At 40.5% G+C, this 144179-nt stretch overlaps 2 protein-coding genes and 1 non-coding gene across 5 annotated transcripts; 1 reads left to right on the top strand and 2 right to left on the bottom strand.

The window, feature by feature from the left end:
• Positions 1–32759: 32759 nt before the first annotated feature.
• On the top strand, positions 32760–32835 carry TRNAA-AGC (transfer RNA alanine (anticodon AGC)). The gene has a single exon. It is a non-coding gene; the product is annotated as a tRNA-Ala (tRNA).
• A 19952-nt stretch (positions 32836–52787) lies between these two features.
• On the bottom strand, positions 52788–105248 carry TRMT11 (tRNA methyltransferase 11 homolog). 3 transcript variants are annotated; one of them, XM_066247929.1, is made up of 13 exons: positions 105149–105248; positions 100012–100077; positions 97642–97715; positions 93763–93844; positions 93583–93675; positions 93208–93342; positions 92080–92236; positions 84572–84652; positions 82033–82197; positions 77534–77606; positions 77282–77413; positions 71482–71602; positions 52788–53346 (listed from the first exon to the last, which is right to left on the bottom strand). In XM_066247929.1, exons 1-13 carry the CDS (start codon positions 105239–105241, stop codon positions 53215–53217), a joined length of 1404 nt encoding a protein of 467 aa, XP_066104026.1. In that variant the 5' UTR covers positions 105242–105248; the 3' UTR covers positions 52788–53214. The 3 variants fall into 3 exon arrangements, with proteins under 3 accessions (XP_066104026.1, XP_066104027.1, XP_066104028.1); XM_066247930.1 differs by lacking the exon at positions 77282–77413; XM_066247931.1 differs by lacking the exons at positions 93583–93675; positions 93763–93844; positions 97642–97715.
• A 16969-nt stretch (positions 105249–122217) lies between these two features.
• Positions 122218–142373, bottom strand: HINT3 (histidine triad nucleotide binding protein 3). Its single transcript, XM_066248258.1, has 5 exons — positions 142070–142373; positions 132600–132717; positions 127867–127936; positions 125610–125736; positions 122218–122608 (listed from the first exon to the last, which is right to left on the bottom strand). Exons 1-5 carry the CDS (start codon positions 142268–142270, stop codon positions 122576–122578), a joined length of 549 nt encoding a protein of 182 aa, XP_066104355.1. The 5' UTR covers positions 142271–142373; the 3' UTR covers positions 122218–122575.
• Positions 142374–144179: the final 1806 nt, after the last annotated feature.

Here is a 144179-nt window from a genome sequence, read left to right as displayed (position 1 = left end):
AGTGGCACCTCCCCCAGGAGGAGAGGGCAGCAGCAAAGAAGACATGGACTGGGCAGAGACGGAAAGTGAGTGGGCACCAAATACACTAAATTATTACCTCAAATTATATATTAGAGGGCAGGGCAGAGGGGGAATAAAGAAGTATCTGTCTCCACAGTGACAGGAAAGGATGTCTCCGTTGGGTGGCCTGCGGGGTCTAGAGGTGTGACTCTCCCAGAAAAAAAGTGGGGAAACTCTAGACAAGACCACACGCCCTTCCATTTAGTGTTCTGGAAGAAATTTTGCATAATTCTTCAGGTCATTAAATCCAGGGAAAATTTCAGGGAAATTATCTTACCCAGCACTTTATAAAACCACTTACCATAAGAATAAACAGAGAGAATTTGCAGATACTTCTTTAAAATGGTAAGAGGCATTTTTAAGTGTTTTTCCCCACTTCCTCTCCTTACTGCCCACCCACCCCCAGTCCTGTCCCAAGGAACACACACACACACACATATTGAATATAAAGAGGGGGAAAAAGTCAGAAATAAAGAGCTTAAACAAATTTTAGTCTTTATAAGCCAATCTCTAGAGTCAAGAGAAGTAAAGATGAGATGAAGAAATCTTGGTTCAAGTTTGGATTTCTTTTTTATTTCAACTGATTAAAAAAATTGAGAACACCCAGAATTTAAAAAAAAAAATCTTGAATCATGTTTCAGAAACCATTAAAAAACAAAGAAAAGGCCCTGGCCAGTTGGCTCAGCGGTAGAGCGTCAGCCTAGCGTGCGGAGGACCCGGGTTCGATTCCCGGCCAGGGCACATAGGAGAAGTTCCCATTTGCTTCTCCACCCCTCCGCTGCGCCTTCCTCTCTGTCTCTCTCTTCCCCTCCCGCAGCCAAGGCTCCATTGGAGCAAAGATGGCCCGGGCGCTGGGGATGGCTCTGTGGCCTCTGCCCCAGGCGCTAGAGTGGCTCTGGTGCAACATGGCAACGCCCAGGAGGGTCACAACATGGCGACGCCCAGGATGGGCAGAGCATCGCTCCCTGGTGGGCAGAGCTTCGCCCCATGGTGGGCGTGCCGGGTGGATCCCGGTCCGGCGCATGTGGGAGTCTGTCCGACTGTCTCTCCCTCTTTCCAGCTTCAGAAAAATGCAAAAAAAAAAAAAAAGAAAAGAAAAGTTTCACACTTAATATGTATGCAACAAAATAAAAATTATGTCATATTTCTCAGACAAGTACCATGATAATATGCTTTTGCCCTAAGGTAAGAAAAGCTAAAATGATCTGCAGTGCTCTTTTTATTTATCAGATTGGCCCACTGAAAATGTAATTTCTGGAAGTTTGCTTTCCCTTAAGTATTATTTTAAATAATTAGCATTTATTACTATATGGTCTTAATATAGAATGCAGGTCCTGTGATATAAGCACTATTCATTGCTGCATTTTAGCAGTGAGTTGGACACCAACAGTACTAACAAACAGGGAGGCTGAAACAGATTACCTTCCCAAAAGAGAGAGTTATATTCCAACCAACGGATTCTATTAGATCCCTGAAGTTAATAGTTTTCCCCCTTACAATCACATGAGAACATTCTTCTGTTTTATAGCCTTCACCATCAAATGACATACTGTATCTGAGGGGAAACAGACCCAGTCATTTCTTTATCTAGTCACCTTTAAGTTTTGATATGTTAACATCAAGTAAAAGCTATATACTGTTAGAGAGGAAAGAAGGTCCACAAGTTGGAATAGTTGGACGAAACAAATAACATTCCCTGTAATTACAAATGATTCTAGCCATTGACTGTGGTTCTAAACCCCAAGCTTATATCTGCAGCAGTGACTCACTGTCTCAAATTCTGTTCTCCTTTCACATCTCTGATATAATGAACCTCTTCTTAAAAAAATTCTCCATAAAAGTTGGATCAACTTAAGTCAATTTCAAATTAATAGATAATGCAAAACAACAAGAGACAGATTTCAGATGCAGCCCAAAAAATTATTTATAGGAAAAATGTGATTATGAACTGTTCATCCTTCAGTGAATAGTTACGGAGATCCTACTACATACACAGAACCACTATAGATACATTGGAGATACAAAGATTCATAAGACCCATTTTGATTTAGAGAGGTTTAAAGACAAGGTTACAAATAGCAACAATGCCTTAATGTCCAAGATCACCATGCTATCTAAAATAAAGTATTTGATGCTCATGGGAAAGAAACTGACATCCAGTTTACCCCAGCTTTTGAAATTAGAGGTAGCATAACCTAGTAACATAAGTAATTGTCTAACAGTGGGCAGATTTGGAATCTAGACTCAATCTGCTGCCTACTACGAGTAGATATCTACTACTATAAGCTAGATAACAATATAGGAAACATTATAAAGTGATTCACAGAATAGTATGTCATCATGTAGATCCAGAAAAATCTAAAACTATCTCGAATATATCAGGCCTCAAAGGAGACTGAAACTAACAAGAATTAAAATAGACTGAATGGGCTCTAGCTGAATGGTTTGATAGAGCGTTGACAGGAAGCACAGAGGTTGCCAGTTCCCTCCCCAGTCGGGGCGCATACAGGAACAGACTTATGTTCCTGTCTCTTTCTCTTGCTCCTTCTTCTCTCTCTAATGTCAATCAGTCAAAAAAAATTAAAATGTAAAAAAAAAAAAAAAAATAGACTGAATGGTAAAGTAGAATCCCATTTTAGCAATTTGCACTAAACCACTCAGGTTGGCTGCCAATGTCCTGGAATTCTGTGGGTCTACAGACTCACTCAAAAGAAAGACTACACTGAAAACCAAATTATTCGTCTCTTCATTTAAGAGCTACCTTCCAGGAGAATGAAATTCCCCCAACTGTTGAGACACAGCAAGCTTCTCCTTCTGCTGGTTCATCATCTTAGGCAGGAGAACCTTAGCCTGGCTATCAAAGTCGCTCCATGTCTGATATCAGCTTGATCCAGTTTTATCTTCTTTCTTTCTCCCACACCTGCCTGTAACTCCCCCAAAACAAGCTCCAATCACACAACGCCTGCCATGCTTTCTTCAGTTAGACATGCTTTCTCATGCCTTCATGCTTTAACAAATGGCTGATTTCACTGAGAAAGTTCTTCTTCCCTTCTCTCCACATATGCAAGACTTGGATTAAGTGTCTCTTTCCATGTGAAAGTTTTTCTGATTCCTTCCTCTTTCCTGCCTTAAACCTGGGCCCAGCAGAGTAAGTTGTTCCCTTGACAATCAATTCATATCTTTGGTAATAGCAGATATGCCACTCTAAAATAATCTCTTTTTTTACATATTTGGTTTCCTTCTCACTTTCCAACCTCAAGTAGACCATGAGCCCCACAGGGACAAAAGGATAGGAAACACATTTCTCATTTCTGAATATACAGACCTAGTACTTGGTGAACTCAAAAAATGTTTGCTGACTGGCCCCGGCCGGTTGGCTCAGTGGTAGAGCGTCCACCTGGCGTGCAGGGGACCTGGGTTCGATTCCGGCCAAGGCACATAGGAGAAGCGCCCATTTGCTTCTCCACCCCACCCCCCTTCCTCTCTGTCTCTCTCTTCCCCTCCCGCAGCCAAGGCTCCATTGGAGCAAAGATGGCCCTGGCGCTGGGGATGGCTCCTTGGCCTCTGCCCCAGGCGCTAGAGTGGCTCTGGTTGCAGCAGAGCGACGCCCCGGAGGGGCAGAGCATCGCCCCCTGGTGGGCAGAGCGTCACCCCTGGTGGGTGTGCCAGGTGGATCCCGGTCCGGCGCATGCGGGAGTCTGTCTGACTGTCTCTCCCCGTTTCCAGCTTCAGAAAAATACAAAAAAAAAAAAAAAGTTTGCTGACTGATTTCAGTGAGTCCACATCAAAAGGACGTTGGTATCAGAATATAACATAGAAAACAAAGAAAAAAAGCAAGAGAATTAATTATTCCTAATTAACAGGGTCATTCAGCAATTCTAGCATTGTGCAGTAAACTCTATTCTAGGGCATTATCTCCAATAGGGAGTAGTGTATCCATAGTGTTCTCTCCTTTAGATGATGTTTAAAAAACCTGACAGGTTCCTACAAAAAAAATTCAACTCTTCATCAATCAACACTGAGCAATAAAACTCATTATTAATATGATCCATTTCCAAATATTATTAGTATCCAATAGTCTAAGCACATTGTCCCTAAATTCTAAAATTGAATGTGCTAAACTTAGAGTCAGTCCTGACTACATGGAAAAGTGTGATCTTAAATAGATAACTTAATCTCTTTTTGTTTTATTATACCTTTATGTAAAATAGAAATAACAAGAATTTTAGAAGCATTTTTTTTTCAAGTGAGAGGAGGGGAGATACAGAGACAGACTCCCACATGCGCTCCAACTAGGATCTATCCTGCAACTCCCGTCTGGGGCAGATGCTCACAACTGAGCTATGTTTTTAGCACCTGAGGTGGAGGCTCAACAGAGCCATCCTCAATGCCCAGGGCCAATGTGCTTGAATCAATTGAGTCATGGCTACAGGACGAGAAGAGAGAGAGAGAAAGGTGAGGGAAGGGTGGAGAAGCAGATGGTTGCCTTTCTTCTGTGCCCTGACCGGGAATCAAACCTGGGACTTCCACACACTGGGTTAACACGTTACCACTGAGCCAACTGGCCAGAGCAGAAGCATCTTATTTTAAACATTATAAAATTGAGGTCATTAAAGCAGTTACTAGAATCTAGACCTGATTCTCAATCCAGGCTTCTTTATTTCAAAAAGCAGATCTCCATCTATCTTACAAAATCATTGTGAAGGTTAAATAAGGTAGAATGTATTGGTGAGTAAACAGATGTGAGAGTTCTTTGAAAGCCCCTACATAATGTACTTGCTATTAACTGAGTAGAAAATAGACTGAAGATCATGTGACCTGTGGTGTTCCCCGAAGAATATTCTTGAACATTCAGCTCACACATAGTTATTAAAAGCTACAAAAAGAAACCGTTGTCTTATTGCTTTCTACATTCAAACCCAGGCCAGGCCTCAATGAGATCCCGGCATTCTCCAAGCCCACAAAACAAGAAATAATTTTTCCTCTAACATGCCTATTGTGGTTCAAGGTTTGGGCAGAATGCCTTAGAGGACACAATAGACCAAAGGTCTTCTATTTCTCTATGGCAAAATCACAAGTATTAAATCCAAGTGAGCAGGGCAGTGATTTTAATGTTCCTTGAGACTATGTCAACAGTGACACATAAATTTGTCAATATAAATATGTGTGTATGCATATAAATAAATATATATATAAATATATGTATATATGTATGTGTATATACATATATTTTCCCCATATAACATTGCAACAATTTTTAATGAGAAAATTCCCTTCTAAAGGAACATTCTTCTCTATAGTCAGATCCAAGCTCAGTAAGTCAGCTCTATTAGTTTGTTTAGTGACTGCCCATGTATAAAATCACTTTTTCCATCTTTCTACCTCACTTACATAACCATGAGACAAGGACCAATTGCTCAAAACATACCACCCAAAAGTCAACTCAAGAACATAGTGTTAGAAAGTATTCAGGCCCTGGCCGGTTGGCTCAGTGGTAGAGCGGCAGCCTGGCGTGCGGAAGTCCCGGGTTCGATTCCCGGCCAGGGCACACAGGAGAGGCGCCCTTCTGCTTCTCCACCCCTCCCCCTCTCCTTCCTCTCTGTCTCTCTCTTCCCCTCCCGCAGCAGCCGAGGCTCCATTGGAGCAAAAGATGACCTGGGCACTGGGGATGGCTCCTTGGCCTCTGCCCCAGGCGCTAGAGTGCCTCTGGTGGCAGCAGAGCAACGCCCTGGATGGGCAGAGCATCACCCCCTGGTGGGCGTGCCAAGTGGATTCCGGTCGGGCGCATGCGGGAATCTGTCTGACTGCCTCCCCGTTTCCAGCTTCAGAAAAATACAAAAAAAAAAAAAAAAAAAAGAAAGTATCCAGTCCTCCTGCTGTTCATATCATTCTCAGGAAAATTTCTAAAGCTGTGTCAAATATCTTGGATAAATCTCCTAGCTCAGAATATGCTCAATTTTTCACTGCTCGTATCTAGAAATGTAATTTTTATGTATTGACAGTAAATCCTACACACTTGCTAAGGTAATTTACTTGTTTTAAGAAATGTATATGTCTTATAGCCTCAAGTTATTCAAGTGCATGATTAACTGTACTCTTCTACTGAATATGTGTTAACTTCATAATTTAACTCTCTAAAGGAGTTAATCTCATATTTTGTTTGTAAGTTACTGGTCAAGTTCCATCACTCACTGAACAGACAACACTAGGAAAAAATACGTTTATTATCTTCACTAGGGTGACAAATGATACAATATTGGCTAGTGTACTAAAGACTGAAGCAGTATCACCCCTAGTTTGTCTCAAACCCTGTTATACTAATAAGAAAGCTGTTATGGCCCTGGTCGGTTGGCTCAGTGGTCGAGCGTCAGCCTGGTGTGCGGGAGTCCTGGGTTCGATTCCCGGCCAGGGCACACAGGAGAAGCGCCCATCTGCTTCTCCACCCCTCCCCCTCTCCTTCCTCTCTGTCTCTCTCTTCCCCTCCCACAGCCAAGGCTCCATTGGAGCAAAGTTTGCCCGGGCACTGAGGATGGCTCTGTGGCCTCTGCCTCAGGTGCTAGAATGGCTCTGATTGCAGCAGAGCGACGCCCCAGATAGGCAGAGCATCGCCCCCTGGTGGACATGCCGGTGGATTCCAGTCGGGCGCATGCAGGAGTCTGTCTGACTGCCTCCCCGTTTCCAACCTCAGAAAAATACAAAAAAAAAAAGAAAAAGAAAGGAAGCTGTTACAAGTCCCTTCTACTAGTCTAAAAACTTCTCATCCTACATACGTGTATTTGAATTAATTATCTTTATAGTCAGTTTATCTTAGCATTCCAAATACATAGCATACACAGAGTATAGAATGAAGAAAAAAATCCTGTAGTGTACAAATCAAACAGAGCAAATAATGTTTGCTCCTACCTCTCATGTGTCTGAAATTTAAATTAAGCAATTTGATAGTGTTAGCATACTAGGAGTTACATGTTTTTATCCTACCTAGATAATTGAGATTTATGACTGAGTGATGTAAAGATAACTTAACAAACTCTCAAAAATATATTTGGGCTTATAAGGAAATAATCTGACACCTTTCTAGGAAAATATCTCTCCATCTCCATTAAATTAGCAGTATGGAAAATACTTCATAAGTAAGAAACAGTTCATGTGGTGAATTAAAATATTATTCCTTTTCATACAGACAAAATTTAGTACAAAAGAGACTTAAGTGAGGGGTCCTAAGGACTTTGAAATAAACCTAGAAGGCTCGCTCCATTTCTAGAACCATATAATTTGGTTCCACCAAGATTAGCAGAGTTTGCATTGCATACTTTCTGAGTCAAAAATTAAGAGTATGTCATTTTCACTTGTGAGAATTCCAGTATCTAATTGACCAGCCAGCAAATAAATCTTTGAAAGCAGAACCACTGGATTGGTTCAAGTTCCTGATGTTTCTTGAAATAGCCATGACAGATGAAGGAGTTTACAGCTACTATGAGCTCCAAATATCATAACAAAAATACAGAAATAAACATATAGACCAACCATTGAAAAGAGCAAAAGATCCCATATTGTATTTACTGAGCTCTCCAGTGCCTTCTTCTTACGAACTTAGAAAACCAGGTGTGGCACTTGAATTAAAATTAAAACTAAAATCTACACAGAGAATTTAACCACTATGAGCAAGTAATTATAATTAATCATACCAAATAAAATTTTTATAAGACTACTTTAAACCTGAATCATCCAAATAACTACCTTAAATGGCCATTTCACATTTCTTGCACAGCTTCTTAAATTTTGAAATTATATGATTGTGTATAAGTTAAATGTTTATTAGGTGATGAGTTATTTTTAACTACTCTTCTCTGCCTAGTTTGACACATGGGATATGAATTAACAAGTTAAGAAATCAGAATTTGAGCAAACTGAAAAGATTTCAAGATATTAAACAAATTTCCATATGGTCATTTTAAGGCCAAGAAAATATGGAAGAAAAGCAATCAGTGTGTCAAGATGCACAATATTCTTTATTATACTGAGATATAACTGTTCGAATTTCACTGTTTTAATACAAAAGAAAGCAACTGGTGCTCCTTGGGCTTTCGTAAAAACAATCAAGTTGCCACAGTAGATAAGCGTGTGCTTTGGGGTGGAGGACCCACGTTATGCTTGGCAGATGGGACATGAACTGGTGCACCCTGGAGACGTTTCCCTAATATCTCTTCCAGAGCCCATCTCTTTCAAAAGAAAACTGTTTTTGGAGGGGGAGGCTGGATTCAGATGCTGCTTCCCATTTCAACAGATGAACAGCCACAACCCACAGGTATGAATTAATTATCTCTCCACATGGTTATTTTAGTCACAGAAAGCCCACAGATGAATGCCAGGATGAACCAGTCTTATGCACTACAGAAAACCATGATATAATGATTTCTTATTGTACTAAATATTAATATTACATAGAACCAAATTTTCAAAAGAGAATCGATCGACTCCATGACCAAGTTTGCATTCATATGCATGGATAAGCACTGTAAATCAATGAATTGCTTCCAGAGAAGGCTTTATCTTTATTCAACAGTAAACATTATTTGTGTATATATACCTATCTTTCCCTTAACATTTTTTTTGAGATGACAGGTTTTCAAACGGAATAGAACCCTAATCAGATCAAGATGAAGACTTAGCTCAAGTCTTACAGCCTGGTTTCTTAGGTAGATCCAATTTTTTCTAAGTTATAATTCATTCAAAAATTCAACCAATCATCTATCGACCACATGTATGTGCTGGGCACTTGGAGGCAGTCCTGCCCCGTAGAAGCTCCCCACCTCCCAGAAGAAAGTGAGAAAGGATTGCCTTGAAAACTGTAACACTACAACAGCAAGTCATAAGGACTAGCCTGCAGTAGAGAGACAAAGGGAAAAAGCCAGTTAAGCCCGCAGGGAGTTGGGGGTAAAATGAGTTCAATAATGGGAAACATGTCTGAGCATCTTGGAGGATTGGCTGAAATTAGACAAGTAGAAATGACCAAGGGGCAGGAGGGCATATGGCCAGGTAGAGCAAATAGCCAGTGTCCGACCTCCAAGCCAGTCACCACACAGTATGTTCAACAGCCAGCAGTTAAACTGACATTGTGTTTAAACATAGAACAGTTGTGTTGATATATTTTATAATTTCTTTATAAATAAGCCTTGCTTTAAAGCCACATTGCTGCTCTTCTCCATCTTAAATACTAGGGGGGAAAGAAAACATGAATTGTCTTAGAAATTTTACAAGATCATCCAAAATACATTCTAGTGGAAAATTACAAACACAATTCCAGTAAACATAAATTCATAAATGACTTACAGTTGAACTTAAATGAAGAGGAAGCCCCTTACAATTTATATCTTTTCCATCACTTTTGGACTTCAGGGTTAGAATTTTATTTAGTGCTTCATTCAGCAACACCAGGAGGTAGAAGTTTTTTCCTAGGTGCACAGTGCAGAGGTTAGAGCTTAGGACAGATATGTTAATTGTGCCTTTATTTCTCAGGAATTATGTGACCCTGGGTAACTTTCTTTTCTTCTCAAGCCTCAGTTTCCGTGTGTACAAAATAGGTGTTATACTAGCACATGCCTCAAATGGATAGTCTGACAAATGAAATTATATCTAAAGATCTTTGCAGAGAGCCTGGTATGCAATAAGAACTTAATAATAATTTCAAAACAAGGCAATACGACACTGGTCTGTAAATGCAAGCAAAACTAGAAATTTATGCAGTTATCCAAGTAATTGAAAACAAATTTCTCATTCTTAAGAAATAACCAGCTACAATAGATTAGATATAAAAAGTGATGTGGGTTTCAGAAGAAAATGCTTTGGGATTTAATTTTTCTAGCAAAGTCAATTCTTCTTTTTCCTTTTAGCGTGTCGAACCAACCTAAATTTCTGGTCTCACTAAACTGCTTGAACTTCTTGGACTTTTGTTGTCCTATTTAACTCTGTAGTTAAAAGATACTTACATTGTTTACTATAAATAGATGTCTGAAAGAAAACTACTTATACACCAAAGAAGGGGATACTGAGATATTTGAGAAGCCTAAAGCACACAAACATCATGGCACGCTTGAAATAGAGAGCTGATCAAGCCCACAGGAGCAGTTTTCCGTGGACCTCTTGATATGTTAGCACTGCCGATTGACTGACTGACTCATCAGTTGATGGAATAACACGGTGGTTTTCAACACTTGCTGAGTATTAAAATCACCTGGGGCCCCTTTTAAAATTTCTTGTGTCTTCCAGTTGATTGGTCTAGGTAGCAGCCTTGGCATCTGCATTTTAAAATTCCCCACGTGATTCAACTGTGCATCCAGTATTAAAAACTACTAGTGTGGTATAGTGCCCACTTATAATCTGGAGAATAGGAGAGGGGAAAATAAAGAAAATACGAGTTAAAAAATACTTGAAGATGGTCACATTCTGATTTTTTTCTTTAATAAATCTACAAGGGGAGGCCCTGGCTGGTTGGCTCAGTGGTAGAGCATTGGCCTGGCGTGTAGGAGTCTCAGGTTCGATTCCCGGCCAGGGCACACAGGAGAAGCGCCCATCTGCTTCTTCATCCCTCCCCCCTTCTTCCTCTCTGTCTCTCTCTTTCCCTCCCGCAGCCGAGGCTCCATTGGAGCAAAGATGGCCCGGGCACTGAGGATGGCTCTGTGGCCTCTGCCTCAGGTGCTAGGATGGCTCTGGATGCAACACAGAGACGCCCCAGAGAGGCAGAGCATCGCCCCCTAGTGGGCATGCCGGGTGGATCCCGGTCAGGCTCATGCGGGAGTCTGTCTGACTGCCTCCCCGTTTCCAGCTTCAGAAAAATGCAAAAAATAAATAAATAAATAAATAAATAAATAAATAATCTACAAGGGGAAAATAATCTCTGTTATTAAATGTCTTTTGTTTAATTTAATTCAATTTAACTATAATCGCTTACTATGTACACTGTACATTGTGCTAATAACTGCCGGGAATATTTTTTTAAGTTAATTCCCTTTTTGGCTGAGGGAATACTCTGATCAGAAAGACAACATATATGCACAAAATGTAATCAGCAAAAACTATAATACAAGAATATGAACAATTGAATAGTCTGATTTTAAAGTTCACAGAGGGTCAGAGAAAAGGGCCAAAGTGGCTAGAATTTCTGAGGAACTCTTCAAGAAGGCTGGGGGAAACTAAGACAGGTCTGAAAGCAATAATATTTGTAAAAGAGAAGAAAGGGGAAGGAATCTCAACATTTCTTTTTGGGGCTGTGCTTTGGGAAGAATCCGGTTTTCAACTTCCCTTTCTAGATGAGCCTATTTATTGTCACCTAGTTTAAAAGCATGCCCAGCCTGCCCTAGTAATATGTGGGGCTCTCCTTTCTTCATGATTAGCAACCTGTCTAGGATGTGAGCAAACATACACCGTGGATAAAATGACAGCCAGATCCTCCTTCTGCAAAGGAAAATTCCAGAGATCAGCTTACAGGGAAAAACAAAAACACAATGAAACAAACCTGTCGAAATTAGATATTTTTGAAACTTTTAAACTTTTTTCATTTTCACTCATTGAGCCAAAAGGGCTTCCTACTATTTTATTTTCTTGGCAAATGTTCTTTAGTTTACCATTGGTCTTCATTCAACAGTCTTGTTCTCTAAATTTGGTGTGCCCTCCCTTTAAAATGTTGGTACTATTTACTTTAAAGTAGGTTTTAATATTGGTTGAGAATTTTTCTCCTTTCTTTTGCAATTTGTGGTTGGAAAGTGATCTGCTTTCTGTTTCAGGTTGTTTAATGTTTTCCAATATAATAGTCTTTGCACCGCAGTGGGTTCACTTACAAAACATTTAATGTCACTTGTGTCTTTGAAGAACAGTGTATTTATTCAGTGAGAACAAAAGTGAGTTCCTTCACAGAGCTTGTGGTGGTTTGTAATTGGTAAACTACTAACTTGACTAGGTTTGTGAATAGTCGGAAACTTTTAGATGTTTACTCTTTTCCTTTTATTAATTAATTTATTCATTCAATGAATGTTTATCAAAACATCCTCTCTGTGTGTCAGTCACCACACAAGGCACAAATAAGGCTCAGTTCCTGCCTCCAAATACTTATAATTCTTTGGGGGTGGGGAGGGGTTTGAAAAGGAAACAGAAAAATAAAGGGAGACATAAACACAGTGTGAATAATGCCATGACAAAGGTAAGCACAGCAAGCTATGGGAAGCTCAGAGGGAGGGTAATCCCATCCCTAAGTGGCGTCTCACCTCTAGTAAAAGCAAAGGGTTTCAGCTGCACAAAGAAGAGAGAAAAAGTCAGGTCAGGCAGAGGAAATAGTTTGTACAAAGGCCTAAAGTCACAAGATAGCATGGAGCTTAGAGTATGAAGAAAGTGACCCAAGATAAGACTGAAGAGATGCACAACAACCAAGTATGGAAGATCTGGAATGTGGTGCCAGAAAGCATGAACTTAACTCTACAAAGAACGTGGAAGACTTTAAGTAAAGCCGTGATAGCAAACCTATGACACGCATGTCAGCACTGACACATGTAGCCATTTTCGATGAAACGTGGCCAAGTATGGGACCACATGCCGAGAAGGACGTTTTATCTTCGGCTCCTGCACGGCCAGGTGCAGAAGCCGAGGATAAAACATTTGCTGTAGTGTAGACACTATGTCCCAGAGGTCTGTAGGCCAAAACAACAGAACTCCAGCACAGAGCGTCTAGTTCTGGGACTTCCGGTTAGGTCGTTAGGGGATCTTTGACCTCACTTCCGGGCGGCAGAGCATCTCTGGGGGCCCTGTGATCGCCATTATCAGCAACCACATAACCACAGCAACCATCATCCAATCTACTATTCTGGGGTGTCGTGGATTTCTAATTGACCATCATTACTGAGATAAGGGAGGGGGAGGCTGGGAGAGGTGAGGACCTGTGCTATGGGTGCCGTTTTCCGCCATTAGAAATAGCGGCAGCCATCTTAATTTACATAAGATGCAACTTGCAGAATTTCAAGACAGCATCTGGGCTCCGATGTTTGTCGACTTGAGGTCAAAGCTTGAGAATCTGGAAAGGTGCCGCTTGGAGAATCAAGAGGAGTGCCACTACGAGCAGAAAATTTGGAGTGCCTGGAACCGATTACCAGACACTTTTAGCACCCTGAAAAATATAGCAATGGCTCTACTCACAATTTTTCCCTCTATGTACTTTTGTGAGACCTTATTCTCAGTGTTAAATAATATCAAAACCAACAAAAGAAACAGATTGACAGATGAAGTTAGTAGCGCTTGCTTGGCCTTGAAGTGTACAAAATACTAACCTTCAATTGAAGATTTAGCCAATGAAATTCAGCAACAAAAAAGTCACTAATAGGCAGGTTAGTTAAAGAATTCCCCCTCCCCCTCACTTATCTTAGTTCACGGCACCCCACACAAGTTAAATAATATCAAGACCAACAAAAGAAACCGACTGACAGATGAACAAAGGAGTCACTAAGCAGGTAAATTAAATAAATAATTTTTGGTTTATTAAATACAGTAATATATTACAATTATACATTTTTATTATTTAAACTATAAATATCACAAAATTATGGTTATTTTTCTTGAAGTGACACACCACCCGACTTATGCTCGGTTTTTTGGCGAATTTTGACACACCAAGCTCAAAAGATTGCCCATCACTAAAGTAAGAAGATGGATTATCTGGCTTAATGTGGTTGTGATTTGGGAAACAGAGCAAGGTTAGGGCGAACAGAAGAAGCAGATGCAGTAACCTGAGTAAAAAATAATGAGACTATGAACCAGAGTAGTAGAAAGTCACATGCAGAAAAAGGGATAAATTTGAGAGGCAGTAGGAGGTAGAACTGACAGGATACCTGGATAACTTGGTGAGGAGAGATACGGGGATGGGGGAAAGGCAGACAAGGATGATGTCCAGCTTTCTAGCCTGAGCAATCACATGGAAATGATGGCACTGACTAAATGTTCCTCTTTCACACTCATCGTGGCTGATGTAAGTTGTGCCCAGAACCAAGCTAAACAAATGTGCTTAAGCAATAATGAAGGTTTACGTGATTCATTCATGATTCAATGAATAAAATGAAAAGATTTTCATTTGTGGTTAAAATATTTAGATGATATCCAAGCTGAGTCCTTCTTCATTTGAATCTATTACTTTTAAATAAATCAGCACAAGTAGTAGAGACTAGAAAATGTATCCTTTTAATATGAGTAATCTAAGCCTGTTTTCCTCTGATTATTAAAATCATAGACCTCTGATGCTACTTCTCACTCATTTGTTTAACCTCTGAGTCTAGAAAAGAGACAACAGACAGGCATCACCTTGAAAACAGCCAGGATGCCAACCAACTAAAGAATCTTACTGTGTTGAGGACTGGCCTATTGCAGGTGACTGCCTCTACAGGCCTTGGTAAATGCATGGCAGACCATGAGGCATATTTAGGGTCACAGGGAGCAGCCTTCCTCATATTAAATTAGTTATGCTACCTCACATAGCAAACATTTTTGTAATGTTTGACATGTTTAGAAGGCAAAGAAATTTGAAATGGCATGAAACCGAAGAAAAAAGGTAAAAGGGCCTAGCCCTCAAATTCATTAAGAATGGATATCCAGGCCCTGGCCAGTTGGCTCAGTGGTAGAGCATCGGCCTGGCGTGAGGGAGTCCCGGGTTCGATTCCCAGCCAGGGCACATAGGAGAAGCGCCCATCTGCTTCTCCACCCCTCCCCCTCTCCTTCCTCCTTGTCTCTCTCTTCCCCTCCCGCAGCCAAGGCTCCATTGGAGCAAAAGATGGCCTGGGTGCTGGGGATGGCTCCTTGGCCTCTGCCCCAGGCGCTGGAGTGGCTCTGGTCACAACAGAGCAACGCCCCGAATGGGCAGAGCATCACCCCCTGGTGGGCGTGCCGGGTGGATCCCGGTCGGGCGCATGCGGGAATCTGTCTGACTGCCTCCCCGTTTCCAGCTTTGAAAAAATACCAAAAAAAAAAAAAAAAAAAAAATGGATATCCAGCCACTTCATGACTACTGAGTCTGGAACAGTTGCTGGCTCATGTTAGCTGGTACTGTATGTCAGAAACCAAATCCTGCTCCACTGCAATGTACAGGCCAGTGAAAAAGACACACATTTCACCAATGATGGAAGTTTGCTGAAAATTCATAAAATAACTCAGAGGATGTGAAACTCCAAAATAGTAAAAAACTAACAGAAGAGTCTCTTGGCTCATTTCTAGAATACTGAGAAACTTGATTAAAATAGATCAAAATAGATGATAGTTAACGAATCTTAGAGAATAGAGAACATGTTTATAGGATAATTTTCAAAATGAAAAGCAAATTATAAAAAGTGAACATAATGAAAATTTGGAACAAAAGTCTACAGGGTGGCAATCGAGTCTTCAAAGACGAAAACTCATAGTGAGTAGTTGATATGACATTATTACTTACATATTACAATATGTAATTGATATTGTAATACATAATACTGAAATTATAATAAAATACACAATAATATATTGATAATATATTACAATACAATATATTATATCACAACAATATTGTCTGTTGCATTATCCTGGGTTCAGAGAGACAGAAACAGTAGGATAGATATATGAGGCTCACCCCTAACTTTGGCATAGCCTGCAGAACTACCTGTAAACCAGGCTCCAGATTTTTTTTCCTGGTTCAGTTGGTTCTTAGGAACTCTACTGGGGGTCATAGGCATGAACTGAGGGAAAGAAGGCAATGCAACAGGAATCAGTTTTGAAAGTCTGAACCACCTTGCTAGAGCAACTTACTAGTATCTTCTAGACCTGCCCAAGCTCTGTCTCTTATATATCGTTTCCACTTGAAGATAGATCATGCTATATACACCCAACCTTGTGTCCAGATGGGTCAGACAACATCCAATTCATGATGGGAAGTTCAAACCACAAATCACTTAGTGTCCCATGGTTAGGCAGTCAGCCTCTTTATGATGCAGTAACAAGCTAGATGCTATTTTCAAAATAATAATTACTTACAGAGGAAGGCATAGATTTACTTGAAAGGCCTAGAGATCTAGTAGTCAGAAGCACCATACAGCATCCCTGTTTGCAATGCACACACTGTCAGTGGCTCTGCTGGGTCAGAAGGCCCAGGTGGTGGAGGGCAGGCACTGAAGCCAGAATTGCTGCAGAGCCTTTTCTTGCTCTGGTTCACATTCAAAACCAACAGCATGGGATAACTGCACATAGCCAGGAGTAGTATATTCAAATGTGGTATGTATAACTTCAAATTTTTCTTTAAAACCACATACCAAGCATTGTACCCCTACTTTCATGGTAGACAGTGTGAGGTGTAACAATTTATCTTTCACCTTACTCCCAAAACACCGTGGAGCAGGGTGAGCCCCTAAATTTTTGTGGAGTTATAACTCTCTTATATATATAGTTCTTACTAAGGCAACTGATTTGCTACTTACTGTTCATCAGATGAAATCAGCATAATATTAGGATATACAGGACCAGTGTGACATTTAGTGCACTGTCATGACAATCAATTCCTCTGCAACCCGTATGACAGCAGAGAGCAGAATCAACATAGAGCCCTGTCTGACTCGAGTGTGAAGGTCTCCTGCTGGCTGTGGCAGATAGAAGCAAACCTCCTCTGGTGGTCTTTGTAAATTGGTTTGGAGGAAAAGCTATTATCCAGGTCAAAAGCTGAATTCCAAGTTCCTGGGCCTGTGTTTTTTGGTTTCCATAGAGATATCATGTTTGGGAGAGTAGCTGCAATTGGAGCTACCACCTAATTAAGTTTAAGATTCTTAGTAATTATCGAAGATCCAATCGCTGCTTAAAATTTTTTTTAATTTAAAAAAGGTGAGTTAAAGGGTGATGTGATAGGTATTTCTCTTAACCTTTGATAGTGGCACTCATCTTTACAGTTTCCCCCAGGGATGTGATACCGCTTTTGGATTACTATATTTATAGGGATGGGAAGTTCCAGAAGCTTCCATTTTGTCGTTCCTACCAAAACAACCCTTACTCGATGGGTCAGTGAGCCAATGTGGGGATTCTGACTGTAGCCAATTATACATTCCAACTATTCCAACAATACATTCAGGAACTAGGGAAGTAACCACAGGACGGGTCAATTGACCAACTGGGCTCACTGTGAGTTAAACTTGGGCTTGAATTTCTGTTTACTGATCACTGAAAACCCCCATATTAACTGGTGGACTACAGTGGGTACTTTGGGTCATAGAAATTAACATAAGAGCTAATACTAGGAAGTTCCTTTTCTTTTTTCTTTCTTTCTTTTTTTTTTTTTTTTTTTTTACAGGGACAGCGAGAGAGATAGGGACAGACAGACAGAAACGAACAGAGATGAGAAGCATCAATCATCAGTTTTTCGTTGCAAGACCTTAGTTGTTCATTGATTGCTTTCTCATATGTGCCTTGACCACGGGCCTTCAGCAGACCAAGTAACCCCTTGCTCAAGCCAGAGACGTTGGGTCCAAGCTGGTGAGCTTTTGCTCAAACCAGATGAGCCAGCGCTCAAGCTGGCGACTTCAGGGTCTCGAACCTGGGTCCTCTGCATCCCAGTCTGATGCTCTATCCACTGCGCCACCACCTGGTCAGGCGCGGAAGTTCCTTTTCCATGCTGCATAGTCATCTATCAAATGGCTGCAGGTACCTTTGAGAAAAGACTTGCAGGAAGCCTTATGGTATATTATGATGCAATAACGAAGGCTCCTTCCTCAAGGAGACCTAGACTTTCTTTCAATCAGAACGCTCTGAATCTATAAATTAAGGTCAGAAATCTATTTCATTCCTGGGACACCATGGTCAAGTAGCCACCACCAAAGATCTCTGCAGCCCAATGCACTCTGGTGATTACTATATCCCTGCTACCTTCCACATAAACTTGCAATTTCAGTAAAAAGAAACCCCGTAGGATGGAGAGAAAAAACAAGGAGCTTATTTATCTTGTCCTAGGACTTTCATGGTCAAGAACATGCCCTCTGGAGAAACTGTAACTTAGGCCTACCTCCTGCAGGTTTGAGGTTCTGAGTTATTTATTCCACCATTGTGGTCCAGGGATTCCCCTGTTAAAAAATTAACAAGCAACCACTCCTTTCTAAGTTTGCTCATCACAAAGACATAAATAACACTATTTGCCTCCCTCAAAGGGCTGGTGTGAGAATTAAATGTGACAGTTCATAAAAACACCATCACATAATGCAGAGTATATAGATAATTCTTGAAAAATATTAGTTGTTACTATTATTTTATGAGAGAAAACTATTACACAGAAAAGTGCGCCTCAGCCACCACACACTGGCCAGAGTAGCAGAACAAAAGCACACAAACTTCCAAATGTTCCAGGGTCAGTTTTTGCCACTTGACTGTCCCCAGCAGCTGTTGTCTGTCAAGCCGACGGGAGCTGTGTACCTTCGGCTGCCGGCTACGTGCACGCCGTCGGCGGCGCTGGCTGGGCCTGTCTTCGGAGCAGCCTGATTCTCTAACCTTAAGTAAACTCAGCGATCCAGAGCCTATGACAAATGCACAGTAAGGACGACGTTACGACAGAGGAGCTTCTTGATTTATTGTGCCTTATGAAACAGAAACCTCCTCACATCATGGGAATTAGTGATGGAATTTTTAAAAGAATAACAAAATGAAATCAGGAATGGAAGGGGAAAAAAATGCCTGGGTCCAACTCAAATAAGAAAAGAAAAAGGAAAAGAAAGAAAGAAAGAAAGAAAGAAAGAAAGAAAGAAAGAAAGAAAGAAAGAAAGAAAGAAAGAAGAAAGAAAGAGAAAAAAGCTTTCTAATAAAAAAATGCAAACCAGATGCAGTTAGAGATGACTGATAATTAAGGATGATAAATGACTAATGTTTTCTATTGAATTGTCCAAAGCACACTATTGTTTCTACATGAGGGAACAATTTACATATGCTGCTGGGCTATCTTTCTACCTACATATGAGTTCACAGGCAATTCTCCCAATCCCAAAGTGTCCTCTCCAGCACTGAGTTCTGTACTTCTCTTGGGATAGTGACTCGTTTACCTTTCAGAGATTTCATTTGTAAGAATCAGAAAGGATGGAATAGATTATGGATAAATATTCCCTCCAATGAGCATAAAATTTATGTGACAAAGCCACAATAAGTAAGGTGCAAATGTTGTTTCCTCAGGACAGATGATGAATGAGCCTGAGTGTACCCATGTTCCCAAGCCAGTCTATCTTGTGACTGAGGGTTGTGCTTTTCAGGCACACTTAAGGGGGTGAGGTGCATGGTCTGCGATTAAACCTTTCTTAAATCCCAGAACAAGCCCACACCGCATTGTCATTTCTCATGAGTGCAGCCTGTTGTATGAGCTCCTAAAGAGTTTTCATGTAGCCTGACCAGGTGGTGGCGCAGTGGATACAGCATTGGACTGGGACTCAGAGGACCCAGTTTTGAAACCTCAAGGTCAACAGCTTGAGCGTGGGCTCATCCAGCTTGAGTGCAGGCTCACCAGCTTGAGCATGGGGTCTCTGGCGTGAGCATGGGATCATAAACATGACCCCATGGTTGCTGGCTTGAGCCCAAAGGTCGCTGACTTGAAGCCCAAGGTCACTGGTTTGAGCTCAAGGTTGCTGGCTTGAGCAAGGGGTCACTCAGTCTGCTGTAGCCCCACGGTCAAGGCACATATGAGAAAGCAGTCAGTGAACAACTAAGGTGCTACAAAGAAGAAGTGATGCTTCTCATCTCTCTCCTTTCCTGTCTGCCTGTCTCTATCTGTCCCTCTCTCTGTCTCTGTCACACACACACACACACACACACACACACACAAAAAGTTTGTGTATACCATCTAATGTAGTACACTGCTTTTTGCTACTAACCACTGTTTAATCTGTGCTAGTATTATCTCACCAACCAGACTGTGAACAAGGTAGGGACTGGATTCACTGCCCCAATTCACTTAATACCATGTGAGCATGGAGAGTATTTCCAACAAATACTCGATTACTTGACAAAGGATGTTTGCTCCATTATTAAGACTGTGCTAATATTCAACTGAGACAATGAGTTTCAACCAGACTTGGTATGTAACTTCAGGATGTTTTAGACATGAGGTGATTGTGTTAGCCACATAAGGAGAGTTTTAATGAAGAACAGGCTAATCGGCAAATGAGCAACCTTTTTCTACCCCTCGAGAATCCTACTTAAAGCACAACATAGGCTTTTTCCAGTCAAAGCTGCTGTATACCAGTTATTGTCATTTGCAATTGTCAGTGGTGTTGTTCAATGTTTACTCTAACATAAGGAAGAAAATGTTTATTTATATATTTTGAAGGAAAAGCCGCAATCTGGGAAGAAAGAAAATTTCTTCTAAGAGGACACTTGATTCCTCCCACCCACCTAGGGCCAGTAACACTTTCTGTCCAGTAGGAGGATTTTGGTTTAATTTACCATGTGATCTAAGCACATTCAATGCAAGGGAATTGAGGGGATTTTTTTCCATACGGATTCTTATTGAGCGCATTGAATTATTGCGGACAATATAACTTTCTTTCCCTTTGTTGCCTTGCTTGTAAAAGAGAAGGAATTCTGATTCCAGACAGAGGTTTCCAGCAAACTTGGACAGAATCAAATGAAAGAAATGACATAAGAAAGGAAAGTAATTTGTTGGAGCCTCTTATCTCATTTTGGATGTCTACGTGTCTTGTTTGATTTCCTAATCACACTCTTCAAAGCCCAGATGTTGCACATCTGGAATGGAGCAGGTTGGACACTGTGGTGATGACAATGTTAAAGAAAAGTCACTCTTCAGTTCCACGTCAGAGGGCCAAACTGCTCTGTTAGTTTTAAATTTAAAAATTGGCCCCAGCTGCTCCAACTTCTTTTGGCTTCTGATTTAGAACACTAAATAAAGACAAATAATTAATCAGCCTATTGGAAAGAAAGTAAGCAAATGTCATGTGAGTTTCAGACTGAGGTTACAATAGTTTGGGTCACCAGAGAGTCATTGCATATCTTCTTTCAAATTTTCTCCAGAAGTGTGGGGTTAAATAGGACAACTGGACACACTCTGCAGAGCTGGGATCTGACTGTGGGATTGAAACCTTTGCGGCGCGATAGCCAGAGAAAACATTATTCAGATTTATTTCAGATATTGGACTAAAAGCCTATTTTTATGGAGGTGATAGGGAAAAAGGAAGGTTTCTCCCTTAATATTCTTGAAGCTGATTTGAATATTTGCCTTCTTGCCAGTGAAAATGATCTGACAAAAATCCGTTTTGATTCAGCTAGTAATCAGCCAACTAGTAATTATAAAAATTGCCGATAGTTGAACTACAATGAAAAGGCACACATACAGGACACTTTAGTCACTCCTCGTTTAGATGGTATCTATATTACAAAAGCAATAGCTGTGCAATGTAAATGTACTTACCATGAGCTGTACTTTCCTAGGCAACTGCTAGCATTTGGGGTTTAAAGACAAAGTGGTACAAGGATGCTGGTTTTTTTTTTTGTTTTTTGTTTTTTTTTTTATAATTTTATTTTTTTAATGGGGTGACATCAATAAATCAGGATACATATATTCAAAGATAACAAGTCCAGGTTATCTTGTCGTTCAATTATGTTGCATACCCACCACCCAAAGTCAGATTGTCCTCTGTCACCTTCTATCTTGTTGTCTTTGTGCCCCTCCCCACCCCCTATCCCTCTCCCATTCCCCCCTCCCCCCCGTAACCACCACACTCTTGTCAATGTCTCTTAGTTTCAGTATTATGTCCCACCTACGTATGGAATAATACAGTTCCTGGTTTTTTCTGATTTACTTATTTCGCTTCGTATCATGTTATCAAGATCCCACCATTTTGCTGTAAATGTTCTGATGTCATCATTTCTTATGGCTGAGTAGTATTCCATAGTGTATATGTGCCACATCTTCTTTATCCAGTCATCTATTGATGGGCTTTTTGGTTGTTTCCATGTCCTGGCCACTGTGAACAATGCTGCAATAAACATGGGGCTGCATGTGTCTTTACGTACAAGGATGCTGTTTTGAAGTATTGTGGAGTGACAACTGCTAGATCTTCTCTATTAGTTGCAGTTACAGAAAGCTCATCCCAGCTCACACTGAAGAAATGCATGGCTCACACAACTGGGGAAGTCGAGACCGGAACTGGCACCACCTGGTCCGGGGGTTCTATCAGTGTCATCCAAACTCTGGTCCTTTCTCTTGGCTCTGCAGTCTCTCTGTTTGGCCTTATTTTCAAGCAGACACATCCACTGGTGTCACTTTGTTGGCACAGCTATAGGTGTCCACATCCTGGAAAGCTAGGGAGGCCAAACAGAAGGGCTCTCCTGTCTCACGGCCTCTCTGGTGGGTCGGGTAGAGGGCACGTGCCCAGCTCTGGAGGAAAAGCCCGAATGATAGGAACAGAAATTGGGAGACAGATGATTCACATAAAGAAATGATGTTCTGCTACCAGAAGAGCTAGTAGATATCCATTACATATGCCCCCCTGTCCTCAGTTTCTCCTCATCCCTACCTTCACCCCATCAACTTTAGTAGTATGCTAGACAGGCAGAAGAAGGGAGTGGGTTGCATCTAATTGTCAAGGATAATTGACAGAAGCAGTGAATGCTCGTTGACGATTCAGGTGCTTATACACATGTCTCAGCCTCGCCTCTAGGTATCTGGGGCCCTGTGACTAGATCTAAGCAAATGGACTCTGAACCGCAGTGACACATGTCACTCCTAGGCTAAGATGAGTAAGGGAATCATGCCTTCTCCAACTTCCTGCTCCTTTGTGAGGTGAGACAGCTATCCAATGGAGGACCCCCAACCCAAACTGGGCTCCATGTGAACAAGAAACAAACTTTGTAACACTGTCACTAAGACTTGGGGACCTGCCTGCTGCACCCTCATACATCATTGTTCAGCTGCAGCCTCTATGACAGATGTGAAGTCACAGTTAAATATAGCCTTACCGGCCCTGGCCGGTTGGCTCGGCGGTGGAGCGTCGGCCTGGCGTGCAGGGGACCCAGGTTCGATTCCCGGCCAGGGCACATAGGAGAGGCGCCCATTTGCTTCTCCACCCCCCCCCCTCCTTCCTCTCTGTCTCTCTCTTCCCCTCCCGCAGCCAAGGCTCCATTGGAGCAAAGATGGCCCGGGCGCTGAGGATGGCTCCTTGGCCTCTGCCCCAGGCGCTGGAGTGGCTCTGGTCGCGGCAGAGCAACGCCCCTGAGGGGCAGAGCATCGCCCCCTGGTGGGCAGAGTGTCGCCCCTGGTGGGCGTGCCAGGTGGATCCGGTTGGGCGCATGCGGGAATCTGTCTCACTGTCTCTCCCCGTTTCCAGCTTCAGACAAATGCAAAAAGAAAAATAAATAAATAAATAAATAAATAAATAAATAAATATAGCCTTACTTTATTTAAAGCCTCCCAGTCATTTACTCTGACATCTTTAACATGGAAATTTGAAAGTTTTCCTTAAAATAGTACAAAAGAGTTGTTTTAAGGTATAATGCACATGTCTCCACAATTAATTCATTGACAGTTTTTTTCTTTATAGACAGCATTTAATTGGCATTTAGGACTTAATGTGGGAAACTTGGTTCCCTAAATAGAATATTCAATTAGATTAAAATGATTTTTTGAGTTTTTAAAACTTTTTCTAAAATATATTCATCTTTATAGTTGCTATTTTTTTAATTAAGAGATGTTTAAAGATTGAACATCACCATGAAAATCAATTACTTTTATATATGTGAATAAATAAATAAAATAGATTGAGTATTGACCTTCAGCCTTTTTCTGGCAGCCAGTCATGAAAACAAGTCTTTATTTGTTCTTTCGGTTTGCTTCTTTCTCACTAATGTCTGATTCAGGTGGGATCCAGTTATTTAAGGATTCTGCCTAATTAAGTTCCTGTTTGTCTAGGTTTCATTGAAATAAGGAATTGAGAAGTCCTTTTAGATGCAATAGTCTTTGTGATTAAGAAAAAGAGCATGTAAAAAGTTACTTTTTAAGAAAAAAGAATCAATGAAAGACATTTGGCACTAAAAGTGTAGAAAAACAGACATTGCCTTGGAGGCCTAGTAGCAAAAAAATTAAGTTAACAACTCCTGGGTCCTATTGTTTTTCTCTCCATTGTAATGGCCTCCAAGCAATTTTTGTGTGTTTGTTTTAGCTATCCAAAACATGTATTTTAGCATATATGTCCCCATCTCCACCCCAAAGGTCTATTCTGATGAGAAAAAAATCTAGATATCATTTATTCATTCAACAAATAATGTGTCCTGTAGTAAAGAATGAGACCCACGCCCTGTGCCTAAAGAGCGTGCAGTCCAATGGAGCACACGGTAACGGGCATTTCCTGCGCAGTCAACACCAAGTGCTATGGCGGCCTAGCACAGAAGCACGTGCAGCAGGAGCACGGGAAAGGCCTTCTGAAGGAAAAGCTGCCTCAGTTTCATCTTCAGGGACTACCAGCCAGGTGAAAGTGCAGAGGAAAAACCTTCCAGGCAGACTGCACGGGCACAGAGGCAAGGAGGGCAAGGAGGATTGGCTGGTTTCACTCAATGGAATCAGCCACGAACTAGCCAGGCATCCATTTGGAGCCATGGGCATCTTTTCAAAGGTCATGACTTTACAACCAAGTTAGTTGTGCCTTATCTCTCAGAAGGACAAGTCACAGAGAATTGGATAAATCCTTTGTTTGAGAACTGATGTCCACAAATTTGAATATTCCAGGAAGCCGAGGTATGGCATTTCATATAGTTACCCCTGCAAGTACTCGTGGGAATGCCAAGAGTCCTAGCCAGAAGGCAGGCAGTGAAACACAGAGTGAGCTGATTGGCTCAGCGGTTAGCATGTGACTAATAAGAACACAACAGGGCCTCAACCCTGTGGGGTTCAGTGAGCTTCCTGTTGATCCTTGACTGTGGAGTGGACCCTTAACCTAGCAGTGTGCTACAGATCTGTCATCCTCATGAAAATACCACTTGGAGACCATATTTGCTTGAGGATAGGTCAATGATATATTTTGATATGAAGGGTAGCATTGTTTCAACTTCAGAATTCCCTACAAATAGAAAATCTCCATCAAAGTTGTAAGCAAAGCAGATTCCACTCAAACTGGAAGGAACAATGGAAAAAACAGCAGATGCTATCAGATATATCACTGTAGTTCTCAAACCTGCACTAGAGGATGTGCAGGTGATTCAAAGGAAAAGATGCTAAAAAGTAGTCAGGTCATACAGCTGATTAGCACGGAGCTGGGACTGGAAGTCAGACTCTCAGACTTTGGTACCTGCCCCAGCAGCAGCAGCAGCACCTTACAACCTGCCAGCAATGCAAATCCCAGGCCCCAGCCAGGACCTACTGAGTCAGGAACTCTACCTGTGGCCCAGCAACCTGTGTTGTGGGAAACCTCACCCAAATGATTCTGATACAAGCTGAGGTTGGAGAATGACTGACAGGCCACGACATGCAGAAGACTTGAGCTGAGTCTTGATTTTTCCAGCTATGGCCATTATTATGTTCTGAACCTGTTCTGATGCTGTATCTTAACACTAAAGGCCAATTATAGCGTGACTTCTAATCCCATATTCTTCTCCCCAGCTTTCGGAAGAGTTCATTTTAGCTTCTGAGGGGAAAAAAAGTTTCCCTTACTGATTACTATGCCAGCTTTTATCCTTAGAACCAGGCCTGCATTGAATTATCTGCTAAGGTCTCAAAGATCTTTAATATCCCACCAACACGAAGGAAAATAAATCACTAACAATGTGTTAAGTTTTTTTTGTTTTGTTTTGCTTTTCTGTGATTGAGTTACTAAAGACAGTTCATAGCTTTTGTAATCCTAAACTCTATGGATTTACAGGAGATCTACTAAAAATGCCATAAATGAAAAGCAATTTTGTAGGGGAAAATAGGAATTCAAGCTATCATATGAATGCCAATGGTCCAAATGGCTTATGATTAAAACATAATGTCTACTTTTCATCATTTTTACAGCTAATTAGAAAGATTTATCAGTATCCAAAGGAAGCCCCCAGAGGAAACAGAGCTGCACGCAGAGATTAATGATAACAAGTTTCTACTCAGAATGGAAAACTACTACACTCTAAACACTCACGTAATGACCATGAGGATGGCTGTTGCTTCTGCACGCAAAGAACTGGCCAGAGTTGAGGGTGTTATAAGGCCATAAGTGACACTCACTTGCTTACTTCTTCCATACCTCCTTCCCCAACTCAAGTCTCGTCAACTCTACAAATCTTCCCTCACTGGCATTTTATTTATTTATTTCTCTTACAGTCCAAATTATTGTAGCCTGCAAGGCACAGTGTAGGGTCGGAAGCCACACCAACTTGACCCTTTCGCTTACTTTGTAAATGTGTAGTATCGGTCAAGCTATTACTCTCTCTAAGCCTCAGCTTTCCCATCTATAAAAATGTGGTAACCTAACAGACTGTTATTAAGAATTCAATGAGATAAGACATATAAGACACTGAGCACATCGTTTAAGTAAATGCTGAATAAGTGGTGCTGTTATATTGTCATTGTTGTTTAAATTTAGTTTACTGTGTGATGATGTCACCAACTAGGATGCAAGTTCCTGAAAAACAAGCACTGGGTCTAGGACTTCTATTGGAAAGAAGAGAGGAAGGGGGGAAGAGGGAGAGAGGGAGAGAAAACCATTCAAACCCTCCTACCAATTGGCTAATTCCTGGAATTCCACCTTCAGAGCTTGAGCCCTTCACTTAACTTTCTGACCTCATGAATCTACCTGGTTTTGCAAAAAATGAATGTAAGACCTGAAAGTCATTTTTTATCCAAATTTTGGAGAGAGAGAGAATATGAGAGAGTAGCAGCTACATGAGATGGGGCACAAGAGAAAAAGGTGTCTGTGCAACAAGGACAAGCCTTGCATTTTCCAGAGTTCTCTGGATTCCAACCACTAGCAGCAAACAGGAAGCCCCTGTGAAGCCAATATGTCTCTCTCTCTCTTTTTTTTTTTTTTACAGAGACAGAGAGAGAGTCAGAGAGAGGGATAGATAGGGACAGACAGACAGGAACGGAGAGAGATGAGAAGCATCAATCATCTGTTTTTTGTTGCAACACCTTAGTTGTTCATTGATTGCTTTCTCATATGTGCCTTGACCTTGGGCCTTCAGCAGACTGAGTGACCCCTTGCTCAAGCCAGTGACGTTGGGTCCAAGCTGTTGAGCTTTGCTCAAACCAGATGAGCCCGCGCTCAAGCTGGCGACCTCCGGGGTCTCAAACCTGGGTCCTCGGCATCCCAGTCCGACGCTCTATCCACTGTGCCACCGCCTGGTCAGGCCCAATATGTCTCTTGATTCTGATACAGGCATCCTAGAGTGAACACGAAAGTGGTGAAAGTTTCTTCATTCCCTGATGGAAAGCATATCTTGACCACTCTCTCCAGGAGTTATTCTCTCTTTCCAGACTAAGCTTCGATCCAGAGAACACAGGAAAAGACAGGATGCATGGTTTCTCCCTCATTTGTCTTCTGTGTATGTGGTTTTAATTTGATTCACATGGTCCCGCTTTCATAGGAGCCTCTGCTTGCTCCAAATCTTCCCAAAGGGACCAATTGGGAAGTAGCTCCATCTTTTCAATTTGACTCTTCAAAAATAAAGGATATTTTTAACCGGGCATTTCTGACAGATGCTCTTTTGTTGTTGTTTCAAGGACACTAACAAGAAAACTCCTTCATCTACAGAAACCAAAGGTAACACTATTGTCAATCTTTCCCATTATGTCCACAGTTACAGTCCTCAAAAACAAAAGAAAAACTGTTCCTTAGAAGTCTCCATTAACCAGAGGGGATGATGCCTCTGAGAGCTGGCGGTCCTGGGTGACAGGTTCCGGAAACAGACACTCTCCTGGCAGCCACACGTGGAGAGTTCCTAGCAGGAAGCTATTAACAAAGGGGAGTCGGAGAGCATGCAGCTTCGTGGCATGAGGGCTGTCTCCAGCTGCAGGGCTCAGACAAGGGTCCAAAGGAACTAAGCCAGCAGGAACACCTAGGTATTCCTTTGAAAAGTTGGAGCTTTGTTGTTTTGAGAAGTTTGCTTTATTTAAAGAAAAGAAAGCTAAGTAAAAACCAGAGAAACCCAAATGATTATTGTTTGGGGATGTTTTCAGAATCATCCCAGTAATGGTAAAGGTAAAACAAGGCACAGTCGATACAAGCTCAGCATTCTAGTGGTTACTTACAACCTTTGGTGTCATGGACATATCTGCTCAAAACGAATTCCCTTGCTCTGATCACAGACTGCCAAGTCATCAGTCCTCTGCTCCTTTAACACACTGCTTGACATCCACAGTCCAGTCTTCCTGTGTGCTCAGTCAAGCCCCGCCTTACAGGTAGTTAGGGAAAAGCCAGGGAAGGGAGGAAGGTGACTCATGAGCATCTTTTGTAACTTGGGTTTGGGGCTAATAGAAACCCTCCACTCTTTCAGTCAGTCATCATGGGATGAGAATTATTGAATTTCACCAGCTTCTAGGTACATACCTTGATACCTTGAATTACAGTGACTCCAAGTTCTCCCTTCCCAAATTAGAAGACTTTTGTCTTTTTCTGGAGTCCACTTCTCATGTGTTCAAGAATCTGTAGATATGCTCACTCATCTCCTGACTCAGTCTTGGCCCTTCCCTTAGATCGGGAACTCAGATAGCCCTCAAGTCTGAATAACTCCACAACTACTGGTCTAAAGGTTGATTCCTATAGAAAAAGCCAATGCCAAACTGCTGACATGGTGATCATGGCTGAACTTGGTGCACCTGAACTTGGAAGACCTGGACTAAATAAAAAATAATTTTCTTGGACTCATTCAGTAAAAATTGCATGTGTGTGGGGCGGGGGGTGAAAAAATGAAGAAAGTCTTTCAGTCAAAATTCTAACCGATTTTTTTATTGTACTTGACAATAAAAAAATTCCCTAGGAGTTTTAAAACTCCTAGGGAAATACAAAAGAGTTAAAAGTAGACAAGATGCTTTTGAATAAAAAGAACAAGAAGTAAAGGGAAAAGGTAGGATGACTTACTTTTCCAGATTTCCAATATCAAATCACAATCTAAAATTATAGTGATTAAGGCCATGTGGTATTGGCACAAACATGTATGATTATATCAGTAGAATAAAAGAGAAAGCCTTAAAACAAACTCATCATAAAGGGATCATTGATTTATGCCAAGGGTTATAATGCAGAGCAGTGGGGGGAAATATCTGGCATAGTCTGTTAAAATTGAAAATACGTACAACAGTATGACATAGCAAGTCAGTTCCAAGGTATAAACCCAACCTGACGCATGTGTGTGTTCACCAGGAGACATATGAAAGGATGTTTGCAGCAGCATAGTCCATAAAGTTCTGGGCCCAGAGCACCCCTTCCTCACCCTGGCCCAGGGGCAGAGGCCAGACTTGGTCCTAGCCTATGAAGTGTGTTTCTTTCAAGTGTTGCCTTGCTCACCTACTTTCACAGCCTTGCCTCGATCATAGCTTCCTGGCACCCTCAAACAAGGGAAGGGGCCTGAATCCTCAAGGGAAGGGGTCTGAATCCTAGTCCATTCTCTGCAGAGTCTCTGCTTCCAGGTAAATGTAAGTGACTCTCCCCAGCTCAGCCCAGTGGCATCCAAGCTCCACCTGTCCATAGTCTGAGCACCTGTCTCAGCACCTGTCCATTTATATACTCATAAGCTTGTGAAATGGGTACTATTATCCTCATTGTACATAAAAGAAATAATTTTCAGAGAAATAGTACAATTTCCCCATGACTGTATAGCATCAATTAAAAAAAAAAAAAAGACGGGGCCACAGACTAAATCTCACCAGCTCAGCTGAGCCCTGTATGGTGGCCTTGCAGACTCAGAGACCTAAACGAACCACACAGGATGGTCTGAAATTAAAACTTTCTAACTAAGTGTGTGGAGGACCCGGGTTCGATTCCCGGCCAGGGCACACAGGAGAAGCGCCCATTTGCTTCTCCACCCCTCCGCCGCGCTGCTTTCCTCTCTGTCTCTCTCTTCCCCTCCCGCAGCCAAGGCTCCATTGGAGCAAAGATGGCCCGGGCGCTGGGCATGGCTTTGTGGCCTCTGCCTCAGGCGCTAGAGTGGCTCTGGTAGCAACATGGCGACGCCCAGGATGGGCAGAGCATCGCCCCCTGGTGGGCAGAGCGTCGCCCCTGGTGGGCGTGCCGGGTGGATCCCGGTCGGGCGCATGCGGGAGTCTCTGACTGTCTCTCCCTGTTTCCAGCTTCAGAAAAATGAAAAAAAAAAAAAAACCAACTTTCTAACTAAAACCAGATCATGGTGGATAGTCATGTCCTAAGGAGGTATTTTTCTCTAAAGAAAGGTCAATGCTCACCCTAATGGAGCCTGTCTGTTGTCTTTTGCATCTATAGTAACAGACCTGATAACATGTCTTTAGAATGAGTCATCTTCTTTTCTGCCCCCCTCAGGGCAGGCACCCCACCAGAGCAGAAACCAATAAACCCCCTCATTGTTATTGTTAGTACATTAATTAACTATTAACTATCTTATTCCTGCCTATGTAAAAGAAGTTTCAGTATATACATTTTTTATTATTATTCAATCCCAGTGATTTCCCCAGCTCCCTAATCTATCATCAATTTCATGTAAACCCTTATGTCTTCCCTTTGATTCTGATGTATAAAATAAGTGGTAAAACTGCCATTTTCTGCACATTTTCAAAATTTGTTGAAACTTTGCTTCCCAGCAATTATTGACAGTTTGGCTCAAATTAACTCATAAAAAATTTTTATAGGTCCTGGCTGGTTGGCTCAGTGGTAGCGTCAGCTCAGTGTGTGGATGTTCTGGGTTCAATTCCCAGTCAGGGCACACAGGAGAAGTAAGTGCCCATCTGCTTCTCCACCCCTCCCTCTCTCATTTCTCTCACTTCTCTCTCTCTCTTCCTCTCTCTCTCTCCCCCTCCTGCAGCCATGGCTCGATTGGAGCAAGTTGGCCCTGGACAGTGAGGATAGCTCTATGGCTTTTGCCTGAGGCACTAAGAAGAGCTCAGTTGCTGAGCAATGGATGGGCAAGAGTATCATCCCCTAGTGGGCTTGCTGGGTGGATTCTGGTCAGGGCGCATGTGGGAGTCTGTATCTGCCTCCCCTCCTCTCACTGAATAAGAAAAAAAATGTTTACAGGTTTGGAAGTTTCTTACATTGACAATAGCTAAAGAATAAAATATAATTTCAATTATTAAGTATTATCTATTGAGTACTTACTGTCTATCAGACACTCTTCTAAGCACTTTACATGGGTTAATTTTACAACCCTTACAATAACCCTGTATGATAGGTACTATTATTATTCCCATTTCACAGTTAAGAACATCAAGGCACAGAGAGGAGTAAGTCATTTTGCTCAAGAGGTTGTAATTAGTGAATAAAGACATCAAGAATGAGCCAAGCTTGCCTAACCACAGTTTAGCCAGCAGAGGCCCGGACACTGCCTGGAGGATCAGCCTTCATTTCTGAAGTAAAAGCAGGTTTCTCCTAGTACCAAGTCATTTCAGTTAATTATCTCTTTTAAGTATCTCTGCGCTGCACCAAAGGTTCTAAACAAACAAAATAAGGCTGCTGAAGGAACAAGTAAGAGACAGCACATACACCACTGAGCCTCCTAATTTACATGATATTTTGGCCTCAATAAACCAGATTTCTGACCTAATGTTAGCTCTCAAAATTGTCACAGTTTATTAAATACAGTTTCAAATGATTGTTTATAGTCTTTGATTGCAACTTGTATTGTATCTTGGAGGCAAATAATTTTTTTCTTGTGAGACTGCCATTCCACATTCAGAATGCATGTCAGTCAGGAATAGAGATCCATTAGTTCCTGCCTCAATTTCCCCTACACAATCTCAAACTAGGACAGGCATGGCCAACATACAGCCCACGGGCTGAACCCAGCCTGCGTAATCAGTTTATGCAGCCTGCGATTAAATTTTTAATATTCTCCGCTACTTTAAAATCTCAGCTACTCAGAAGCGGAAGCGTTTTTGATTATTGGAAATAGAGATATTTAAGAAGATAGTGATACATGGAAAAGAGTTCTGTATGTGACTAATCTAGGGTTAACTTCCAATAATTGGTCAAATGGATTCGCGATACTTCTTTATCTTTTAAAAAAATTCCATTATAAAGATTTACAACTTTTGTACTCGTCTATACTCAATATGAACTGTTTGACGTTTAGCGGCGATGTGAAACCCACATTCTTCTAGGCGGAGTTTGCCAGTGTGCACCCAAGGCAAACAATTCGTTATTTTTGTGGTCAAGTGTGCTGAATCAAGTGGCATTGTAGCATAGACAACAGCTGCAGTTGATAACTGAAAACATGTCAGGCTGTTTGTCAAATGAAATAATTATTTTATTTGCGATATAACCCCTTCAAGCTCATTCTATTAATTCAATATTGTTTTGATTGATTGTGATACAGTTTGAATATTTATATGGTATGTAATTATATTTTTATTAAAATATATTTTTATTAAAATAATATATATTAAATTTTTTCACTCACATTTATTCATAAATTACATGATAAAATTTTGTTTACTTAAACAAATTGTTTTTGTATTTAACATTTTTTAATTTTAATATTTTGTCAGGCCCGTGAAAAAATTTTCTTTCTAATCTGGCCTGGGGGAGGCCCTGGCTGGTTGGCTCAGTGGTAGAGCGTCGGCCTAGCATGCAGAAGTCCCGGGTTCGATTCCCGGCCAGGGCACACAGGAGAAGCGCCCATCTGCTTCTCCACCCGTCCCCCTCTCCTTCCTCTCTGTCTCTCTCTTCCCCTCCCGCAGCCAAGGCTCCATTGGAGCAAAGATGGCTCAGGCGCTGGGGATGGCTCCTTGGCCTCTGCCCCAGGCGCTGGAGTGGCTCTGGTCGCAACAGAGCGATGCCCCCTGGTGGGCAGAGCGTCGCCCCTGGTGGGCGTGCCGGGTGGATCCCGGTCAGGCGCATGCGGAGTCTGTCTGACTGTCTCTCCCCATTTCTAGCTTCAGAAAAATTAAAAAAAAAAATTAAAAAAAAAATTTAATCTGGCCTGGGGTTAAAAACTGTTGGCCTCGCCTGAGCTTGGAGCTCACAACTTTGGGCTACTCTGGCAGCAGCTTATTAAAGGTATTCTAATTTCCATTTTGAGAAGAGAAAGTCTTCATCTCTGGGAACTGTTTACATGTTCTTAAAAAGTGTTCACAGGGTTCTGGTTAATCCTGAGGGCAGCACACAGGCAGATTTTTAGAAATGCCCTGGGCTGCCCTCAGACACACCAGATGTCAGGGGTCCCAAACTGTCGCACGATCCCTCCAGGGGTCCCAAACTGTCACACGGTCCCAAACTGTCGCAGGATCGCTACAGGGTAAGCCCACTGTTGCTCAGGAGCCAGCATCGACCTTCAGACTCACCATCCCCTTCTCTCTCCCCTGCCCCCATGCGCACAAACAGCCAATTCTCCCAAAGTATCCCCCGCAGCAGTTGCCAACATCTATTTCATTCTAATTCGCTGGGTGATGGAGAGCAGCAGTAGCATCTTCAGGAATATTATATCAAAGAATATTGTAGGAATAATGTCACAGGACAGTCTCTCTCAGTCCCCCCTCAGCCCATCTCCATATGTTCTGATCCAATATTCCACCTCTCCTGGATCTCAGACCTCAGTTCCCATCTGATGAAACATCTGGGTCTGAGACCCAGCAGGCTCAGACCCTCCCGCTTTTCTGCCCTTGTCCGTAAAAGCTCTTGCTCAGCAGTTGTGCATTTTCCCTTCCTTGGAGTGATTTCCCACATCACTAAGTGGGAATCACTTGCCACTCAAAGTGTGGCCTGTGGACCAGCAGCACCCAGCTCCACCTGGGAGCAGAGGCAAACAGACTCCCAGGTCTTGACTCAAGACTCATCGGCATGTTCACAAGATCCCCGGGGGTTCATCCACACATGAAAATTTGAGAATCTTTGATTAAAAAAAATAGCAACATCTGTTATAACATGTTTAATTTATTCTTTTTTTTTTAATGCCCTGCTACAGGACGTTTTTAAGTTAATCAGAATTGTTGGAAAAAATATTTTCTTACTTTAAGTTCCATTAAATTTGGTTAATTCAAAATAATACCTAAAAAGACTCCTCCCACATTCCCAGGGAAATTTAGAATTTCTATATAATTTCTATATGGCATAACAAGGTTTAGTCTAGATATCTAATCCTTGATATATCTTCCCAAGTTAATTTATACACCAGTCCATTAAGTCTTTATTTTTAACCTAAAATAACCTTTTCCTTTTTTCATGTTACAAAAAACATTTTAAGAGAAAAATCAGAAAATACACATAATTGAAATGAAAATCAAACAAATAAAATAAAACTAAACTATCCAGAGATAACCCCTGTAAGACACTGAACTACTTTCATTTATATGTAACCTTACTATAAATAACAGATTATAAAATGCAATCACATGGTACATAACCTCTTTTTTATTTATTATAAACACATGTCCAATAAAAATCAATCTATTCATTTATATCAGCTAATGTTTTTCAGCAGGCTCCAGCTCTGATTTTCCCGAAAGCATTATAGGAATAGTAGCTACCTATTGGTTATCCTCTGGGATTGTTGCTATTTTATATCGGTATTATTTATCCATTTTATTAATCTGTATTCACCTTCAGCTCTTTGTGTTCATGAATAAAGTTAAGAAGTACATTTGTGGAAACGGTGTGTGAATTTTTATGCAGCTCTATGAATAAATAAAACTAACATCTGTCAACTAAGTAACTTCTTTGGATGGTCATTAAGTGGATTGACCTGTACTAACATTATTATTTTCCAGTTGACAGATTAGTTATACATGTGTCCTTACTTGTCCCATGGCTACTTTCTAATTCCCTTGGGATGTACTAAGTGTACTAAGAGCACCTGAATACCAAAGTCATAAGTTTAAAAACTAAAAAACACAGAGGTCAAGGTTGATGTTGTCACCTGTATGTATTCTGATGATTATTCATCAATATTAGCATTTTCACAGATATACACGTAATATAGAAAAATACAATAAAGTAAGGAAGAAAAATTGTAAATAACATTTGGACAACCTTAACATTTTTTTATACCGAGCTATAGAACACAACCAGTGAGCGAGACAAAGTGGCAAGTTGTGGGGATTTGCTAAGTGCCTTCCCTGGTCATTAAGAACAAACTTGGGTTTCTACAGCATGAAGCATAGTCAGATCCCTCTGCTCAGCTGGGGTTCTTTATTCTGAACCAATAGAAGGAACTTTGGCTACCTCAGGCAACTAGAAATGAACGGTACTGTAGGAACCTGGGATAGTAGCAAGAGAAAAAGCTGAACCTCCCGGCCCCGGGCAGCACGGCACCCAGCAACCCTGGGATCCAGACAGCAGTGGCCCTGCTAGCTATTACAATGGTTTCACAATCAGAGGGTGTCCAACTGGCCCCATTTTGGTCACCTGCCAACCCTTGGCCAATGGAGGGGGACCTTGACTGACAGCAGCCCCACCAACCTGCAGGAAAGTGCTGTCATGAAATGAAGGGGAAACAATTACCCGGGCCAGCAAAACCAATAGCTGCTTACAACAGCCACTCTCTTCTAATGGTGTGATGGCTGCACACTGGCTACGGATGGCGGAGAAGGACAGCAACAGAGTCACATGTCAGGCTGTACAGGTTACAGGCATCAGTGGCTTAAAAACAAAAGGGCTGATTCTTAGTTCATTCTGAGAATTGTGACATCTGTGAAAAAAAAAAAAAGCCTGTGATTTACTGATTCACAGTAAAAGGTTTCAGAGAAAGCAGGCCATTTTAGTTTAAGTAAACAAATAATTAACCTTGATAACAAAAGTTTAAGAACTCTGTTAGACTTTAGCCATCTTTCTTCCCTGCTAGCAGACGATAATAGTTGTAACACATGTGGTATTAATGGAAACTTGCTTTGAGTTTGGAGCAGTGCTTATCAAATGTCAACGTCCCTGTAAATCACTTGGGGACCTTGTTAAGAGGCAGAGTCTGATTTGGCAGGCCCAGCCTGGGGCCTGAGAGTCAGCATTTCTCACCAGCTCTAGGGCAATGCTGATGTCTGACAAGGCAGCCAAGGACCGAACCTCCCTACCTGTGTGGCCCCACGACTGGGATTCTCGTCGCCTGTCACGCCATCGCTCATTCAGCCACTGCACGTCTCACCAACACCCCCAGGAACAGGCCAACTACCGTTTGCCAACATTTGGAAGAATATGAGAAGGAGCTTGAAAGTGCCCACTAAATTGAGTCTTGTGGATGTTACTCATGCGAGTGCTATGGACTGAATGTTTGTGCCCCCTCGAAATTCCCAGGTTGAAATCCTAGGAATCCTAGGTCCCGCTATGATCACAGTAAGAACTAGGCCCTTGGGGAAATGCTTTGGTCAAGAGGGCGGAGCCTCAGGAATGGCATCGGTGCCCCTAGAAAGGAGGTCCCAGAGAACTCTGTAGTGCCAGGTGAGGGCAGAGTGAGAAGATGGTTGTCCGTGAACTGGGAAGCAGACTCTTACTGGGCCTTGATCCTGGACTTTGCAGTCTCCAGGACTATGAGAAATAAATTTCTGCTGTTTATAAGCCACTAGGTCAATGGTATTCTGTTATAGGAACCCAAGCAGAATAACCCCCTGAGCACAGAAACTACACAAACAATGTATTTGTCCTCTGATCTGAAAGCAGAAAATAAGGGGTTTATGTTGCATCCTCAAAATGCTGTTGGGCTCAGAAATCTAACACAGAGACTTACCCCGGCCTTAAAACGAGGCACTGTCTGTCATCAGAGTCGGGCGATTCATTTCTCAATCAAAAGGAAAAAGGGGCACATTGAAACGAATCTATTGTGTGCCTGCTGGACAGAGCCCAGGCCTCGTCCTCACCCCCTGGCACTGACTGGCCACATCCTGTGAGCAGGGCCAACCCAGACCTTCTGGGTGCTGGGAGGTGTTTTAATCTGCACCTTGTCACAGAGGCACTGAGTGAGGAAGCCTGCAGTGAATAGCCTATTATTCTCTCTTCAGGGATGCAGAGTCCACAGCGTTCTTGTGGGGCACTTGGCCTTCCTGGCCCGAAGGAGGGGTGGGGCACCACACAGCCCCTCCGACGGTTCGGTCTCTGGGGGGACAGCTGGGGCTGGAGAGCAGTGATAAGATAGAAGTGAAACAGGGACAGCGGATGTCAGGCCCTGAGGCAAAGCATGACTTTTAGACTGTAGGTAATTGGGAAGCTAACCCTTAAGGAAAAAAAAAAGAACTCAATTTTTAAAACTGAGTTCTTGACTTAAGGTTTCAAATTTAAGAAACAGAATAAAAATCTTGCAACCAGGTCTCGGTTGGGTCTACATGAAGAAAGGAAGGAGAAAACAGAACCTGCTTGCGAAGAGTGAACGTTGTAACGCCTGTGAAATAAACCCACAGGGTTTCCATGATCTCCCTCTGGGTCCTGATGGTCCAGGTCTCCCTCTGGGTCCTGATGGTCCAGGTCTCCCTCCGGGTCCTGATGGTCCAGGTCTCCCTCCGGTTCCTGATGGTCCAGGTCTCCCTCCGGGTCCTGATGGTCCAGGTCTCCCTCCGGGTCCTGATGGTCCAGGTCTCCCTCCGGTTCCTGATGGTCCAGCTCTGTTCATTCTCACCAGAATGCTGATGCGTGGAAGGCGCCATCGTCAGCACACGTGGTTCTTGCCCACATCTCCATTGACCATGATTTTTTCTTCCTGATAAATTTTCTTCCAGATCAATTTTCTAAATATTTCCTCAGAGCCATCTTTGTACATGACTACATACAGTTCCGCATCAACGGAGGCCTTATAATTTTTTGAGAGGAGGATTTAATTTCCTATAACCAGACAGTATGATTAGGCATTGAGAACACCCAGCAGAATGAGCTTCAGGCCTTATCCTGGGGAAACCTACAGTCTGTAGGAGACAAGAGTTGCTAGCTTTGAGTAGTAAAGCGTAACAGCCAGAAGTATAGATATTTCATCAGATGTAGGTTCAAATCCCACCTCCAACATTACTCAACATTTAACGGTTACTTAGCTAAATCTTTGTAAATTTCAGTTTCTCGATCTTTAAAATGGATAAAATTCCTAGGGCCTGGAATGGTTATGAAGATTAAATATTATATATAACAAGCATTTATCATGATATCAGCCTATTAAATATTTAGTAAGGCTAGTAATAATTATCATCAATATTGCAGCTCACAGAAACTCCTTACCTCCAGCCTCTGCCTTCTATCCACTAATTGCTTTTCCTTCCTTCTGTTCAAGTTTTTGTTCTGTTTATAAGAACTGTTATGGACGTTCATTTTAGCTACATGATGTCTGGTTTCAAATACACTGAGAGAGTAATGAGAAGCATTCTGAATAGTGTGACATACTTTTGCCTTGTATCACCTCTGGGACCTTTCTGGGTCCTGAATCTTAGGAGTGAACAGAAACTTAGAAATCTGGTAGCTAGCCCAGTTTAGAGTAGAGCTGTTACCTGCCCCATCTGTGGTCACTAACAAGGACAGAGTGGTGTCAATAGAGAGCAGAGGTGCAAGGAGCCGATATGTCCAGTGGAGAATAAAGGAATAACCTCAAGACCCCAGGCAGGTCCCTAAGCCTGTCTGAGGGGCAGTCATGTAATCCAGCCCACTCAGGCCTTCACATTGGCCCACTCCTTTAGAAACACCACTGGGAGATGGACCTGCCCAGTTCAGCCTCTCAATCCAGACCTGCCCTTCAGCAAAGATCCTCTGGTAGAAAGACTTTGAAGACAACAGGCAGTAAGCAGGTAATCTCTTAGGCTGTTCGGTCTTGACCTATGTTCCCTGAGCTCCATCACTGTCAAAAAACTAAAACCAACTCGCATACAGATGGTGGATTTGATTGACTACACGGTCTAAATGACACATTTTCTGTGTTTTTCCTAAAGACTAATTGTTGCCCAGCAGAAACATTTTAACTATTACCAGACCCATTAGAAAGCTCCTGGATTCTGTGCATTTTATATGACTTGTTTAACCAAGCCTATTTGGTTCATTGGTCATTATGATTTCTCCTACAATGACAGAGCTCTGACTTATATTGGACTCTGACCAAAACTTCATCCAGGCCTCTCAGTGGGGGACTCCCAACTTCTCCAGAGACCTTCCGATAGAGGAACGAATAAAACCAGTGTCTCCACCCAGACATTCAAAGATAAATCACCACAAACACACTGTTTGAAAGTAGCTGATTTTTCCCTAATACATGGAAGATCAGTAACTTCAAATATAATCTAAGACATACTATATTTCCCTGTGTATAAGATGCTCCCGTGTATAAGATGCACCTTAATTTGGGGGCCCAAAATTTGAAAAAAAAAAAGTATTAAATAAAGTTATTGAACTCAAGTGTTATTCATCATAAAATTCATACAACTTCTCATCACTGTCAAAACTCCCATCCATTATCTTGTCCTCATCTGTGTCTGATGACGAATCACTGTCTTCATATATTGCCTCATCCTCAGTTCCATCTCTGGCATTTGAAATGCCACAACTACTGTATAAGAAGCACCCAGTATTTAGACCCCAAATTTTTTCAGAAAAAAAGGTGCCTCTTATATACATGGAGAGATATGGTAACACTTCAGGTCCAAACATCCAAGAGTCAAGTCTAGTAAGCTTTACTCCTGGCCCCAGAGGAATGGAGAAGAGGTTAGAGAAAGAGAGGAGGCGACAAAGGCTTGCCAACCTCAGACGCTATCCAGGCATCCTGGGGCTTTGCTGAGGCTGCTTTGTAAACAAAAGCAATGCTCAAAATAAGCCTATCATTCATGGAGTCTCTGCAAAGCAATAATTGTCTCTTAAAAGAGAAAGAAGCAGACAGAGGGCATAAGCTCAGGGTTCCTTTGATAAAACTGCACTCGAGTTCACTGGAATAGAGGACACTGGTCCCTTCCACACGCAGGGCTCTCTCTCTCCATCGGCACCACACAGACCCCAGTGGGCCGACCCGGGGCCCCCTATCTGCACCAGACACAGGCTCCAGGGCCAGGTGCGGGTACACACAAGTGAAAGGCCGCCTTATCTCCGCTCCTCGCCTCCTATCTTCTGTGGATAAAGGAGGGCTCCGGCCCCAGACTATCGGGCCAGGCCCCCTCACACATGCACAGTCAGCGGGACGTCAGAGTCGGAGTCTGCATTCCTCTCCCAAGTACAACTTCCTCTGAAGTCGATGGCCAGCTTCGCCTCAGGGAGGATGCTGCTATCAACCCTGAAGTCATAGCTCTATAGCAGTCTGTATTTTCTCCCAACTCACACATTTTTCAAAGCAGCCTTGTCCCGTATCTCTCTTTGATTGAAAACCACTCTACAAACCAGAAAGGAATCAAGCAGCCCAGGAAATAAGCCTCGGCTGACCCCAAAGGTGGCAGATCAGGCAGCTACAAAAGGGTTTGCATTCTTTGCTTAGTTAAGCATCTAAGAGAGGCCACCCCTTCCCGTAGGTGATGGCAGAACGCAGGAGAGGATTTGAAAACTGACAGGAAATAAATCTACCTTTTATCCTTCCTTTGGGGCCCAATAGCCTCTCCACATCTCCTCATTGCAAGCAAATGAAAGAGTTTCTTGGGCAATATCCTGGACAATTCAACTCCTTCCCATAACAAACATGACTGGTGGGTTTAGCTTTAGGCCCTGGGTTTTCTTTTTCCTTATAGAACAATTTTTCAAAGTGCATTTATACACATCATCTCGATGGATTCCCAGTCCAAGGGAGATAGCTAAGGGAATGCCATTATTGTTTTTATGTTAACAGGGAGAAATAGATGAATTCAAAGCTGTCCTGATAGGTTGGGATAAACCACCTAACTCCTAGTTCTTTGTTCTTGCCATTGTTCCGCATGGGTTTTGCAGTTATGTCTTCACACTCGGACTACCCCATGTTGGCATTGAGCTGGGCGATCTGTGACAGTGGTTGTTTCCAGGACAGGGAGCTGGCTGGCTGAGGGACCCCACTGGCAGGGGAAGAGGAGGCAAAGAAAACGTTTTACTGGGGACACTGAGGAGGCATAAAAATGGTTGTAGAACTTTATAGGAGGAAATATGAACATGTGAAGACAATGGTTAAAGCATGCATAAAAAATAATACACACTGGCCCTGGCTGGTTGGCTCAGCAGTAGAGCATCGGCCTGGTGTGCGGGGGACCCGGGTTCGATTCCCAGCCAGGGCACATAGGAGAAGCGCCCATTTGTTTCTCCACCCCGCCCCCTTCCTCTCTGTCTCTCTCTTCCCCTCCCACAGCCAAGGCTCCATTGGAGCAAAGATGGCCCGGGCACTGGGGATGGCTCCTTGGCCTCTGCCCCAGGCGCTAGAGTGGCTCTGGTCTCAAAAGAGCGACGTCCAGGAGGAGCAGAGCATCGTCCCCTGGTGGGCAGAGCATCGCCCCCTGGTGGGCAGAGCATCCCCCTGGTGGGCGTGCCGAGTGGATCTCGGTCGGGCGCATGCGGGAGTCTGTCTGACTGTCTCTCCTGTTTCCAGCTTCAGAAAAATACAAAAAAATAATAATAATACACACTAAATGAGAAAAATATTCAATTATTCTAAGATGAAATAGACCCCTCTACCCCCCCTACCTCCTCAGCATTCCCAACCACCCTCGCATCTCACAGGGAACAGTAGACGGAGAGCAGCAGAGTCTTGTTTTTTGATGTTTTCGCTTGGTCCTTTTTAAGTACCACCAGAGTTTGGAACTCAGAGTAAATACGACGTATTAATAATTTAACAAAAATTACATTACTCAAAGACTATGTATATAGCTTTATAGCCTAAGAAATACACCTTTATCCTCCTTGTGACCAAGGTGGTTGGTGGTTGGTATCAGTAGCGTAGGAACATAACTGGCGCCTGGGGCACGACACTTTATTGGTGCCCCTAACTATGCTTCTACTACGCTTTTCTTGTTTGTCTTGGAGACCATTTGGCGCCCCTCTGAGAATGGCACCCAGGGCATAATAGACCTCCTTGCCCGCCCCCCCCCCGCTACTGGTTGGTATATATCGGGCTGCGGTCAATGCCCAAGGAGAAGCAAGTGCGGGCTGACAGAGGCGGGCACCGGAGAGCACAAAGTGACAAACAGGGGCTTAGGGATTCAGCCTGCCCATCTTGTTATTCTTATTGCTGACAGATTTTTAAAAGGATATGGTGGCTCAAAAGAAAAAATAAAAAGGCTAGTTGCTCTTGGTTGGCTCTTTCAAGGAGATGTTTAAGAGAATGCTGAGGTTTCTGAACCATTTTCCTTAGGGGAACACTCTGTAGGTTAGAAGACAGACAATGGATCCCAAGGGAAAGTTCTGAAATGAGCAACAGTGTTTGAATCACGAATCATTTTTTATGTATGGCAGATTCCTTGAGGTTGATAAGGAAAATAGCCTTTGTGTGTATTGCTAGAATTTCAACATCATGACACTTCAACAACTCATTTGTCTTTGGAGTAGAGCAGCAGCTCCTGGAGACAGGGTTTGCAATTGTCCTCGGAACAAAGAACAGACATAAGCTGGCAGCCCACCATCTTTATTTCCATCGGCTTATTCTTCTGCAGGTCTATGCCATCAGCACCATGTGGAAAGCAAATCCATAAAAATCATCTCCCTCATTGAGGGAGGCAAACACAAGACTGTTCCTGGCGCTGGAGCAAGTATGTGTGAGTCAGGGTCACAGTTACTGTGTTTTTTTTTTGAGAAACCTCTGAGACAGTGTAACTGGGAACCTAACAAGGCTTTAAGATCAAGAGACTGAGGTTCCGAGGTAACGCTTTGCTCCAGGCAGGCTCCGGGTTATTAATGAGATAGGTTTTGTAGGTTTGTTCTTAAGATGAATTTGTATGTAAGTTGGAACAGGTATATTTATCTAGTAAATGCAACTTAGACAGATGTTTGTCTTAACATAGTATTTATTTTTACCTTTCTGTTCATATAAATACCTAGACATTTTCAAATACAACCTTAAACAATCTTGGATGATGCAGAGGATGATGGACTTGCTGGAGAGGATGGGACTGGGGCTAGCGAGTCAGGGCTTGATTCTGCTGCTGGACTCAGTTTCTTGAAGAAGGCATCAAGGGAGGTTTGACAGAGCCTTTCTTTTTCTCACATAAATGGCCCTGTGGCATCTCAGGCCTTCGATAACTGCACAGTAAACTTTGGTGACCCTCTCTGTACTGGGATCTTGCCACGCTAACTTTGCCATTCCTGCTTCAATGAGACAAAAATCATGAGCTAACTCTTCTGGAAAAAACTTTTTTGGCTCTGGAGTTTCTAGGTCCCTCTTTTCTTCCCTAAGTGCTATCATCGGCTGCTCTAGTTCCAAAAGGTCTTCATCGGTTAGCCCTTTGCCATGGGAGTTGACTAACTCTATGAAGTGATTTTCACTGACGTCCAACTGCAGTTGATTACCAGTAGCCTTTATGGTGCTCCCTTCGTAAGTACAAGGTTGCAAGTAAGTCAGATGTTTGTAACTTGGGGGGCTTGTTGTATGAAGTTTTTGCCCAACTTAGAGGTCATGATCTAAGACCCAGAACCAAGGGCAAAACAGTCACGGAACCTCTTTGTCAAGGAAATCAGCACCTCAGCCACAGGGTACCATTTTGTAAGAAGCTAAAACTTCCTGAAGAGCCTGACATAATCATAAGGGAGCAAATCTCACCGTAGGGAGCTTCTCCCAGATTAAGCCTAGACTCGGCAGCAAGGCAGGTAAATCCTTTATGATCTGGCCCTCATTTCTCTGCCAGTTTCATTTCCTCCTTTCATCCAACACATGTAGTTTAAGCCCAGGCAGAGGAACCACTGGGATTGTCCCAATCAGCTTTTCCAGACGGCAACCCACCTGCTGGAACCCACCCCACCCCCACCCCGCCCCCTCCTCGCCACCTGCAGTCCATCATCTGGCACCCTCCCTCCTCCCTCCTCCCTCCTCCCTCCTTCTCTCCTTCTTCAGGAGTCTACTCAGATTTCATCATTTCTCAGCAGTCTTCCTTGATCTAATCTCCTCCCACCTTCCTGTTTTGAAATGTAGATCTCATGATTATTCAGGTTTGGTGAGACCAACAGCCAGAAGACAATTGCCATTGAAAAGACAGTTTGTGCCTTGAGGTTCTGAAAAGAAGAGGACAGAGCCATTCCGGGGTGGCCAGCAGGCAGGACAGAACGAGAGAAAAACGTGGCCAAGAGTCCTCATTGGGATTGGGAAAGGAAGGAGTGGGCAAGGCAGGGTAAGCAGGGTTGGGATGGGCTAGTCTGAGTAGTTTCAGTGGGCTCTGGGGTGCAGGGTCTGTCCCTACCTGGCCCTGCAGTGAGTACATAGGGGAATAGTGGACCAGAGTAAAAGGCTATCTCTAGCTTGGTAGTGGCACGTGCAGGCTCTAGACTGGTTAGTTGGTATATATAAAACGTACACTTGCAGGTGAGTCCTTTACTACCTCTAGGAAGTAGCTGACCCTGGGAGGATCAAGGCCCCAAATATCAAAATAAAAGAAACATCTGGACATTACACCCTACCACTGTTAGAAGTGGCTAAGTGGCCTGACCAGGCAGTGGCACCGGGGACAGAGAATTGGCCTAGGACACTGAGGACCCAGGTTCGAAACCCTGACGTCGCCGGCTTGAGCACAGGCTCATCCAGCTTGAGTGTGGGATTATAGACATGACCCCAAGGTTGCTGGCGTGAGCCCAAAGGTCGCTGGCTTGAAGCCAAAGATTACTGGCTTGAGGCAATGGTCCCTGGCTTGAGCAAGGGGTCACTGGCTTGGCTGGAGTCCCCCAGTCAACACACATATGAGAATGAACAACTAAGGTGCCGCAACAAAGAGTTGATGCTTCTCATCTCCCTCCCTTCCTGTCTATCTCTGTCTCTGCTAGCCCTTTCTCTCTGCCTCTCTTGCTAAAAAAAAAAGGGGGGGGGGGCTAAGTGCTGTTGTTACACTTGCCCTAGCCTTACTCTCTGGAAAGACACCACTATTTCAATTGACTACTTAACACCATCCCCAGTCCCCAATTATAAGCTCATTGAAAATGGGCCTTTGTCTTTTTCACTGTTGAGCACGGCAACAAGGTCCACAGAGATCACCCTGACAGGCTTCCAGGTCGAGCCCTTGTCTGAGACACTAGGTGACATCACCTGTAGGACTGAGACTCCTGGACCACTTACAGCTTGGGGACACGTGCCACATCTGCCCAGAAGTCTTACTCATTACACAGCACCCTCTTGCCCTTTTCCATTTCTGGGGGACCCACTTTACATTGTTTAACCTCCTTTCTTGGGGTCCAGAAAGCTAGGCGAGAGGCCAAACATTCGGTTTTCAGGTTCCTGATCCATTTTTCCAAAACTAAGAAAGAAAATAAGCTAACAAAGGCAAAATCCCATAAAAACCAATTCTTTTTCATTCATTTATTTTGCTGCAAAAGATAAGACCATTCGAGAACTAAAAACGTTAAGGGGACGTAGGACATTTCCTGATAGAACTTCTGTGTGAAACTGTCAACCAGTCAGTTTAATCCAAATCTGGAGGAGCAGTGGAAAAGGACTCAGGGTGGCCCACAGCTGGAAAGAGGTTTCGTCATGCACTCTCAAATGCAGAGGATATATAAAAGGAGGCAGGAGGAAATTGGGATTTGGGGCCCAACATTTTTTCAATAAATGCAAAAACAAACAAAACCCCAATTTAATTAAAAATTTCCCCATATTTTTGCCTCCCCTGGAATTTTTATGTGGCTGCCCACCAGCTATCATGTAGTTACTTAAATAAGAGAGAGAAAGAAAAGAGAGGTATTTTTAATTTTAAAGGATAAGAAGAAGCGAGAGAAAATTCCGTGTTTCTTTCTCCATATCTTGAGTCCTAACTTTGGTGGCCCGTGTGTTTCTCTAGCAGGTTTTTCTTAGAAACAACTAACAACAGCATACTGGTTTCTTTAAGTCCAAACTTCATGATGTAGCACACTGACATAAATGGAGCAGGCCCACGCAGCCACCTTATCGGAAGCACACCATTCCAAAGCCAGTGCTACTCTCTGCAGCTCTGCAGCACGACAGAGTCATTTCATCTCCTTAGTAATCCGAGCATAAATGTCTTAAAATGTGTAATCGCCTGATCCAATTCCATGAGTCTTAGGCCGTGTCAACTCTCTCTGTTAAACACATATCATGCAGGGGGGAAATGCGACAGAATGAACCTCAGAGCTATGCAGCACGTCTTAACTCAATAGTTATTTGTCCCACACGGAGACCTCTGCTCCTCACGTACACAATCCCTGCCCAGCTTCGGCCTTGCACTCTCAACAGCCTGCTGTGCTGTGCACTCCGTGGCCATGCCATAGATGTCGCATGTTCAGGACGTCCAAGCCCAAACACGTCTTTTCCCACCATTTGCTGTTCAGTCTGTATCATGCCATCCATCTGTCTAGTAACCCAGGTGGAACCCTGGACATCCCTTACTTTTCATCCCTGCTCCTCATCAATTACCAGGACCTGCTTATCTTCTCAATGTTCTCTGCTCAATCTCTGCTGCTACTGCTCCAGCTGTGACCCTTACATCTCTAACCTTCTGACCAGTATGTCAGCTGGTTATAGTCAGACCGAGCCCTATACTATCGCCTTCCCACCGAAATTCTGATAGCTCTTGGTGGGGAAAGCAGGGGCTGGGGGGGGTAGGGGGATGCATAAAGTTCTCCTGCCATTCTCTATAGCTTTACATTGTTGTCCCAAGTCCGGACGTCACCCTTCAGGGTTCTGCATTCCTGGGAGCTCCCCTACATACCGCTTCCTGAGCCTTCGCATCAACCCGTCACCAGCAGCCTTAGAACATGTCTAACAGGTCAAGTAGAATAACACACGCAACTTGTTTTCCAGTGGTTACCATTAAAATAAAAGTGGTTACTATTAAAATAAAATAGAAAAAAAATAACATTCTTGGGGGGATCTAGAGGAAAATGCAAAGAAAAGAATTAATCAAAGAGGACAATTCAGGTGGAATATTGATTTCCCCGCTTCAACATCAATGATAAAGCATACCAGGGAGAGGAGTCCTTTCGGACCAGATTGTGCCAGTAGCCTTGTTGGTGGTTTTAGAAAATATTCCCAGCTTGGGACTCAGCTGTGAGTCACCAATTGTCTCTGAGTTGAACCCCACTGATGAAAAGACTCAGGTGTCTGACAAAGGATAAACGATTGCACCATTCAGAGCAAATGTTGGAGCAAGGTACTGAGCCTTCCTGAGAAGGCGTGGTACAGGACTGCCAGAGGAAATAAAAAACAAATGTAGAGAAAATTTCCAGCACAGAAATTCCAGATGCCTGTGGATGGTATGGAGCATGGAAAGCCTATCAAATACCTTGAATATCAGCCCATGGTTGAGTGGCTTTTGCAATAAAGGGTATATAATACCATTGTTCTACCCAGTGGTCCAGAAAGCCAAACACGTGACACAGATCAGTTTCAAGGGCTAAAAGCGGTGTGGCTGGAGTCAACTGACCGGACTTGGAACAGCAACACTGTAACCCAAGAAAGTGTCAACCGCGATGACGCACGGCCTAGAGCCCCGAGAGTAGGGGCAAAGATCCGAAGTCATCAGTCTGCCAGGAGCAGGCTGGGCACGTCATGGAGCGCGGTCTCCTTCACCGCAAGGCGACCAGGTCGACTTCTGGCAGGACTCACAAGTCTGGCAGCAAATGGTAGCTCTGCATCAGAAACATAATCCTTTACTTTGCATCCTGTCTAGAATGGTGGGTGTGCCATCATGTCTGGGGCAGGGATGGATCCAGGCGACAGTGACGGCCACCTGGGTGGTACCAGCTCAATCAGCTGCTTTATTCTAGTTGTCTCTTCAGAGAATGACCCAGAGAGCTCTGTCAGCAGCCATCATGTTTCCACTGTTAATCCACCAATCTGCAGTTTTCCATGTGACAGGCAAAACCATAGGTAATTAGCAGCAAAGAGACAGTAGAAATTTAACAAAGCTCAGCAAGCAGGTTATTGGCTGGAGCTGTGAGAATGGCTCTGAGTTCTGACAACTGAACGACAGGCCAACAGCATGCATTTTCAGTTGTGTATCTGGCACTGAGACGCAGTGGCCCCAGCGGCCCATGGACCGCCACTGGGTTTCGATTTAGCCAATCCATCAGTGAGAGGTGGCAGGCCTTCAGAGGAATCTCCGAACTGCAACCTAAACGTATTTTTAAACCCCCTAAATGCAATCTTTATTAATCAAAGACACCACCGAGCCTGTACCTTTGTTTCAGGCAGTGGAATTTTCCCCCAACAGCTGCCACTTTTTCATGTGAATCCAAGATACCACTGGGCTAAGCCAGCTGCACTCTTAAATACACCACGTCCATCTGACAAGTGAGGCATACTGGGCCCTTCTCACCTTGGCTGTCCTGAGTCTGATCCACTCCACAGTGCAGTTTTCAGGCCGGATGACTCAGGTGCTCAGTTTTGGAAAGAGCCAATCAGTCTGCTGATAGTCGTTTTTCAGAGGGGGGAGGGGCAAGTAGGGTGAAGACAGTATCTCTGTCTTTCAAGAGTGCTCATACATCCCCCACAGACCATCTAGGATGGAGGAGTCAAGTGCCTCCTTAGAAAGACAGAAAAGTAAGACATCTATGTAGAACTGTCTCCCAACAAGTATAAACTGTAGAGAAAGTGAAAAAATGCAAAAAAAAAGAAAGAAAGAAAGAAAGAAAGAAAGAAAGAAAGAAAGAAAGAAAGAAAGAAAAGATTTTGCAGTTTATGCTGGAAGCTCTGACTTGTGGTGAGATCCTCCAGTCATCCATAGTTTATAATCAAATAAACAAAATTGTACAGATTTCTAAAGCTCATCAATACCAGTTCTGATCATCTAAATCTATTTTACAAACATATAACATGTTACATAAAATACTTGAGCAGTCCATCAAAACCTATAACTCAGCCTGACCTGCGGTGGCGAAGTGGATAAAGAGTTGACCTGGAATGCTGAGGTTGCCGGTTCAAAACCCTGGGCTTGCCTGGTCAAGGCACATATAGGAAGCAACTACTATGAGTTGATGTTTCCCACTTCTTTCTCTCTCTCTCTCTCTCCTATCTAAAAGTCAATAAATAAAAATTTAAAAATAACCCTTCAACTCAAGTGCCATTTACATTTTCTATTTTAATTTTCTTTTCAGCCATTTTTTTTATTTAATTTGACTAACTTCCCACTTAAGCCCCGCTAATCTTCACTGCTGGATGTTAGACAAAATAGAGTTCTTCCAATAAGCCCTCCGGAGAGACTCAGGAAAGCTTGATTAAAGGAGAGATTTTTAAAGTCAGAGAGGTCAAAGCAGATTCCTTTTTAGGCAATTCAGTTTGGCATCACTGCAATATGATTATCTTAGTAAGAACATTCAAATTCTAGAACAAAAATATACTAAATGCATCCCTATAACTCAAGAATAGGGCTAGCAGACACACAAAGTGAAGCTGGCTTATCTTAACATTCATCTAGTAAGCCCCATTTTGTCCCATGACCCAGGCTTCTTAAGAGACTGCCATGACAATTTAGCCTCCAGCCCCCTAAGAGCCTGTCTACAACGGCTTATGAAGGAAGGGATAAGAGCCAAATTCCAGGTTGGCCTCAGTTATGTCTAAATGTCAATTTGCTTATCCCACACAGTGAAACATGTGAACATCCTGAGGCAGGCCTCTCTTAAGGGAATAGGGTCAGGTTCCCTAGTAAGCTTTTTCACCCCAAAGGAAAGACAGGAATGTGCTGCCTCTATGATTCTATGGCTAGATAGAATCACAGATCTGTTTATCATTCCATTACAATTCTTTACACTCTAGACCTTATGTTCTCAAACCACGCTGTTTTAGAGAAGATCCCAATGTTTTAGTGAAGCACAAACATCATCAGTCTAGTGTTATTGTGTCCATATGTATGTTCTGGATTAAGGCACTTTTTTTGTTGTTTGTTTGGATTACAAACCACATTACTTGATAAATATCTGAGAATAATGGGAGTGGGTGAGTTGGAAATGAAAGTAGACTTTCGCTTATACTATGAATACAATCCTTCTAAGAAAAAAAGATAATTATAAGTGTTTAGTTTTCTAAATAACTTTGTAATGGAGCAAAACCATGCTCTTGTAAAAAGAGCCAAGGTCCTTAATTCTGGTATAATATTCCCTCTTGGTCAAACAGGAAAATCAACAATAAGGTCATCAATTTTCTCAGCCAACACCCATGTCCATTTCTACTCCTATGCGCCATTAATAAGTTTGTTTCTTTACGCCCTGCTTTGTCAACAAGGGATTTTTTTCCTTCTATCCAAACCATTAATGTCAGCTTAGTTCCATTGTTTTTTCAAAGGGGTCTTATTAAAATGGTGGTGAAGAAAGACATTTCCCTCCCAAAAACTGTCACCTTCAATTTTCAATACATAAACATTGTTTTATTCCATATCTCTTTGGAAAAGTAATATGCGATAATACTTCCAGCATAAGATGTCAGCAGTTTTTCTAACCCAAACGACTCAGGCCTTTAAGAGCTGGATTTGCTTATATTGGCATCTAGATAACACAACCTTAACATCTAATTTCCTGATGTTAAAAAACAGTCAAATCCCTGCTTCTTTAATTTAATTATAATAAGAGTATAAAACATATTACCTCAAAAGCTGTTTCTATGTCTGAAACTTTTAAGGCACATTTTTCATCCAATAATATAAACACATTCACGACAATGCATCTGGTATGTTAATGCAAACTCTACTTCCTGTACCAAACTTGAAATAAGGTTCTCCTAAGTTGTAATACCGTTCTGCCTTAACATGCAGGGAGTCTCAAGTTTTAAGTGAGTTTTCTCTGCAAGGATATAGTGGTAACACTGACTTACCTCCCAGAGTTTAAACAGTTTGAAAATGTTTTATTGCTCAATCTTTGTATTTAAAGAATTACTCATAAGGAAGTTAGTGGTGAGCTGGCCCAAACGTGGGTCACTCAGGGCAGGAAGTGGCTGAGAAATTTGTATGTAGCAGACTTTAGACTTTAAAAATCTGCTGGCCACTCTGGCTAAACACACCAAAGACCACCTACTCCACTATTCCCTCCCAGCTATCACAGCAAAAAATCCCCACCAGGACGGGTAAGAAGGAGGCCGCCTCTGATGAAACACAACCAAGGTAACCGACTGTATTTTATGGATATTTAATATATGCCAGAAAGAAAATGATAGATTCTGTCATATTATAAACATTAAATAGACCAGCCCACAGACCACCTAGGGCTCACTCACAGATTATACTGTAAATTCAGACTCCAAGAACTACCCAAAATTTCACTGAGTGATATTTCTAGTAAGTGCATGAAGAGCACACACGGACTAAAGCAATCCCGGAAACGGTCTGCTGTGCTTGATGCAGAAAGTCACATCCCGAAGCCAGAAAATACAGTCCGTTTTTAAAGACGAGAACTTGAGGCCTCTACTCTAAAATCAAAACTGGCAAGCACCAACTTTAAAAAGATTATCCAAAGTCACAATCCGAACCTGGTAACATTTCAGGGATTGGAGACCCGGCTTCATGATAAACATAAAAATAAGCCTCACAATAATGAAGAATCAAAGATTAGAAGACCCCAATTAGTGGGAATAAGAGATAATTTAAAATGTTTTTAAACGGTGGGTAATTTTTAAGGAAAGGGGGACTAAAATGAATGTGGCAACGTTTCCAGAACCGCTTAGACTAATTTTTGTGACAACTGAAAAATGGTATGACTAAAATCTCTCCTTTCAAATGTAGTCAGCTCAAACCCGCCTCCTATATAAACCTTAAAAAATGTTTAAACGAGATGGTCTATAACAGAAACACTGAAAACAAACCCTCCCTGAATACATTTAGATTTTCCCCAGTGTACCACAAATCACATCCAGAACCCCCAACAAAACATTCAGGGGCACGTCTGCGACGTGCTGCGAATCAGGGCTGCGGCACAGGACCGGGCGGAGAACTACGCAGCCCGCCCGCCCCGCTCTGCGCGGCAGCACCGCCCTTGGAGGCCTGAACCCATGCACGTTCAAGTTGTAAGTCAATAAAAGTCAGCAGTAACAATGAAACAGTAACAGTAACATCAACAAAAACAGGCTCTGGTTAGAGGGAGAAGACTCGTTTACGGCCGCCTGCTGAGGGACAGCTGACCGCCGAGAGCAGGAAAGGCATCGGCATCCTGCAGTAAATGGGTGTAGTGGTTTTCAAACGAGGTATTTTCATGGTGGACACAATGTGGACTCAGCAAAGTTTCTCCTTCAAGAAAAATATAGCTTCTATTTCAAAGAGCTCTGATTAGGCTTAATACCATTAGGAAACCATCAAGGATTTGTGCTGTTGTTACCGCTTTTAACTATCAGTTACTTTCTAAACCAAAAATTGTGGGTAGTTAACTTGACCGACAGTCAAGGTTTAGGAATGCAGGAGCAAATCCAAGGTACAGACCAGCCTCAGATGCGGGCAGGCCTCAATGAGGCTGGAAGCTTTTTAGGTCGTCAGGTCCTAGCCTTTCTCATCGTCACCATGATCGCTGTTATGTCTTACCTGTCCAGCATTTATAAATAAAAATTGTTTCCTTCATCACACTCCCCCTGAAAAGCACCGCATACTACACAATTTTAGGAATCCTCAGTAAGCTTTATTAGTGGCAATGTACATCAGTTACAATCAAAAACCAAATTTAAACAAATCTACCTAACAAATAAATCCTCAACCATTATTAACTGCCTACAATATATTCAATACACAGCTGTTTTAAAAAGTCAACAATATCAGTTCCCTTTGTAAATTAATTACCAAAAATATAACTGTTTTCAATTTCCGTAATACTTGAAAGTACAAATATAAATTAAATAAGGTTCAAAAGACCACATACAACAAAATAGTCTATTTAAAAAAAGCTAATTTTAAAAGAATTATTCACTTACTTTGTAGCATTTATGTTGTTACAGAAAATTATTTAAAACAGTACATGTTTTCTGCATCATACATAGAAGTTCACATCCAGACGTCTCTTCTATCAAATCCTTATTCTTTCTCCATTGTCAAAATCTTAATTTTCACTCCTGGCTAGATTTTTCTTCCTTGGCAATTCTTTTTGTTATCCCACTGAAATATTTCTCACGGAAGGAATTATGACCTTGGTATGGCAGAGACTGATCACTTAGCAGATGTGAATACTGGTCCCGGTTCTGGTTGGTTGTAAAATACAGAAAAGAAAGATGTTTCAGTTAATTTCTTTAGTTAGCTCGCAACTAGAGCAGTCACTTACTTGAAGCAAAAGCTCACTCTCTGGTGCATATTCGCTTTTCTATTGCTTTTTATTCTCTGGACTAGAAATAGATCATTACTTTATATCTGTATCTTGTTTGTATACCCAAAGTGTTTTCATCGATCAATACCTCACCTCATTTGATCCACACAATCCTCCGTACAGAGAAGACAAACACTTGTCCTGAGAAAACAGAGGCCCAGGGAGGAAGGAGAGAAGCATCCAAGCGACACGAGCTGAGATGACCACGTGCATCTTCTGATTCCTAGTTCAGCACAAACTGAAATCTTCTATCACTAGAAGAATTACCTAACAAGGAAGCTTCTACTCCAAAGGTATATAACAGCTAACCATTGCATTTGCATAATGTCACACAGATAAATCAAACTGTGTGGGGGGTACATCTATATTGTTAACAAAATAAATGATACCTCGCAACTTAAAGTCAAAACAGAAAATGAAGATACAAGCTAAACAAGTGACTTCTCCACTGCTAGCCCTCAGAGACAGATAAGGACTAGTGCTCAGACTGACATTTGGACGTTGCAATATCAATCTGGATGAGTATGTCAGAGTTTCCAGCTTAGAAGAAGACTGCAAGAAAAATCCTGAAACATCTCATTCAATTTCACTTGCCATCTCAAACCATGAAAAAAATCTAATTAGAAATAAAATCTCATTTCCCATGTACTTCTCTAAATTTATATTCAATTACATGTGGCTAATGTGATTTTGAGAATAGGTATGGAGACACAATTAGAAAATAAGAAGCCCAATTTTTGGCTTGGTTTCAGTGTCAAAATGGTATCTACAAACATATCTGGAATATAACAATACTAAAAATATCTTTATACTTTTTCTTATTCCTGCACAAGATACATATCTTAACCCTTTCCCTCACATCTAACATTAATAAAAGCCCAGGGATAGCCGCAATAAGATTACATTGGCTGATTTATTAAAAAACTATTTGCCATAGAATTTTAAAAACAAATCACACAAAAACCAAATTATTAAACATGTCCAGATTTTCTGATTTAAAAAGAAAAGTAGCTACTTAAATTTTATAGCACTAGGTATATTACAGTACCAAAAAACATGCCAATGGTTCCTAACTTCAGTCTATATAATCCCCAAAAGATAAAGGTCAGCTTGTAGGTACATAATTAAAGAATATCAAAAGAAAAGCAGGATTTACTGGGTATTTATTATGAACCAAAAACTATAGTAAATGCTTTATATGCACTACCTCACACAAACAAACCAGCTCTCAGAGACCAGTGCACTATTATCACTATGTACAGGTGAGGGATTATTCCGTAAGAGTGCAGGCCCAATGTAACACCGCTGGTAAAGGACAGAGCTACAACTCAGGTATATCTGACCCCAGGGACTGCGCTGTTAACTACAAGATAGTGAGGGTTTCTCCAAAAGAACTAACTTTCCCCCAACTCAAGAAGGAGCAGTATCTCTGGGAATGAACAGGTGATGGGACTAAGGATTACCCAGAAAGGAACCAAGTGGATCAGAAGTACAATTAACTTAGTTCTAGTACCTAAGAAGACACATTTCAGTGACTCAGACTTTTCATACCAGGAGGAGATGTGTGTGTCCTAGGCATGCCTGAGGGATACCATGAGCCCTGGAGTACAGTCGACTTCAGAGGGGGATTCAATTCTGCTCTGAGTCTCAGGACTGTGCCTGGGACAGCGGCAACAAAGAACAGGGTTCCTGCGTTCAGCCTCGGCTTCTGCATTTCAACTTTCATCAAGTGACCGGAGGGTCGCGCCATCCTCTACTTCTCCAGGTATTCTAAAGTCTGTCCTTACGTCAAATAGGACCACTAGAAAATGTGTCTACTTCCTGAACTACACTGGCTTAACCCTGGAAGCAATGTCTCTACTTGGTTATCCTATATTTACAAGTTCAGTTTAAGAGGTGATATGTCTCCTGCTACTTCTCCTCACAGCTCTCTCCCTCATTCTCCACCTCTTCTTCAAGATCTGAAACCTGGGTCAAATCCCCATCCCTTTTCTTCTCATATTTAGTCTTCAACCCCAAGACTGCACCCTGAGTATGCAGTCCACTTCTCTTCACGGCGTGTCCAGCTATGCAGTCTAAACCTCCCCATGTCTCCTTGCTTTTCCCCCAAACGGCCAGCTGCCTTGTCTTCAGTGGCTCCCTCTCCAGTCTATTCTTCATACAGAGACCAAACTCAACTTATTAAATGTAAACCTAATATGCCAGCAGCATTTCTGGCTAAAATCCACACGGGTTTAAGCTTTCCCCAATTCTGAGGCTTTCCCTTGATGTTTGGGGGGCAGTTCAGCCACACATCAGCTTGCTGAGTGTCCTCTCACTTTCCTCTCCTGCACAGGAGGGATCAGCAATAAGGTCCTTCCCAGCTTTGCCCTCTGTCCTCTCCGGCCTGTGACTCCCCAAGGCCATACGAAATCACCTCTGCTGGAAACGTACTGCGGACCGCTTCAGGGGCCATCCCGGAGCTGCAGTGGTGAGGAGGACAAGATGGGACAGAGCGCACGGCTCGAGGTGCAGGCTCAGAAGGCAGAGGCACGATGAGACAGCCGAGGCCAGGCTGCGACTGACTCGGACTCGGACGCATGCGCATGCGTGCCTCGCGGGCCGCCCGCCCCCCCCTCCCCCCCCCTCCCCCTCCCCCCCCCCCCCCCCCCCCCCCCCCCCCCCCCCCCGTGCAGCTCACTGGAGGGTGCAGGAGACAAAAGCGGAAGCACAAGGGAAGACAGGCTTCACCTTGGACCAAATAAAGAACTTAACGAAACAGCTTATCTTTGACCGGAAGGATATAAATAGGAAAAACTTACACTAATTAATGACTGTCTAGAAAACATAGACCTCAAGATTCCCTCAGAATAAAGTAAAAGCAGAATAAGCTCCTCACAGACCATGGGTTGATTTCTACCAGGATCCAGGAGCAGAGAAAAAATGCACTACTGGGAAAGTTGGAAAGACTATCAACCTCAGAAATGCAACCTCTGGGGAAAGAACCCTCTTTTCTGTACCTTCCAGAGAGCAGTGGAAATACATACACATGAGGTATGTATTTGTGTCCTCTGCCGAAATGCTTCTTCTTATAAGACTGATTGACCCGATTGTGAAATAAGACTTAACAAAAACTCCAGGAACACCAAAAAGCCCAAATCCCTTGTGTACGCAGCCAGGGATCTGGCAAGAGCCATTCTAGTACCTACAACGTAAGTCCCGCTTCAGGGTAAGCCCGACCGTCCAGGCACTGTGGCCAGCATTTTCACTGAGTGGCAAAGTCATGGATCAGAAAATGTTCCACATGAAACATTCAGTACATCCACGGTCTAACATATTATCACATATATACCATACATAGCGATATCATATACCTATGAACAATACACATTTCAAATATACCCTGGTCCATATGAAATACACTATTTTCAACATTCAGAATTTATTAGTTACCTCAATGCAGAAGAAAATGGCAAACTTTTTATTCTCTTTTCTTTCATCCTATCTTTAGTTTAGTGTCCCAGGACTCCCACTTGAGATGATGATATTCAACTCTACATATTTTTCACCACCTTTTCATGCCTCTTCTCTATTTGCATTCCCTGCCCATCTCAAGTGAGAATATCTACAGATTTCTTTTTCAACTCAGTATCTCGAAGGCCAAAGTGCTTACTTAAAGGACAAGAGTATCCTCAAGCAACACAACCCTTGACGTCCCTCATTAACTCAAGCTGGTCCTAGTCCCAGGTTGGACTTCTGGTTTTCCTAACACTTCCAAATCTGTCTACCGGTGGTTGTGTGTGTCACAGACCTAGAGTTCTACCAATTGTTAAGCAAGTAAGCAAGAAATACCTCATGGGAAATAAAAACACATAAAGAATTAGGAAATGCCAAGAAAGAAAACGATGGCATTAAAAGATTACAGACCAGCTTTCCCAAATTTCATAACTACTGGTTAAATTTTGGAGCACATAGCAGTTAAAGAGATATGGATACAATATTAAGTTTGTTGATTACACTGTCTGTTGTTATTATCTTTTATAACCAGAAATTAAGAGTTTCGGTATGAAAGTCTGTGCTAGCTACAAACAGCTTTATAATGAAAATATACACTTTCCGACCTGTCACTGAACCACATAAGACAAACAGCAACTGTCAATATGACAAGAAATAGAAAAGTCCTCATTCAAGAAAGCAACTAATATACATTTACAAATATGTGTTTTATGTAAACCCATTATTAAATTTTCTGCATCTTTTTACAACAGATTATTATCTACATTTTACAGATAAGGAAAGGAAGACTGAAGAATTTTAAATAATCTTCCACAGGTCACGCAGCTAGTAAGTGGCACTAGCTCAAGCTTTTCCCATCACACATTTTCTCTTTTACTTTCTTTCTTCCTTCCTTTTTTCTTCACAGTAAAAATTACATCAAAACAATGGTTCAAGATTTAACCTCCCACATGGTAGATTAGTGAGTCGTTCAAAATGGACTTTGACATTTAGAGGACATTCCTCACTGAACAGCAACATTATGGTAGCATGTATTTCAGATCTAAACTTTTAGACAAAACCCCTTTAACCACTGTCCCACCCAGCCAATTTCCTGTCCTATCAGTACAGCTAATTCTAAACATAAACCACTCGAGGAATTTTAACACACTTGCCAAAGAAACCAAAGGAAGCCTTACAAATAGTAATGTACTTGTATGTGTACACTGCCCTCTGCTGGCGGAAGCAGATAAATTCTTCTTTATAGTATTTCCTGGTAAGGATAGGGTTGGTTTAAAACAGAGCTGACCAATACATCTGACAGTGAGAAGTGAGTGCTCTTTCCCTCGCTGTTTTGAGTCCTGACTACTGTAAACATCTAGAGTCACAGAGCACCAATATGATCAGGATGGCTATTCTTCTTTAGAAGGAATCAGCATTTATTCACACCATTTCATTCTTTAAAGAATGATGTGGAAATATACAAATACATATTCACCTTGGTGACTCTAAAGGGGATAACTGTCATCTCTGTCCAACCTAGAATTACAGAAAGAGTACATTAATGACCTTAACCCCTACCTCGAAATAGAGCATCACAAAAACCCAAAGAAGATATTAAAAGGAAAACCCTTCAGCCATTTATCATTTAATAATCTAAAGGGAAACAAATTCTCAAGAAATACACAAAACTATGTAATCTGCAGTACCTGAAACTGATACTGTAAATGGAACTAATGACACTCCGGGCTATACCATGAGAAGCATATACCATGAGTGTTTCACAAACAGAGCAATAGAAATTACTCAAGACGACTTCACTGAGAACTGCACTTGGGTACATTCTCATTCCTGCCTTCTCCCAGAAATTTGCCATTCTTTGTTATCATCTCCTCCTTAAATAGAGCAGAGGTGCTATGATTTTCCACAGTATGGAGTTAGCTACTTTTTTGGTTTGCTTCTCATGACAGATGAGGCTTAGGCACCATGGGACTAGAACACACTGATTTTTCAGAAGTGACGTCAAGAAAATAAAATTCAGTAAATTTTCAAACAGAAAACTTTTAGCTAGCTTTAACTATGTTTCTATTCTTCCTTCAAATGGATCATTTAAATGCTGTTAAATTTTATCTCTTTTCTTTTATTCTGTAAAGGCCCAAAGTAATCAATGAACAGTTACTATTCTACTAATCAGGGAGAGGGCCTGACTGGCGCAGATGTGGTGAATATCAGGGAGAGAGGCACAGGGGAATCGGGGAGAGGGCTTGACCGGCGCAGGCGTGGTGAATACCAGGGAGAGTGGCACAGGGGAATCAGAGAGAGGGCCTGACTGGCGCAGGCGTGGTGAATACCAGGGAGAGAGACACAGGGGAATCGGGGAGAGGGCCTGACTGACGCAGGTGTGGTGAATACCAGGGAGAGTGGCACAGGGGAATCGGGGAGAGGGCCTGACTGGCGCAGGCGTGGTGAATACCAGGGAGAGACACAGGGGAATCGGGGAGAGGGCCTGACTGGCGCAGGCGTGGTGAATACCAGGGAGAGTGGCACAGGGGAATCGGGGAGAGGGCCTGACTGGCGCAGGCGTGGTGAATACCAGGGAGAGTGGCACAGGGGAATCAGGGAGAGGGCCTGACTGGCACAGGCGTGGTGAATACCAGGGAGAGAGGCACAGGGGAATCAGAGAGAGGGCCTGACTGGCGCAGGCGTGGTGAATACCAGGGAGAGTGGCACAGGGGAATCAGGGAGAGGTCCTGACTGGCGCAGGCGTGGTGAATACCAGGGAGAGTGGCACAGGGGAATCAGGGAGAGGGCCTGACTGGCACAGGCGTGGTGAATACCAGGGAGAGAGGCACAGGGGAATCGGAGAGAGGGCCTGACTGGCACAGGCGTGGTGAATACCAGGGAGAGAGACACAGGGGAATCGGGGAGAGGGCCTGACTGGCGCAGGCGTGGTGAATACCAGGGAGAGTGGCACAGGGGAATCGGGGAGAGGGCCTGACTGGCGCAGGCGTGGTGAATACCAGGGAGAGACACAGGGGAATCAGGGAGAGGGCCTGACTGGCGCAGGTGTGGTGAATACCAGGGAGAGTGGCACAGGGGAATAGGGGAGAGGGCCTGACTGGCGCAGGCGTGGTGAATACCAGGGAGAGTGGCACAGGGGAATCGGGGAGAGGGCCTGACTGGCGCAGGCGTGGTGAATACCAGGGAGAGTGGCACAGGGGAATCGGGGAGAGGGCCTGACTGGCGCAGGCGTGGTGAATACCAGGGAGAGTGGCACAGGGGAATTGGGGAGAGGGCCTGACTGGCGCAGGCGTGGTGAATACCAGGGAGAGTGGCACAGGGGAATCAGGGAGAGGGTCTGATTGGCGCAGGTGTGGTGAATACCAGGGAGAGACACAGGGGAATCGGGGAGAGGGCCTGATTGGCGCAGGTGTGGTGAATACCAGGGAGAGACACAGGGGAATCGGGGAGAGGGCCTGACTGGCACAGGCGTGGTGAATACCAGGGAGAGTGTGACAGGGGAATCGGGGAGAGGGCCTGATTGGCGCAGGCGTGGTGAATACCAGGGAGAGTGGCACAGGGGAATCGGGGAGAGGGCCTGACTGGTGCAGGCGTGGTGAATACCAGGGAGAGAGGCACAGGGGAATCAGAGAGAGGGCCTGATTGGCGCAGGCATGGTGAATACCAGGGAGAGTGGCACAGGGGAATCGGGGAGAGGGCCTGACTGGTGCAGGCATGGTGAATACCAGGGAGAGTGGCACAGGGGAATCGGGGAGAGGGCCTGATTGGCACAGGCGTGGTGAATACCAGGGAGAGGCACAGGGGAATCGGAGAGGGCCAGGAGATGGGTTAGCTTCACAGGTTATCTGAATGATTTGTGGTTTAATTCTAACTTCCACAGAAAGTCATTGATGACTGTTAAGCAGACGAGTTCCATTACTTATTTACATTCTCAAAGCTGCTGTGGCCACTGTATAGAAACAGGATGACAGGAGACACGGCAGATGCAGGGAAACCAGGCGGAAGGCCACAGCAGTAGCCAAGGAAGGCAGCACTGCACCGTCTCCTTCTGGGGCAGGTGGGTAAAAGTATATGTAAAACTACCATCCACTCAGCTACCCCACGCCAGATTTCTGAAATTTAACCTTAACTCCAGTCCCTCACCCAACTATCTAATTAGTCACCAAATCCTGCCCTGTCTGCCTCCGCAGAACCCTCAGTTCCAGCATCTCCTCTACCATCTCCAGTCCTGCCTTCCTTAGTTTACAGCCTCAGCATCTCTGCTCACCATCCCAGGGGCCTCGGCTCTGGTATCGCAGGCTGTCTTTCCCAACTCAAACCTGCTGCATATTCAAGCATCGGTGACCTTCGACAACTTCCGCCACTCTCCTGACCTCCTCGTGGCCTTGCCATCACCAACAGGATTAACCTAGAACTCTCTGCTATGTGAAGACCTTCAGCACCAGGAATTCTTTTGATTCTCCACTGCATCTCCTACCATTCCTGCCCCAAATACACGGTATCTCACTCATGTTACAATGCCTAGGGTTCCCTGAATGCCCACAGCCCTCTCAGTCTCGGCACCTTCGCTGAACTGTTGGCTTCCTCTCCGGACTCGAGCACCATCACCTCAAGCAGGTGCTCTCTGGAGTCTACATAGTACCTTGCACACATCATTACCACGCCAAGCACATTAAGTCGAAATGAGTAGGGCAACCATTTCTCCCATTGTGTAAGTTCTCTCAGGATAAAGACCATGCCTATGAGTCCATTTAGCCTCAACACCGAACACAAATGGTTTCACGGACACATGCCGAGCGATGAAAGCCACGGTTTTTCCCTTGGGGAACATGCAATCAAGTCAGGGAAAGAAAACATACAAAAATACAGAAAAATACATAAACGTAAAAATTATTAAAGACAGTTTTCTTTCTCATTTTTCATGGCATCTTTTCCAAAATTTCACCCATCCTCACAACCTTATGTTAATTAATATCCATTTATTCACTCCCAGCAAAAACTTACAACTCCTTTACAGAGAAAAGAGGAGTCATCAGGTGTGAATTCCTTCAACTTCCTCGTGCCCACCCTCCCACTCTCTGCTACAAACTGCCCCCCCTTGAACTCTGTGGCCTCGATTCTCACACCAGCCCCGCCCACAATGACTAAAGCCCAGATGCCCTCCCATAGTGTTCCTTTACTGCCGCAAGTTACTTTTACAGAATCCCCCAAACTCTGGTGAAAATATCTAAGGATAATCATCAGTCTATAAAATTCCTGTTTAAAAACAAGAGATTTCCCCAGAAAGGTGTCACTGGTGTCACTTTGGGGATGAAGTTGAAAACCATTCGGAGGAACACCAAATGGCTTCTATTTCAATGATAGGTCAGGTTTAAGTCGTCCTGTTACTTACTGACAGTTCCTGATAATGAGATAATGATTTCCTCTACCTCACCAGTATTAACCTTAAGTCATTTATACTCTCAAAGTGACAGTAGTTTATACAAAACAGCAGTTTCACTGCAAACACTTGAATACAAATGGCTTAAGAAACTTATTCTCTGATAAGTGAAAACCAGCAGTGCTGTCATCCCAGCAAAAGCCACCAAACTGACGACGCTCGTCTCTGACTTTGTCAAGAAAGACTTTTGGATTCATGAACATTAATGCTCTGCTATACATTCTTAAATAAGGTGAGAGGAAGAAGGCAAAGAGATGGAAGAGAAACTCAGTGGGCAGGCTTTCCTTCCTGTAATCAGCAGAGAGCAGAATGAAACATAAATGACAGTGCCGCGTGTAACGGGCCTCAGTTCAGCTTCAGGGTAATTACCCATGTCCGGCTTTTGTTTAAAAATCCTGCTCCCCTTATCAGAGCTTCCCACTGTTCTGCATCTGGTCCTGGACAGTAGCTATAGAAACCACTTGTGCTGAAGTTATACAACTATAAACAGCACGAGGCCGTTTCCAAACCAAGGACAAGGAGGTCACAAGTCTGGCATCTAATACTATTTTTTTTTTTTTTTCATTTTTCTGAAGCTGGAAACAGGGAGAGACAGTCAGACAGACTCCCGCATGCGCCCGACCGGGATCCACCCGGCACGCCCACCAGGGGGCGATGCTCTGCCCATCCTGGGCGTCGCCATATTGCGACCAGAGCCACTCTAGCGCCTGAGGCAGAGGCCACGGAGCCATGCCCAGCGCCCGGGCCATCTTTGCTCCAATGGAGCCTTGGCTGCGGGAGGGGAAGAGAGAGACAGAGAGGAAAGCGCGGCGGAGGGGTGGAGAAGCAAATGGGCGCTTCTCCTATGTGCCCTGGCCGGGAATCGAACCCGGGTCCTCCGCACGCTAGGCCGACGCTCTACCACTGAGCCAACCGGCCAGGGCACATCTAATACTATTAAGAGAAACTTCTAGCATTATTAATGGGAACAAGGTAAGGCTAAAAATCTTCATCCCTAAATTAGGTATTTACATACAGCCTGTAACTTTTTAAAAAATGTCCTTACTCTGCAAGATATTAAATTTCCTAAAGTCTATTAAAATATTTCTACATTAAAATCTTCCTATCTAGAGTTCTGAAAATGAGATGACATTGAATGATTGAACTTTGACACCAGGCACTCAGCACATGATTTCTTTCTAACTGTAAAAAGGATGTCCTGGCTGCCCGTGCCAGCATGAGGATACAGACCCCGGAGCACTTCCACATGCTCTCCACTAAATGCTGACAATTCTCTAACACTCAAAACTTCAGTTCAATTATAAAAAGAATACAGGACCAATACATCAGATAAAAATGTAACGACAACTTATTCGTTACTGTATCTAATGTTTAATTAAAATGTAGCAGAACTGTACTGACCCTAACCAAGCAGCGAAGGGGGAGTAACAGGGCCAAAGCGTGTACAGGCACGCACACAGACTCGCTTGCTTTAACATAGAGTACTCATTTCCTAGAGGACTTTTTAAAACTGTCATATTCCATTAAAAAATTAATAGAACACACATATATTTATATAAAGAGCAAAACCAAGAACAATTGCTTTGCTTAGGGATGAATTCAGCAGTGAAAATATTACAAAGGAAAACAAGAAAGTGATTACCATAAAAGTCAGATTAGTGGCTACACCTGCTGGGAGAGGTATTTGTAATGAGAAGTAGCCACTAAAAGGGGGGTGCTTCTTCTGGGGTGCTGCATTCCTCTGTGATCTTGACCTTGGTCATGGTTACAGAGATACTACTTTATAATTATTCATAAAACTGTACACTTATAGACAAAAAAGTACAAGTTAAAATCTCAGAGTTGAATTCTTGGTGAGTTACGCAGATGGGAAAAAGATACAAGTTTATGTTTGTTTTCAATTTGAAAACCACTACAAAGATAACTTAAATAACATGATAAATAAGAAAAAATACTAAGTAGAAAGTGTGTTAGATGAGAATTATATAAGAAGCCCCAGAGGATTATGCTGACTCCAGACATAAACTTCCCATTTCTCTATACCATCTATACCTTGGATTCCCAGATCATACTTTATATTTTGCAACAGACCTCTGACTAAAATTCTAGAGCACCAGTATATTAAAGACTATTTTACTGTCAAGCTTGAAAATATGAGCTAGACCGTAAGCACAGGTGCTCTGCCCTCAGTGAACTGCTCTGTCTCACACTAAGAGTCCAATCCAGAGTACCATACACAGGACCCAGACATCTACAACAATCCCATCCTGGAGCCGGGAGAGGAGAGACTTCCTTTTTCTTGGCTTACCAGAAACAATAACTTAAAACTGTTACAACAGCATTAACTTAAAAAATCCAGTTTGTTTGGCAAAATCATTTAGTTGCAGAATAAAAGAGAAAGTAAAATGATAACCCTGTAAGATTTAAATTCAATGAAAAGTAGCTTTAACAGCAAAAGCAATTCATTCAGAAGTGGATGACATGATCCCCAACACTGAATTCACGCAACAGGATATGCGGCATCACCAGGATTCTGTTTTATAAGCCTTTTTCAAAACTTTCAACTTACAATTTATAGCTAATGCCAGTAGTTTCCCTCTGCCTTGTTCTGCAAAATAATTTTTTTTTTTAATTTTTTATTTATTTTTATTTATTCATTTTAGAGAGGAGAGGGAGAGACAGACAGAGAGAGAGAGAGAGACAGAGAGAGAGAAGGGGGGGAGGAGCTGGAAGCATCAACTCCCATATGTGCCTTGACCAGGCAAGCCCAGGGTTTTGCAAAATAATTTTTTAAAAAGTCTTCTGTCTCTCATATACACAAACACACTTTCACACTTTGATGGTAATGAATATTGAATTAAGACCTACACTGAGTTCATATCCAATTAACACATTCTAACATAGTGTCATCCTGTCTTATTTTTCTTGCTGATAAATGAAGTAGCAACTATTTCCCACTGGGCATGTTATATGATTGAAATCTTTATACCTAATCTCTAATTTTTCATAGCTCTAATCATAAGGAAATTGTCCACCATCCTGGAATAGACAGGCAGAAAAGTGTGTGTGTGTGTGTGTGTGTGTGTGTGTGTATATATATGTCTCAGAAACAAAAGTCACCCAGAAGGAAACGCCTTTCATTCAAACGGCTGCCAAAGAAAAAACAACTGTCAACATTAATTATGAGAAATGATCATGTGCGATGGAATCAGGAACAAGCATTACGTCAGCAAAACACCAATTTATGATTATCAATATTAATTCACTATCATTCTTATATAAACTACTTATCACAAAAACTAATTTCTTCCACTTCAATAAGTCATTGTCTCAAACAAGTGACCTCAGTGTCTCTTCTTACCCTTCCTCATTTGAAACATATTGTTATAATGTTAATTGTGCTTTCTTCCTCCACAGCTTCAAAATCTTTCAGTCCCTTAGTCAAAGCCCTCAGGTAGGGCCCCCTTCCATTCTGATTAATGAAGCATTCATCAGCTTTGTGTAACTGGACTGCTTCTTACAGTCCCAAATAAAAAAATTACATTGACTTTCATCACCTGCCACTAGAATCATCTAACATTCTTTATTTTAAATCATCTGAACTACTCTAGCTAGCTATGCAAAAACAATGACAACCAATGTACACAGTATTATAACTTTAGTCTAAATTAATGTCCAATATCTCTAGACTAAAACTTACCAATATTTCAGTCCTTCTCAAATCACAAGGAGTGTGTAGAACATAAGGTAAAAGAGCCCCAAAACAAACAGGGCACAGGATGGCCCATTTAGTGCAATGGCAAACTATTGTTAAATGTGGCTCAGGCATATAAAAAAAGACTTCAAGAACATCTTGAAAATGGCTACTCATGCCTGATCTGTGGTGGCGCAGTGGATAAAGTGTCGACCTGGAAATGCTGAGGTCGCCGGTTCGAAACCCTGGGCTTGCCTGGTCAAGGCACATATGGGAGTTGATGCTTCCAGCTCCTCCCTCTTTCTCTCTCTCTGTCTCTCTCTTCTCTGTCTCTTTCTCTCCCTCTCTCTCTCATCTCTAAAAATGAATAAATAAAATAAATAAATAAATAAATAAAATAATAAAAAAAGAAAATGGCGACTCTGGGTACTCCTTTGTCCATCCAAGTAGATTGGCGGAAAAGGTTGAGAGAGTGTTTCTTTAGGTGACTTTCACTGAAGATATAACTATTATACTCGTATTCTGACCTGTTGTGGACAACTCTGGAGACCAGGTTTTTATCCTATAATTTCGCAAGAGAAAAACATTTATCGGAGTAACCACTGTGACCATAACTACAGACCGCAGCATCGTGTTGTACAACATGAGAAATGTGTTCTAGTAAAATAAATCACATTCTACCATGGCCCTACCAGTGATAAGGAAAGACTATCTTTAAAAGAAACTAGTAGTAAGCCACCCAAGAATATTTGTCTTTTAACCTTGGTATATTTTAAAGGTAGAAATGTGTTTTGGTAAAGAGGTGACATAATGTAAGAAAAATGATACAGAATTTCAATTACAAAGAGGAGTTTTGGTCTCAACTCAGCCACTTCCTAATCTCTAAAATGTGCAAAATAATAAGGTTAATGCATCTGAATGCTTTGTAAACAATAAAGCATTATTAAAGTATTATTTATCATTCATTTAACTTTCAGACTATATAAACAAGAAATAGTGACCCCAAACCTAGCTTTCCTTATCAGGTGTCTTCATAATTTCATTACCATTGTTAAGAATTTTCTTCTTTACTCTTAATGTTCAATAAATCTCAAAACTATAATAATCTAAAGATACAAAATTTTATAAAATCTATATTCTTTAGACAGTTTTTGCATTTATGTTTACATTTTAAGAGGGGGTAAAGAGAGAACACTTTATAACAACCTATCAAGTGGGCTAAAAGTTATCCTGAAGTTAAACCTAACAAGTGACAAATCAAAAACGAAGAGATACAGTATACAAAAGTGTAAAAATATAAAATTAATAGTCTTCCATTGCCAAAATCAACAACGCTGAACAAGCCCAAGAATAATTTGTTAGATGTGTATGAGAACTGTTTGACAATTTTATGTCACCACTTGCATTATAAAGGACTGAGATCTTGCAATTATATACACTTCTCTCTATACAAACAGAAGGTAGAAATGAAGTAGTTAATTAAAAACCAAACATGATGAATTTAACAAGACAGTATTTTCAGTTATAGTAAACTCCATACAGTTAAAAACCACTGACTAAATTTGATCTTGCATAGACCATTTCAAAAACGACTTGAGCATTAGGTTTTATACTTTCTAAAAATAAATTTTAAAAGGATGTAAGTAAAATGATTAAAGGCAACCAAACAAAAATTAATACTGTCTTTAAAACTTTAAAAATATCTAAGGTGAGTGTCTTAATTATTTTTATGTAGAAGAAAAATTCTCAGAAGCATCCTTAGATCATTCTCTGTTTCTTCTTCTGAGTATCAGATTAAGCTGCTTAGAAAAATATATATTATAACTGGAAAAAATTACAAGACTTTTTTAAACAAATTAAACTCAAGGGAAAGCAAATGTGAAACTGTCCACCATTTTGCCATTAAAATAGAAACAAAATTAAAAATAAAAATAAAAAAGGAGGCATTATAACTGATACCACAGAAATACTAAGGATCATAAGAGAATACTATAAACAATTACATAACAACAAACTGGGCAACCTAGAAGAAATGAATAAATTCCTAGAAACATACAACCTTCTAAGACTGAGTCATAAAGAAATAGTAAAAATCTGGCCTGAGTGGTGGTGGCACAGTGGCTAGAGCATCAACCTGGGGCACTGAGGTCCTAGGTTCAAAACCCCAAGGTCACCGGCTTCAGCACAGGCTCACTAGATTGAGCATGGGGTTGCCAACTTGAGCATGGGATCATTGACACAATCCCATGGTCATTGCCTTGAGCCCAAAGGTGGCTGGCTTGAAGCCCAAGGTCACTGGTTTGAGCCCAAGGTCAATGGCTTGAGCAAAAGGTACCGACTTGTCTGGAGACCCCCAGTCAAAGCATGTATGAGAAGTAATCACTGAGCAACTAAACAGCCATAACTACAGTTGATGATTCTCATCTTTTTCCCTTCTTGCATGTCTGTCTGTCTATCTCTCTAAAAAAGGAAGGAAGGAAGGAAGGGAGGGAGGGAGGGAGGGAGGGAGGGAGGGAGGGAGGGAGGGAGGGAGGGAGGGAGGAAGGGAGAGAAGGAAGGAAAGAGGGAGCGAGGAAGGAAGAGGGAGGGAGAGAAAGAGGAAAGAAAGAAGAAAGAAAGAAAGAAAGAAAGAAAGAAAGAAAGAAAGAAAGAAAGAAAGAAAGAAAGAAAGAAATGAAAGAAAGACTTAATAGACAGATAAGTAGTAAGGGGATTAAATCAGAACAAAAACCTCCCAACAAACAAAAGTCCAAGACCAGATGGTTTCATTGTTGAATTCTACCAAACATTCAAAGAAGAATTAAACTCAAACTCTTCCAAAAACTAGAAAAGAGTACTTCCAAAATCATTTTATGAGGCAGTATCACCCTGATATAAAAATGAGACGACACCACAAGAAAAATAAAATTATAGACCAATATCCTTGATGAACATAGATGCAAAAATCCTCAACAAAATATTAGCAAACCAAATTCAACAATACATTAAAAGGATCATGCACAATGATTAAGTGGGATTTACTCCAGAGATGCAAGGATGGTTTAACAACCACAAATACTACGACACATTAACAAAGTGAAGAATAAATATTATATTATATAATCATCTCAATAGATGCAGAAAAAGCATTTGACAAAATTCAACCTCCATTCAGGATAAAAATTCTCAACTAAGTGGGTATAAAGGGAACATACTCCAACATAATAAAGGCAAGATATGCCAAGTCCACAGCTAATAACATACTCAAAGGTGAAAGCTTTTATTCTAAGATCAAGAACAAGGCAAGGATGCACACCCTAGCCACTTTTACTCAACATTGTATTGGAAGTCCTCCTAGCCAAAGCAATTAGGTGAGAACAAGAAATAAAAGGCATCCACACTTGAAAATAAAATTGTCACTATTTGCAGATGACATGTTTTTATATATAGAAAGCCCTAAAGACTCCATCACAAAACTAGTTGGGATTAAAAAACAAATTCAGTCAAGTCGCAAGACACAGAAATCAATATACAAAAATCAGTTGTGTTTCTATACATTAATAATGAAACATCAGAAAGAGAAATTGAGAAAACAATCCCGTTTATAATTGCATCAAAAAGAAATACTTAAGAAGAAATTTAAGCAAGAATGTGAAAAAATCTGTACACTGAAAACTATAAGACATTGAGGAAAAAAACTGAAGAAAAATAATGAGACGATAACCCATGCTTGTGGGGATATACTGGAAGGTTATTGTTAAAATGTCCATAATACAAATTCAATGCAATTCCTATCAAAACTTCCAATGGCACTTTTCACAGAAACAGAACCAAATCCTAAAATTTGTATGGAATCACAAGAGACCCCAAACAGACACAGCAATAACAAAGAAGAACAAAGCTGGAGGCATCACACTCCAATTTCTAACTACATTACATAGCTGGCGTAATCAAAACAGATGGTATTGGCATAAAAACAGGTACATATGCCCAGGCTGGATAGCTCAGTTGGTTAGAGCTTCATCCCAATATGCAGAGGTTGCCAGTTCGATGCCTGGTCAGGGCACATACAGAAACAGACTGATGTTTCTGTTTCTCTCTCTCTCTCTAAAAACTAATAAAATAAATAAAAATAAACAGGTACATAGATGAACTGAACAGAATAGAGAGCCCCAAAATAAACTCATGCAAACATGATCAATTTTATAAAAGGAGACAAGAATGCATAATGGGGAAAGTACAGTCTCCTCAATAAAAGGTGGTGGAGAAACTGGACAGCCACACGAAAAGAAACTAAACTATTATGTTACACCATCCACAAAAATGAACTCAAATTGCATTAGACACTTGAATAAAGACCTGAAGCTATAAAACTCCTAGAAGAAAACACAAGCCAGGACATAAGCTCCACAGCATAGATCCCAACAATGACAATTTTGGACTTGACTCCAAAAGCACAGGCAACAAAAGCAAAAATAAACATGAGGCACTACATCAAACTAAAAAGTTTCTGCACAGCAAAGGAAACCATCAACAAATTGAAAAGGCAACCTACTGCATGGGAGAACATATCTGCAAACCACATATCAGATACAGGGTCAATATCCAAAATATATAAAGAATGCACACGACTCAATAGCAGCAAAAAAAAAAAAAGTCTGATTACAAGATGGGCAGAGGATCTAAATAGACATTTTTCCAAAGAAGACATACTGACAGTGAGCAGGCCCATGAAGGAGGCGCTGAGGCCGTAGCACTGCTCTTTTCTGCTCATCCTATAGACCCAAAGCAAAGATGGGGCTTGCCCACATCGCTAGTGAATTTGGGAGGGTTTTGGTTGTCAATCCAGGTTAAGTCCAAAGAGCATTCTGGGCATTTAATTAATATGAAATATTGCAGATGTCTTATGCTTTCTTCCCAAGCTTAACTGTGTGCTGTGTGTGAGGAGGAGGCAACAGGAGGGGAGAGAGAAAACGTGTTGGGCCCTAAGAGATGGGCAAAATTACCTTCTCTCTTATATAAAGTGACATTTTCTCTTCAGTGTAGTCTGCAATCAAGTAGATTATGCTATTGGAGAAAAAAGGTAACTAGCAGATTGCTAATTCAACGACAGTATTTTAATTAAGAGTTTTAGAACCGAGTTGGCAGCAAGAATGTCAAATAAAGCCTGAGAGGTTAAAGTTCATTTTAATTCCAGTCTTCTACTCACCTTCTATATTCTACTTCAATCCTCTAACCCCACCAAATGTCACAAACCTCTTCAACTTCTGTCTTTTCCTGAATTCATTGATAATTTTTAAAAAGGTCCAGGACTAATATTTTCAAAGTCCATTAAAGGAAAACTTAAAAAACAAAATTGACTTCTGATCCTTCCAGAATTTATCCCCAGAATACCTCACATTTACCTCAAACGTCTTCACCTTCTCCATGGTTATCAAACGCCTTGCCGTGTGGCTGGAAAGCTTCTGCTCACAGTTGCTAATGAGTCTCAGGCAAGGGTGCCAGGGGACCAGCTCTTCGGTGTACCTGAGGAAGGGCAGCTGACTGTTAGAAACACTCGCATGTCCACCCACACAGGATGCTCAGGGGTCACCCAGTGAGGTGTAAGACCTCCCTCCACTACATGTTGTTCCGTTATATTTTATATACACTGTTTACATAACCCATGAACAATCTGGATTTTTTCTTTTTTTTTCTTTTTTCTTTTTTTTCATTTTTCTGAAGCTGGAAACAGGGAGAGACAGTCAGACAGACTCCCGCATGCGCCCGACCGGGATCCACCCGGCACGCCCACCAGGGGCGCGCTCTGCCCACCAGGGGGCGATGCTCTGCCCATCCTGGGCGTCGCCATGTTGCGACCAGAGCCACTCTAGCACCTGAGGCAGAGGCCACAGAGCCATGCCCAGCGCCCGGGCCATCTTTGCTCCAATGGAGCCTTGGCTACGGGAGGGGAAGAGAGAGACAGAGAGGAAAGCGCCGCGGAGGGGTGGAGAAGCAAATGGGCGCTTCTCCTGTGTGCCCTGGCCGGGAATCGAACCCAGGTCCTCCGCACGCTAGGCCGACGCTCTACCGCTGAGCCAACCGGCCAGGGCTTGGATTTTTTAAAAAGCAATGTATTTTCATATTACCACATCTGAAAAAAGACCCCAATTAACTTTGTAAAACTACAAGACTCAAGTTATGCATAAGATTATTCAAATAGACTACCACTAAAATAAATGCTACAAATGACATCAATTCTCTGATCACATTAACCATGAAATAAAAGCAAAGCCAGATAATGGGCAGCAGAAACCGCTGCTCTGCAGCACAGGTCCCATGTGGCTGGAGAGGATGTCACCTAGAGCAGGGCAGTCAGGCCGTAGGAGTGCAGAACCTGCTATCTGTCAGGTTGTTGGTATCATCTTGAAAGGAAACGTGAGTGACAGACGTGGGAAAACCAGTTACAGAGCAGAATGCAGAAGAACAGTGGCAGAGGGGTTTGTCAGTGTTTACTTTTCCTCTGCAAATCTTTATACCTTTCTAGACAGCCTCTGGAAACATTTAGGATATGGGAAAATTTAAAGCTCTGATCCAAAATGGGAAAGATGCCGATTAGCAACTCAGGTAAATGACGACCATCTCAGCTAGCCTGCTCTCTAATGAGTCTACATGATATCACCAGCACTCTTGCATGGACTTCTCTAGGTCTCTCTGATCTCCAAGGAGCTCTCCCCGTTACCTCAACCACATGCTCAAAACCTTCATCACCCACTTACCAAGCAACATTCATAATGCACTTCACTTTATTATCAGTGAAGGAATTCTCTTGAAGTCATTCTCGGCCTCCTTCCTTAGGGCTTCCAACAAGTAATGACCTTTTCAGATTTCACCTCACCTAATAATTCTCTAATGTTCACTATATTGTCAGAAATGTTGTACTTCTATAACATCAGTTAAAATCAAACTTGGAGTCTTAATACAAAGCATTTATGATATGAAGGAATACATTCTACACCACAGTTGAGAGATTAAAATAAAAACTAGTAAGACAGAAGATAGAGCCTTGCCCTTATGTTTGCAAAGAGCAGGTTTTACAGATGTCTCAAACTGTTTGACAAACTTAGTAATGCACCCTTTTTAAAGGGAAAAAAAAATTTTCTGGTGGAGCTGAAACGTATTTTTAATTAAACATTCCTTAAATATAAACAAAGATAAATTAGAGATAAAGTTCTTATGCTTATATCTCTTATATAACTATAAAAACAAAAATAAATTTATAAATCAGAAGTACAAAAACAATACAACTTTAATTAATATTTATGACATGAGCCTGCCCAGGCGGTGGCACAGTGGATAGAGCCTCAGACTGGAACACGGAGAACACAGGTTCGAAAACCCGAGGTCTCTGGCTTGAGCATAAGATCATAGACATGACCCCATGGTCATTGGCTTGAAGCCCAAGGTTACTGGCTTGAAGCCCAAGGTCGCTGGCTTGAGCAAGGGGTCACTCTCTCTGCTGCGGAATCCCGGTCAAGGCACATATGAGAAAGCAAAAAATGAACAACTAAAGTGCCTCAACAAAGAATTGATGCTTCTCATCTCTCTCCTCCCTTCCTGTCTGTCTGTCCCTATTTGTCCCTCTCTCTGTCTCTGTCACAAAAATAAAAAAAATTATGACATGAATGATGGTCAGTTGCTAAAACAAAATCACCAGTATTTGGTTTAACAGTAGAAGAAAAAAGTTATGTTTTAGATTCTTGCTCTCAATTGATCTTTAAGTTTAAGCAGGAAGGAACATCATTTGGGTAATCATTATCAATAAAAAATTTGTTTTTAACCACTACTCTAGTATTAACAAGCCAATCAATTTAACAGTATACTCCCAAAACATCACACTAAAAAAATAGCAGTTAACAAAAAATTCTTTACTAAATATTTACTAATATACAGTATTTCATAGCAATGAACTGTGTACAAACTATGTATTAAATAGAAGCTATAAATGTGTACTATGCCTAGACTATTAGAATAGTACGGTTTCTTAATTCCATTTTTATTACTATCCCCTACAATCCAAGCATCTTTTTAAAACCTAAGTCAGCCAGAACAGGCAAATCCACAGAGAAAGATAAGTAGTTGCCAGGGACAGACGTGATCGACATTCCTCATGTGTATGGGGTTTCTTTTGGGAATAATAAAATGTTTTAAAATTGGATAATAGCAATGGCTGCATAACTTTGTGGATATAGTAAAAACCAGGGACTTGTACACTTTAAAAGGGTAACTTGCATGGTATAAAAATTATAATTATAAAAGTCCCCAAAACTGTGTCTATAGACTCCTAGCTTTTCCATGAGTCAACTTTGAAAGTCACTTATTTTCCTGTTAATCAGCACACCTCAGGCTATTTTGAAATATTACTACAGTTTCCCCTTCCATGTGAGAAACAGATTTTGTGTTGATTGGAGCACTTACTGAAAACAGTTTAAGGGATTACTTTTTTGTTTCCTAGATGAGAGATGAACAGCATGTTCTGATCACTGCTCTGAGCCACAGAATTAATTTTTATTACAATTAAATATTATCCCCAAATCCTACTTTGAGGCACTTTCTTCACTTTGTCAGCATTTTTATTACGAGCACCGCCAACTGGATCTCGACCAAAGAATAATGTTCACAAAGAAACACAGTTTCTGATGACTTCAAGAAACTTACCTGTGTGCAATGGCAATTAGAAAACAACACTATATGGATATGTGCATTGAGTAGCTTAGCAACTCTGTAACATCAAACACACAGGAGTTGAATTTATGCCCTGTCTAGTGAATACTAACTACATGGATCTTCAGGGTCATTTTCAAGTAGCTGAAATTGTGAATAACAGACCCACAAATACCAATAATCTACAGTAATTTTATGTTGCAAGTCTCGATGAGGGAGAAGAATAAACTATGAGAACAAAGATGAAGGACTGATAATACAGCTGAGGAGGGTTGGGAAATGTCACAAAGGTGGTGACAATTAAGTCATGCCTTGAAAGATGACTAGAATTTTACCAGCTAAGGGAAGAATGGTATATCAAGCAATAGAGACAGAACAAAGGAAAAAAGATACAAAGTGTACAGAGTATCTTGATAGTGGTAAAAAAATCTGATATACTAGAGTGGGGAGAATCAAGACCAAAGGAAGAAAAGCAGAAGTTTGAGTGGCAGTTCCTTCTGCACTTCAAATAGCCAAACAGCGAGAAAATCCTTCTTCAATCATCAGCTCTAACAATTCTTCAACAAAGAACTAAGCTTTTAGGTAGTACTTTGTGCTGTCTTACACTTTTCAAAATGTCCTGGGTTGAAGGAATAATGTCTGAACTTGATGATAACATGTAAGTCTTTTTTTCTTATATTTACTGTACATAAATATTCAAAAAGCATTTTAGAACAGTGTTAAACTTGTCTGTCTTTTCGGAATGCCAGTTGGAAGCTGTGCTGTTTTTTGTTGTTTCATAAACATTGTATTGGAAGTTACAAAGGCCGGGCCTAACATTAGTCATACATTTGTCACTGGGCTTATTATTTTGTTACCAGCACTAATCTCATTCCACCTCTTCATTTTAGAAATAAAGAAGATTAATTCCAAGGAGTGAGATGACTTCTCGAAAGTTAAAAGCCAGCAGGCTTATTTGTTTCTTTATTCCCAGTGCAACGTCCACATAATTCAACATCCTGCCAGGTCCCGTGTATGTTATATGTGACATGGTAAATGGGGTTTTATTAATATTTTCAGAGGACACATTTGTCTATTTCTATGCAAAACTGGTTCTTGCATTAAACAAGCTGAATTACAGCAGCAAGCTTACTTGCTTAAAATAATTTTTAAAAAACATTTTTATGGCAGACTGAAGAAATAGCCCAATTTTGAGTCTGCTATTATCTTTCTACTCTAAAGATCTCGCCTTGCCCTGGCCGGGTAGCTCGGCTGGGTAAGAGCAGAGACCTGACACGCAGGCATTGCTGGTTTGGTCCCCAGTCAGGGCACGTACAGAAACAGATGGGTGTTTCTCTCTCTCTCTCTCTCTCTCTCTCTCTCTCTCTCTCTTTCTTCCTTTCTCTAAAATCAATGAATTTGAAACAATAAAATAAAGATATCATCTTGTTCAAGACATCTTGTCTCTCATTGTTGACATATATAACTCTATTGATAGTTAATAATTAATGAATAATAAAACCCAAACCAATAATGTTGAACATTATCAGGGCCTAAGACATATGCATAGCTATTATTTTGGTGTTAGCTTTTTAAAAGATTTACTGCATTTAAGGTGATCATAATGGCCATAACAGATTAAAGCTAACTCATGGTAAATACATGAACCATTCAACTATGTTGTTAAAAATTACCTAGTTGACCTGATGAGGCAGTAGTGAAGTGGATAGTGTCGACCTGGGATGCTAAGGTCCCAGGTTCAAAACTCCAAGGTGGCTGGCTTGAGCATGGGCTCACCTGGCTTGAGTGTGGGGTCACCGGCTTGAGCGTGGGATCATAGACATGACCCCATAAAATTTGGCTTGAGCCCAAGGTCACTCGTTTGAACAACAGTTTGCAGGCTTCAGTAAGGGGTCATTGGCTCAGCTGGAGCCTCCCCCCGATCAAAGCACATATGAAAAAACAACTAAAGTGCCATAACTACAAGTTGATGCTCCTTATCTCTCTCCCCTCCTGTCTGTCTGCTTCTTAAAAAAAAAAAAAAAGAAAGAAAGAAAGAAAGACATTATCTATCTGTGGCCCAGAAAAACAGCCACCGAACAGCTGTAACAGGCACTGAGCTAAGTGTAGCATACAATAGGGGTTGGCAACTTTCTAAAGGCCAGAGAGTAAATATAGTAGCCTTGTGGGCCACGTATGTTTCTGTCACATATTCCTTTTTGCTTTTTTTTTTAACCTTTAAAGATATAAAACCAGTCTTAGCTCAAGAACCTTACAAAAACAGCCTGAGGACCACATCTGGCTCATAGGCTATAGTTTACCAACCCCTGATGTAAAATAAGAAGGTCAGAGTAATTCAATCAATAAGAGAAAGAGAACTGTTTTATACACACATGGAGGTAAACAAAGACTATCACACATTAAACACAAAGATATCATCCTGAAATACAAGTAGACAGGGAAAAATTATGCTAAATACCATAGAAAAATGAAACTAAAAATAAAATTATTTAATATACATACTCTGGGGTGTACACTGGTAACCAATAGACTAGTCTTCCACCTAATATGAGGGTCTCAGCTGCAAAGTTTAACAGATCCAAAAACATATCGCTCAGATGATAACTCAGGGAAACAGGAACATGGCTTTCTGGACTAGACAAAGAAAAATTTCAAAATCAGTGAAAAACTTTAAGGCTGTTAAACTAAGTTAACTACAAAGAAGCAACAGGCTCTTCTCAAAGTAGCAACACATCATACTTAGCTTTCACTTACCATTTTTCTATCCCCTTTGGTATTTCCTTCTGTGAACCTGTTCTTCTTGTAGATTCTCTGATACCATATGGAGCTAGACAGAAAACACAGGTAACACAGAGAGTCAAAAGTCACCTAATCCCCAATGAGGGGCAGCTGGACATCATCTGCCTCCAGTTGTGACACCCTGAGAATTGTACACGTCACCTATGCAATATTCCAACTCAGAATGTGTAACACAAGGAACAATTTATTTAAAAGATTTGGGAGGGTGGGTAGGCCCCCGTGTTCTTCAAAAATGTCAGTGTCATAAAGACAGAGAAAGAGTGTGAAAGTTATACAAACTAAAGGCTGCCTAAAAGATAAGATTACTAAATGCCAATACCTGACACTAGACTAGATACTATTCTAAAGGGGAGAAATATGCTATAAATGATATTACTGAGTCAACTGACAAAATCGATGACTGTCGATTACACTAGTATACTGACTTATTGAAATCGTTACTTTTTTACATCTACTTTGGCTATTTAAGAGACTATCCCTGTTCTTAAGAAATGCACACAGAATTGTATGGGTAAAGGTAACAATGTATGCAATTAACTCTCAAGTGATCAAAGAAAAAAATCATATTTTATGTAACTATACATGAGAGCAAATAACAGATAGTTAATAAAAAGTCACCTAGCTTTCACAATGTATATTCATACTGATATTATAATACCTTGATGATTTTTCTATTGTTAGATTTGTTACGAAAGAACTAAAGTGGGCTAAGATGGAAGGGCTGGTGGGATACACTTGCCACTATTTATAGATTTACTGCCAAACATTTTGGAAAAGGCAGCTCTCTTCTTCTATAGGACGCCTGAAGAGCCCAGGAACTCAGGAGGCATGGGAAGCCAGTTCCCAAGCACATTCCTGATGCTCAGTGGCTCACAAGCCCCGTGGTTCAGAGGATTCTTGTAACTCTAGAAAGGTGATGCCAGTGAAAACAGACACTACAAAAAACACTAAAGATTAGCCATGGAAAAATGTGTGATACCTTAAACATCTTCTTCGAAATTTGATACAGTAATTGCAAATGACATTTTGGCTCCAATAGGTATAATAATAACCAATTATAGCCAAATATAAAAAAATAAAACAAATATATGCATTAAAAAATAAGCTGAAGGCCCTGGCCGGTTGGCTCAGTGGTAGAGCGTCAGCCTGGCGTGCAGGAGTCCTGGGTTCGATTCCCGGCCAGGGCACACAGGACAGACGCCCATCTGCTTCTCCACCCCTCCCCCTCTCCTTCCTCTCTGTCTCTCTCTTCCCCTCCCACAGCTGAGGCTCCATTGGAGCAAAGATGGCCCAGGCGCTGAGGATGGCTCTGTGGCCTCTGCCTCAGGCGCTAGAATGGCTCTGGATGCAACAGAGCGACGCCCCAGAGGGGCAGAGTATCACCCCTTGGTGGACATGCCAGGTGGATCCCGGTCGGGTGCATGCGGGAGTCTGTCTGACTGCCTCCCCATTTCCAGCTTTGGAAAAATGAAAAGAAAAAAAAAATAAGCTGAAGAGAAAAAGAGAAGACAATATAAATAGTTTAAGAAAACTCCTAATTACGTAATTAAATTGGTGTCCTACCCCATATTCATAAACTTTTCCTTCTCACTATGTGAAGAAGTACGGGGTAGAGGAATATTAGTACAAGTTGGCATTTTTTGTATGTATTGATAAATTTTGTATTTTAAATGTGAATGACTTTTGGAAACTAATCCTACTACAGTGGTACCTTCAGATATGAGCAGACCAACATATGAATTTTTAAGATACTAGCTGCGACTCGGTCTGTATTTTTGTTCGAGATCCAAGCGAAATTATGAGATACGAGTCGTGATTCAGGAAGCTGCCGCTAGTTGGTGCATTGGCACATGGGTCCAGTATCGGCAGCACAACACCAGCATCTCTTTCTTTCTCACGTGTTACCAGAAGAATCAAGTCGAATCTCGTGCGAGGTACTCGTTCTTGCTTCATTTTTGCATTTTTTACTAACTTTTTTTGTGTGCTATTATGAGGCCAAAGAAAGTGAGTGTAAAGAACAGTGGTGACAAAAAGAAGAGAATGATGTTGATAGAAGTAAAGCAAGAAATACAGTGGTACCTTGAAATACGAATTTAATTCATTCTGTAACCGAGCTCGTAAGTCAGTCAATTCATATATCAAACTGCTGATACTGGACCCGTGCGCCAATGAGCCAACTAGTGGCAGCTTCCCAAATCACGACTCATATCTCAGAATTTTGCTCAGATCTTGAACAAAAATACGGACCGAGGCGCAGCTCGTATTTTAAAAAATTTGTATATTGGTCTGTTCGTATCTCAAGGTAACACTGTAATAGAAAAACATGAGTGTGGTATACGAGTGATTGAACTGGCACACAATACATCTACAATTTGTACCATCCTTAAACAAAAGGATGCCATCAAAAGCGCAAATCCAGCAAAAGGAACTACAATTCTGTCCCAATTAAGGACAAATATCCATGAAGAAATGGAGAAGCTTCTGCTGGTGTGGGTGAAAGAGAAAGAGCTGGCACTGGCAGGAGATACAGTGATGGAGACTGTAATATGCAAAAAGGCACACATTATTTACAGCAACTTGAAGAAGAAAGAACCATTAACCTCAAAAGAGGCAGAAGATACGTTTAAAGCAAGTCATGGCTGGTTTGAAAATTTCAAGAAGAGATTTCGCATCCAGTCGGTGGTGAGGCATGGTGAAGCTGCGAGTGCTGACGTTAAGGCAGCTGAGGAGTACATCGCACGTTTTGCTGCGCTTATCGCAAAGGAAAGCTACATCCCCCAACAAGTGGTCAACTGTGATGAAACAGGATTGTTTTGGAAAAATATGCCCCAGAGGACTTTCATCACCAGAGAAGAAGCTGCCAAGCCATCAACCCATGAAGGACTGTCTGACCCTTGAATTGTGTGCAAATGCTAGTGGTGACTGTAAAGTAAAGCCACTGCTAGTGTATCATTTCAAAAATCCTTGAGCCTTTAAGACTCACAAGATTCTTAAAGAAAAACTGCAGGTTATGTGGAGCACCAATGCTAGGGCATGGGTTATGCAGCAGTTTTTTATTGAATGGGTAAATCTCGTCTTTGGTCCTGCAGTGAAGAAATATCTTCAAGAAAATAAACTCCCAATGAAAGCATTACTAATCCTTGATAATGCTCCAGCCCAACCACCTAGTCTTGAAGATGACATTCTCGAGTTCAAATTCGTGAAAGTCCTCTACCTTCCATCCAACCCGACTTCAATCTTGCAACCTATGGATCGGCAGGTCATTTCCAACTTTAAAAAGCTTTACACAAACCTCTTGTTCTGCTGCTGCTTTGACGTGACTGAGAATACAATTCCAACCCTTCGAGAGTTTTGGAAAGATCACTACAACATCGTGATATGTTTACACATTATTGACTTGGCATGGCAAGAAGTTACAAGAAGAACCTTGAACTCGGCATGGAAAAAGTTATGGTCTGATGTTGTTGCAGACAGGGACTTCGAAGGATTCGAACCAGAGACCAAGACTGAGGTAAAAGCGTTGGAGAAGACTGTGTCCCTTGGAAAGTCGATGGGTCTGGAGGTGATGAGGGTGACATAAAATGAGCTCGTCGAGGAACATGAGGAGGAGCTCTCAATTGAGGAGTTGAAGGAGCTACAGATGATGCAACATACGGAGCTTCTGTAAGAGATTACTAGTGAGGAGGAGGTAGAGTCAGAGGAAGCGATTTCTACAAGTGAAATTAAAGACATGCTGGCAATGTGGGAGAAGCTTTCAAGTTTCATTGCAAAGAAACAGCCAGAAAAAGTTTCAACTGGTCGTGCTTCAGCACTTTAATGACACTTGTTTGTCACATTTCCATAACATTTTAAAAGGCAGGCAAAAGCAAACCTCTTTGGATAGATTTTTATTCAAAAGTCCTGCAAGTGAAAGTGCCAAAACTGCAGCCAAAAGGCAAAAACTGGTGATGATTAAATGAAAAATATGTAATGTTAAGCTTAGGTTAAGTTTAAAGTTAAGGAAGTGCAGTTTTAATTTTGTTTAAAGTAAAGAAAATGCAGTTTTAGTTTACATTTAGTGTTAAGAAAGTGCAGTTTTAGTTTATGTGTCTACAGTGCCTGCATCCCTTCCTCCCTCCCTCCTCCTCCACCATTTACCTCCGTTAGCCGCACTCGTTTGTCTCCAAGGTGAGAATACAGTACTAAATAACACTTTTTTCTTTTATTTCATATATTTTGTTATGCATTGTAAAGTATACATGTGTGTTTCTTAATTAAAAACATGTCTTTTTTCATAATTTAGGATGGTTTGGGGACATTTCACAAGACTAGAACAGATTAAATCTATTTCAGTTATTTTAAATGGGAAAAATTGTTTGATATACGAGTTGACTGACTTATGAGCTCGATTACAGAACGAATTAAACTTCATATCTCAAGGACCACTGTACTACTTTTGTAAAAAACAAACTTACGATCAGTGATGATTGCATCAAAATGTGTGCCCTTTCTCCAGGCAGGTTTGGATGCGTCTGAAACCAGGACATCAAGGTAGTGCTTCTCCAAGCCATACTGACGGAGATTGGCCCTGATGTTTTCATCTGGACCTCTCCACTTCTGGTTCTTCCGACTAGCCTTTCCTGAGGGGAAGAAGAAGGAAGATAGGAAGTACTGAATTAAACAAGCATTGTTATTTCTTATCATTTAGCTAAAAGTAATGTTTAACCCATCTAAACTGACATTTACTCAAGTAAAACTTGCTTTCACTTAAAATCTTAACTTTAGTTATACAAATAATTATTTTTATTTCAACTTATAAAAATATATTTTGGACAGTAAAATATACTGACATCTGATATTGTTCTTCACTTTTCAAGTAAAACTGCCTCAAAACACTAATTCAGTACTTACTGATTTCAAAGTGCAGACTAGTAAGATACAGAGTTGACTAGAGATTTCTTTTCCCCAGCAGCCAATAGTCTCATTAAAAATAGGGATGAATCAGATAAATAAAACAAACTAAGAGAACTAATTTGGGAAATGCAGGAGCTGTGACCATGAAGAGGGGAGGCAAAATGGAGATGTTACAGATCAAAAGTGAAAGCAGGGGTTGAAAGAAGAAGTTCCAAAGTCTAGGAGACACATGTGAATGATGACACCATCCACCAAACTGGGAAAAACCAATAGGAAAAACAAGCTTAGAAAAAAAGATGAGATTCGTTTGAGGTACAACAGTCTGGCTCGTGAGGCACCTACAGAACATTTAAAAAGAGATATTCAGCAGGTAGTTAGAGGTCAGCATATATACACATAGGAGACATCAGTATATAAACTTAAGTTAAATCCATAAGAATGAAGAACATTATTAACCTCGGTGGCAGTAACATATGTGTTTGGTTTATAATTATTCTATTTTTATACATTCTTCTGCATTATGATCTACTTCATAACAAAATCAAAACTGAAAAGTCAAAAGGAGGATGACATGACTGTGCACAGCGTGTAGCGTGACAGGAGGAGCGGGCAGAGAGATGCCGGGAGAAAAGCAACATGTCAGCACAGAACAAGAAAACTCCGGGCCTTAAGGAGGCTGAGATGGACATAACATAAGAAATAACAGTACGGCCTGATGAGACTGCTGTCTCAGAAACCCAGGGTGCTTTACGAAGGCCAACACTGCCAAACGCTGTAAGTCTGTGGCCTTCGAGTTTTCATGAGGCATGAAAGCTGGCAAGTAATGGGCACCAGAAAGTGAGATGTGAAGTAAAAGAGATGGCAGGTAAATAATAGTTTTTCAAGAAGTGCTTTGGCAAAAGTAAGAGTAAAAGAAAACAGTAGCTAGAAGGCCCCTAAAGGATTGGTAGAAAATGTTTGTATTTTTAAAAGCAGGAGAAACTTGTGAACATTTGAGTGCGGTAAGAGATCAGAAGAATTAGGAGGAATCAGGAGGACATGCCTTAACAGCATCTTGGATAAGCTCTGAGGAAACTCCACATCCATCAGAATTCTAGCCAAGAGCACAGAAAGGTTATGAATAACTGTTTCATACAACTTTCATAAATAAAAAAGTCAAATAAATTATATATGACAGTTGCCTTAAAGAAAACATACCGCTTCTCTTACAAGCAAACTGAAAGAATTCTTCTTAGCACTTTGTCTACTCTTACATATTACACATGAAGAACATCTCTTTCTGGTTAACCTATTTAGATGAACTTGATAAAATATAACTCATTTTCCTTATGATATATATATCACTAAATTCCTTATAGTCAATAGAGGGAAAAAGACAGGTGTCATTAGAACAATGTATCAAATTACTTCAGCAAAAGAAAATAAACTATAATAAATTCTCACCTATATAGTAACATACTGAGTAAGAAAAAGATAAAGAACATTTTAAGGGTTGATAGTAGTTACAATAATGGAACTAGATATATACAAACAATTTCAAAGTCATTGGTGAAACCTGATATTTTTCATATCATTCAGCTATAAGGAATTACTTTTTCAGTTTGATTCAATTCCATTGAAGAACACATCAGTAGCAGCAAAGCCTCTAGATTTTAAATTACGGTATTTCCCAAAATACCCTCAAAAGCAAGCAATCTTTAAACAGAAACTGTATGTTTATTAACATAGACATGCTGATTACAAAATGGCTAATCACTCTTCTATTCTTTTCTCCCAACCCTAAAGTTTATGACCTTATAGTTTGCCTACTTTTAAAAAAATCTCTTACTAAGATCACAACACCTCTGAGGGGAGGGCTTTTTCTTACTCATCACTGTGACCCCCACCCCCCCAGGGGACTACTCTGCACATACTGGATCACTTCATAAAAAGCAGATATCCAATGAAGTCTTATTGCTGTAAAACTGTATTATATATATCAAAACTCTGTATTTAACATTAAAAATAGATGGTTAACACCATATAAATAACTTTATTTACTCTAAAGGCACAGTTGGTACCAGAGCAGAGATTGTGACACTGTCTAGAATCACTACTCACCCAAGCCATGAAGTGTGTTGTAGTCTATGTCTGTCCCATACACATAAGCACCAAAATGAGCAGATGCTACCAGAAGGCCTCCTGAAAAATCACACAATTATGATCTGTTAACCAGAAAGTCCCAGACTCTTTATTTTTTCCCGTACTACATCTGGTCCAGACTCTTAGAGATAGCTGCGGGCCCAGTACCCTAGAATGACACTGGTCATGGCCACAATTAGCAGGCCTCAGAACCAAAAAAATAGAACAAAACAAAATATCCTAAGCTAAGCTCATTACATTGGTCACAAAGCTGGTAATTACTATATGACTTGGCATCATTACTTTAAATTGCAACATTCATGAAAAATTATCATTGGGGGTTGAAAATAATGCATATTGACATTATTTTCATCTCATTTTGAGAGATCTATACAAAGCATCGTGCTCTCTCTCTATTTTTCTTTTTCTTTTTTTCCACATAAGCATATAAGGCTGCTATACAAAAGAGTTGGCAATAAGTAAATTCTAACTGGGCTCAATTGCCACTGAAGTCACAGTATCTCAAATCATTAAGATGGCATAATTAATATGTAGGACATTAACCCTTGCAATAATTAAAATATTAGGATAAGAAACATTTCTTTAACTAGTGAAGCAATGATCTTGTTTTAAAACTGTAAATATGAATTTGTGAATAACTATTATGAAACATACACAAAAACAATTAATACAATCACTTCTGTTTACTAATTCTATGATCAAAGTAAGAACAGATATCCCAATACAATTTGACTGATCTAAGTAATCTAACAGGTGTTAATGGCTCATATATAAAGAAAAATCCTAATAAAGATTTAAAAATTAATTAATGCAATCATCTGAAATAAAAGGCAATAATATTTTCAAATTGTTCTTTAAAATTTCACAAAGTTAATTTATTTAATAATTATACTTTCACTGAACCTCATTTTTTTTTAATCATCCAAATTAAAACACTCTTACTGTTTGGGCAAGTCCTACTAGCTATGCTATAGAAAGGTCTGTCAGTCAAACTGAAATCAAAAATACATTCTTAGACTGTGCACAGACTGGGACAAGGAAAAATAACTAGGCTTATTTCCATTATGTCCTTTTGAAAGTAATCCTCTAAAATTAAGATGGGTAGTGCCTCCAGAGGGCCAAGATCTATAAATGAATATTGTTCCTTCCATAGCCATTTAAAACAGTCTGGTGACATGTATTTAAAAATACTTTTCTCATGAAAAATATTATAACTGGCTTCTTTCTATTGGAGTCCATGAAGAAGAGAAATGCAGGACCTAAAAGTACAGCAAAAACCAAAACCTAGGTTCCCTCATACAAAATGCAAAAGCATTTCTGTGAGAGGTAAGTAAGACCACTGATGCTTACTCTATGAGTGGAACAGTCCTATATGGGAAAGGAACTGTATGAGATGACTTGGAATACTCACTAAATCACTTCACCCAAATTACGAAGAATTACTACAATTCTGCCAATCAAGGCAGATACTCACCTAGAAGAACTAGTTGTCAAGGGGAACAGAAAAGCTTTCCTGTGCTTCCTGAAACAGAACCTTATCCACTGGTTACAGTGAGTTTTGAGAAGACCCAATTTAGAGTCCACTGCTGAAAGGAGATGAATAATCTGTTAGACTGCATCTGTTAGTTACTTTGTGCGCTTTAAGCTTTTCAAGTTATAAATAAAATCATTATAAATTAGCTCCTCTGAACTGGACACTGGGTAATCACTGTCAATTATCTAGTTGGTTTTTTCCCGTTAAATTGAAGCATTTTTTACATTTAGTTGCACCTCAGTTAGAGTTTCCTGGAAGCTTGCTGGCAGAAGGAGTGAGAAGAGAAGGGGTGAAGTGCGGAGGGGACAGGTAAAGTGGCTTACAAGGTATCTCACTATACGCTCCTAAGTGTAAAAACACCACCAACTCAGGGTTTTCATTTCTCACTACTTAAATAGCAACCACTTAAGGTTAGGGTAGTAATATATAGGTAAAAGGACACAATAAGTGAACTTAATATATATGATAAAAAATTAATTTATGCTTTTCATCTTCAAATATTTAAGAAAGCTTCATAAAAGTATGAAAATGAGAGAGACTGGCTTTTGGTTTTGCTGAAAGAAAAGGTAAAAAAAGAGAGAATAATGGAGATACTAGTACATCTAGTTTATCCTTAAAAAAATTCCAATAAATTAAACTAGCGGCCTAAGCAAAGGATACTGCCAGAATATATTGAATACAAATTTTAACAGATAAACTACAAAACTCAGGAGAGGAAAGTACAAAGAGTTGTGGGCAAAATGGGAAGCAGAGACTGTTACGCAGACCTACAGAGACCGATGATCTCTCTTCTCACTTTTCCCCCAACCCCCATAGTCTCCTCCCAGAACTAGCAGTCAGTTTCCCAGCATCTGCATTGAAGATTTTGCAATGATCAAATTGTAAAAGGAGCTGCATTTCTTCCCTCACACCACTGGGCCATCTGAAGGTAGCAGAGGCCGCGGAGAACAGAGTAGCACCTGGGAGCATCGGCACTACTGAAGGCGCCGTTCCGCTTGTGAGAGGGGAGGGGAGCCGGAAGCAGAGCTATGGCCGCAGGAGTTCCACCAGGAAACCGTCCCACACCTGCCTATACCAGCATCCGATTGTGCCAAGTATTCTCATTAGAGACAAGGAATGAAAGTTTACGATTTTAACCTTCAATTTCCTGCTTGCTGTCATAATTTGCCAAGAGTTGCAGATTATCAGTATCTTGGGAATTGGCCAAATAAGAGATTATAAAATAAATTCATGGCCCAATTGTTTATCATAACTATTCAATATTGACTATATCTAACACCTTTCACCAAAAAGCCATTAACTTCTTAGTAAATAATAATTAAAATATAATAGTGGCAACCAGTGCAGTTCACTGAACGTCTACCATGCAACAGGCAACTTTCTAGGAATTTCATATACACACATGACCTCACTTAATCCTCACAATATATTGCTTATTACATTACAAATGTGAGGCCCACACAAGTTAAGAATCTCATCCAAGGTCACATAGAATAAGGATTTAAAACTAACTCTATATAATCTTATGGTAGTCTATGTTATATTACCCCTTTGGGGCCAGCAGCAACTGAAGTAAATATACATTAGCTTACCAGTTAAAGAAGCAAAAGTAAAATTTGTTACTAAACAAAATAAATTAAATTAAGCTGCACACTCGGTGAATAAGAGCTGTCTATCACTCACAAGCCTGTGTCACATCATAGGCAGGCCTGTGCTATTGTAGGTATTCAGCACATTCATGCTGGTCACTCCATTGGCCATGCTCATATTAGAACAGTAGCACTTCCCAACTACTGAGAACTGACCTGGTGATATGTATGCTCCCCCTCAGGAAAAGGGAGCTACACAACTTTTAACAAATCCTACTAAAATGAGAGTCAACGTATTTATTAAAATGGAATGAAAAATGTGTTTCTACAGATCATAATGTCCTTCAAGACAATGGAGAAGATTTAAGAGAAAAAGGGGAGGTATTTGGGCAGGAAAAGATTACATCCTTCCTTTTAGTTTCCCAGAAGCTTTCTACTCTCATCTATAACCCTGGCAAAATCACAGGTCCTAAGTAGTCAGTGGGTAAAGCATTTAGAAAACTAATATATGTCAATTTTGTACCTTTAAAATAGAAAAGGGATTGATAGACTTGAATTACTTAAAAATGCTGAAAAAGATACCATCAAATACTTTGCAAAAAACTATGGCCATGGAGGAGGGTACAGGGCTTCTTACTTCTCCAACCCTTCAGAAGGTACTACCCATCAATGAGATAAAACAGCCCTACATAGAGGACAAGCTGTGCTTAAGATTGGTGTCTATTCACAATTATTGGCTATTATCAGTTTCAAAACAAAGGCACCAAAAACTAGCTAAAGTTCTAAAGCTACACTTAAACTACAAACACAAATTATAAAATGTATTTTAGCAGCACCTTTGTAAAAATCTTCCTCTTGCAATTTTTCATTAACTGTCCTATGTATACACAGTCAAATGACCAAGATATGCTACCCACTCTCACAAGCTGCCCTAAAGGAATTTAGGGGTAGGTATTTTCACCCCTTATCAAAATAAAGGTAATCAAGACCTTGCTGGCTATGGAAATTAGCATTTCATAATATACCCAGCCTAATCTGCATGAAAGGAAGAAAATTTTACCTCTACTGGGAACTCTATTTTTAAGCTCTATGGTCTGGTCTACATGCATGTGGGCCTAAGCATTATATATGTATGTATCTCAAAGAATTATTCTCACTTTATAGAAAAAGTTTTTTAAAGCCCCAAAACAAGATTAAGAATTAATAAAGGATATAGCATTTAGAAAAAGATAAATTAGATCCATTCCTCATATCACAGAAGAAAATAAACTCAAAATGAACCAGAGACTTAATAAAAAAAAATTGAGACTACCAAACTACTAGACAAATACATAGCTTAATTCCTCTATAAACTGGATGTAGGGAAAATTTCTGCATGGTAAAAAGCAATTCTATGCAAAATCAAAAGATAAATGGAAAATTGGGAGAAAATATTTTATATACATATATGGAGAAAGAGAAGGCTCATGTCCCTGACATATAAGGGACTTTTAAAACTCAAATCAAAAAGTCTACAGAAAAATGAGCAAAAGACATGAAAGATACTAAAAAAAAAAAAAAAAAGACATAAAAATTACCCTTAAAAAAATAAACTTAAAAAAAAACCTTAAGCCCTGGCTGGTTGGCTCAGCGGTAGAGCGTCGGCCTAGCGTGCGGAGGACCCGGGTTCGATTCCCAGCCAGGGCACACAGGAGAAGCGCCCATTTGCTTCTCCACCCCTCTGCTGCGCTTTCCTCTCTGTCTCTCTCTTCCCCTCCTGCAGCCAAAGGCTCCATTGGAGCAAAGATGGCCCGGGCGCTGGGGATGGCTCTGTGGCCTCTGCCTCAGGTGCTAGAGTGGCTCTGGTCGCAACATGGCGACGCCCAGGATGAGCAGAGCATCGCCCCCTGGTGGGCAGAGCGTCGCCCCTGGTGGGCATGCCGGGTGGATCCCGGTCGGGCGCATGCGGGAGTTTGTCTGACTGTCTCTCCCTGTTTCCAGCTTCAGAAAAATGAAAAAAAAAAACCCTTAAAAAATAAATAAATAAACTTATTAGACTTCGCTCATAATAAGAGAAATACAAATTAATACTACATTAAGATAAAATTTCCATCCAACGGAATGGCAAAATTTTAAAAGCTTCATAATATACATAATGGTGAGGTCGTGAGAAAACAAGCACTCTCATGCATTGCTGGCAGAATGCGAAATGGTACAATGGAGAAGAATTTGACAACATCTAACAAAACTACATATGCAGACACTCTTCAACCCAGCAATCCAACTTCCAGAAATTTACCCTAGCGATATATCTCCAACATTGTGAAAATATAAGTGTACAAGATTATTCACTCCGAACAATATTTGTAACTGCAAAATATTGGAAAGTATCCATGTCCAAGAATCAGGAACTGAGTATATCAGAGTACATACACCCGTGAATACAATTATAAAAAGGAAAGAAAGATACAGGGAATAAACTGATGGTCGGAGAGGGGTGGGTATGGGAGATGGGTAGGAAAAAAAATTTCTCTGAACTAGGAAGTGATTTACAGGAAATGATATTAAGTAAAAAAGCAAAGTTAAAAACTATATATTTAGTATGCTATCTTTTTCATAAGAAAGAAATGGAAATAAAATGTACATATATCTGCATCATTACCAAAAAAAAGAACAAAGGAAGAATCAACTAGCAAACAAAAATGCTGGTTACCTACAAGGGATAAAGAAATAGAATGAAAACTAATAACACTTCTCTGAGTGTATCTTCTTGTGTAGTTCTGACTGAAGCAAATTAATCTTTTGCATATTCAAAAAGAAAAGAAAACCAACAAGGATGGGAAGGGAGAAAATCCAAAACTGAGGGCAAACTAGTCAACTCAACTCAATTTTGAAATGAATGGGAAAAAGAAGAAAGCACAGTTTTTTACTTTATTGACCCTTACACAGAGTAGAATTGAACACATATCCAGAAAAATTATCTTCTCAGTAAGATTCTTTTTTAGTGGTATGAGCAAAGCAATTTTGAAACTATTTTAGATGCATTATAGGGATGAACAAAAGAGTAAAAAAGTGTTGATGTTGCAAGGAACCCGGCTTCTCACTGTGGAAGAAGCTACATGTAAATATGCAATGGGGTAGGAAGCTGAGGGTGGGACACATGCAGACCATGGTCAAATGGGAAAAGAGAAACTCAAAGGAAGATTAATTCAACAACAAACACAGAAATTCATATCAGTATCTCTTGACTTTTTCTATAATATCTTCATAATTACGTGTAGTCATAGTCCTCAAGTTAGTTTATGGCGAATTAGTAGCTGGCTGGCACATCCTAACGCAGAGAGAGGCCACTCTGACCGTAGTTATGAAAAAGTATGAGCTCTAGAGTTAGACTGCTTGAGTTTGAATCTCATGAAATTTATACACACTGTATAACCTTGGCCCAGTCACTTCTCTCTCTGTGCCATAACCTCTTCAGGAAGATTTTTAAAAGTATCTCCAACTTTAGTTTTTATGAGAATTAAATTAGATGGAAACATGAGAGTGCAGAATATAGAACCTGACATATTTACTATTCAACAAACATTAGCGACAGACATCATCACTGCTTACAAAGTTTCTGACGGGAAAAGATGGCTACAGGGAGAAACTCCAACCACAAGCATAATTTATTCCTACATAATCTGAATCAATAAATTTAGCTAGACAAACCTAAATATGAGTACTCCCTAGGTATGGACAAGACCAAACAAAAATGGGTTGAAGCAAGAACATGTCCTCATAGATTCAGACGAAGTAAACTTAGAATTGTAGTATTCCCACACAAATTTAATTATGAGGACATTCAATCAAGTGTGTATAGAAACCAGGTCAAGACCTCAGCAGTCACACTCTATCCCACTGATACTTAATCACTGTTCTTACTTCCATACTAACTTATAAACCTCTACAAACCAAATCAAAGATAAGGCACATTAACTACTCTTTTTCATCTAAGGATATGACCATCGATTTTAAAAGACGAACACATATTTTTGTCACTCAGTCTTTCTTTCCACGAAGAATTTTCCTGTTAAAATCAACTATACAGCTTTACACCATTTCCAAAATGTGTATTACAATGTATGGTACACTCCCCTCTAGTGGTTTACTTGGGAAAAAAACACAAATTTCTATCAGCATCATCTTTGAAGTGGCAAAAGTGTTTAATACTAGCTATTACACAAATATGTTGTTGTCTCTTAGCCACTAATTAATAATTAAAAGACTACACTGTCCATTTAACCTTTTAACGAAAATACTACTATGACTTTTACATAAAACAACATCTCTACATGAGCTTTAACAGCTAAATATAAATATACCTGTTCCAACAAATGGATCAAAGACAATATCATTTTCTTTCACTTTTCCATGGTTGGCCATGATGAATGACAAACCAGCATCCATGCTTGTATTTCCAATAAAGTGTCTCTTTTTGACACTGTATGACTCAATAAGCTCTCTTTGTCCATCCGCAATCTAGATCAGAGGTAGTTTTCAAATTAGTGTAACTGTACAGACCAGATTTAAAATAATCACTCACAATAAAATCACCACAATATCTCAATGATGAAAACTTCTTTCCACTTACTACTGCTAAAACTTGTTTCTTTTAAAAAGAAAAAAAGAAAAACATGAGTGGGTAGTTACGGACAATAACCTTTTATTTCTTAGTGAGTTGTCATTTACTTTGACTTTTCAAACCAGATTTGAACTGAACTGGGATTTTTCCCAGGGTTCATGGTGAGTAAGCTTTATCCATCTTTTTCTCTTAAATAACAACCCTGCGTAGCACCAACCACAGCTTCACTCAGCCACGTGGAGCCGAAGGGAAGTGAGCAGAACCGCTCTGTGGCAATGTCATTTCTTTCAGAACGGACACCGAGGCTGGAGAGCCCCACAAACTCATCCCTCAGCTATCGCAGCACTCTGCCCTTGCTCAGCTTTCTTTAAAAAGCAGTGCAGCCTGACCTGTGGTGGCGCAGTGGATAAAGCATCGACCTGGAATGCTGAGGTCGCCGGTTCAAAACCCTGGGATTGCCTGGTCAAGGCACATATGGGAGTTGATGTTTCCTGCTCCTCCCCCTGTTCTCTCTCTATCTCTCCCTCTCTCTCTCTCTCCCCTCTGTCTCTAACAAAAAATACAATAAAATAAAAAAATAAAAATAAAAAAAATAAAAAGCAGTTCAGACTTTCTAACAAGTCTTGGGTTAATGTTCCAGGTACAATCACCTCCTACCCAGGCCCTATGTCTAACAACCTCTTGCATTTCATAGGAATCTCTAGAAAAATAAAACTAAGGAAACGCATAACTACCTATTTTTCCAGATTTTAATTCATGCAGTTCTGTTCAGCTATTATAAAGGTCTATATAAAACGTTAAATAAAAAGGCCTAACATTTAGCTTTGAAAGAGAAAGAGACTGAAATAGGTAAAAAGAACTTCCTTACCCATCTACCAAAATAAATATTATGTGGATTCTCAGGAATGCAGTTTGGGTCCAAACCATAATCCTCCAAAAGAGAGAATACATGCTGTGGCTCCTTTAAATTTACTCTTCCTTCAAATGGCAGAAACTCAAGAGCCTACAAAATAAAAGTAATTCTAATGTCTTATAAAAATTTAAAAGGAAAAATAGTGCTTATATAATCATAGCTATCTTATAAGTTTGGTATCAGGATTCAAGAAGACAAAATATGAACCGTACGTACCACACAGTATGCTACAAAATAAGTATTTAATAGACATTGGGCATTCCTGTATATCAACAGGGGCCAGACTACATTCATCTCACAGGATTTTTGGTTTATGCTAAATTCACTTACATCTATTCGTTTGACTTTTTCTTCTTGTGTCAATGTTTTATTAAATGTGTGAATCTTTATTTTATATGTAGAATCTGAATGTAGAAATGGAACCTAAAATAAAAGCAAATAAATTCTTTAAACTTGGTAATTCCACGGTATCTGCAAACATACTATATAAAACCATGTTTTGTTACACACCATCTTCTCCACAGGGTAGTTTTTAAGAGAACTGTACAGCTCCTCTGGCGATTTTCCATGACCCCATAGTTCAAATATGGACCTAGGAATAAATGATTATACTAACCTCAGTTAGGAAATTAGTTCACACAGTAGTATGTAACAATAATTTCACTACTTTTTTTCTTAATTGAGAGGAAGGGAGAGAAAGGAAGGGAGAGAGAGGGAGGGAGGGAGAGGGAGAAGGGTAAGAGAGAAAGACAGAAAGGAACATCAATTTGTTGTTCTACTTATTCATGCAGTCATTGGTTGACTCCTGTATGTGCCCTGACCGGGGATCGAATTGGCAACCCCAGTGCATCAGGACAACGTCCCAACCAACGGAGCCACCTAGCCAAGGCTAATTTCACTAGTTCTTTATGCTCACTCCACTGAAACAATTATTGTCCATGTTTTCTAAGCTATAAATTAAAAAAACATGTATCCTGGAAACAAATATAGCTTGAGTTCAAATAAGACTTGAACTTTACATATAAGAAGAGAAAGGCCCTGGCTGGTTGGCTCAGTGGTAGAGCATTGGCCTGGCATGCAGGAGTCCATGGTTCCATTCCCAGCCAGGGCACACAGGAGAAGCGCCCATCTGCTTCTCCACCCCTCCCCCTCTCCTTCCTCTCTGTCTCTCTCTTCCCCTCCCACAGCCAAGGCTCTATTGGAGCAAAGTTGGCCCAGGTGCTAAGGATGGCTCCATGGCCTCTGCCTCAGGTGCTAGAATGGCTCTGGTTGCAAAAGAGCAAAGCCTCAGATGGGCAGAGCATCACTCCCTGATGGGCATGCCCAGTGGATCCTGGTCGGGCGCATGTGGGAGTCTGTCTGACTGCCTCCCCATTTCCAACTTCAGAAAAATACAAAAAAAAAAAAAAAAAAAAAAAAGAGAGAGAGAAATTTATGTCAAGATTTTCCCAACTTTTCATCACTGTATTCTGTACTAGAACACAAATGATGCAGTAAAATCACTGAAATTATTTTAGTGAAATGGGTGAAAAGCTGCAGGAAATCCAATTTTTCCCAATGTCTTCTCCATAAAACAAAAGGAAAAATGACCAGCTAAAAATGTTACTATTAATCTTTAGCTATTATTCAGTAATTAACAAATACATTCATAACTATTATTAAAAAATCTTATATAAAAATATTCTCAAGCTTCTATATATTTCAAGAAACACAAACGATTACAAGCAAAATTTCCTTGCAATCATCGACTAGGACACAACACAGAGCAAAGCACATTGCATTCATGAAACTAAGAGAGAAGCAAGACTCCTGGAGGCATAACTGAGGGAAAGCATACTTAACTCACCCTCCAGAAAGGAAAAACCTCACAGGTCATATGACTCTGACATAGCTGCTGGAATTACTATCCATTTAAACAATGAGAAAACTGAGGCATAAAGGGATTGAATAACTCTCAGCAATTGAAACTAGGATTCAAATCCAATCCAACTGACTCCCGACTCCACGCTCTTTACCACTATTACACACTGCTTCTCAAAAACAAAAATGCAAAAATCCAGGAATCCTTAGCCACTCAGAAAAGGTGCACAGAGTTCCATAAATCATAATTATCCCTCGTGATATCACACAGTATAACATAGGAACAACTAATGCTTCTAATAACCTAGAATCAATAAAATATGAAATAACATCATGTATTCTTTTACAGAAAGGATTTATAAACCATTAAAAAATTTGTATTTAAAGTGTTCAAAATAAAAAACTAGACAAAATAAGCTTCAGGTAAAACTGGAATATTAATTTATAGTAATACCTTCGATGATTTCGATTTTTGGAATGAACAGTCTCATGTGTAAGACTACACTATTATGATCCCTATCCTAGAGATTATAAAGTTTACACAGATTGCCACGTTTTTCACGGGTGCTACATAAATAAGCATGGATGTCAACGTACTAATATGAAATCAGCGATGATCTAAACTACTTCACCGATTAGAATAGTATAAAACCTTTCTGACCAAAAAAAAGCTTTAAGAAACTACTCTTTGAGAGAAGGAGGGGATGAAAGTGGGAAAAGTGCACAAGGAGCATCAATGGTTTCTATAAAATTATATTTTTTCATTAAAAAAGAAAATATGTGGCAAAGATCTCAAAATGTTGAGATTTAACAAGGTAGATACCGAGGTTTTTGTTACATTTTTCACTCTTTTTGCGCTATGCTCAAAAGATTACATGTTAAAAGAAAACAACAAAGTAAACTTTCAATACTTACTCAACTACATAAAAAATTGAATTTTAGTTTTAAATCTATGCTTATAACAGTCAATTTTAGTTCTGGAACAATTAATGCTACAATTACAATTGTGAATTTTATCATCTGAAAATGAATCCTTCCTTTTCATTCTATTCAATTTATAGCGAGAAGGCCTCTACAGCAGTACTTCTCCTTCTTACCTATCACTTGAGATACAACCTCAACCATGCAAAATGCACAGACTAAAAAGCAGCCAAAGAAATTATTAAATAATATTTTATAATCATTACACAAGTATTAACTGTACCATTAATCAAATATATGCATCCGAAGATCTGAGCTTTGAAGGAAATATACAAATTCTTGGTCCTCAAGTAACCATTTTAAACTTAATGGTTTTAAACAAACCGTATCTTTGGAAAACAAAGACCTCTTAGAGCCATAACTTTTAAGATGCTAATCTAAAGTAATGATTAATTAAGGATGTCTTTTTTAAATTATATTTTCACTTTCTAGTCATTTTTATTGAATAAATTAGTGCCCTGGCCAAATAGCTTGGTTGGTTAGAGCATTGTCCCGAAGCACAAAGGTTGCTGGTTCGATCCCCAGTTAGGGCACAAACAGAAACAGCTTGATGTTCCTGTCTCTCTCTTTCTCCTCGTTCCTCTCTCACTGAAATCAATCAACAAAAATTTTTTAATTAAATAAATAAATAAGACCCATTAACAAGCTTCATATTAAGAAATTAGATTATTAGGGATAGTTTTCGATAGAATGAATTAAACTAAATATGGAGTTATAGTCTATTCAATAACACAGCAATTACCTATCATGGTATAAAAAATGGTCAACCACATTAGTAAAATTATATATATAGGTAATTTCATATTCACACTGCATTATTCAATATTATACTATCTAAGGAAAAGAAGCATTCACTAATCTGCCAAAATGTTCAGGAAGAAAAGCAACTCAAAGATAACATAAAATGGTCAAATTTTAAGATGCGGGTTGAAGATACAGTTTAATTTTCAAACCCAAAGACATAGTATTTTCCAATAATAAAATAAAAAGAAGACACGAAAGGGAAAAACAGCAGATGCCAATGATGAATTCTAGGATAAACAGTGAACAACGTAATTACATTAATCCACACCATGATCATCAGAATTCCCTTCTCTAACAAATGAAACATTATAACTTATTTCATGGCAGTCCTCACTTGTAGTCTTACACTTCTCTCTGCTCATCCAACTAAAAACTGTCTACAAAAAACATCTTTAGGATTTCAATATTTTGGTTATACTTTTTTAACTGTGGAATTTATCCTATGTAATAACGTAACGTTTATGTCTTATAACATACTCCTGCTTAATACAGAAGTTTAAAAAAATTATTCCAAAATAAGTGTTTCTGCCTTTCACCACTGAGATTTTCTCACCCTGTTGCAGCAGGTAACTCTCCTCTGTTCCCCCACCCCCGCCCAGTGGCAAACGCAGGTAACTGCAAGCTAAACTGACCTCCCAACAACCAACTCCTTCTACTTTGTGCCACCATAGCAAAAAGTAGGGCAGAGTTGATATGAGAAGTATGGTATACTCTCTGCAGGAAAACACTGTAAGTTTTTCTTACTTGGCACACACTGTCCGTTTCATTAAGTTCCTGGCAGTATCTTCAGAGGGAATACTTAAAATCCAAAAAGGAGACTGAAAGAAAAAAGCAATACACAATGTACTTCTCTAAGAGGCTTACTGGCCTCATATGCTTTTATTCAAGTCAATAAGGAGAGATTCCTATTTGCTACTTTTAGATAATACATGATTTGACTCTAACCAAAATTAAAATTGGTCTAACAGTGAAAAAAAATTATTTTAATAGGTAATTTGTTAGAATATTATAGTATAATGTCAGAATACTTTGATAAGTAACTCTATAAAGGAAAGGTTCAGTTAATTTAAGGCTATTTAAACTTTACATTAATTTTATAGTTGCTCTCTTATATAGTTCAACCAAAAATAATTAACATATGTAAAATCCCAAAGTATAATCTTGAAATCTTTTATTGTTGCTAATCATTTCTCCTTATAATACAGCTATTTTATTTCTGACTTCTATGATCCCTCTTCCTCTAGGTAGTTGTGGTCACCTGTGTTGGGGGTAGCTCTGAAATAACGATGAAGAGATAGTATAAATCATTACATTATTATTAATTGTTCTTATTCTAGCTAAAACAAAAAATGATAGGTGCTTCGAGGGAATCTTTCCTCCACCCTGTCTCCAGACCCAAACTATAGGCACTTCTCTAGAACACAGCAGAATCTAGCAGGACCCTGGCCTTAGTTCATCCCCTCAGCCAGTTAAATCCACAATCCACACTCTCCCTCTTCTCCCTTCCACAATAAGCCAAAGTCACTCAGGAGGACATGACCAACATCAGGAATTTTTCTCTCCTCTTTTGCAAGAAATACTCCCTGTCATACCCAGTCTTTCTTCTTCCAGTATTTACAGTACCCTACAAAAAAAGTTCAAAATAATCCAAATAGGAAGAAAGATGGTCATCCTAGTACTATTATTATTAGGAAAAACTTAAAAAGCAACCTGAATGAAATGAAATTATTAGATAAATTATGACAGAACTAATCAGTGGAAAATATTATACATCATTAGTGAAAAAGACTATGTAGAAATGGGTGTTTATATGAATATAACCAAGTGAAAAAGAGACTGTAGAAGTTCGTAAACAGCATTACTGCTGAGGGGGAAAAGTCTATAAAAAAAAACTAGAAGACTATCCCTAACTATTGGTCACATTAAGGAGGAAATTATGAATAATTTTTTTCTGTATTCCCAAACTTCTCTAACATACTGACAAACTATCAAAAACAAAAGAGAAAGCTCATAAATTCGTAATCTCACACATGCACAATTTCAAATTTGAAAATGAATACCAATATATGTCTGAAATTCAGCTAAATTCCAATTCATCAAAGAAAGCCAGTCCTATTTTCAATGAAGAAAAAGGTACAAATTATGGTTCAAGTGATGAATTAAAGTTTTAAACAAGGCCCTAGCCAGTTTGCTCAGTAGTAGAGTGTCAGCCCAATGTGTGGATGTCCTGAGTCTGATTCCCCGTCAGGGCACACAGGAGAAATGACCATCTGCTTCTCCACTCCTCCCCCTCCCTTCTCTTTCTCTCTCTCTCTTTTCCCCTCCCACAGCCATGGCTCAATTGGTTCCAGCACATTGGCCTGGGCTGAGGATGGCTTCATGGAGTCTCCACCTCTGGCACTAAAAATAACTCAGTTGCAAGCACGGCCCCAGGTGGGCAGAGCATCACCTCAGAGGGAGGTTGCTGGGTGGATCCTGGTCAGTCAGGGTGCATGTGGGAGTCTATCTCTGTATCTCCCCATCTCTCACTTGGAAAAGAAGAAAAAAAAATTATAAACTAGTAAAATAAGTAAATACTGGAAATCTAAATTATTTCCCAAGACCACAATTTTTTCCCAAAATATGCTTTTTATTCAATTGCCCCTGGTAACAGCTACAAGTAACTACACAAATACAAATTTAAGATTTTTTTTTTTTTGATAGGCCATTTTCTTTAATTCTAGCTTGCACCCGGCGGGCAAGTAAAAACACACACTGGGCTCCAAAACCCACTCACATTCAGTGCTCACAAAGCCACTGACTTATCCGAGTTTCCTAGAATCAAAGGTTTCTAGCTCACCAGCCTTATTCTCCTCAGTTCCCCATCTCCTTCCTTATCCCAGATACAAACTCTACACAAACTGGCATCTCACTCAGCACTCTGCCATCTTGGCTGCTTCTCCTGGCCACATGGCCTCTTTCTGCTCTCTGCTCTGCTCCCTCTGCTCTCTCATGCTAATCATCCCAGGAACCAAGAGCTACAAATTTAAGATTTACAGTTCTTCTCTTCAAATTTAAGGTTCTATTTATAACTATATTACATATGAGCTAATGAAAAATATAAATTCAACTTACCTTTCCATAAGTTTCTTGATTATTGGTAAACTGGCCTCCAAAAAGGGAAAGCAGAGACTTTATTTCCTATATTGGAAATGTTACAGAGAGTGCATTTTAACACAGGGAACTCAAAGTCTATTAAAAGACACAGGTATAATACAATTAAAAAAGAAAAGAGTGGACTGGTCTACCTAAAGCATTTTAAAGTTTAACACCATTCAAATTACAACTACTGGTTCTGAAAATTTTTAGTCACAAATAGTAAGTGATTTTCGAGAAATTTCATACACTAGGAGAGGTGCCAAAAGATTTGATCAGAAAATGTCCTGATTTCGAAAAGAAAAAAAAAACCCAGATTACAAGAATTATAGATTAGTAATCTGATACTGGAGCAATAAAATAAATTACAGAGATGATTTGAGAATATTCAAGAAATAACACGTTTGCAAGCACATTTAGGATTCTTTTCTCTTCCTTTTATATCTTTTTTTTTCTTTTTTTCTTTTTGTGGCAGAGACAGAGAGTCAGAGAGAGGGACAGCTAGGGACAGACAAACAGGAAGGGAGAGAGATGAGAAACATCAATTCTTTGTTGGGGTTCCTTAGTTGTTCATTGATTGATTTCTCATATGTGCCTTGACCGGGGGGCTACAGCAGACCAAGTGACCCCTTGCTCAAGCCAGAGACCTTGGGCTCAAGCTGGTGAGCTTTTGCTCAAACCAGATGAGCCCGCACTCAAGCTGGTGACCTCGGGGTCTCGAACCTGGGTCTTCCACATCCCATTCGGACGCTCTATCCACTGTGCCACCACCTGGTCAGGCTTCCCTTTATATCTTAATATCATAAACATTTTCCTCCTTGGCATCAAGACTGTAAATTTTTCAATAGGAAACAATATACTTTAGGCTGAACATTTCAGTTTTATCAGTTTAAAATAAGACTTACATAAACATTTCATGAATATATGGCTTTTTCCATATTTTGGATTTCTTTAGGAGTCACAATAAGTAGGGTTACTGTATCTAGAGATATGAAAATTTAATGGCTTCTTACAGTTATATGGCCAAAATATTTTCTTCTTTTCATTATTTATTTATCTAGACAATTAAATTTAACAGGGTGACATTGGTCAACCAGAGCACATAGATTTAGAGAAAACATCTCCACATCATTTGGAAAGTTGATTATGCTGTACACCCATCACTCAAAGTCAAATCATCTTCTGTCACCCTATATTTTGTTTCACTTTAAGCCCCTCCCCTTCCCACCAACCCCTCCCTTTTCTCTCTTCCCCTTCCCCTGGTAACCACTGCACTTTTGTCCATGTCCATGAGTCTCAATTTTGTGTCCCACCTATGTATGGAATCATACAGTTCTTAGCTTTTTCTGATTTACTTATTTCACTCAGTATAATGTTATCAAGGTCCATCCATGTTGTCGTAAATGATCCGATGTCATCATTTCTTATGGCTGAGTAGTATTCCATTGTATATATGTGCATCTTCTTTATACAATCTTTTGAAGGGCATTTTGGATGTTTCCATGTCTTGGCCACTGTGAACAATGCTGCGATGAACATGAGGCTGCGTGTGTCTTTACGTACCCATGTTTTCAAGTTTGGGGGGCATATACCCAGTAGAGGGACTACTGGGTAAATGAATGAATGGGACTACATCAAACTAAGAAGCTTCTGCACAGCAAAAGAAACTGTCAGCAAAACAAATAGTCAACTAAATGTGAGATATTTTCAAACAACAGCTCAGATAAGGGGCTAATATCCAAAATATATAAAGAACTCACAAAACTCAGCAACAAATATGCAAACAATCCAATAAAAAAAATGGAAAGGGGACGTGAACAGACACTTCTCCCAAGAAGAAATACAAATAGTCAACAGATATATGAAAAAATGCTCATCTTCACTAGCTATTAGAGAAATGCAAATCAAAACTACAATGAGATACCACCTCACACCTGTTAGATGAGCTATTATCAACAAGACAGGTAATAACAAGTGATGGAGAGGCTGTGGAGAAAAAGGAACCCTCATCCACTGTTGGTGGGAATGTAAAGTAGTACAACCATTATGGAAGAAAGTATGGTGGTTCCTCAAAAATTAAGAATAAAACTACCATATGATCCAAAATATTTTCTTAAAAGACTGTCCTAAATTATAATGTTGAGACTATTAATTTCCTTTCACTACTTCTCAAGTAGATGTATGATTTTTTTTTTGTCAATTGATTAGAAAAGGGTACTTTAACTTTTGATTACTAGCACAATATTTTTTTATTTAATTTTTTTTTTTAAGTGAGAGAGACTCCCACATGCACCTCGACCAGGATCCACATGGCAACCCCATCTGGGGCTGATGCTGGAAATCAACTGAGCAATCCTCAGCACCTGAGGCTGATGCTGGGAAAAACTGAGCTATCCTCAGGCCAAGTCTGGAACCAGTAGAACCACTGGCTGGGAAGGGGGGCTGAAGAGGGAGAGAAGGGGAGAGGGAGAGAGAGAGAGAGAAGCAGAAGGTCGTTTCTCTTTTTTGCCCTGACTGGGAATCAACCTGGGATGTCCATGTACCAGGCGAAGCTCTACCACTGAGAAGCTTAGCCAGGGCCTAAAATTTTTATTTATTGATTTTAGCAAGAGAGGAAGGAAAAGAGAGAGAGAGAGAGAAACATAGATCTGTTCCTGTGTGTGCCCTGACAGGCATGGAACCAGCAGCCTCTGAGCTTAGGGACAATGCTCTAACCAGCTGAAATATCCAGCCAGAGCACTAGCGCAGTATTTTTTTTTTAACTATTTTTTTTTAAGATTTTATTTATTCATTATAGAGAGGAGAGAGAGAGAGAGAGAGAGAGAGAGAGAGAGAAGGGGGGAGGAGCAGGAAGCATCAACTCCCATATGTGCCTTGACCAGGCAAGCCCAGGGTTTTGAACCGGCAACCTCAGCGTTTCCAGGTTGACGCTTTATCCACTGCGCCACCACAGGTCAGGCTAGTGCAGTATTTTTAACATATCCATTTACAAGCCACATTTGGAACCACTCTTTATCTAGAAACTAAAGTCATTAGTGATGTGTTAATTATGATTAAAAGACCAACAATTTTACCAAGTAACAGGTAAGAGTGAAGAGAGTCCCATTACGTATTGTTTGTTGTCTTCACTTAATTAGACAAATTAATATATGTTGAATTAAAAAAAGAGAAATAAATGATTAACTAGGGAACATCACTGTGAATTCATTAAGCACAAATTATGGTAAGTTCCCCTTCTTTCTAGATAAAGATATAAAACTAGAAAGAGAACACAATAACTACCTTAAAAACATCAAGTAGCCCTGGCCGGTTGGCTCAGCGGTAGAGTGTCGGCCTGGTGTGCGGGGCACCCGGGTTCGATTCCCGGCCAGGGCACATAGGAGAAGCGCCCATTTGCTTCTCCACCCCCACCCCCTCCTTCCTCTCTCTCTGTCTCTCTCTTCCCCTCCCACAGCCAAGGCTCCATTGGAGCAAAGATGGCCCGGGCGCTGGGGATGGCTCCTTTGCCTCTGCCCCAGGCGCTAGAGTGGCTCTGGTCGCAGCAGAGCGACGCCCCGGAGGGGCGGAGCATCGCCCCCTGGTGGGCAGAGCGTTGCCCCTGGTGGGCGTGCTGGGTGGATCCCAGTCGGGCGCATGCGGGAGTCTGTCTGACTGTCTCTCCCCGTTTCCAGCTTCAGAAAAATACAAAAAAAAAAAAAATCAAGTACACAAAACTAAAATATCATGTATATTCTATGAAACAATCATTTTGTATTGATAAACGCAAGGTGACTATACAAACTTTGATTTGTACTACTACCAAATTTTGTCTCCTCAAATAACATAAAGCAGGTCTAATCCCACTCCTCTACAAAGTAGTTACAGAGGAGGTAACCTTATGAAAGGTAAGTGTCCCCACTGCTGGGTTTTACAATCCCAATTTGGAGAAGGAGCCTTTAACACCAAAGTCATTGTAACCCGCAGCCACCATGAGAGAAAGTATTCCCAGACCACAAAGTCCTTCAAGACCAAAAATAAAAAACAAAACAAAACGAAAAAACGGAAGGTTTGAAAAACTAGTGGCCCTTTCTGTTTTTCCTTTTGTCTATGCAACACACCTTGTTTTGTTTGATTGCTTGTTTTAAATCCCTGGGATTAGAAGGGGCTGCATTCAGCTGAATCATACATCCAGACCAAGAACTAGCATAGATCATCACTGAAGGTAGCTCCAAAGTCATTTTGCAACATGGGTGACACAAATTTGAATCGCTGGGCTTGGGAGTCAGGCCACAATTTAGTTTTCAGTTCTTCTAAATTGTAGCTATGTAGTTTTATACAGAAAAAAGTTAAATTTATCTGCTACATACTTTGTAATCCATAATAAGAATAGCTTGTAATTCTAATTTACTTATTTCTCTCCTTGGCCTGGCTAACCCCTACTCATCCTTTAGTTACTGTTCCTGGAAATCATCTCAAAGACGAACATCCCTCACCCTGCAGGTGGATCAGATTCCCCCTTCTATATGTTCTCATGTTTTCCTGCGCATCTATTACAGCAACTACCAATGCATCTGCTCAGCCCTTTGCCTAAACAGTAAGCTCCTTTAAGATAGAAACTGTTACCGTTATATCCCCAGCGTCCTGCACATTCAATTAGGGGTACTCTGAAAGTGTTTCTTGAATGAATAAATAAAACTTTTCCCAACTTCTCCAGCAACTAATCCCTACCACCCACCACCAGCAGCAGTCCACCCTCCTCCAGAGTTTGATCAGCATATTTGATACTTAAAACACTGCACTGAGCATGTCTGCCGGCTGTCTAGTCTTCGCTAGACAAAAAGCTCCTGGAGCAAGAGGACAGTCACATTCACCTGCCTGACCCCGGTACCTGGCGCAGGGGGAGAGGAATGAATGAACGTGCTAGCCAAGCTGAGAAAGTCTGTCTCGAACTTCTCTCTCCCACACCCCTCGCCCAGCTAGGACCCATCCCAGGGGCCGAGGGACTGGGGGTGCGTGACATCCCCGACTAGCACGCCTCCTGAACCCCCGCGAGTTCGGGCTGCGCGGTTCTCCGCCACATGCACACCGACCCCCACTGCGCAGCCCTCTCCGGTTGGAAGTTGCGGAGAGTTCTCACCGGCAGGCGGAACTCCAGGTGTTCTTGCGCCATGAGCAGCAGATATCTATTCAGGGAGCACGGCAGCGCCATTGCAACCGCCACAGTACGCATGCGCAACCCCCGCGGGTCCCGCCCCACACCCCCCACACACTCGTTTCCGCTGAGGAGGAGCTTGAAGGCCGGAAACGCAAGCGCGGGGCGGGCGCTGTCCCGGGTTCCTCACTGGGCAATTTGAGCCTGGCGGTGCTCGGAGCTTGTCACCGCAGCTAGGCGCTTTGTGGTGGATGTCCCGAAGTACAAGTAGCTAGTGGGAGCGGCCGCGTGGTGTTCAGGAGCTGGCTACGATGAGACAGCCTAGTTCCCAGTACTTCTCCACCTGGGATATACTCCCATCCTGCTCTGCAACTCCTCAAACCCTAGTTCTGCCAAGCTGGACCAAAATGTCCCCTTTTCTTGCAGACTTCTTGAACCATTCTAGGCTTTGGGGACTTACCTGGACCACTCATTTAACATTTAGTTAAGGTGAACAACTTTTTTACAATGAAAAGGAGGACAAAAATAAATCAAAGGAAACAATATCATAAATAAAGGAAACATTTTATTCATTGCAAAAATAATACACTATAATATAAATGCATAACAAAAACATTTATAATATTTTATATTGTAATGCTTACATGCCTATTAATTTTTAATAATAACTAAGAAAAAGGTACTCATTTAGATACAAATATGTCACATCACACGCAATGGATCGGCTCTGCATAGATCGAATACGGACATTTACAGATTAGTCTTCCGATATCAAAAAGGGCATGTAGGAGGACACTTTTCGAGAGAGGACGGAAATTACAAAAGGACTGTCCTCCCTAAAGGAGGACGATTGGTCACCTTACATTTAGTACAGTCTGTTTTTGCAATAACTTTTTAATGATACATGCCTTGCAAGCCCATTAGAATAAGCTCAAGAACATCTCTTATGGTTCATTCTGGACCTCACAGAAAACAAAACAATGCCTTCCTCAGAGTAACTACTCAATATTTACAAGGTTGTGATAGTAGTCTCCCGTGACCACAGCCGATTGTATATTAAAACAGTGATGGAAACTGCTTCTAACTATTCACTCTGGCACAAATGTCATTGTAGCACATAAATAAGTAGTAGCATTATTTAAAATTTTAATAATTTGCATATTCTTTATAGACATGATGTTGAATTTGAGAGTACTGAATCTTTATCATTATTGAGAGCTTTCTTTTTGGCATTCCACTGTAATACTGCGCAAAATACAAAAGAATAGGTATCCTATACCTGAGCACCATGTGCCAGGAACAGATGCTTTGTAGTAGTGGTTAAGAACATAGGCTGTGTGTGGTATCAGTCTTAGGTTCAAACCTCAGCAACACTGTTTACCAACTATATGCTCATAAACAAATTTCTTAGCCGCCCTTAGCCTGTTTTAATAAAAACATGGGACAACACTGCCTCCCTCAAGGGATGGTTACGATTAAGTGAAGTATGTACATAAAGTGTTGATACAGTACCTGGCATGTTGTATGGGGCCGATAAATGACTAAATCCCCGCTGATCTTCATTCTAGAAATAAGCAGGAGAAAGCATCCACACCTACATCATGAATCTCAAACTGTTGGATACATGGTCTAGGGATATAGAAATGAACACTGCACAGACCATTAGGGTTAGTGTAAAAATACTCCGAGATCAATTAAACTACCTTTGCAGGATTCAGGGCCAGACCCGTTCAATGTTACTGAGTTTTTACTACAGTAAAGGAGCCACAGGAAAGTATGGATTTTGGAAGTTGGTATTCAAGCTAGAATCCAGAGATTCTAAAATTAAAAATATATATGTAATGGAAGGGGCAGAAATTCATAAGTTTTTCTTCTGAGGACTATCCAAAGCTCAGTCCCTGCTTCACCTACCAGGGCAGAACTTTAAGATATTTGGCTTCACCCCTAAGATTCCTGTTGTGTAAGCACTGAAGCCTCTGGTACAAACCGTTGATTATTAAAAACCAGAAACATTGGCTGGGAAGGAAGGACCAGGAATTGAAGAAGAGTGCTGTGTTCTCATTATACCAAGCCACTACAGTGTTGGACACAGAGTCAGTGAAGAAAGGAAAGGACCAGAATTAACACATCCCAACAGCAAAGGTCATGTGTGATGTCAAAACTGCTCATACATCTGTATCAGATGGAGCATCTAACTCCAGAAAAGGGACTGGATATCATGGAGAACCACAGGGATTTGTGCGCCTATAAGAGGGTGAAAAGTTTGCAAATATATTAATAATTGAAGTTTTTGTAATGAATAAAAACAAAGGGGGCTTTAGAACAGCTTGGAGAATAAAATTTTATTGGAACATATTATATAAGAACTATGGAAACTTTGCTAGAGTGAAGCATTCCTGTGGCAGTTCTAATTTCATGCCGGAAGGGTCTCTAACCTCTTTAATCCTAATGGAGGTAATTCAGGAACAGGAGAAGAGAGAACATCAGGTGCTCTCAGGAAACAAAACTGAAGAAGTGGGGCCTCTGAGGCATCAGTTCAAACTTAAGCAGCTGTAGGTGATTTAAGTAGGACTCAGTTCCTGGAGCTTAAGTTCCCAAGAAGCAAGATATGCAGAAGTGGAGAAAAGGAGATCTTGTCCGCTGGTCAAGACCCCCCAGAGCAAATCTGAAGCCCTGTTTGCTCATTAGGCCCCACTAATTTGCCACCAGTGAAACAGGTTCTGTACACAGAAAAAAAATGTGAAGGAGGACAGGCTGAAGATTCAGCCTTCTCTCCTGGTCATCCTTAAACTAATGCTGCCGCAATTCAAATAATCAATCAAACAGATGCAAATTTCCAGGCAGATGTAAGGTAGCAGCCTGATTGATATAGGCTAGAGAACTTTCCTCCTATCTCAGCCGCTGGCTGAAATAGAAAGTTTTCCAGAAGAAGCCTAACCTAGGGCCTAAAAATTTGGGATGCCTCTCCTCTTCGGGTCAATCCTTAAATTCATTCTGTGCAGTGGGAATGAGATTGCAATGAAACCAGGTTTATTTTAGTACATTTAAGCTAAATCGGAGATGATTTTTATACAGAGTGGGGCAAAAATAGCTTTACAGTTGTGAGAACATGAAACAGTTTATTCTTGTACTATATTATTATATTATTTTCTATACAGACAACTGTAAGCTTACTTTTGAAGTACCCTGTAATTATTTAGCTAGAATAGAAGCCAATTTATAAACAGCTTAATCAACAGGTATTGGCTTCATTTTTGTAAACTGGAGTAGTGGGCACTTAATGAATGTGTGGGCATCAACTTTTGTAGATGAATTTTGACATCAAAATCTAGAGGCCCTGGCCAGTTGGCTCAGCGGTAGAGTGTCGGCCCGGCATGTGGAAGTCCCAGGTTCGATTCCTGGCCAGGGCACACAGGAAAAGCACCCACCTACTTCTCCACCCCTCCCCCTCTCTTTCCTCTCTATCTCTCTTCCCCTCCCACAGCCAAGGCTCCATTGGAGCAAAGTTGGCCCAGGCGCTGAGGACAGCTCCATGGCCTCCGCCTCAGGCACTAGAATGGCTCTGGCCTAATGGAGCAATGCCCCAGATGGGCAGAGCTTCACCCCCTGGTGGGCATGCCAGGTGGATCCCAGTCGGGTGTATGTGGGAGTCTGTCTGACTGCCTCCCCGCTTCTAACTTTGTGGGGGGGAAAAATCTAAAAATGTATGCCTTGGCCATATAGCTTGGTTGTTTAGAGCATTGTCCTGAAGCATAAAGGTTGCTAGTTTGATACCCGGTCAGGGCACATACAGGAACAGATTAATATTTCTGTCTCTACCTCTCTCCCTTCCTCTCTCTAAAATCAATAAAATAAAGATTTTTAAAAATCTAGAAATATAAGAGTATTACAATAATAAAGACTGTGCTTTTAACCTTGGATTCTTAAATAAAGAAGAAGTATACCTACATCTCTTGACAGTGAACTTTCCATACATTAGAATACGCCAATTCATTAAACATCTTTCATTTGTACCTCTGTATTTAGGGCTATTAAAAAAGTCCAGATGACCAAGTGGGATAACTCAGGTATGAAAGGCTGGTTCAACATTCAAAACTCAGTGTAATACATCATACCAACAGGCCAAAAAGAAAAATCACATGGTCATATATCAATAGATGCAGAAAAATGCAACACACTTGGCAAAATGCAATACACACTTGTTAAAAATTCTTAATAAACTAAAACTAGATAAGAACCTCCTTAACTTTGATAAAGACTTTCTAAAAAAAAAACAAAAAACCCTACTGCTAACATCATAGAAACTCAAAGCTTCCCCACTAAGATCTGGTACAAAGCAAAATGTCAACTCTCACCACTCCTTTTCAATATTATACTGTACTGGAAAGTTTAATCCAATAAGACAATAAAAGGTATACAGATTGGGAAGACACAAAATTGTCTTTGATCACAGATGATATGATCATTTATATAGTAAATTAAAGAAAAAACAAAATGAAACCAATAAGGGATTATAGCAAGGTTGCAGAACACAAAATATGCAAACGTTAATTGCTTTCTTATATGCTAGCAATGAAAAAGTGGAATTTAAAATTTAAAACGCAATACCTAAATGTAAAATGCAAAACTATAAAATTCATAGAATCGGAGAAAACCTAGATGACCCTGAGTACAGCAATGATTTTTATTATTTTATTTTTTTTTTATTTTTCCAAAGCTAGAAACAGGAGGCAGTCAGACAGACTCCTGCATGCACCCGACCTGGATCCACCTGGCATGCCCACCAGGGGTCGATGCTTGGCCCATCTGGGGCGTTGCTCTGCTGCGACCAGAGCCATTCTAGCACCTGAGGCAGAGGCCACAGAGCCACCCTCAGCGCCCAGGCCAACTTTGCTCCAATGGAGCCTTGGCTGCAGGAGAGGGAGAGACAGAGAGGAAGGAGAGGGGGAGAGGTGGAGAAGCAGATGGGTGCTTCTCCTGTGTGCCCTGGCAGGGAATCAAACATGGGACTACCACACGCTGGGCCAACGCTCTACCACTGAGCCAACCGGCCTGGGCCAGCAATGACTTTTAGATTAAGGACCGAAGGCACCATCCAAGGAAGAAATAACTAAAAAACTGAACTTCATTAAAATTAAAAACTATTGCTCTATAAAAGACAATGTCGACGGAATGAGAAGCCAAGCTCCACACTGGGAGAAAACATCTGCAAGTCACAGCTGATAATGGATGTTATCCAAATACACAAAAAACTCTTTTTTTTTTTTTAATTATAATTTTATTTTTTTAATGGGGCGACATCAATAAATCAGGTTACATATATTCAAAGATCAACAAGTCCAGGTTATCTTGTCTTTCAATTATGTTGCATACCCATCACCCAAAGTCAGATTGTCCTCTGTCACCTTCTATCTAGTTTTCTTTGTGCCCCTCCCCCTCCCCCTTTCCCTCTCCCTTTCCCCCCTCCCCCCGTAACCACCACACTCTTATCAATGTCTCTTAGTTTCACTTTTCTGTCCCACCTACGTATGGAATAATGCAGTTCCTGGTTTTTTCTGATTTACTTATTTCACTTCGTATAATGTTATCAAGATCCCACCATTTTGCTGTAAATGATCCGATGTCATCATTTCTTATGGCTGAGTAGTATTCCATAGTGTATATGTGCCACATCTTCTTTATCCAATAGTCTATTTACGGATTTTTGGTTGTTTCCATGTCCTGGCCACTGTGAACAATGCTGCAATGAACATGGGGCTGCATGTGTCTTTACGTATCAATGTTTCTGAGTTTTGGGGGTATATACCCAGTAGAGGGATTGCTGGGTCATAAGGTAGTTCTATTTTCAGTTTTTTGAGGAACCAACATACTTTCTTCCATAATGGTTGTACTACTTTACATTCCCACCAACAGTGTATGAGGGTTCCTTTTTCTCCACAGCCTCTCCAACATTTGCTATTACCTGTCTTGTTAATAATAGCTAATCTAACAGATGTGAGGTGGTTTCTCATTGCCGTTTTGATTTGCATTTCTCTAATAACTAAAGAAGATGAGCATCTTTTCATATATCTGTTGGCCATTTGTACTTCCTCCTGGGAGAAGTGTCTATTCATGTCCTCTTCCCATTTTTTTATTGGATTGTTTGTTTGTACTTGAGTTTTATGAGTTCTTTGTATATTTTGGATATTAGGCCCTTATCTGAGCTGTTGTTTGAAAATATCACTTCCCATTTAGTCGGCTTTCTGTTTATTTTGTTATCAGTTTCTCTTGCTGAGCAAAAACTTCTTAGTCTGATGTAGTCCCATTCATTAATTTTTGCCTTCACTTCTCTTGCCATTGGAGTCAAATTCATAAAATGCTCTTTAAAACCCAGGTCCATGAGTTGAGTACCTATGTCTTCTTCTATGTACTTTATTGTTTCAGGTCTTATGTTTAGATCTTTGATCCATTTTGAGTTAATTTTAGTACAGGGGGACAAACTGTAGTCCAGTTTCATTCTTTTGTATGTGGCTTTCCAGTTTTCCCAGCACCATTTACTGAAGAGGCTTTCTTTTCTCCATTGTATGTTCTTGGCCCCTTTATCAAAAATTATTTGACTATATATATGTGGTTTTATTTCTGGACTTTCTATTCTGTTCCATTGGTCTGAGTGTCTATTTTTCTGCCAATACCATGCTGTTTTGATTGTCGTGGCCCTATAATAGAGTTTGAAGTCAGGTATTGTAATGCCCCCAGCTTCATTCTTTTTCTTTAGGATTGCTTTGGCTATTCGGGGTTTTTTATAGTTCCATATAAATCTGATGATTTTTTGCTCGATTTCTTTAAAAAATGTCATTGGAATTTTGATGGGAATTGCATTAAATTTGTATATTGCTTTGGGTAATATAGCCATCTTGATTATATTTATTCTTCCTAACCAAGAACAAGGAATATTCTTCCATCTCATTATATCTTTCTCAATTTCTCTTAACAATGGTTTATAGTTTTCATTATATAAGTCCTTTACATTCTTTGTTATGTTTATTCCTAAGTATTTTATTTTTTTTGTTGCAATTGTGAAGGGGATTATTCTTTTGAGTTCATTCTCAATTATTTCATTGTTGGCATATAGAAAGGCTATTGACTTCTGTATGTTAATTTTGTATCCTGCGACCTTACTGTATTGGCTTATTGTTTATAGTAGTCTTTCTGTGGATTCTTTGAGGTTTTCGATGTATAGGATCATATTATCTGCAAAAAGTGATACCTTTACTTCTTCTTTTCCGATATGGATGCCTTTTATTTCTTTGTCTTGTCTGATTGCTCTGGCTAGAACCTCTAGTACCACATTAAATACCAGTGGAGAGAGTGGACAACCCTGTCTTGTTCCTGATTTAAGGGGGAAAGCCTTCAGTTTTGTGCCATTTAATATGATGTTAGCTGATGGTTTATCATATATAGCCTTTATCATGTTGAGATATTTTCCTTCTATACCCATTTTGTTGAGAGTCTTAAACATAAAATTGTGTTGTATTTTATCGAAAGCCTTTTCTGCGTCTATTGATAAGATCATGTGGTTTTTGTTCTTTGTTTTGTTGATATGGTGTATTATGTTGACCGTTTTACGTAGGTTGAACCATCCTTGAGATTCTGGGATGAATCCCACTTGATCGTGATGTATTATTTTTTTAATATGTTGTTGTATTCGATTTGCTAGTATTTTGTTTAGTATTTTAGCATCTGTATTCATTAGAGATATTGGTCTATAGTTGTTTTTTTTTTTGTGCCATCCTTGCCTGGTTTTGGTATGAGGGTTATGTTGGCCTCATAAAATGTGTTTGGAAGTATTGCTTCTTCTTCAATTTTTTGGAAGACTTTCAGTAGAATAGGAACCAAGTCTTCTTTGAATGTTTGATAAAATTCGCTGGTATAGCCGTCAGGTCCTGGACTTTTATTTTTGGGGAGGTTTTTAATGGTTTTTTCTATTTCTTCTCTACTAATAGGTCTGTTTAGGCTTTCTGCTTCTTCTTGACTCAGTCTAGGAAGGTTGTATTGTTCTAGGAATTATCCATTTCTTCTAGATTGTTGAATTTAGTGGCATAAAGTTTTTCATAGTATTCTACAATAAATCTTTGTATATCTCCGATGTCCGTGGTGATTTCTCCTCTTTCATTTTGGATTTTGTTTATATGAATTCTTTCTCTTTTTTCCTTGGTAAGTCTTGCCAAGAGTTTGTCAATTTTATTGATCTTTTCAAAGAACCAGCTCTTTGTTCTATTAATTTTTTCTATAGTTTTACTGTTCTCTATTTCATTTATTTCTGCTCTGATTTTTATTATCTCCTTTCTTCGGCTAGTTTTGGGTTGTTTTTGTTCTTCTTTTTCTAGTTCCTTAAGGTGTGAAGTTAAGTGGTTCACTTGGGCTCTCTCTTGTTTGTTCATATATGTCTGAAGTGATATGAACTTCCCTCTTATCACTGCTTTTGCTGCATCCCATAGATTCTGATATGTTGTATTGTCATTTTCATTAGTCTGTATATATCTTTTGATCTCTGCACTTATTTCTTCTTTGACCCATTCATTTTTTAAAAGTATACTGTTTAGTTTCCACAATTTTGTGGGATTTTTTTCCTCCTTTTTGCAGTTGAATTCTAGTTTCAAGGCTTTATGATCAGAAAATATGTTTGGTACAACTTCGATTTTTCTGAATTTGCTGATGTTGTTTTTGTGGCCCAACATATGGTCAATTCTTGAGAATGATCCATGTACACTGGAGAAAAATGTATACTCAGTCACTTTGGGATGAAATGTCCTGTAGATGTCTATCATATCCAGGTGCTCTAGTGTTTTGTTTAAGGCCACTATATCTCTGTTGATTCTCTGTTTGGATGACCGATCTAGAGCCGTCAGCGGTATATTGAGGTCTCCAAGTATGATTGTATTTTTGTCAGTTTTTGTTTTAAAGTCAATAAGTAGCTGTCTTATATATTTTGGTGCTCCTTGGTTTGGTGCATATATATTAAGAATTGTTATGTCTTCTTGATTCAGTGTCCCCTTAGTCATTATGAAATGGCCATTTTTGTCTCTGAGTACTTTTGTTGTCTTGTAGTCAGCATTATCAGATATGAGTATTGCTACGCCTGCTTTTTTTTGAATATTATTTGCTTGGAGTATTGTTTCCCAGCCTTTCACTTTGAGTTTGTTTTTATCCTTGTTACTTAGATGAGTTTCCTGTAGGCAGCATACAGTTGGATTTTCTTTTTTAATCCATTCTGCTACTCTGTGTCTTTTTATTGGTGAGTTTAATCCGTTTACATTTAGTGTAATTATTGACACTTGTGAGTTCCCTATTGCCATTTTATAGATTGCTTTCTGTTAGTTTTGTGTCTTGTTTGATCCTTCTCTTTTGTTTTTTTATCTTTTGTTTTTATTTGGTTGTATTCCATACATCTTTCCACTGTTGCTATCTTTTTTATCTCATGTGCTTCTGTGGTGGTTTTTTCAATGGTGGTTACCTTTAGGTAATGAAAAGCGTTCCTACCCTGTTCATTGTAGCGCACTATTTTGTGAGTACTTTTGCACTCCATCGTCCTTTGCTACTGTTAATCTCCATCCTCTCTCCCCTTTCTTTTTGTTGTTGTCACAGTTTAAATTTGGTTTTATTGTGTTCTTCTTGGAGCTTTTACTTGTGGCTTTATTTTTTTTTTTGTTCTTTGTATCTGATTGGAGAACCCCCTTTAGTAATTCCTGGAGTGGGGGTTTTCTGATGATAAATTCCCTCATCTTTTCTGTATCTGTGAATGTTTTTATTTCTCCTTCATATTTGAAGGATAGCTTTGATGGGTATAGTATTCGTGGCTGAAAGTTCCTCTCTTTCAGGACTTTAAATATTGGGGTCCACTCTCTTCTAGCTTGTAGAGTTTCTGCTGAGAAATCTGATGATAATCTAATGGGCCTTCCTTTATATGTTGTATTCTTCTTTTCCCTGGCTGCCTTGAGAATTTTTTCTTTGCCATTGGTTTGTGCCAATTTCATTATGATGTGCCTTGGAGTAGGTTTGTTGGGGTTAAGAAAACTCAGAGTTCTGTTTGCTTCTTAAATTTGAGGCTTTAGTTCTTTTACAGGCTTGGGAAGTTCTCATCTATTACTTGTTTGAGTATGTTCTCCATTCCATTTTCTCTCTCTTCTCCCTCTGATATACCTATTATTCTTATGTTATTCTTTCTGATGGAGTCAGATAATTCTTGTAGGGCTATCTCATTTTTTTTAATTTTTGAGTCTCTTTTTCCTCTCTCTGTTGTGCCTCAAGTTGCTTGTCTTCTATTTCACTAATCCTCTCTTCTATCTGGCCTGTTCTATTAGCCAAGCTTGTTACCTCGTTTTTCAGCTCGTGAATTGAGTTTTTCATCTCTGTTTGATTTGTTTTTATAGTTTCAATTTCCTTGGACATATATTCTTTGTGTTCATTGAGTTGTTTTCTGAGCTCCCTAAATTGCCTTTCTGTGTTTTCTTGTATATCTCTGAGTATTTTTAGGATTTCTATCTAGAATTCTCTGTCATTTAACTCCAAGGTTTCCAATATATTAAATTTTTTCTCCATAGATTTTTCCTCTACTATCTGTGTTACCTCTCTTTCTTTTGTATCCATGATATTTGATTTTCTCTTCCTTAATGGCATCTGAGGGTGGTTTTGTTGATAGTATTAATGAGATTTAATAAAAAATAAAAAGTTAAAAAAAATAAAAAATTGAAAAAAGTTTTTTTTAAAAAAATTAATGATGAAATAAAGAAAAATAAAATAAAATAAAAATTTTAAAAAAGGAAATTATTCCCCCCCTCCTTTTTTTCTCTCCTCTCCTCTCCCCTCTTTCTTGAGAAAATCTTGCGGTGAACTGTGAATTATATTGTATTTAATAGAACAAACAATGCCTGTAATGGAGGGTCTGAATTGGGGAAAAGTAATAAAGGGGCAAGAAAAAAAAAATTTAAAAAAAGGGGAGGGTATGGACCCACAAAAAGCAAATAATGAAAAAATTTGGATCAAGAATAAAATGATTTGCGTTTAGGTGTTGGTTGACTAAGAGTTATGATGAGAGGAGTAAGAGGGAAACAGGAAAATGGGGGGACAAATTAAAAAATTACTATTGTATTTAATGGAACAAGAGCTTGATAAAATGGAGAGCCAGGGATGGGAGCACTGCTAGTGAGTTAAAAAGGTGAAGTAAAAAACCCCCAAAATGCCACAAACATAAGTTTGAGTCCCAGATAAAATAATTTGTTTGTTATTGAGGTTTGAATAAGAGGAGACGTAAAGGAAAAAGGAAGAAACTAATATAGAGGGAGAAAAGAAGAGAGAGAGAGAGAAAAAAGAGGGAACCACTAAAAGAAGAAAAAAGAAAAAAGAGGAGAGAGAGTTAAGGGTTTTGGAGTGCAACCCTCATAGAGAGAAAGGAAGAGAAAAGAAAAGATAATGGGAGATGTAACACTTATGGGTAGTGTAGTTCAAGGAGAGGAGAGTAAGACCGGTAGGGAGTTAAACGACCAAATTGGAGGAGGAAAAAAAAAAGAAAACAGAAAAAAAAAATCAAGGATGAAGAGAAACAAACAAACAAATATAATAAAATGGGATAGGTTATAAAGTCTGCGGATTATTCTGATTTTGAGAGGTTATCTTCTTGCTTTTTCTTTTCTCTCCCTCTTCCTGGTCGGCGACTCTGTACCCCCAGTTCTGCCCCTTTGGCACGCTCAGGTAGAGGTTTGCAGTTGATAAGTCTCTATGGCGATGTCATGTATTGTGCTTCAGTCTCGTTGGCAGTCGAGGCTCATTAGCGTTTATAGGCTCCGACAGTGAGAGAGTCCGTGTTCCAGGAGCCTCTCTCCTAGTCTTTCCTTCCTCAACCAGCAGCCTGAGAATCCAGCTATGGGGTTGCTGCTGCCTCTGCCTGAATAGTAAGAGGCTCAAAGAGCGGGCAACTCCCACTCTTATTTCCACTCAGCACAGGGCTCTGGGTAAGGCTCAGTCAGTCAGAGCTGCTAGCATAATCAGCCGGGGCTTTCGCCTACTCAAAGACCTCTGGCTCTGTCACTCTGTCTGGTAACACGGGCGGGTCTGCGCGCACAGACCAGGATGTTAGACCGGAAGTCTCGCGCTCTGAGTGAAACCCCCCGCCCGCACTGAAAAGTTCCAATGTTGGAATTGGCTCTCGCTCGTCCTCGTGTGCCGCTCTTTCAAGGCGCTGGGGCAGCCCGTGACTCCGCCCTCGGCCCACACAAAGGCCCCCGACTCTGCCCCTCCGTGGGACAACATGGGCTCCCACTCTGGAGGTGCTGGGAGGAGTCTCCTTCCCACTCTCCGTGCGCGCAGACCAGGATGTGAGGCCGGAGTCTCGCCCTCTGAGTGAAACCTCCCGCCCGCACTGAAAAGTTCCAGTGTTGGAATTAGCTCTTGCTTCCTCCCCGAGTGCGGCTCTCCCTGGGTGCTGGGGCAGCCCGGAGGCTTTCAGCCCACACAAAGGCCTCTGACTCTGCCTCTCTGTGGAGTAACACAGGCGTACCCTCCAGGGGCTTTGGAAGGAATCTCTCGCCCACTATACGTCTACCAGGGGATCAGGTAAAATGGCTGCCCCGCTTGTCTTTCTTTGTCTGGGTTTGGCGCGAGTGTTAGCTGTATTGCCCAGGTTGTCACAGGAACAGTTTTTCCTTGGCTTGGATCTCTGTGCCACAGCCTGGTTCGGCCGTTTGTGCTGCGGCCTGGATCTATTCACCCCCTTTGCCCGCCTTAGTTTCTATATTCTCAGTTTCCAGTGAAAATCGCCCTGTTTAGGTTAGTGAGGAAGGCAGAGCATTTCTTACTCCCTATTTCCTTCGGGGTTTGGTTATATATTTAGCCAATTTTTCGCTCGATCATACCTTTGGGTGTATTGCGAAACATCTGGAGTCTCCAAGGATAGGTTTTTCCATTTCTGGTTGAAGATCTTGTTGAGGTTGGGGGAGATTTGTCGGTATCGCTTCCTACTCCGCCATTACTCTGACCACAAAGAACTCTTAAAACTCAACAGGAAGAAAACAAAGAACTATTAAAAAATGAGCCAACAACTTTAATGGAGCCTTCACCAAAAAAGATATACAGATAGCAAATAAGCATGTGAAAAGATGCTACATATCATATGTCATCAGGGAAATGCAAATTAAAACAACAGGATACTACTGCATACCAATTAGAATGGCCAAAATTCTAAAAACTGACAATGCCAAGTTCTGGCAACAGGAATTCTGATTCACTGCTGATGGGAATGCAAAATGGTGCAGCCACTTTGGAAGACAGTTTGGCAGTTTACAAAACTAAACATACACTTACCATATGATCCAGCAATTGTGCTCCTTGGTATTTACTCAAAGGAGGTGAAAAGTTATGTTCACAAAAAAACCTGCATAAGGGGTTATAGCAGCTTTATTTATAACTGTCAAAACTTGGAAGCAACCAAGACATCCTTCAGAAGATGTGTATAAACTGTGGTACATCCTGACAATGGAATATTATTCCACATTAAAAAGAGAGGAGCTATCAAGCCATAAAAAGACGTCGAGGAAACAAATGTGTATTGCTAAGTAAAAGAAGGCCATCTTAAAAATACATACTGTATGATTGCAACTATATGACACTCCGGAAAAGGTAAAACTATGCAGACAACAAAAAAGATCAGTGGTTGCCAGAGGCTGGAGAAGGAGGGGTGAATAGAGATTTTATAGCAGTGAAAATCCTCTGAGTGATACTACAATGTTAGATACATCTCACTACACATTTGCCCAAACCTACAAAATATGCAACAGTAACAGCGAACCCTGAAGTAAACTACAGATTTGGGTAATGATGATGTGTCAAAGTAGGTTCCTCAATTATAACAAATGCCCCACTCTGATGGGGAGTCTTAATAGTGGGCGAGGCTCTGCATGTGTGGGGGAGGTGGTATACAAGAAATCTCACTTTCCTCTCCAATGTGCTGTGAACCTAAAAGTACTCTAAAAAAATCAAGTCTTTAAAAACAAACAAAAAGTTCAGAAAGGCAAAATTTGACACAGTATTTTTTCCACATTTATTCAGCTTTCTTTTAGCTAAGTACATTCTGAAATAGCTCATTATTAATAATTATATAATTCTTCTATTACAAACAAAAAATATAACATGCACAAATAATGCTTTTGATACTAATTTAAGCATTTTCAAGACAGCTTTTGAATTAACTATCTGTTGAGCTGATGTTATAGAGAGTTACCAGTTTCTTAAACTACTGAAAAAGCTGAGTAAATTTTAATTGCAGTAATTTGATGACTAATCTTTACAAGTAAAAGAAAACTGCCACTAAAAGTGAGAGGTTCCAAGGGTTTTCCAACAAAGAAAAACTTAATGTGAGAGAGCATAAACCTATATAAATTAAATCAACTGGCTAATCACATTTTTTAAAAGGTTCATAAGGCATTGCAAATTCCTTAAGTACTACATGTTATTATCATGATATTGTCAATTATATCATTTCAAGTTCACATAGTACAACATGGTGCACATATTGAATATTCCTTTTCTTTTTTTTTTTTTTTTTTTGTATTTTTTCTGAAGCTGGAAACGGGGAGAGACAGACAGACTCCCGCATACGCCCCACCGGGATCCACCCGGCACGCCCACCAGGGGGCGACGCTCTGCCCACCAGGGGGCGATGCTCTGCCCCTCCAGGGCGTCGCTCTGCCACGACCAGAGCCACTCTAGCGCCTGGGGCAGAGGCCAAGGAGCCATCCCCAGAGCCCGGGCCATCTTTGCTCCAGTGGAGGCTTGGCTGCGGGAGGGGAAGAGAGAGACAGAGAGGAAGGAGGGGGGGGGGTGGAGAAGCAGATGGGTGCTTCTCCTATGTGCCCTGGCCGGGAATCGAACCCGGGTCCCTCGCACACCAGGCCAACACTCTACTGCTGAGCCAACCGGCCAGGGCCTGAATATTCCTTTTCTGTATCTGGTCATATTTGAACTGATTTATATAACCTCACAGCTGCAAATCTGTGTAGGTGCTCAGCAAGCTAGTTAACAAAGCAGTACTCAAAAAACTGTAAATCTAATTTTGAGAGTCCATAAGCCCTACTCTCATATCCCTCTCTCCACCTCCAATGAGGAAAAGGGAATTTGGGCATTCATATCAATTATAAAGTAAACACTAATGGAAGCAAAACACAAGGAAAGTACATTTGGGTATCTTAACCTGAAGTCCCACTGTCTACTTGCCTAAAACTGAGTCTTAAACACTCAGTTCTACAGCCACCTCCTGTCAAAAGTGTTTCCCTCTACAGTGTCTTCTGTAGACTTTATAGCACTTAACACAATTGTAATCACTGGTTTTGTCTGACCCTGTATTATTCATTGATGGCAGTCCTTTGTCACTTCTGTATTTCCTAATCCTGGCAATGTCTGGTACACTGGTCAACAAATGCTCAAAAAATGTTTGCTCAATGAATAAATGAAAGAATAAACTAAACAATATTGATTCCAAATGTTTTAATTAAACATTGTAATAGTATTTTATTATTTAAAAGTATGTTTAATATTATACAAAAAATTAAGAAAACTAGTCATCTTAGCCAATTCTAACATTGATATTTTAACCCTTATGTCCACTTATATTAATATATATATAGTATTATCATACACTGGCACAGTGTAGAATTAGTTTTCAAACCTTAGTCTTCATTCACATAGTGATATTATGAGTCTAGATTAGCAACAAAAGAAATGTTTAATAAAATGTCTCATAAAATTATATATCAATAAAAAAAATTTTTTTATTATTATTAAGTGAGAGGTGAGGGATGCAGAGACAGACTCCTGCATGTGCCCCAATAGGGATCCACCCGGCAGGCCCACTGGGGGGTGATGCTCTACCCATCTGGGGCCGCTGCTCCGTTGCTCAGCCACCAAGCCATTTTAGCACCTGAGGCAAGGTCATGGAGCCATCCTCAGTGCCTGGGGCCAACTCACTCCATCTGAGCCATGGCTACAGGAGGATGGGAGAGAAAGAGAAAGAAAGAGAGAGAAGGAGGAGGTGTGGAGAAGCAGGTGGTCGCTTCTCCTGTGTACCCTGACCAGGAATCAAACCCAGGACTTCCATATGCTGGCCAATACTCTACTACTGCTGAGCCAACCAGCCAGGGCCGATATATCAATAAAATTAACATTATGCTATTAACATAAATTTTCTTAACCACAACTGCCTATCTCTGCTTTCAAACCAGGACATTTCATGATAAAGGCTAGATCTAATCACTTTTTAATTCTAATTTTCTTCTGGTATAATAAACAAGCCATAAAGCAAGTTTCTTCCAGCTTTAATAAATTAATATAACCATTTTATGTTTCTTCCCTGCTTATGTTCTTACGGATAAAATCCCATTACAGTGAATTCCCCCAGAGAGTCAAATTGATTGTTATTGCAGTCACTGTTTAAAATTATATATATTATACGGCTTTCAGGACTAATTCATTATGAATGTTAGGCTTCAAGAAGTGAAAACCAGCATCTGAAATCTGAGTAAAAAGTTACATACAGGGGGTCCTCAGGTTACGACACAGTTCTGTTCCCATGACAGTGATGTAACCCGAATTTTGGTGTAAGTCAAAACATACCCTAGCCTAAGTCACTTACCTATCCTAACACAGTTGTAAAATCCTAATCTAGAACATAAAAACACAACTAAGCCACAAAAAAGGGAAAAAGAACATAAATATACTGTATTGTACATTGTACTATAGTAACAGAAAAAATGTAAAAAAAAGTACAATGCTAACGGCATAAACCGAAACATTCACATCTCAATTTTTTAAAGTTTTTATAAAGTGAGTGTCATAAACTCAAAACGCTGTATGTTGGGAGTATTGTAACCCAAGGAACCTCTGTATATATACAATTCTTTCCATCAAGATCAGGGATCACAGTGAAACATGGTACTGTTTACTTTGCAATTTTATGTGCAAAATCATAGAACTGTCAAGAGACAGTTAATTTGTTTTTCTCTTTCATACTAATAAAGACTCCAACAAAGTACTCTCAATACCAGTTTATTCTTCATTATAAATGACTATAGTGAAAAATGAAAATATTTGAACTTTTAAAAAATACAGAGCCCTTCTTGATTAACAGAATTTGTTTTAATGGAATTTTATATATAGTATCTTATACCTTAGACAAGTAATCATTAAAACAGAGTAGTCAATGACAAAGTATTCACATAACTATATCAAAGATCTCAGGAAACAGACATTCAGAAAAGATTTAAGGTTACTCAGTAACAGCCTTTTATAAAACCCAATAAACCTTACCATTGTAATTTGATTTAAAAGGGATCAAAATATTAGTGTATGTTGAGCCAAGATTAAGAAAATCTTCCACTGTTGTCATTTTCATGTTCTTAGTTTTTCAATCAAATAATCAGCCTGCAATTTAAAAAATATACTTTTTATTCCAGGTATTTAAAAAATATACTTTTTATTCCAGGTATCATAGCCAATGTGAAATAATTCTACTAGCATCTCTATTATAATAAACCACAGCAGACGAGCTGGATAATACATATTCAGTTCCTAAAAAATCTAACAAAAAAACCCCTAAACTATTGTAAAAGTATTCTACACTGTATATAAATAGCATATTTTATCCACATTGCATAGTTATTAAAAAGTTTAAGAAAATAACAATAAATATAATAATAAAGTTTTAAAATGTACATTAGACAGAAGAACCTTAAATGCATATTACTAAATGAAAAAAGCCAATCTGAATTTGTATAATTCCAACTATATGAGATTCTGGAAGAGGCAAAACTGTGGAGATATTGAAAAGATCATTAGTTACCAGGGATTAAGGGAGAAGAACAGATGAACAGGCAGAGCACAGAGGGAGTTTTAGGGCAGTAAAACTATTCCGTATAATACTATAATAGTGGACACGTCTCATTCATTATACATTATCTAAACCAATAGAATGTACAACACAGAGTGAACCCTAATGTAAACTATGGACTTTGGGTTATATGATTTTTGAATATTATTTCATGGATTATAACAAATATATCACTATATTGTAGGTTGTCAATAGATTATGTGGGGAACAGGGGTATATGGGAGCTCTGTACTTTCCATTAAATTTTCCTGCGAACGTAAAACTGCCCTAACAAATAAAATCTATTTAAAAATTAAAAGTAAACTAAAGTTTTCTAGTTGTATCATTTCAGATACTTTTCTCAATCATCTTATATATCTGGAACAACATATAAGAGATTTTGAAGTATACTTTATTATCTTTATCTTGATTTTCAAAGCCTCATTTATACATTTACAGGTTTACCCTGACCTGTGGTGGTACAGTGGATCAAGTGTTGATTTGGAATGCTCAGGTTGCAGGTTCAAAACCCTGGGCTTGCCTGGTCAAGGCACATATGGGAGTTGATGCTTCCTGTCCTCCCCCTCTTCTCTCTCTCTCTTTCTCTCTGTCTCTCTCTAAAATGTATAAATAAAATCTAAAAAAATAAAGCTCTTTAATACACACACAGGTTTAAGAAGAGTTCAGGTTCCCAGGTTGAAGCATTAACAAATCTTATAACTTTGTTCATTTGTTTTTTTCCAACTAAAATTTTATGTGACAAAGTAGTATAAAAAGTTACAAAAATGAATGTTTTGTTTTTTAATTTTTTATTGCAGTAAAATACACAATTAAATTTGATATCTAAATCATGTTATTGAATACATAGTTCAATGGTATTAAGTGTATTCACACTGTTATGCAACCATCACTACCATCCATCTCCAAAGCTCTTTTAATCTTGCAAAATAGAAACTCTATATCCATGAAAAAAAATGGACTAAAAAGTAACTTCCATCCTCTCCCTCCCCACCATCATAGGCCCCAACAGCTGGCAATCACTATTCTACTTCCTGTCTCTAAGAGTCTGAGTACACTAAGTATCTCAGATAAGTGGAATCATATACTATTTGGCTTATTTCCCTGAGTACAATGTCTTTAAGGTTCATCCATGCTGTAGCACAGGTCAGAATTCCCTCCCTTTTCTTCAAACTCATTTTTCAAATAGTGGACATATATTAGTTTCAAGTGTGCAACAGAGATTAAACATTTATTTAATTATTTAATGACAGAGATAGAGACAGAGAGAGGCACAGATAGGGACAGACGGGAAAAGAGAGAGATCAGAAGCATCAATTCTCCACTGTGGCACCTTAGTTGTTCATTAATTGCTTTCTCTTATGTGCCTTGATGGGGGGAGCGCTACAGCAGACTGAGTGACCCCTTGCTCAAACCAGATGAGCCTGCGCTTAAGCCGGAGACCTTGGGGTTTCGAACCTGGGTCCTCCACGTCCCAGTCCAATGCTCTATCCATTGCGCCACCCCCTGGTCAGGCACAACATTTATATATTTTAGGAAGTGTTCACCTCAAAGAGTCTAGTAGTCTTCTGACACTATACATAGTTATTACAATATTACTGACTACATTCCTATACAGTACTTTACATCCCCATGACTATTTTACAAAAATGTATTTTTAATTAATTTTTATTATAAAAGCATGCCTGATGTAAAAAATTAGAAATGCAAAGAAGAAAAAAAATTCTTTATCACACTGATATTTTAGAGACCACACCAATTGTCCTACAGAATCTCCCACTATTTTATTTCAAATACACACACACACCCACACACACACACACATTTCTTAAATTATTTTTAATTAAATAAAAATATCTAGACAAATTGAAGAGGAATAATAAGTTTGAAATATAAATTTTCTAGAAATTAGATGCTTTTTAATTTCTTATGTGTTATGACTATAATAATATGCATCAACTAATGGTAATTATTTAATCTGCAACGGAATTATTATTCAGATATAGCATCATGAACACATAAAATAAGAAACTGGTTAATTACTAGTTAAGTAGCCCTGGAAGGAAAGAGTCATTTAATAGCTAAGGTTCGACTGTGAGGCCACAGGTCTATAACCAGCTGAATTCTATTACACCTTTGTCCTAGCAAAGCAGAATTTTGCAGTTATTTAGTTTGAAAGCTTCAACCTCAGATCTGGTAGTTGATACTACTGCTACAGCATTTTTTTTATGGAGTTTAAACTATCAAAAATTACAGTAACTCAATTTTTACAATAATGTTGATATAAGCATAGAAGCTGCAAGTAACATTTACTGAGTACTTACTATTTGCAAGGTAAGCTGTAAGTGCTTTACACGTAAATTATTTTATCAAATCTCTTATCAACCCTAGAGGCAGGTACTATTACCAAATAAATGCAGGTTATATGTACCTGTTAAAACAGATGATCAAGACTGTGAAAGCTGTTGCCAAGAAATGTAAAACTTCCAAAAAAAGACAAATATTTTTGAATGCTACTAGTATAATAATAACACTTACTGTGATAAACCAATAGGAATTCATTCTATAAACCAATCTTGAAAAGAAGCCAAACTGATCAACTGGGGCCAGAACATGAAGGTGCAAGTGGGAAATGGAACAGAATGGTGGCACATGGAAACCCATCCTATAGGAGAAAGGTAAGAGCTAATTAACAAATCAGTTCGAAAATAGTTTAACGCTATTTTTTACATGTTAAGACCCATAAATACTGAAGATATCCAAAAGAGATTACCAAAGGCAGATTTTCCACCAAACATGTCTTTTACTGTTTTTCTTGCTACAATTCAGAGTATTCACCCAGTTCCTCTTTTCATGTTTAAGTGCGCAGTAGCATAAACTCTTCATCAAGGAAGGCCTTAACAGCATATCATGCGTTAGTATAACCTTCATGAATTCTGAGTTGGTATTTCGTCCTATAACTTTCAGTATTTATCATATTAAGCTGCTTTAATTCTCCTAAGATATGCCTCTGCAATGAATCTGGTTTTTCAAAAATTACAGGACACTCAAGTATGGTTCCATTATTCCGGGACGCGGCCAGTAGATGGTGTGCTTTCTCCTTTAATAAAAGCAGTAAATCATTTCCTTACCAATCAATATTTCAGTAGTGAAATTAATTATTATATCATCATTAAAAACTTTATCATCACTTAAGTTTCTGTTTAATATTAAAAAGTTAAATTATAATTATTCATACTATTTTGCTTTATTAAAACATTAAAGAATTCCTTTCACTAATAAAAAAATTTAAATATGATTGACTCTCTTAAAAATCAATATACAGGCCCTGGCTGGTTAGCTCAGTGGAAAGAGCACCAGCCAGGCATGGGAACAACCCGGGTTTAATCCCCAGTCAGGGCACACATGAGAAGTGACCATCTGCTTCTCTTACCATTCTCTCTCTCTTCACCTCTTGCAGCCAGTGGCTCAACTGGTTCAAACATCGGTCCCAGGCACTAAGGATGGCTGGGTTGGTAGGAGTGTCAGCCTCAGGTGCTGAGGATAGCTCGGGTGATTCAAGCATCGGCCCCAGACAGGGACTGCTGGGTGGATTCCAGTCAGGGCACATGTGGGAGTCTGTCTATCTCCCCTCCTCTTACTTAAAAAAAAATCTACTTATCATTTTGCAAGTTCACATATTCTAAGCGGAAGGAAAAGTGCTATATTGTATCAATACAGGACTAACAACGTAAGTCAGATATGCAACACATATTGAAAAGCTTCCACCAGTACCTAAAAAAGGAGACTCACGTTTTCCCTCTGTGAAATATGAGTCATATAATGTAGAATTAAGTCATCTAAAAGCTAGAAGATTCCCTCAAACCTTTCATTTTAAAGATGGAGAAGCCAAAATCCAAAAGTTTAAGAGATTTCCTAAATTCATAATGTTCGGTAGTGACAGAGTTAGGATTCAGGCTTAGGGCTCTTGACGCCTGCTCCAGAGTCCATTCTTGTAACAAGCGAGCACTCCTATGACTGGGGAGGGATGTGCTGCATTTGGGGAAAGGCTATCAAATACCATATGTTCCTTGTCATTATCACTACTGGGCAGTGCTTACCGGTTTTCAGAGGATTTTCATAGTCTCATCTGTGTCTACAAGTAGGCAGAGCAGCTATTATCTCAGAGAGGTCTATACACACAGTGCAAGCACAGTACACAGCAAGTAGCACGGATAGCATTAGAATTCCCGTCTCTCTGAATTCCAGTCCAGAGGTGTCAGAGCAGCCTCCACTATACCTGCCTTGGGACTGCTCGGGTCACCCAAGGTATCAGAAATATTTTAAAAAGAAGAAAATCAGTTGCAAAATTGACCTATTTTGGACATTTGCTCAACCTTTAACAAATGCCAGAGTTTAGTCCAGCAGGCAACCAATTCAAAATAATTTCTTGCTGGAAGTATATAATAATGTATTTTAAAATCACATAAAATAAAATATTTTCTAAGGAAATTCAATTTACACACAATTTTATATGTACATATTGAACAAAGACACATGGACCTGTAACTATTTTACCTACGCACTGCTTGAATATACTTTTGCAAACTGTAAGTGGTGATTACTAGAAGATGTTGAGCTATGAGAGGAAGAAGGTTTTTAAATTAAATTTACACTACGAACAACCTATACACTCACTTTCAGGAAAACCATTTCAATTACGAAGTCTGCCACCTCTGCTTTCCTTTTCCACGAGGAAATAATATTTTAGAAAAACCAGCTATGAATAATGGTTTCTATATGAAAATATACATACCTCACATTTTTGAAGTCAGTGAAATTATTCTTTTCAAGAATGGTTTTTCCAACAGTAACCATGTTCTCAACTATAAAACAGGAAAGAAACTATATAACACTAGAGATATTAAGCTCACTGAAGTGTTATTTAAAATAAATTTTTTTATTTATTCATTTTAGAGAGGATGGGGGGCAGAGAGAGAGAGAGAGAGAGAGAGAGAGAAGGGGGAGGAGCAGGAAGCATCAACTCCCATATGTGCCTTAACCAGGAAGCCAGGGTTTTGAACCAGCAACCTCAGTGTTCCAGGTCGACACTTTATCCACTGCGCCACCATAGGTCAGGCCTTTTTTTTTTTTTTTTAATAAATTTTTTTTATTCTGAAGTGTTATTAATCTTAACTCTTTGGGTCCTAGTCAGAATTGTATCAAAATAGGTAAACATTTAAGGACACATTCAATAGCTCTACGTTACTGAGAAGTTTGCTTATAAACAACTGAAATGAAGGTTCAGCTTATCACAAAAGACCACACATAGGCTAACTCTGAACGGCTCTTGAGGGTATATTATCAAGTGACTACTTAGGACATCTGATCCTACTGATGCCTAATTCTAATCATAAGGAGATCGAGTAATTAAAAATTGTTTGAATTAAGAAGAGCCTAAATTAGGATCGTCAGCCTGGCCTTGACTAGGTAATGGGTGTATAACTGTTTGGGGTCCAAACCCCTGGCATCTTCATCCTCTCAGTGCTTTATGAGCTTCAGATGGAATATTCCTCTCCTTTCGAAGAATTCTGGTAACCTGACATCTTCAAAGCACAATCACAAACTTTAGATTTCTTTTGTTTCTGAAGGGTGTAATTAACTCTTTAAAAGGGGTAGAAGTGAGAGAATTTACATAGTTGTTATGAGGCTGTAAATTTGTTGCTAACATTTACTTCTCTAAATCAGGCTTGAAGCCAGGAGGCTGCCAGACTTCCATGACAAGGCCAGTACTATATTATCAAAAATAAGCACAAATTACTTCAAGCCAGAGTGTAATTGTTTTCTTTTAGGATACTACAAAGAGCCCCCAAATGTGGGGTGTGTGTGTGTGTGTGGCTGTTTTATCTTTTAATCCCTTTAAAAGACATATATGACTGTTTAAAGCAATCATTTTAACGTTGTAGAGGCTCTAAAATATATAGATAAATTAATAAAGTATAGCAAAGTTTTGCACATTTTTTATGAAGTGAAACAATGTTAACTCAAATAAGCTGTGATAATAACAGGATAAGTATTTTAATCTCTCTAAAGAAACCACTTTAAAAGTGTGAAGAGGAATTCTTAAAAAGGCAATAGAGCCTGACCAGGCAGTGGCGCAGTGGATAGAGCATCGGACCGGGATGCAGAGGACCCAGGTTCGAGACCCCAAGGTCGCCAGCTTGAATGTGGGCCCATCTGGTTTGAGCAAAAGCTCACCAGCTTGGACCCTAGGTCGCTGGCTTGAGCAAGGGGTTACTCGGTCTGCTGAAGGTCCGCCGTCAAGGCACATATGAGAAAGCAATCAGTGAACAACTAAGGTATCGCAATGAAAAACTGATGATTGATGTTTCTCATCTCTCTCCGTTCCTGTCTGTCTGTCCCTGTCTATCCCTCTCTCTGACTCTCTCTCTGTCCCTGTAAAAAAAAAAGGGGGGGGAATAGATGAAGCAAAATACTAAAAGAAAAAAAAAGGGGGATTCTCAACTACAAGAAGGCAGGAAAGAAGAAATGGCAACAGAAAAACAAATGGGGCAAAGAGAAAACAAATCGCACAATGGTAGACCTAAATCCAGCTATGTCAATGGTTACATTAAATGCTTAGGAACTAAGAACTCTAAGTAAAAGACATTTTCAGACCACATTAAAAAAATAAGTAAAGACTCAACTACACTGCCATTTTCAAGTCTTTAAATATAAATATTCAATTTGGTTGAAAGGATAGAAAATGATAACCAGTGTAAACAGTAAGTAATAAGAAAGTTGGAGTAGATAAATTAATACCATACAAACTAGACTCAATAAGTATTTCTAGAGATAAAGAGAGACATTTTATAATGATAAAAAGACTCAACTGAGAGAAAATAACAATTATAAGTATGTATTCACTTAAAATCAGATCCAAAGTACATGGAAGCAAAAACCTATTGTCTCTTTTCTATGTCAATGATATCTACTCTTCATTATTTTCTTCTTTACACAATGGTACCTTGACACACGAGTTTAATTCATTTCATGGCCGAGCTCATGACTCAATTTGCTCATGTGTCAAATCGAATTTCCCCATTTAAATTAATGGGAATGCAATTAGTCCATTCTAGCCCCCCAAAACCACATGAATTTTTTGTTTTATATGCTTTTAAATAAGAAGATGTACTTTATAAATAACAAATACACACACACATATATATAGATAATAAGAGAGAATGTAAAGAAATAAACTGGTTTATGAAGTATATTTACCTTCAAGGTCAGGCGAAGATGCTGGCAAAGGGGGGATACATTTGCATAACAATGGCCCTTCCCAAGCAGGAAGGTAATTAGCAATTTCACAGACAGCTGCCCAGTGCCATTTTTAACAATAAAAGTGAAGAACCTCAGAAAATACAAATATTTGCTCAACAATCATTATTTGTTTCCTTCACTGACTTTTGGCTTTTTCGCCATACTTACTTACCTCACTTTCTCTTAGAGGCCATTTCAACAAATACCTTTCCATGGAAGTTTGTTTCTTCCTCCCTTCCAGAACATTTGGCAGGCTATCTAGTGGAGGGCGGCGGAAGCTCGTGATTCAAATATCCATTTGTGACTTAAAGCAAAAAATCTCGCAAGTGACTACTCCTCTCTAATTACTCATGATTTAAAGTGCTCATGTGTCAAGGTACCACTGTCCTTATTTGGGTCTGGTTTGCTTGCCTCTTTCTAGCATGCTTAAGTGAAAACTAGGTGACTCATTTTAAACCTTTTCTAATATGAGCATTTAAAGCTATAAATTTCCCTCTAGGCACAGCTCTAGCTTCATTCCATGAATTACGGTATATTGTATTTTTGTTACGAATCAATCCAAAATTTTGACTTCTCTGACCTTTTTATTTAGAAGTTATTCAAAAGAATGTTAATTTAAAAGTATTTTTAGTCCAAGGATAAATTTTTAATTTCATTGTCACCAAAGAAGATTTAAATGATCTGAAATATATTTAGACATGTTTTATTGCCCAAAACATGCTCTATCTTGGTGAACATGTGCTCTTAACAAAATGTGTGTTCTATATATAATTAGGTGGAGTTCTAAAAATGTCAATTATAGTCACAAAGCTTAATAGTGTTATTGAGCTCTTCCATATGCTTACTGTTTTTCCAACTTTATAAAAAATATTAATTGCAAGAACTTAAAAATACTTATTATGGAAATACTCAAATGTACACAAAATCAGAAAGAACAGCGTAAGTATAATAAAATCTCAAGTACCCACCATGCTGTTTCAAAATTAATAACATTTGATTTGCAACAGTTATAAAAATTTTAATAAAAAAATAGAAGTACTAGAAAAAGAAAATTTCTCCCTTTAAGAAAAAAAAACAGTATAAAAAGAAATATAAAAGTATGTCAGTACTTAAGGCTATGATGGTGGCTGTTGCCAGGTAGTAATATTACACGCATACTGGCCTCCATCTGTTGGAATGAGTGTGAAATGTATTGACAGAACTACAGATGACTAAGGGAAAAAACTGGTAATTCAGTAGTCTAAATATTAATGAACTACACATTGAGGTTTTCTATCAAAGAGATTTCACTTTTAAACATCCAGCCCAATTTATCTATCTTGCTAACTACCTGAAAATATGGAGCAAACTAACCTCAAATCCTGGTGACAAAGGCTATCAAAGCAGTTTGGAAATGAACTTAGAAATATCTCAGTAAATGATAACTGAGAAGTCACAGAAATCATAAGTAGAAAAATACAGGATAATCCTGTAAAAGACCAAATTCAGAACCTCCTTTCAGAGGCTAAAAGTTCACACTACAATCTCATCTACACAAAAAACTACAAGGCAGGTACCAACATGGTCTCACTCCCAGGCACTATGAGCTCATATGCTACATCATAACCTATCTGTATGTAATTTTTCATGGCACTTTTCATTTTCAGGGTCAAGAAAAGCCACCATTTAAAAAACGTAAAAAGCATTATCTTTTAGAGAGTTTAAAGAGTAAATAAATCCTGAGAAGGCAAGGTTCTTTGGAAAAGACAATAATGCTGGGAGAAAAAGAAGACAGCAGGAAAAGAGAGAGACCCAATATGAGCTGGACTGACTCCACAACAGCCATGTGCAGGAGTCCACAGGAGCTGAGCAGGGCTGCCGAGGACAGGACACTGGACACTGCTCATCCAGAGGGTCTCCTGGAGTCAGAGCCAACTCAATGGAACGTAAGAACAACATATCTGGGATTTTACTTCAAACCCACTGTGGGAGAAGATTAACAGATGAGAAAAGACTGGCCATGAGTTAATAAATGTTGAAGCTGGGTGATAAATATTCAATACATGGAGATTATACTATTTTCTTTATTTTTGTATATATTTAAATTTTTTCATAATGAAAGTTTCAAAAAAGTCACACTGCTCCTTTTCATAACACCTGATTAGACGTTTTCTTTTTAATTGCCATTGCTATCACTGATGCCAATTTAAGATGATAGAACCACGAAGAATTCTGTCATCACCTTACCAAGTTCTATTTGCTCTTTCTTTAGATCTCTGCAGGTTCCAACATGCTTCTTTGGCACCACAAGATAATGATGAGGTGCTGCTGGTTTGATATCTTTGAAGCAAACTAGGTCTTCATTCTAAAGGAAAAAACAAAAACATAGTTTGTTAGTGAATTTTAAAAAGAATTAAATGCTATTCTGGTATGTCTTAAATATCATAAATCTCAGTCTGATATGAAAATGGTAGTTCTGTTACAACTAAGATCCACTGGGCAATTTTGTGATTATGAATTCAGTACATAAAGACAAGCTTTAGCTTACTTCATGAGGTGCTCATTTATTCCAGAGAATAAAAAGACTTATATAAAGTTAATTTTAGGAAAACAATTATGAATAAAGTTCATTAAAACTTCATTATCAGCAAACCTAGAAAGTTTTTCTTTTTAATTATTATTATTTCAGTGTATATTTCTCCATCTCTACCCTAAGGTGTGATATGTACTTTGAGAGATGTGGCTACAGAATCATAGCAAAATTGATAAATACTTTTTTACATTTAATTTCTTTCCAAAGCAGCATACTCCTCAATATTAACAAGAATATCATCTAGCATCTACATATCCAGAGGTTACATTTTAAACATTTTTTACAGCCATTAGGTACAAATACCTTTTCTTTCTGTTTACTTGCCACTTTATAGCATTAAAAGGCCTCTGAAGTCCTGACCAGGAAGCTCAGTTAGAGCATTATCCTGATACACCAAGGTTGTGGATTCAATACCGGGTGAGAGCAAATACAAGAATCAACCAATGAATGAATAAATAAGTGGAACAATAGATTGATGCTTCTCTATGTCTGTCTCTCTAACTCTAAAAAAAAGGCCTTTGAAATGTTCAAATTCCGCATTATAGTACTAAATTATGTGCCCAGTGCATTATATCAGTTTTCTGGTTTACATAGTCCATACAGTAATGTAAAGGAAAAAAGCAAAGGAAACAAAAAAGGGAGTTTTCCAATCTATTAACATTTGAGTTTCAAGCTTTTCTAAGAGAAAAATATATATTCCCTAAAATAACCTTATTCAATATCTTATAAAAAAAATTAGCCAAAATTAAATATAATAAAAACCGGTATCAATAAGCATAGGTTCCCTCTGGAAAATTCCCACAATACAACGTAGTTCATCAGTTCTCCATTCCAGGATCCAAAATTCAATCTGAATGAGGCCCCATATCCAAGCTAGTAATCTTGGTTTCAATGAGAATGGTGAAAGGTAATTCTATATATTACATCATTAATGTCCTTATCACTGTCCATACTGCTCATATCCGCTTCAGGTGACTGACAAGTTGTGGTGAGAATGACAATTTTTGTCTACTATAGCTCCCACTAGAGCCCTAATTGAAAAGAAAAGTGGCAAAAACAAGGTATTATGTAATCCCTTCCTATATTATATTAAGACTTCTATTACATACCCACAAGCTGACGACCCCACATTCAATCTGGGGACCCCATGCTCAAGCTGGCAACCCCTTGCTCAGGCTAGTGACCCTGCACTCAAGCTGGATGAGCCTATGCTCTCAAGCCAATGACTTCGAGATTTCAAACCTGGGACCCCACCATCCCAGGCCAACGCCCTATCCACTGTGCCACCACCAGTCAGGAAAAAAACATATTTTAAAAGTTTCTTATGAGGGAAGAAGAACAGAGTAGAGATGACAAGAATAGAAACTAGATTTTTCTGAATGTACTTTGCTTCACACTTTTGACTTCAAAATGTGAAAAATTTAACATATATTTCTGGATTAAAAAAAATAATAGGTGGTCCATACAAATTGAAAGCAAAAAGAAACAAATGAACCTAACTGTATGTCATGTTGGTAGCATAACCACACACAGGAAAGGTGATGTCAAGTGACTTTAAAATACAAAATTTTGACTATCCATCCCTAATGACACACACTGAAAGAGAATTTTTTTATTTGCTGCTTTCAATTCAAATCATAACAAGCTTCTCAAAGTGTGGGAAATGCCATATTTATCTTTGAATTCTAAATGAACAGTACATACTAACCCTGCAAAACTGTTGAATAAATAAATGACAGTTGCTTAAACAGAAAGATGAAGCTACCAACACCCCTCCTCTATGCCTTAAAAGTACACGGTGTCACTAGGCTTTCAGATACTTTCCAGTAAGAGAGAAGGCTTTTTCATGATCTTTTAGTCTGTCTTTGCAAAACACCTTAAGTTGGAATTATGGCCATTATTTGATTAGAACAGTCTTCTCAACCTTTCCTCATTATCGCACCCCCTAAGGCATGATTTTTTTCCTAATTCCCCCCCCCATCCCATGATATTTTAATATCACAGCTATATTATATATCTACAGGGGTATACCCTGTACAATATATCTATACTTTATATAAATAAAGAATAAACATTTGTCTGCTTCTTTTCCTGCCCCAGACAAGTACATCAATTTTTACCCTTCCTGAAAACGCATGAATTAGACAAACAGCTAGTCTATCTTGATTTTATTATCAGCACTGAATCTAACTATCTGGGCTAAGCATCAACTTAAATACAACAAATAAACTGTGGTGAAGAACGCAGGTTGGCATACTACCTCCACTGCAAATAACTCTGTATTATAGAAACTAAATAAGCTAAAAAATCCCAGAAGGAATTCAGATCTTGCCAAGTAGATGTACTTAGGATGCAGGTGCTTTAAAAAGCTAACCTGCCCTGACCAGCTGGCTCAGTGATAGAGCACCAGCCCGGTGTGTGGATACCTGGGTCAACTCCCAGTCAGGGCACACAGAAGTAACCATCTGCTTCTCCACGCCTCTTTTCTTTCTCTCTCTCTCTCTCTCTCTCTCTCTCTCTCTCTCTCTCACACACACACACACACACACACACACACACAGTCCAACACAGTCTTTCTCTCTTCCCCTCCCGCAGCCATGGTTCAACTGGTTGATTGGTCGAGCCCCAGGCACTGAGGACGCTAAAAAAAAGCTCAGTTGTAAGCCTGGCCCCAGATGGGGGCTGCCAGGTAGATCCTGGTGGGGGCGCATACAGGAGTCTGTCTATTTCCTCTCCTCTCACTTGGAAAAAGAAGAAGAAGAAGAGAGAGGGAAAAAAAAGCTGACCTGAAGCAAAGGTAGCTGTCGCTTCTGCTAGTTCCAGCTGGCAAACGTCGCTTCTGCTAGTTCCAGCTCTCTAAGACTACAGAGACAGTTTCTCCGCCCCGCCCCCCCCGCCCCATCCCCCCCCCCCCCCCCCCCGCCCCATTCCAACGTCTAGTCACTAGCTTCCTGGGAGAGAAGAGACAGGCATGAGCCATCTTTTTCTGGTATCAGCATGGACCAGCAGTGTGGACCCGGCAGATGCAGCATAGCTCTGAAGCAGTGCTGTTTCTCAAAGGAGACTACAAATATGTACGTGCCCTTGTGATTGTGGATGCTGCAACACAGGAGGTCCAGACCTGGTAAAACAATCCAGTATTGTTGCAAGATCCCAAAGAAAGCACAAGGAGGGCTAGATGGAGTGGATATAGCCTTTATTACTTACATACAGGGGCAGCACCAATGGCGGCAGGTTGGTGAAAGTTCTGCACCCACTGGGTGGGGTCACAGTTTAAATAGCTAAGCCCTGGGCAGTTAGTTACTCAGGCAAAACTGTTTCCGTGCAAGCAAGCAGGTAAACCAGGGTAGGGGTAGGGGGAAGGGTATGTGCCATTCTGTGTTCTTTCTCCTTGATACATACCTGGTGACTCAGTTCCATTGTTCTTAGTAAAACCTTAGTTACAGTTTTACTACCCTCTATCCCATGGCTCACAGCCAGTATCTGCGGCCATGGCAACATGTAAACGGGGGAGGGGAAAGGGCCACGTCCAGCAACTATGCTACTGACATTTAAAACCCAGAGGTCTTGACCTGTGGTGGCGCAGTGGATAAAGCGTCGACCTGGAAATGCTGAGGTTGCCGGTTCAAAACCCTGGGCTTGCCTGGTCAAGGCACATATGGGAGTTGATGCTTCCAGCTCCTCCCCCCCTTCTCTCTCTGTCTCTCCTCTCTCCCTCCCTCTCCCTCTCTCTCTCTCTCTCTCTCTCTCCCCCCCCTCCCTCTCCCTCTCCTCTCTAAAATGAATAAATTAAAAAACCCAGAGGTCAGTGACATGAAGCTTCCTGCGATAGACAGAATAGGTAGAACCCAGCACAACACAGTCCAACCAAAAATGCCAATAGTACTGCTGTTGGAAAAACCATTCAAAAGTGGCAGTAACCCTGTTTCCTCTTGTCTGAATCACACCTCCAGAGAATCGTCATGAGTCCGGGTTCCGCGGGCAGTCCTGACTGCAGCAGAGAAGACAGCTCCCAGTGGGCCAGCTCTGCACTGCTGTTCTGGGTGGCGCTCTTGGAGGCTTTTCTAGAACCTGCTCCTCAGCCTGGCAATGACATTTTTTAAGCAAATATCTGTCTATAGCAAATCAATTTCTGCTTAAAATAGAGTATTTTTTCTTTCCTTCAACTGAGCCCTGACTGGTATGTAAAGCAAATAAAAAGAAATAACATTTGAAAGAACACTTGAATACCATGCCTTCTGAGGTGTAGGGCAATTTTGATTCAAGAAGGGGGAGAACATTCAAGTTAAACTAGTATTTCCTCATTATGGTCTCAGACGAAGTGCAAATAAACATCTAGCCCAGTGTTTCTTGGGCAGTTTTTCATTACTGCCCCATATTAGGACATTTTTAAGCCTCCCCCTCCCCCATCATACCCCATGGCATTTTATTACCACAGATACACTCATTGTCTGCTTATATGCTCAACATATAGCTTTGCCTCATACATAAAAAGAGTAAGATATTGCCCTCCAAGAACCAATACTCACCCCTTGAGAGTGACAGCTCCCTCACTGAGAATGCATACTCTGGCCTTTGCTTAAGCTTTAATTCTTCACTACACAACAAGGAAAACACCATACAGAGGTTACAGGCTGAGGACTCTTCTCTAGCTAACCACAGTGATGCTGGTGACTCAAATTCTTCCGACTCAAATTCTCTTCTCTGCACTTTAGTATATTACTTTACATTATATAAACCCAACAATTTCCAAATGTTTACAACAAATATATTATTAATACAATATAAATACAATACAAATTAAATATTAGGTGACTACTCACTTGCTAAAAAGATTTATCTTTAACCTTCAATTATTGAGCTCTTATATATCAAATCATCTTAGATTCGATGTGAAAAAGATACAAAACTTTTTGGAGCACTCCGCACACGTATGTGCATATGCTGTATTAATGGACTACTCATGGATTCATCCTGTGCCCCCTAGTCAGGGTATAAATTAGTTAAAAATATTTACTGTGTCTAATTTCCTCTATAAAAATGTCCCCCAAGTCTTCATATAATTTACTCTGAGAATGTTTCTTTTTTTTTTTATAAATTTTTTTTTTTACAGAGACAGAGAGAGAGTCAGAGAGAGGGATAGACAGGGACATACAGACAGGAACGGAGAGAGATGAGAAGCACCAATCATTAGTTTTTCATTGCGCATTGCAACACCTTAGTTGTTCATTGATTGCTTTCTCATACGTGCCTTGACCGTGGGCCTTCAGCAGACTGAGTAATCCCTTGCTCAAGCCAGCGATCTTGGACTCAAGCTGGTGAGCTTTTGCTCAAACCAGATGAGCCCACGCTCAAGCTGGCGACCTCGGGGTCTCAAACCTGGGTTCTCCGCATCCCAGTCCAATGCTCCATCCACTGTGCCACCGCTTGGTCAGGCTGAGAATGTTTCTAACAAAGAAAAAAATGCTCATCCCACCTCCCTCTTCATGACTATTTTTAGACAAAGCTTTCCACAACTACTAGTATTAATTTTCTATTTGTTTTCTTCAACACTGGTACCAGAGTGTACAAAATTTGAAAGCAGTTTCTAGGAATTGAAGCAATATTGAACTCTGCAAAGTTAACAAACTCACTTTCCTTCTTGCTAACCTAACTTCATACTTAGTAAAATAAAGAGTCAGTGACGAGGCAGAGCGGGGCCCCTTCTGACGCTGTGGATGGGTCCAGCAGAGCCTACCTTGCAGGCAGCCAGCTGATGTTCCTGTTCTTTCTCCCTGTCAGCCGTCCCCATCTCCACTTCCTTCCCCTACTCAGCAGAGATTTCTCAGTCTACCACTTCGGCCAACCTTAGCCAAACAGTCTTAGCTTTGTCCCACTATATTTCCATAACACCCACATGGCCACGCCACAATCCTGGGTCAACACAACTTCCAGCTTACATGAAACCAGGCTTAGCCTGCAGCTGGGAGGATTAAAAAGAAAAACCACAGTGAGCAGACATTATATATACAATGTACTCAACCTTAGCTGACCCTCATCCCTACACCACAATCCTTCTCGGTCCCAATCCTCCTTCCTGGCCTCCAGAGAAGCTTCTTCAAACTTTTCACTTCTTAATAACCAGGTAATTTGCTCCTTCAAGCCTTCACTCAAATGCTGTCCTCTTCACATAGCTTTTCCTGATGAATATTTAAAAACTGCATATCTTCCTCTTGTATTTTTCACCACCTAATAAACTATGTATTTTACTTGGTATTTTGCTTACTGATGATCGCCTGTGCTCATGAAGACAGAGATTTCTGCACGTTTTGTTAAGTGCTGGATCCCACTGCCTCCAACAGTTCCCCGAGCAGAGAAGGTGCTCATTCACATACTGAGTCTAGAATAAGTGGCTGAGTTTTCTCTTTCTCAGGGACAAAGCTCTCATTTTAAACCTCTCTCCACTGGCATCTGCCCATCAGGATTTACATATGCCAAAGTCTTCACTGCTTTGAAAAGCTTTCTCTCAACTCCAACTCCTCCTGCAGTTATCACTCCCTTTCCTTCCTTCCCAAGACTGCCAAACTTCCTTCACAAGTTGTCTGTAGTTGCTCTCTTCAATTTGTTCAACCCCAGGTTCTTCACAATCAACTATCATCTGCCTTCCGTCTCACTACTGCACTGCAACTGTGCGCCTAGAGGCGAATGACCATCACTTTGGGGACAACACTAGTTCTAATCTAACTTGGCCTCTCCACAAACAAGCAGGACAGTCACCTAACCCAGACCTGAGAACTAGAGAAGGCTGACACAGCTGCCAATTCCTTTGGTCTTGACATACTCCCTTCTCTGAGCTTTCCTACTTCTCCTTCTATTTCTTTGTTCTTTCTCTGTCCCATTTTCAGGTCCTTTTTCTCTGCCTCTCTCTTATAATGTCAGTGTTTTGTTTTGTTGTTTTGTTTTGCGAAAGAGACAGACCAACAGACAGGAAGGGAGAGAGGTGAAAAGAATCAACTCATAGTTGTAGCACTTTAGTTGTTCATTGACTGCTTCTCATATGTGCTTCGACCAGGGGATTCCAGCCGAGCTGATGACCCCTACTCAAGCCAGTGACCTTGGGCTAAAGCCAGCGACCATGTCAATGAGCCTGCGCTCAAGCTGGTGAGCCTGCACTCAAGCCAGCAACCTGGGGGTTTTCAGCCTGGGACTTCGATGTCCCAGGTCGACACTCTTATCGACTGCATCACCACCTGGTCAGGTAATGTCAGTGTTCTTTAGGATTCTCGGTAGGTCCTCCTTCACTTCTTACTCTATATCTCCATCCTGGGTTATCTCCTCAATTTCCATCTATAAACTAGCAGTTCCTATAATCTGGCTACAAATCCAAATTTCTAGAGTGCCAAACTATCTAACCATTTGCTGAACATCTCTACTTAGATACTTCACACTCACCTCAAACGCCACACTTCCCAAACTGAATTCATCACTCTGATACTTCTCACCACTCACCTGGCTATCTGCTCTCCTCCTATATTTCCAGTCTTAATGAAATAGAACCAGGACTACCAGTTACTCCTAGCCAGAAATCTAGAAATCATCCCTGACTTCCCCCTTTCTCTGCCTCCTTTCCTACATCAGAATCAGGGTTTCTCAGCCCAGGCACTATTGACATTTTGGGGCTAGTTAATTCTTTGTTGCAGGAGGCTGTCCTGTGCATTGTATAATACTAGCAAGCTTGGCCTCTACCCATTAGGTTACAGTAGTCCTCCCTGACCCCACAACTGTTACTATCAAGTGTCTCAAGGCATTGCCAAAAGTCCCCTGGGGAACAACTGCCCTAAGTAAGTCCTGTTTTACCTCCTAAATATCTTTAAATTGATCCACTTTTCTTCATCCCCACTACCACATTCTTATTTCAGGCCATCATCAGGCTGGGTTACTTCAATAGACTCTTAACAGATCTCCATGCCTCTAGATTGGTCTCTACAGAATGGTCCCAGAATGATCTTTCAAAAATCAAACCCCTTCCTCCAACCCAATATTAAATAAACACTGTGAAGCTTCCTTTCATTCTTCAGATAAAAATAAAATTCCATGAAATGAATTACAACACCTTTAAATAGTCCTTTATCTCTCCTGCCTCATCTTTCATCCCAAACTCTATACTCCACAGTTAGACTGAATTTCTGTCAGTTCTCCTATGGCACAAAATGAACCTCTGGAGGCGATCTCTACCCAGGACACTATTTTCTCGCCTGGTTAGCTCCCACTTCACGTCTCAATTTTCTGGAAAGAATTTCCCGGACCCTTTAAATCTGGGTTAGGCGCCCCTCCCACAGGCTTGCAAAATACTGCAGGCGGTGAAATCATCTCACAGGAGCACCGGGCAGGGTGACCAGCTGCCTCCTCTATCGGTATTCATTCCACCCTTTAAACTGTAAAATCTGGACACAGACTATCGTTTACTTACCACTGAATCTCCACCACTAATTTGAATGAACGAATGATTATACAAAGAAAATCTTTGGATTCTCAAAAGATTGTTTCTTTAAAGACAAGTAGAACCGACAGAAGAAAGCGTGTATCCGATATCCGTTCTTAAATACCTGAGCCAACACTTCGTGGTCTTAACAGGTGCACGCACTACAACCACAGTGCTTCTAGGAACTGGACCCTGCAGTGGGAACCGGGGGCCCGGGTACCACTGTGACCGCAGATCTACTCCCCCCGGCCTATTTTCTGTCAATCTAACGACAACACAAAAAGCATTTTTCACAATTGCTATTATCAATTTGCTCCCAGTTTTCGCCTCGGTATCAGCATTTGAATGTGCAGAATGGAAAAGCAGTGTTTAGAAAGGCGGGGGGGGGGGCGGTCTGTTACAAAAAAAGCAAAGGCCATAAGTGCGATTTTCTGCCAAACACTTGGGTCCCCGCGGGGCCAGGCCCCAGTGCCCCGCTTCGTCACTCCGCGTCCCAGGCTCGGTGCAGAGCGCTGGGGGCACGCCCGCCCGGAGGAAGGCGGCCGGCCACCGACACGGCCCAGGCCACCGACACGGCCCAGGCCACCGGCGCCTCCAGCGCCTCCCGCCCCAGGAGCTCGGGGGACGGCCGGGTCCCCACGCCGGTCGCTCGAAGCCGCCCACCTCACAATGCAGGAGTTCGGTGCCCGGTTCCTGCCGCCGCGCAATCCGGCAGAACACGCACTTGCTATTGTAGTCTTCGGGCGCCGGTGACTTCGGGGCGACCCTGGAGGAGTCCGATGAAGACACCGTCGGCTCCGCCATCGCTGCTGCCTTAGCGCCGGGATCTGACTCCGCGCTACAGCGCGCCTGCTCGTCAGCCATCACCCCCGCCCCCGCGGCCCGGAGCCTCGGCTTCTCCGGGACTGCCGGCCCGACACCGAGTCCGCTTCTGCACCTCTCGGCTTTACCTCGAGGCGTCGCCCTCTCGTGGCGCTGGGCGGAGCCGAGTTGGGCGCACGCGCCGATCAGGTTGACGCTAGCGGGAGGGCGACGCGGTGCTGGGCCTCAAAGCCAGCGGCTGGCCTGCAAGCCTACGGCCACGAGGGGGCGCGCGAGCACGCGCAGGGCCCTACCGGGAGGAGCCAGAGGCGCAGAGGAGGTGCCCCGCCCGCCGTGTCTCGTTGGTACTGATGCACGACGTCCTCCAAGACGCAGGAGCACGCCCCGCGTCGTGGTGACATCACCAGCGCGCCCTAACGTCCCGCCAGACGAGACCTGTCGTTCTCTTCCCAAAGCCTGTGATGTGGGAGGGTCTGCGAGTGTATTACGCTGCCGTAAAAGACAAAGGATTTTAAAAATTCGTAGGTCTTAAGAGAAGAAACAAAATTTCTAGAGCTTTCTTTGCAACACAGACCATGTTTGATGCTTTTGCATGCATTTTCAGCCCGGTAAGTGTAGGTGCTTAAGATGAAAATGTGCAAAACTGGACCTCACGCCTGCTTTGTTTTTGTTAGTTAACAGCGTCAGCTAGATCAAAATAGCGGCCTTTGTCTCACACTCCTCATGCACAGGTAATGCAAAGTCCTGTAGTTTATAGTCTAGAATAACACGGAAATTCACTGTCAGTGACTCATTATGGCGGACCTCGACCACAGCAGTAACCTTCTGACTGGTTTCCCTCCTTGATTCTACTGTCACTCAAGCAAAAACCCTTCAGTAATTATCGCGCCCAAAGGAAGAGTATCAATTTCTTAGATTGGTATTCAAGGTAGACTCTGATTTGACCTCAACTTTTCATTGCATAACACTTGGCTTTTGCTGAACACCTAAATGTGGCATGTATTTCTCTAATCCTTAAAACAAGCAAACTTGGTTTTATAATTCACACTACAGAGATGAAGAAACAACCTTAGAAAGACTTGTCCAATACTGAACACAACTAATCATTGATAATGACCAACTTCAGATAAAGATTTCGCCAATTCCAGAACCCACTAGACTTTCTAAACACAGAACTTTATTTTTGACACTGATTTTGTGTGTGTGTGTGTGTGTGTGTGTGTGTGTGAGACAAACAGAGAGAGGGAGTGAGAGACATATAGAGAGACAGGAGGGAGAGAGATGAGAAGCATCAATTCTTCTTTGCAACTCCTTAGTGGCTCATTGATTGCTTTCTCATATGTGCCTTGACCTGGGGGCTACCGCAGAGTGAGTGACCCCTTGCTCAAGCCAATGATCTTGGGCTCAACCAGCAACCTTGGGCTTCAAGCCAGTGACCTTTGGGCTCAAGCCAGTGACCATGGGGTCATGTCTATGATCCCACACTCAAGCCAGCAAACTGGCTGGTGAGCCCGCACTCAAGCCAGATGAGCCCACATCCAAGTCGGCGCTTAAAAGAGCAGGTTTGGGGCAGGGAAGATACGACATTCATTTGTGGTATATTAAACTGAAATGCTATAACAGTCTGTTTAGACTGTCTTTTTCAGTAAACAACTTTAAAAATCTTAATGTCTTAGAAAGGTTTTTGTTTCTTGCTCACACTTGTGTTCATTGCATATTGGTTCTGGACATGCAAACTTCATCTCATGACCTAGACTGAAGGAGTAGGGATATTTCTGGTGTTAGAACAGAGGGAAGAGAGAGCACAGTAGAGCTCCATGATGATCCTTAAGGCTTCTTCTCAGAACTGTCAACACGTCACTTCAATTTACATGTCATTGATGAGAGCAAGTCACATGGCCAATCCTGACATCAGCAAAACAGGGTTAAATGTAGTCATAGGGCTGAAAAA

The sequence above is a fragment of the Saccopteryx bilineata genome, chromosome 12, assembly GCF_036850765.1.
Source record: "Saccopteryx bilineata isolate mSacBil1 chromosome 12, mSacBil1_pri_phased_curated, whole genome shotgun sequence".
Classification (NCBI taxonomy): domain Eukaryota; kingdom Metazoa; phylum Chordata; class Mammalia; order Chiroptera; family Emballonuridae; genus Saccopteryx; species Saccopteryx bilineata.
Note: the sequence above shows the minus strand (reverse complement) of the source record. Positions and strands in the feature narration are given on the sequence as shown.

Bases quoted from the DNA above. Each gene is read 5' to 3' on its own strand.
- TRMT11 (XM_066247929.1), bottom strand. From the start codon at position 105,241: ATGCGTACTGTGGCGGTTGCAATGGCGCTGCCGTGCTCCCTGAATAGA. The intron at 84,653-92,079 runs GTATATTTATAT...GTGATTTTTCAG, and splicing joins TGATCCATTTGTTGGAACAG to GAGGCCTTCTGGTAGCATCT. The intron at 53,347-71,481 runs GTAAATGTGAGG...ACAACCAACCAG, and splicing joins AGAAGGTGAAGACGTTTGAG to AACCGGGACCAGTATTCACA.
- HINT3 (XM_066248258.1), bottom strand. From the start codon at position 142,270: ATGGCTGACGAGCAGGCGCGCTGTAGCGCGGAGTCAGATCCCGGCGCT. The intron at 127,937-132,599 runs GTAAGGTGATGA...CCTGTTTTATAG, and splicing joins GAAAGAGCAAATAGAACTTG to TTGAGAACATGGTTACTGTT. The intron at 122,609-125,609 runs GTAAGTGTTATT...TTTAAATTGCAG, and splicing joins ATTCCTATTGGTTTATCACA to GCTGATTATTTGATTGAAAA.